This window comes from Camelus ferus, chromosome 14 (assembly GCF_009834535.1).
Source record: "Camelus ferus isolate YT-003-E chromosome 14, BCGSAC_Cfer_1.0, whole genome shotgun sequence".
NCBI classification, from domain to species: Eukaryota; Metazoa; Chordata; class Mammalia; order Artiodactyla; family Camelidae; genus Camelus; species Camelus ferus.
In genome coordinates this window covers 16443240-16587418 of record NC_045709.1, presented here as the reverse complement: position 1 = coordinate 16587418, position 144179 = coordinate 16443240, and the positions used below count along the sequence as shown (strand labels likewise).

Genomic DNA, 144179 nt, shown 5'->3' with positions numbered 1-144179 from the left:
CATCAGTATCATTAATATAGAATAGAAATGAATTGGGTTATCTTTAATATTCAAAAGTGTTCTGTGAAGTTAACATGCAAGATAAACATGTGACTCTGAAGGGGAATACAGTATTGAAAAAACAAAAAATAAAGTCTAAGGGTAAAATACAACTTTCTGGTGGGTTAAGTGTGTGTGGTTTTAAAGGAGAATGGAATAATGGTTAAGAAAAAGAAAAAGAAAAAAACGAGAGAGTGTGGATAAGAGCAGAAGGACCAAAGTTACATGAAACTAGAAGGAACAGAAAGGAGCTCCAATACAACTCACCAAATTGGGGGGGTGGGTGGAGGCAGGAAGAGAAGCTACTGGAATTTATTCTAGAGAGAGGCAATTGCAGGAGGGAAAACTTTAGAGCAAGAACCAGGTGGTCACCTTCCATGAGAGAATGAGGTGATCACAAAACATACCGCTACAGGCTCAACTGAGCCGCAAGCAGGAAAGGACCCTGGTTCTCCGGAGTGAGAAGGGGAACTGCAAGGAACAAAAGTCCACAGGCTCAAAGGAGTCTAACAGAGAAATCTAGAGAGTAACAGGAACTGGGAAGTGAGAGCGCTGGAAAGGATTGCTCAGGGCCTTTAACTCGGACAAGCGGCACTAAGCAATGTACAACTACACTTCTGCTGTCCGGCATTTCACTCCACCGTGACAGGGTTAAACTGCATTAGAACAGCTCTGTATGCTGGACGACAGCATTTGGGGCTGAGACGGGGTCCACCAGGGAAGCTAAGGCAGGGTAGTAAGGATGGAGCGTCTGCCCAGCTTGCCCGTTAGGTGGTGGCAGCCAAAAGTAAACACAAAGTTTTCTAGCAGATGAAATATCATATATTTCATCAAAGGAGTTTTGTAGATGAATCATGGGAGAGCTAAATACGAAATGCAATCCTTTGGCTTTCAATACCTTTAAGAATAAATTATGTTCTCTGGAAGCCTCACTTATGAACTATAAATTCACTGCAGGTAGGTCAGGTGTCTGACCAGGAAAACATTTTGCTCTATCTTCTTTCTACTCACTGTACTTTTCTTGGTATAATTATTAAACATAATAATTCTCACTTGAGACATAAATTACCCCTGCTCATGAATTCTTTCTGCTATTTTTCTAATTTCTTTTTAGTCACTTTATTTTATTTTTGCCACTTTCATGTTTTTAAATAACATCTTCATTAAGATGTTAATGGCATACCATTAAATCCACTCATCGATTGTTTTATTTAAAGCAAGTGTTTTCTTAATACTATTAGTTGGAGACTTCTATCATAGGGCTCTATGGCTTTCTCCCATGTGCAGCATCATAGATACAGAACAGCTTAAACTCGTTCAGTAAGCAAATGAACATACAATTTATATGTATACACCCCTTGGCTACTATTCCTAAGGTTATATCATAGTTATCTTAAAGACAGGATAAAGGATAGAACTGGCACAGATACGGGAAGGATTTAATAAATCCTTCTGAAGCTGATAAATATGTTTGTTCTTAGGTTTACAGGATTTCCACATAATTAATCTGGACACAATGACTTCTTGTGAGAGCAGGGTTATCTCCAAAATATGTATTTCATTCTTCCAAAATAAGATTTCTTAGAAATAACTATTTTAACGTTTCTGTTCCTAGCCTTAGCTCTCTTGTTATTTCAATAAGGGGCCATAAAAACCTACCCAGGCATCTGCTTTTGATTTTAGATTTCTATTTTCTCCTTTAAATTTCCTAAGCACCTGCCTAACCAGCTAACCAAGCTTCTCTTCCTCCACCACCATTCATTCTTGCCACAAGACACTGTTAGGTTTTTCCTCAGTTCACTTAGCTTTTTAAACACCTGCAGTTCCACAACAAGGATAGTATTGTCTGGCTATTTCACTTAGCAATGAATTGATTTACCTGTCAAGATAAACTTCATTGTACCTGTTATTGGCTCTCTGGATTAATGCCTTATAAAACAGCACATTTGCACAGTTCCATGCCCTTCATAAGCATTAAACACTGATTTCATTTGATAGGCTGGGTACTATACCAACATTTAGTGAAAGGAGCTTATTGCTATGGTTTCAAAGATGAACAATTATGAAAGTGAACCTTTTGGATTCAAGCTAAACATTTATTTGTTAAAAGGGATCTCTAGAGGTTATGACAGGAGTTATCCATGTCCTGTAAAAAAATACTGTATAAGTATCTAGTAGTCCAAGTTTGCTTTAAAAATCCATTAAAATAAATATATAGCTAAATGATTAATGACAGCATGAGCAGCATGAAACTTCATCACCCTTTTTGTCACTATGCAGAGAAATATATCAAGAAAAAGGGAAATGTAGAATTTTCATCAGGTCAGAGATACACTATACCACAGTCCAAATGACTTGATCTTTTATCATTTTTCTTTATTGTTAGACATAAAAAAGAAGGTTTACAGCTGTTTCTGGATCTTCTTTTAATTTATTTCTAATAAAGCATATATATGGGTAACAACTTCAAGCTGAATTTTGAAACCTGAAGACAGTTCTCTGCCTCTAACAGTTAATCAATGCCACATACAAGCTGGCTTCAATTAAATTCAGTGTAAGATAGCTGTGATCTGGTTAACTGCAATAGCTAAAAAAAAAAAAAAGTTACAATTATTACTCCCCAATGGTGAATAACCCTTAAGGAAAAAAAAAAAAAGGGAGGATAAATTTTTTTTAAACTAGTAGAAACAACAAAAAACTGGCTTCAAATATTAAAAACCGTTCTTTATGGCTTAATATCCATTTGCTTGAATCTTGAGTGTTGTATTGTTAAGTTTACTGTGACCTGTTCTGTTTCTGCTTTCATCTCATTGGGAGAAGTATCCCAAAGAAAAATGGCAGCCAGCCATTTATCTACCATGTTCGTCTCATTTTACAGTAGAAACCAATTAGGGATAATTTGAAGAAAAACTCAATTGTAACTAACTCACAGTATTTTTTTTTCCAGTCAATATTAAACATTTTAGTGGAATGTGATAAGTATTTCAACCTGGACTACATTTAAGAAGCTTTGTTGTGTTCTGTGAATTTCAGAATTTGGTCATCCCTCACACTGTGGGTAGTTTCTAACTAATGTATATAATATAGGCCTGTCATTTTCAGATATATGATCATTTGGGAAAAGTGCCCAATGGGCCCAGTAGCTGTAAGAACTCTCCTCCCCTTTCTGATAACAGGGCTTGTGATTTCCTTCCCCTTCCTCCTTCCATCACTGCTGTTTGGTCCTGCTTATGTCCCCATGTCTCTCTTAACTTCAAACACTTCTTATCTTAGGGGAGTAAACCCTCTGAGTAATCCCTTTCCCCACTTCCTCAAAGCACCCCTCCACCAACTCTTCCCCTCAGTGGGTCCTGAGCCAAGTAACATCTAACCAGTCCCCATCCCCCAATGCTAGCCTAGCTCCTATAACATAGAAAAGCTTTCTCAATTAAGTGGCATTTTAAAAAAGTGAAGATAAATCTTATGCCCACCCGCTTTGTATTCCAGTATTATAATTAGCATTCATTCAGTTGCTCAACAAAAACTTGCTGAGTACATCGTGTATACCAGACCCCAGCCTGAGCACATGGTACAACTGTCTTTCCCTGTAGGCTTTGAAAATAAAGAGAAATGATGAGAGTTTAGGAGGGAACAATTTTATCCCTGTTTCCTCCTTACTATTATTAGCAGGAAAACAACAACAAAAACCTTTGAAAGCCTCAGGTTCAATAACATTTATTGGCCCTCTACTATGTCCTGGCCTATGTGCTTGGCTCTGGAGAAAGCAATGTTAACTACAAAAGACCCTGTGCCATGAAGGGTCTTAAACAAGAGTGGGGACTAGGAGAGCTCTGAGGGTGAGAAAGATCTTATGTCCTGGGCAGAGGTAAGGTGGTGGCTGAACATGAAGGCAGTCCAAACCAAAGCCAGGAGAGGCTGTCGTGAAGAGCCAGCCCAACATTCGGAGTGTCTTCCAGGGGCTTCAATAGGCAGGAGTTTCCAGCCTCCAACTAGAGAGCCTTCTGGGAGCCCTCCCAGTATTCCTTGTTAGAATCTGTCCCCTCCCATCACCACAAACATTCCCTGATGGACTCTGACCAAGACCTTGGGACCACCAGGTACAGGCCAGGAAGTGAGTAAGGCTGCCAGATTTAGCAAATAGAAGTGCAAGGTGTCCAGTTAAATCTGAATTTCAGCTAAATAACAAATAATTTTTAGTAAAGTATGTCCCATGCAATATCTATGTTTGTATTTTATCTGGCAATCTGAGAAATAGGATGATACTCTTATTTCTGTTTAGCTTCTGCAGGCAATCCAGACACCAATTTAGAAGTCCTTCTCCTACTTGTGATTCTCAGCTTCTCAAAGCATTGAGACATTTAGCAGGTGTCTCTGTGGTTTTTTTGTGCTGACACAGATGAAATCCTGACTACCTCTTGAGCAGACTTTTCAAATGCCCTGAAAAGTAGCTGCCTTTGTTCCATTTCAGTGCACTTGATGTTAGCTACCAAATAAAACATATATAGTGTCCACCTCAAAAAGGCTTGTATGTAAATCAAGAAACTTTTCTAATGGATACTTACTTATCTGCCCTGAACAAATTTAATCGTCTGGAAACAAGTCTAGCTGTTTAAGGCCAAAAAAATCAGCTCGAGGACCGTCTTTACTGGGTACATATTTGTCTTCAAATCAACTGCCACTTGGTTTAGGCTTGTAAACAAAGAAGTATCTGAAAGCGCACTTTCTCTTTGTTTAAAGAATGTGTGTCTATGTTCATACACATAGACATGCATAATTTATGTTTTAGGCAAAGTTCCTTTTGAAGGCAGTGGGAAGAAAAAGCTCCCTTATTTTGGGAACCACTTATTAATGAACTAGAGAATCATTGGGCTTGGTAAATATTTTCCTATATGTTTGGTAATAAAAAATAATATTTTATAATAGTAATATAAGATTGATACAATATAAAATAATATACACATGATATACATAATATATAAAATATAAACATAGTAAATATTTCTTCAGTAATTTAAGAAATATTGCTATTTCATAAGCTTTTAATTACTCCTGATACTTCTGATTTTATATTCAAAAGATAAATTGTCATGACAACTCAGATTACTAGAAATGGATATAAGTTACAGGATAAAGTGCATAATCATATTGTTCATGACATGGATTGAAGATAATGGTCTTTATCTTTTCCAGTCTTGCTCAGTCACTTGTTAGAACAAGTTATAGCTTCTGTGTGTTGCTGCTTTCTCATTTGTAAAATGGGGATCATAATGTTCTCTACCTCATAGGATGTTGTGAAGATTTAATAAGGTCATATTTATAAAGCATTTAGAATAGGGCCTGGCACATATAACTGTCAATTACAATCAGCTTTTTAAAAATAATTGATTATAAAAAATTTTTACCCCTCCTAGAAGAGGAAATTAATTTTGGTATTTGTGGGCCAGTTCTGCTGAGTTTCCTACTTTCTCATTCTTAGCTGGATTTGGGCAGTAAGAAACAATTTTTTCACACTATAATTCATTTTAGCAACAAGAAATTAATATACAGTGAAAATCTGCTACTACCATTTTTTTAATGTCCTAGGATTTATTTTAGTGCTCAGTTATAATTTAATAGATTTCCTGGGTTTTCATGTAGCAGTTGCATGCACAACAAAATTATTACAGAACATTAAGAAATTATTATGAATATTAAGAAATAATTAATTTCATTTAAAAATGTGTCACAAAGTTTAGGATCAATTCACTCCAGGTCTAAATGAACTAGTATAAAATGTGCTAACAGAACTCATATGGTGTCTCTTCCTCAGTAGGAGAAAGAATTTCATTATCAGTTCCTGCCTTCTTTAACGTCAACGCTTCTACCATCTGAGCAAAGACAAATTTTGAAAAGCTGAGTCTTGTCTATCTTCACCTTCACTGACGTCTGAAATCATATTATAATAAAGGTCAGCTCTGTTTTTTTTTTCTTTCCATATATATTTTAATGAAACATCTGTAAAACACTACATTCTCTCCAAAAAACTGTTAAGAAAGTATACCCTCCTGAGGGTGAGCAACTGTTATGTATTCGTATTCCAGACAGATGTCGTTGAGGATATCACACTAGAGAGCATTGTGTTATCTTTTCCAAAATATTTGCTGTTTTTTAGCATTCTTCTTTCAATAGGAAAGTTAAGATAAGGAAAACTTCAATATACATGTATTTGAATGGAGGTACTGGGGATTGAACCCAGGACCTCGCGCATGCTAGACATGTGCTTTACCACTGAGCTCTACCCACCCCCCAAATTTCAATGTTTAATAAAGGAACACATACAGATCCATCACTACACATGGTTTGCTCTAATTAAAAATGCAAGAACTGACAGATATAGTGCTTATCAAAAGGATTAACTGCAGGAAGGCCATATGCAATAGCGAGAAGGACACTGAACTGAGATGCTGCCTAGGCCCCGCGTCTCATCCTGGCGCAGCCATTAGGAGCGATGTAATGATAGGTCAGTCACTTAAACTCACCACTTCTCATTTGTAAAGTGAGAGAAACAGGACAGATCCCCTCTGAGATCCCTCTTCTAAAACTTTATCATTTCAGGTACATGTCTGATACCCAACACGTGAACTCCTCCTTTGCAATTTCAGCTTTTTATATGATACTATATTGCGTTTATTCCAGAAGTGAAACTGGGAAAAGTAGTCAATAAAGTTTACTTCTGCTTCAATTCCAATGAAGTGGGTCAGAAAGAGACTTACAACAATAGATCTTGTCTCAGAAATACCTGCCACATTTGAGACTTAAGATATATAACCAGTCAGAATAAAGAAGGTCCACAGATTCCCTGCTCTAACCCGCTATTCCTGTTCATCTCTTTCAATATAAACAATCAGATAAATCACTTCCAAATGCAGGTTAGTGGACAAGTCAACAATGGTGGGGCCAGGGGGCAGCTAAAGCGCTAAATGTAAGCAGTTAGGGGAAATTATGTAACCTTTATGTATCTGAAAGGGCAGGAAAAGTTCCTTCCAAATGTATCGTTTATCATAAAGTCAGGGATTTAGTAAATAGTTACAGTGAAAGGCTAAGTACAACCCTTGTTAACTGCGCACACATACCCTTTAAAGACACCTACAGATGTGCATGAATGGACCATTATTAGTTCTCATTTATGTTAATTTACATTTATGTTATAGTTACTTGGTCTTAATGTTTTGCACCAGGAACACTAAGTGCCTGACTTATGCCTTTGAAGTTGTTTCATAATTCAGAATAAAAGTGACTCCAGGAAGGCAATCACTAATGCCTTCTAAATGACTTTCTCTTCCCTGACCTTTTATTGTAAAAAATCAAGTAACCCTTTGTTGAGATGCTATGCTAATCACTCAAAGGAGTTTTATGTAAGCCTCTCAAATTCAAACCAACCGGAACAATCAGAATTTCCATTAAGCTGTTCCACAGAGGGCACCCGATAACAGCAGCACACAGCCAAAAGTGACTCTAAATAACTTGTGGTAGAAAGTTCTTGAACTAATATAAATCACAAAGCAGAAAGGCCAGAGTGTGAGAAGGTAAAAGACTCGGAATTGTTAATAGAGTTATTGTTAGTAGCGTCCTTGGCTTCTAAATTAGCCAAGAAATGCAGCTGGGAAATAATGAAGAACTTACCACCCTTTCTTACCTACAAACATTCACCAGCTTGTCTCGCTCACTCCTGCCAGAACGACGACACATCTGATGAGGCAGGACCAACAGGAGTCATGCTTCACGGTACATTCTGAATTTTTATGAACATCCTTACTTTCCTGAAAATTCATTCTTTCAGAGTTACTTTCTATTTCCCATCTGTGTTTGATCATGGGATAGCCCCTAGCCAAATACAGGAATTTAAACTTTCATCTGACTGTCCCGAAAATAATTTCTCATCTTTTTCTCATCATACAATAACAATTAATTTTCAAAGCCTCCCTGTGGAAGCATCAAAATTCTAAACCTAAGGACAATGATGGGGAATTTTCAGTACATGTTGTGAAGCTTCCTTTTACTCTCTAGTAGAGTTCAAGCCTGAAAATCTTCATAATTATATTTGAAGTTTGTCAATCTCATTGGATTTATTCTAAGTAATTTTAAAGCAAAGTTAATTTATATTTAGTTAGATTTTATAATAAATTTAGCCACAGTGAATAATCATTAATTAATCATCATTTATGAATTAAATTAAATCAAAAATATTTTGATCAGACACCCTTTGCAGACACTGTATTAGGGATATAAAAATAGTTCCTGTATCAAAGGATGCTACTAATAGCATGAAGAGGCAATCTATGGAATGGGAAAAACATCTGCAAATCATACCTGATAAGGGGTTAATATCCACAATATGTAAAGAACTCTTACAACTCAACAGCAAAAAATTAAACAACTCAATTAAGAAAAGGGCAAAGGACTTAAATAAACATTTCTTCAAAAAACATACACAAATGGTCAATAAACACATGAAAAGATGCTCAACCCACTAATCATTAGGAAAATGCACATTAAACCAACAATTTCATATTATCTCCTTAGAATGGCTATTATTAAAAACAAAAACAAGAAAATAACTTGTTGGCAAGGATATGGAGAAACTGGAATTCTTGCACAGTGCTGGTAGGAATATGCAATGATATGGCTGCTATGTAAAAGAGTATAAAAATTCCTCAAAAAACTAAAATTAAGAAAAGAATTACCATAGCAATTTCACTTCCAGGTGAAAGAACTGAAAGCAGAGACTCAACTGACGTCCATACACCCATGTTCATGGCAGCACTGTGTACAGTAATCAAAGTGGAAGTAACTCAAGTGTCCATCATCCAATGGATCAGTAAACAAAACGTGGTCAACACATACAATGCAGTATCATCCGACCTTTACTATAAAAGAAATCCTGGCACATGCTACAACACAGATAAACCTTGGCAAAATTATGTGAGTAAAATAAGCCAGACATAAAGGGACAAATATTGTATGATCCCACTTGTAAGAGGTACTTAGTTAAATTCAGAAATAGAAAGTAGAATGGTGATTGCCAGAGTTCTGGGGGAGAGGGGAATGAGACGTTAATGTTTAATAGGCATGAGTTTCCGTTTGGGACAATAAAAAATGTTCTAGAAACAGATGGTGGTGGTGGCTGCACAACAATGTGAATGTACTTAAATGCCACAGAACTGTACACCTGAAAATAGTTAAAATTGCAAATTTTATGTTATGAATGTTTTACCACACACACAAAAAAGAAATGGTTGCTTTCCACATAGAGCTTATAATATAGTGAGGAAATGAGTGTGTATATAAAATTAGTACCTGAGTAACTATAAATTACTATAAGTAAAATAGTAATAAGATAGTAGAAGTTAAATACTACGGTGTTCAGAGAATGCAAAGATAATAGTTGTTTCAGGAAAAGTTTTATGGAGTATACAGTGGTTGGGGTTTACCTTTGGAAGATTAATACAATTTCACTGAGTAGAGAAGGTGGGGACAGGTAGCCTACAAAAGGGACCAGTACAAACTAAGCATGGAAGTGAAAATTTTGGGGTGTGATTTTGGAACTGTGATTCCTCCCAGTAAGGTTAAAATGCAGAACAGTGCTTCTCAAACTTTAATGTGTATACAGATCAGGAATCTTGCTAAAATGTAGATTCTGATTTTATAGGTCTAATGGTAGGGTCCAAAATTCTTCATTTCTAATACGCTCCAGGTGATGCCTTTGAAAGGCTCGGGTCTTGAGTATACAGGCCTACAAATGCAGATTAGTTCAAAGTTCAGGACTTTGAAAACCAGAAGTCTGTACTTACTTCAGAGCTAACGGAGAACCAAAGGAAGTCTTCTGGGTAAGGAAATTCTATTATTGGGAGCTGTTCCTTAGGAATATTACTCTGGCAATGTGTAGTGGGAACAGAATGGGCAAAGACAGATACTGGGGAGACAGGTTAGGGGTCAGTGAGACCTATTAGTAGTAATAGGCTACTAAGAGTCTATTAGTAATAACCAGACTGGATGTGGTGAGGCCTGAAAACAGGCCAATGGGAGTGAAGGTGCCAAGGGGAAGACCAGATGAGTGGATAGTGCAAAGGAAGTTGTGTGTCTTGGTGGCTGACATGCAGAGGAATGAATATATGAGGAGGAAAAGTTTTAAAATGCCAGTGATTACAGTAAGATAGCAATCAGGTTTTTCCTAAGACATTCCAAATTTATGCCTGTCATCCCAGCATAATTATTAATAGTGGCCCCTTCCACTCTAAAAATATGCTGGTTTAGGTGGTAAATAATGTAGTCACCCTAGCTTTATGCACAGGTGCCTAACAGGATGTAGAGGAGAGTTAGGCTGGTTTGTAGTGGGTAGAAATCGGGTGATATTCATCCATTCATTCAGTTATTCACTATTTACCAAACATCAACTATGTGCCAGGCATTGTTTTAAGTGCTGAGGATACCTGAGTTTAAATAAACATGACAACAACCACAAGGTTTGTCCTCATGGAGTTTGTGGTGGAGACTTACACATTCCGGAAGTGGGGAAGGAGGAGGAGATGGAAAGGGGGCAAGTTAAAGGTGCCAGTGAGACTTACAGCCAGGGCAGCATCAAGGACAGAATCTAGAATGGGGGGTTAGAATTTGAAAGGGAGGTAGACGCAGGTTTAGATACAGATATGGATCTTTATGGAGTGATGAAGCTTGGAGAGTGGGTGAGATGCCTCCCTGAGAGCAGACTTAAAGAGAAGGTAGAGACCATGGAGAGTCCCCACACTTAGGGGGCAGACAGAAGAGGCAATGAGCCCATGGAGAAGCAGTCAGAGAGGAAAAGAAGTTCCCAGGTATACAAGTCAGGGAAGCAGGGAGATCAAGGGCCCTCCAGGTAACAATATCAAAAGTAGCTGAGAGGTCAAGGAGACAAGGTCTGGGACAGGTGGCCCCTGTGGGGAAGGAGAGGGTCAGCTTTGGGAAACAGTGCACTATGTCCTGTGGGGTTGGCCAGTGAGATGCTACACGGTATTCAGCATATGAGAAAGAGTGACACCTTATGAGATTCTTAAGGTGTCCAACTCATTCTTAGATAATAATTTGCTGATGTAATTTATGCATTTCTCATTGCCATTTTTTATTGTTAATAAAAACTTTTTCTAGTTGTTTCTGAAGGTTTGGAACAAAATAAAGCAAAAGCTCTAAGTATCTCATTTTTCATCAATAACTAGTGTATATTTTTTCTCACATGATTACCCTGAGAATGGGTATTAAATGGCATTTGTGTGCTTTAAAAATATAAAGTAGCAAAGAAAAGCCATGCTCTAGTAAAAAATTCAATTTTACTTTATGTCTCTTTTTCTTATATGAAGGGACATTTGGGGAGAAAACCGGTAAGAGGTATGTAAGTGAAGCTAAGGATACTGAGTGAAAAATAATGGACTTTCTCTGAAAGGTGAAAACTAATTTATCTATCCAGAATTGTCAGTATTAAGACTGCTATCATACCTAACAATTCCAATAGTTTTGCATGACAACAGAAAAATGTTAGCTTTGTGGGACTAAATGAAATCTTAACAGAGCATTTAAATCTCTCCCATTGGACCCCATATGCTACACTCCTGCCCCTGCCCCCGACACACACACACACACACGCACACACAGCCACAAACACACTACTTGCAGAGGGTGAGAATATATACTATTTGTGATACTTTTAGGGATGGCTCTACAATATTCTTGGATAATCTATATCAGAACTGAAAAACCTACACTTAGAGCAGAAAGGTATATGATTACCTTCTGTGGTTATGATGTAGTTCTTTTTAGTTTTTTCCTTGTCCTACACCCAGGGGTTGAACTGGGAGCAGTTTTTTATGCAGCAGAGAGAAATAGAAATTGACTGAATGTGTAAATCAGTAACAACATATCTAAAAAACAAATGAACAAAGTACTGTTATTAAAACCATTCCCAATAGCCAATACAATTCTGGTAGTGAATGGTAACTTTTCAGGGGCTGAATGACTACTTTTACAGACCTGGAACAATGCCAGTGTTGGTTATAGTTTATCTAGTGAAGCAAAGTAGTGTCTGGGTGTAAGTCCCTGGGGATGTCTGAGCTTTCTTGGCTATCATACTCGTAACTCAGGGAGCAGGTTAGCTGGTGGTGTCCGCAGGGAAGAGGACGGCTACATTTAAAACTCAGGAAACAAGCATGCATGGGTTGGCATGGCATCCCAACCCCTCTCCACTCTGGCTCAGACGACCAGGCTTGGCTCCCAGGAGCAGCCTGCATCTCCACTGCGGCCGCATGGTGAGCCCATCACCCTAGATGCACCAAATGCATTCCAACCTCCGCCCTTTCTCCTTTCTCACTCTTAGTAAATCTTACCTTCCAACGCCCACCTGAAGCTCTTATCCTCTTTCAATCTTTACCCTGACCCAGATTCTCAGTTATATGATATTAAGGATCTCCCCTAAAAATTCTCTCAAATATTTTCAGCACTATTTCTGTGGAATATAAAGTAATTTATTTCTTGATATGGTTTTACAGAATGGTACAACAAAGTTCAAAGTACCATCCAATAATTTCTCACAGCTGTTACCTTCTAGGGCTTACCCTTTCTGAGAGAGATCTGACTTGTCGACGGCCACAGAGGATGGCAGTTTCACCTCAAGCCCTGTAGGCCAGCAGACCTTCCCAGCTCCCAGAGCAAACACACAGACCACAGACCAGGCTGTGCTGCAGGATCATAAGTGTCGCATGTCAGACCTTACGGGCAGGTGGAACAGAATGTCCTTGGTGGAATTATCTGGAGTTCTGGGTTCTCTTGGGTAACTGCAGTCATTTACCCTGCATTTATTTTTTATTTCTTCTCAGAAAATCATGTCTCAAGTTAAACTCACCTTGATATAAAAGTTGGGCCCGTGCTCCCAAGGCTTTCGCAGGGCTGCTCCTGCCCCCTCCCAACAACTTCTTTCACCCACTCTCTCCCCACAGGCAGGTCCTACTCAGGCCTCAGCTGAAGTCACTTTTCCTGCCTCCTCAGACTGGGCAAGTTAACTCTTGTAATGCCATTCATCTTTTCATACTTTGCATTGACACCAGCTATAATTTTAAGTTCATCTGTGTGGCTAGTTGTTTACCGTTGGTCCCTTCAGTAGACCATGAGCCCATGAGGCCACAGCTCTGTTTCTGTCCAGTGTTACACTGCAACATCTAGCACACAGATGTCAAACAAACGTGGATTAAAGGACCTAAAACTCATAATGTGAGAGGGACAACAGTGAGACTCTTCATAAACTGGCTGCCGCCTAGACCTCAGTTTTAGAATTTAGGCTAGTTTAGACTTCAGATTTTAGAGAAATGTTATTACATTGATAACAGTTTATTGATATAATATCTGCATTTTCCTAATACTATTAATATTACTATTATAATTGGTGAAAACCTAAACTTATCTGCCTTTAATCTTATTCCATGATTCCTAGCTTCTAGGTAATACTCTCTCTGTATGAGCACTGTAATTCATCACACTGGCATTTATGCACTTCAGATACTTCTAGCCTTGTGTCTTCTATTCACTGTCACTTAATCACACTACACATGGTTTGTTCCATTAATCTGCTCCATAAATCACTTCCCCTTACTCTTTTTATTATTCCTGTGGATCTTTCCAAACTTCTTCCATTTATCACTCCCTCTGTGGCTCTGGAGCATTAAACCAAAGACAGTATTCTGTGTGTTTAGAATCCAGGGGTCTGGGTTAAGCTGGTGGGTGAGATCTAGTTGGAACTTCCATAATAAGGGTGAAACACACACACACACACACACACACACACACACACAGGAAATCAAACTTTCAAAATACGTTTAGATTCATTCAGAAGACACATAATATTTCTCCCACCATTTCCCTTTGGTTGTCCCACAGAAATGCCACACGCATAGCGAATGCTTCCTTTGAGGTTGAGTTCCCATGGAATAGTACCTTACATGGAGAGGAATCTGGCAAAGACCAGTGGAAATGACATGCAGTTAGTGTTTTATTTGAAAAACAAAACTGCATACTCTCTATCTGGTCAACGCCCTGTCCAACTCACTTGATCTCTTTGTCTTTTATGAGTTTTTTTTTTTTCCTACCAGAAGACTTCTTCGAATGGGGGTGGAGAGGGATGCAGTTTGGACAGCTAAATGCACGCAGCAAGCAGCTTGTTCAAGGGCACATCCTTAGATGATTAATATGACCTGATGGGCCAAGACAGCACAGAGGCTAGAATTCAAACTTTGACTGTGTGGTTCTATTCAATGCGTCACCTGCAAGATAAATTAGCCCTGGGAGAGCAACTTAGCTGGTGAGCCCAGCTCTAAAGCAGAGATGATGAAGGTCTTAAGAACATAGCCTTTCGTGATGCAGTCCAATCACAGATCATGTTAAGATGAAAGAAACAGTGAGACTGACTTCACACAAAAACACCTTGAATCTGACAACCAATAATCACAACTAGATGGCTCTTCCTCCAGCTTTAGTCCTTACTGTTTACCACTTTGTGATGATTGAAGGGAAATACTCTTCAGTTTTCTAAACCAATGGTTAAAGCACTGTAGTGTTGTCAGCCAAGCGAAGAATCAGGGAGGCAGAATGTTAAATTAAATCACATAAAACCACTTAGCATGGCTTGTTAAACACTGACCAATCAATACTTTAATGCTCCTTAAGAGTATGCTGAGTCCAACAGACCGAGAAAGCAAATGCTTTTGAATAAAAAAAATTAATATTAATAAGTTGCAAACAACTTTAAAAATCTACCAGTAAGTAGCACAAAAGTAAATAAATGTGCAAGTACAATGGTACAATACTGACTTAGCACAAAAATAGATTCTAACATCCTAATCTGAATTGTAAAATAAGAACTCAAAACACAAAATATTAGCGCTATCCTGACGGTTATTCAATTACACTGTTTTCTACCGGATGCAGTCCTCAACTTCTTTAATCCTTTCATCCTCTGTGGCACCCATATCCTACCCTCTCCTTAATCGCTACTACAGCTACCTCTACCCACAAAGACTCCTCAGGGCTGAGGGAAGAGGAAGTTAGCTAAATCTGCCCATGACTCCATGGGCAGATCTAAGATTGTGAACTGTAGCAGAGGGCAGGTGACCTACACATAGAATCAAAATGATGCCAGAGAAGAGGAAGAGACTCATCCCAAATCATTTCTGGCTTTAGGATCGTTCCAGTTTCTCTGGCACCCAAGTGTCTAATATGCCTGGATATCCTGGAGCTTTATGTTGGGAAAAAGGAATATATAAAACAGGAAAGTCTTGGATACATCCATAGAGTAGCAAATCAGGGAAGTATTAGAGAAGAAAAACATAACCTTACACCTAAAGGAACTAGAAAAAGAAGATCAAACAAAACCCAAAGTTAGTAGAAGAAATAATAAAGGTTAGAGTAGAAATCAATGAAATTGAGAATGAAAAGTTAATAGAAAAATATCAATTAAATTAAGAGCTGGTTCTTTGAAAAGATAGGCAAAATTGATAAACCTTTAGCCAGACTTATTAAGAGAAAAAAAGAGAGGGCCCAAATAAATAAAACTGAAAATGAAAAAGGGGAAGTTACAACCAGCATCACAGAACTGTAAAGAATCATAAGAGATTACTAAGCACAATCATATGCCAATAAAATGGACAGCCTAGAAGAAATGGACAAATTCCTAGAAATGTACAATCTCTCAAGACTGAATCAGGAAGAAATAGAAATTATGAACAAATCAATTACTAGTAATGAAACTGAATTTAAAAAACTTCCAACCAACAAAAGTCCAGGACCTGACAGCTTCACAGGTGAATCCTACCAAACATTTAAAGAAGAGTTTAACACCCATCCTTCTCAAATTGTTCCAAAAAAATTGCAGATGAAGGAATGCTTCCAAACTCATTCTACAAGGCCAGCATCACCTTGATACCAAAACCAAAGACACCACATGAAAAAATTACTTTCTCAGTAATTTTCTAATATTTTGTTGAGGATCTTTGCATCTATGTTTATCAGGCCAATATCACTGATGAACATAGATGCAAAAAATCTTCAACAAAATATTAGCAAACCAAATCCAACAATACATTAAAAGGATAATATACTATGCAGATCAAATCAAAACCACAAGATATCACCTCACCTGTCAGAACCTGTCAGAATGGTTCTTAACAAAAAAGCAACGAGTAACAAATGTTGGTGAGAATGTGGAGAAAAGGGAACCCTCGAGTACTGTTGTAGGGAATATTAATTGGTACAGCTACTACGGAAAACAGTACGGAGATTCTGCAAAAAATTTAAAACAGAACTACCATACGATCCAGCAATTCCACTCCTGAGTATTTATACAAAGAAAATGAAAACATTAATTCTAAAAAATATATGCACCCCTATGTTCATTGCAGTGTTACTTATAATAGCCAAGATATGGAAGCAACCTAAGTGCCCACTGACAGATGAATAGATAAAGATATTGAATAGATAAAGATGTGGTATGTATATATAATGGATATTACTCAGCACCCCTCCAAAAAGAATAAAATCTTGCCATTTTGATAACATAGATGGACCTAGAGGGTATTATGCTAACTGAAATAAGTTGGACAGAGAGAGAAAAACTGTATGATTTCACTTATATGTGAAATCTGAAAAACAAGACAGATGAACCAACATAACAAAACAGAAACAGAGTCATAGATACAGAGAACAAACGAGTGGTTGCCAGAGGGAATGAGAGAAATAGATAAGGAAGATTAAGAGATACAAATGAAATAAATGAGTCATGGGTATGAAATGTACAGTATGGGGAATATAGTCAATAAAATAATGTAATATTGTTGTATGGTGACAGATGGTAACTAGACTTATCGTGGTGACTATTTTGTAATGTATAGAAAGATCAAATCACCGTATTTTGCACCAGGAACATAGTGTTGTAGGTCAACTATACTTTAAAACAAACAAAATCATAGAAAAAGAGATCAGATTGCTAGTTATCAGAGGCGATGGGTGGGGGAGGAGGAACTGAATGAAGGCGGTCAAAAGGCACAAACTTCCAGTTATAAGATAAATAAGTACTAGCGATGTAATGTGCAACATGATAAATATAATTAACACTGTTGTATGTTATATATTAAAATTGGTAGGAGAGTAGGTCCTAGGAGTTCTCATTACAAGGAAAATTTTTTTCTTTTTCTTTGATTTTGTATCCATATGAGATGGATGTTCACTAACCTTATTGTGATAACCATTTCATGATGTATGTAAATTAAATCATCATGCTGTACACCTTAAACTTACATAGTGCTGTATGTCAATTTTAGCTCAATAAAACTGGAAGAAAAAAAGGCAAAGTAATTATTTGGTACAGTTGCACTGAGCTGTGAATTCAAGAGCAAAATTCTCAGAAAAAATTGCAGAAGCCAGAGGATACTGGTAACCATCAAGGAAAAGAGTATTTACCTGGAATGGTAAAAAAAAATAATGAACAGAGTTTTGCTCTGGTCAAGAACAGAGATAAGAGTGAACTAGAAGGGGGAACTGGAGATAATTTTAAAAGCCTAATTTTTGGTAAATGTGTTTTAAGTCAAATCGAGTAATAAGACTGAATTTTCAATAATTTCCTTGCTTCAAAACCTCTGTATTAACCATTTCTTCCTCATTCTTTGGATGAAATCTGAAGTGCCATGGTTCTTCAGCTCACATAGCTGATTAAAAGTAATCTAGTCACCTTTGCTCTTAAGAATGATCTCATTTTAGCCATTGGAATATCCAGTCCACTGTAATTATAAAAAGCTTCAAATTTTATCCAAGATGAAAGCTTTCCTGTTTCCCAGCCTTGCTCTTCAGCCTTACTGTCACCCCTCTCCCCACCACCCCAGCTCTTGTTAGATACCCCTGGCATTCTCAGAGGTTGCACTGAGTGGGAAAGGGGCCTGAGGTCAGGAAGAGAAAAGGTCTTGGATGCTGGGCTAGGTGGTGCACTCTGGACATGGCAGGCTCCCAAGGCTGAGTCTTTTCTCATGAGATCACATTGCCAGATTTCTTTGCAGCCCTGGGCATTTGGTGGCCCATCCCATCTGTCACGATCAGTTGTTCCTACAGGCAGTTCTCATGGTAGCTTTTTCTATAAGGCCCACATCCAGCTCAGGACTAAGGGACCAGCACCCTCTGCCATTGGTGGGAGAGTAGTTCCCTCCAGTGTCTCCCTCTTTTTGTTCTATAATTGTGGCAAGCCATTCAAGGCACAGCCTTTTGCCTTCATCTTTCCCAGAAAGGAATTAGGCACCATTTCTGGGCCCTCCGAACTCCAGGGAATATAAGTCAGCTTTTTTGGTCCCTTCATGCACTGGGGTCCTAGGACCCCCCCTACTGACCTGAAATGAGAAGGAAGCACAGCACATTGACCACTCTACTAATAAGAGCTGCCTTCCTTACTCTTCAATTTCAACACTTTGGGGGTGTGGGTATAGCTCAGTGGTAGAGTGCATGCTTAGCATGCATGAGGTCCTAGGTTCAATCCCTAGTACCTCCAATTAAAATAAAATTTAAAAAATTTTTCAACCTTTTAAAAATTCTGAAGTGGGTGATGGGCTAAGAACAGGATGGGATTTTTACTACCCCCTTTGCAAATCCTGCATAGGCCTTCCAGTATCTTGCTCTGGAATTGGGGAGAGGAGTGGAGGGACTTGACACATAATGTTTTGATTTCTACAACAGGAACCTTAGCTGAAACTGATTACAACGGTTCTGTGTTATCATGGGGTTACAATTAAGAGAAACATCTAGTCAGTGCCCATGTTACGCTGGGCTGTGTTCTAGCTGCTGGAGATTCGAGGTGAAAAGACATAGTCACCTGTCTTGAGGAGCTGGCAGCGGAGGGAACATTGCCCTCTCCTGCACACTGTGTTCAAGTGGTCCTTGTTCTCTAAGCTCATGAGTGTGTCCTGGGCTGGAAAAGGGAAAAGCACAAGTGTGAGGAGTCTGAGGGGTCAGCGTTTACTAAATGGTGCGTTTGCCTTTACTAAATGGGACCGTGACATGGAGTGTCTCACCCCTGACCAAGAGAGATGCCACAATCAAGAAGTGAGCCGAGCCAACAGGAGGTAGAAGCCAGGGTCCAAGAAGCTTCAAAGGATATCTACTGGGTTCAGAACAGTAGGAACTGGAAATAAATATCAAGGCTAAGGTTCTCAGAGCTAAAGGAAAATTGAGCAACAATAGCTGAGTTTAGAGTAAATGGGCAGAGATCGAGAGCAATGGCCCAGAAAAGGCCACTGTTGGTGGTCTGCCCTAACTTGCCAGTAGGGGCATAATATCGGAGTGGGTTGTAGAGTTACGGGGCAAGTGTAACCACAGGGCTGGGTCCTTCAGGAGGAACTCTGTAGGTTGTGGGGAGCTCTTAGCCCATGTGCTTGTTGCTTGAAGCCTTCAGAGATGGGGCACAGGCTGAGCCCTGCAATGGGAGAAGGTGCTTAAGAAGATTCAAAAGCTTGAATCCTACTGGTGAGATTCCTGCTTCCCTCCTGAGTTGGTTTATTTAAAATCCACCCTTTCTTCAGACCTCAGCTAGCCACATCTTTTCTAGAACCTCACTGTGATGTCTGTTTCCTCTCAAATTTTACAGGAGTCTGGAAATCAGTAACATGCTGCCCTGCATTGTCAATTCCCCTTTGTAAACACACCCTATCATTTGACTTGCTGAAACACAAGGACCTGAAATAACCTCCTTGGTTCTCTGCCCTGCAGCCTGGCAGCTGTACCAACATTACGCGCATTGGCAGGCTGAGATCTGCCACAGCCTCGGAGATCAATCCTCGTACTGATAGCCTTACGGCAGATGTTGGCACTGTGTTGGTCTTGCTGCTGGTGACGAGGGTGTCCCCAACTCCCAGTACCTTGCTGACTCTACATTTTTGCTTGTACAGCAGTCCTTCAGAGGGCAGATATTCCGCTAAAATAATCCCTGCTACGTGAGGTGCATAAACTGGCATATAAGGAAAAATGATCCCACTGATTAAACAGTTCTGGGGGGAAAGCACCCCTCCCCCCAGAGAGCTATAGTAGAAGGAACTCTGACGGAGGAAGGCTGAGGAGCCTTCTGGTGAAAGGAGGCCGGAGGTGAGCTGAGACAGGGTGGACACAAATTGCTTCTCACCACATCCTCTCCATCATCTACCATCTTTAGCTCTTTATGTTCTTGTTATACTGTAATAAAATGGGTATGCAAACCTTCTACTCATCATAAACTACAGAGAACAACAACAAAAAAAACACTTCATTCACTCCTCTGAGAAATTAATCATTCTCTGATATTCAAATCATATGCTGACATTTAATTACTTACAGAGTTATAAATAAAAATTAAAAATTTATCTCCATTAAATTTATGCTACATGGCCATAGAGTCTAATAATCATGTCAATTGTAATTAAAATCCATTTCCTATATTAATTTCATTTTATCTTCTCTTATATTGTTCAAGTATAAAATAAACTGACATTCATGGTTAGGAAGCAGGAATGTCCTATAATTTTGACTTCAATATCTTCAGAAGTCTGGAAGAATTCAGAAGAATGTTTTAAGTCACATTATTAAATATTTGACTTATTTCCTAGTTTTATTTAAAAAGATTAGCTGAAGAAACAGACACAAGAGCGATCTCCCCTGTCTTTGCACGGGATAAATAAGGGTATGGCGGCCACTTACAGCAGCAGTATTTCATACCGTGAGCGGAGCCTACGAACCCTAGCTAGAGGGGAAAACGCTGGAGGCCAGAAAACGTAAAACGCTCGGAAGAATCAATAAAAAGCATGTCTGAAGTGTTTACTCGATGAATAGCACTTTATAAACTATTAACAAATACAAAAGAAAGAGAAGATACAATCTCTGTTTGATAAATTTATAAAAGCTAGAATTGCTGAGTTCAAATTCATTTCCAAAATTGGAACCGAAAAGCATGCCCTGGCCTCGGTTGTGCCATTGCTCTGTCCAGTATTACCTCCAGAGTGACTGACAGGGACCAGTCACTGCAGGGTTTGTTTTACCACCGACCCTGTATTTCAAAAGAACTTGCATTTTACTATCCAGTGCCCTGTCCACTTGACTTAGTTGGTTAGAAAAAGTTGAGGATTCCAAGGGCACTGGTTTTATCCCTTTTTGCAGCATGAGCCTTGTTCTATTTTACAGTGACAGATGGCACTTGCATATCCAACCTCCTCACAAATTTATATCATCTGTCACAAAACAGAGACAAGAGGTCAAGGTGGATCAATGTAAATCTATCAGCATTACTGAAAATATAAATCGAGGCACACACTTTGCTTGTGCCAAGAATGCTATGCTCAAATATGAGGAAAGCGTTGTTATTTCTGGCCCAAGAAGAGAGGGAGTTTCTGTTCCAGCCCCTTTAGAGAATAATCCAGATTAAATCATATAGCTTTAGCTCTGGTGAAAATTATGCTGGTGGCCAGGAAATCCTATCTGTCACCAAGATACAAGAGTTCTTTTCATTTTGCATGCTGGACCAGGAAGAAAACAGCTCTAAGTGCATCATGGGCAATCTGTGTCCCTTTTCTACCTCTAAACGAGTATATACAGAATATTTTCAGGTATGGTGTCAGAAACTAGTCCCTACTTACATATTTCTTTTCCATGATGTATCAGTTTCAAATGACATATCCTTTGAATTCTTTTAAGCACTCAGCAGGTTACTTTTTAAGTTTGTGTGTGTGTTTGTGTATGTGTCACAGAAAAATAGATTTTAATCCCTCCCAGTGATGAGAAAATATCGGGGTCTGGGTTATAATAAAAATATAACTAGAAAACTTCATTAATTATCAAAAACTTCATTAATGATCATTAAGAAAATTCTACTTCATTTTATGTTAAACTAAATGACTCTATTTTAAGAATTGGAAAACAATTGAGATAAATTTTTAACATTGTTATTGCTTGCCCTGGATAAGGAAAGTCAGCAAACAATATTCACAATTGGCCAAACAAACACCACATCTATAAATTCTTCAAAATAAGCAGGTCAAGTGTCACCAGTTTTGCCTTTCAATATTTACTGCGTTTACCAAAATCTTGACTGATCAAGGTTTGTGCAACTTATTTTTAAATGAGACTCAAGGTTTTGTTTTGCAAGTCGAAATATTACTTTAAATCAATGTCGCAAGAACGGTGTCTCTTTAGCAAGATAAGCCTGCAGAGGACATACAGGATTGATATATAGGCCGAGCACACCCCACATTCTTTGACATAGAAGTTGGAAATATTTCCTAAAAAACCTCAACACATCTAGGAAGGTTATTATGGATGTGATGGAATTAGTTATAAATGACTCTTAGCTAGGCTTTACAAATGATGAAACAGGGAGAGTTTTGGTAAAGGTGCCCAGGACAGCTCAGGGAATCAGAAGGCAGCAGAGACCCTATGTTGTCAATTTGGGGTCAGTATTTACTTGTTACCCATCACCAACATCCCTATAATGAATTGGGCTGTCGGAACCACTCAGCGGGACTGCCAACGGCCTTTTAGAGCACCATCTACCAACTGTGTGAGAGGGACTTTGGCAGGACACTAAAGAAAAATCTCAATACTCATATGATTTTCTGTAAAGAATCCAGCCAACTGTAAAATGACTTCTGAAAAAATCTTCCAACTGTAATAACCTAGACTGTTATTGCTGTAAGGGGCCTTTGCATACTGTTCCACTAGACAGTTTTTCAGGACGGGCCAGTTCTGACATAAAGTCACCGAGCACAGTATGAACTTGATTCTGTTGTGAGAATTCTTTTTTCAACTCTTTGTTTTGCAGGAGAAAAAGACAGAGAAATTGAGTTGCTCACGATCCTATGGACATCCCTATAGATCAATAGTCTAATTTACATTTATTAGTCAGAAAATTAAAATGTTCACAGGGCCCCTAAGCATCCTGTGCTATACTTTGCTTCCCCACCCTGTTGTTTTTCCTCTAAAATGGTTGTGTTTGACAGAGCATATTCTTTGCTTAGTGTTCATCCCAGTGACCACAGGCAAGCAGGCTGGAAGTGTGGACAGGAAGTTACTATACAGAGTGAAGGACTCATGTTGCCTTTGGATGTGAAGGATGCCACGCTCATTCAGCCTATCATGTTTGGTCTGCTGTTGGGGAATGAATGCAGTCATTGAGTTTTTCATTTATTTAACCATATTATTATATTCTGCCTAATTAAGAAGACAAATCAAGCCTTAAAATCACCTGATATGCACTGGCAGGAACACTTCTGAGTATGGATTGGGCATCTAATTCTGTAAGTTTCACATGGGCCACCTTTTCACTGACTTCCATTTAAATTTTGCTGGCATGAAAAACACAATAATAGAGTCGAGTAAACAAAATGTAGAAATTAGGCTTTGTTTAATTATTCCAAAGCCCTTTGTCTCTTACTTGTAAGGTACAAAATGGCAAAGGCTCTTGGCAGATGCCTAAGAGCTTTTATAACTGATGTTGAGATCAGCTGAAACAAAGACACATTTGTTGAGTTCCAGCTTCAGATGGTGGTCTGGCTTTTCAGAGGTAAACCCTAAGTGTTTGCTCTTGGATATGGATAAGAGTTTTTTTGTAAAAAATTGATTTGCCTATGCTTATGCAAGGCACTGCTACATATTATGAAATATTTGCTTGCCTAATACATGAGAAACAAATTTAAAACACAATAGCAGTATATGGCTGGAAAGAAAGGCAACCCTGGGGAGAACATATTTCTGGGAAGCAGGAAGATTTGCTAAAATCTAGATTGGATTAAGCATTTGGAGATGAAGAAATGAATTAATTAGCATCTCTAAAAAAAGCAGGTAGGTGATTACCAATAACGAAGGCAGCATGGTTTAATATGTTGTGCATAAGCTTTGGAATCTGTAGACGGCTCTGCCTTTTGGCACTTGGCCAAGTTGCCTAAAGTCTCTAAACCTGTTTTCTTTTATAAAGTGGGTCTATCTACCTGCTTTGAATATCTACCTGCCTCTTGGGTAGACAGTCAAATGAGATTATGTTCTGAAAGTGCTCTGTCAACTGTAAAGATCTACACAAATGAGACTATTAATAAAATAATAATAATATTTGATGAGATAATCATTATCAGCATAATAATATCAGCTAACATTTAAATATTTATTCTGTAGCAGACACTGCTTTACATGAATTATCTCCTTGGGTTACATGCTATTCTTATCCTCATCATTTTACAGAAAGGAAATCGAAGGTTGGACAGGTTGAATAACTTAACCAAGGTATATTTGGCATCCACATTTGTGCTTTAACTTCCAGACTGAATTATCAGCAGCATTTAATACATGTTTTCTATAGGCAGCACACTCATAAAGGTGGAAGGAACTAATTAACAGAATAGAAAGTTGGGATTATTATTCTAGAGTGACAGAACTTGCATACAGAGGGAAAGTTGTAGAAATTTTAAAAGCAATGTGAAAATCAGTGCAAAATTATGTAGGATCGATTGTATATAATTAAATCCTGAAGAACAGAGAAAGAAAATTATTCTTGCAATCATACAACCTTAGTATGGCCTTAATTTTTATGACCAGTTATCCATTTTAAAAAATTCTTTTCTTATATTATTAAAAGCCTATTTTCTGGAATAACAGTCCTATGTGTCGGTTACCAGGCCTACGAGGATTTTAGAACCACACTATCCATTATAGTAGCCACTAGCTGCAGGCAACTATTTAAATTAATTAAAATACAACTTAAAATTTTCACTCCCTCCACCACACCAACGACATGTCAAATACTCAATAGCCATATGTGGCTACTGACTATCATACTGGATAGCATGGATGAGTTTCCATCATCACAGAAAGTTGTACTGGGCATCACTGCTCAAGAACATAAAATAAGTAAGAATTCCCTCTCTCTGCCTTGGTCTGGTGGAGATTTGGGGACTTTCAAGTTATATATGTAATGACACCAGAGGATCTGCCAGTATATTTAATGTGGAAGCTCTTGGAAAGAGGTGGGACTTACTCTTGGCCAACAGCATAAAGGATTGAGGCATCAAGGCTGGAGAATTATCTTAGCCTGACTTTTATGTGTTCCTTAATGGGTGAAGCACAGGACTTGCCAGTGACATGTTTACTGGTGTACGTCACCTGGGCAGCGGGAGGAAGAGGTGAGAAGGGTGGGCAAGTAATCCTGTCCCGAACAGTCAAGCGTTGTTCAGAGAGGGCTCTGTGGACAGGTGAGATGGCCCATGCACACTTTCAGAGTGATAGAATCCCAAAGTGAGACAATACCAGAAAACGGAGTTGAGGTTAAAACTAGGTCCAGATTGTAATGGGCCTTGTATTCCCTCAAATGTTTTAACGCTATCCATTAGGCCACAGGGGTCTATAATAAGTCTTCAAGCTGTGACCGACACGTTTGGCACAACTTCATGTTTTAGGAAAGTTATTAATGCAGAGGTGAGAAGGGTATCTTAGGTTAGAAGTTGAGAAACAGTTTCTGGATTTGCCCTTAGTAGTGTTATTGTGCCCTAATCACCAATTATAATATCTCGTGGTTCAAAAAAGAAATGACTTCAAATATAGTTACTAACTTTTTTATATTAAACACTAAAAGGACAAAATAATGCTTTGTTAAATATGTACCAGTAAGATGGATTATTAGTGTGGCTTGAAAAATTCAGTCTTCTTCTGAATAAATGAGAAAGATTTGAAAAGCAGCTTTAATCCATTCTTCATCAATGTATTTATAATATTTATAATGTTCTTAATTGGTTTTCTAAAATTATAAAATGAAAGAGTTGAAATAATGGACAACTATCAGGCTGGAAATAAAATAGGAAGACAGATGAAATATGGAAGATGAGAAAAGATGAGAAATGAGCCTGGGCACTGTCACTGTGCTGGTGTTTGGTTCATTTTTGGAAATGATTTGGTAAAATGAGTAACACACTCTCCCCTCAATTTTTCCTATTCTACTAATTCAGTCCTGAGTTGTCAAAACAAGTGAAGGTATGTTGGAAACCGCTTCTCCCCTGATCAAACCTTAGCCTGAACCCCTTGCTTTACAGTTGTAAACCACTGTGTCTAGTCCCAGGATACGGGTCCAGTCCTATAACTAGAAGGAGGAAGCCACCAATCTTTGTAATCACTATGAGGTTCAAAGTTTTGACTTAATGTGGAAGAAAGAGACACTTCTATTCAGGCCTAAAGCATTTACTATGAAGTACATGGGAGCATCAGAGAAATCAATCTGACATTTACCCAAAGGTTTAGATGAATCGCCTTTTCCAACAAGGTGGAGTGTGCAGCTACCAAGGCCCTTCTAATGCCTCCCTCATGACTCTGCATTCACTTGACTGGCCTCAGTGCAGACAGCCTGACCCTGTTAGCCTCCCTGAAAGGCACCCTTAGACCACAATCTCTGCTTCAGAAAAGTACAGAGTAAGTGTTCTGTTATTCTGTCCCAATTTATGTATGCAATTAATTTAGCTTTATGTATATGCAACTTAAAGCCTAATTATTTTTGATGATTGTCCCAGAAACTGTTGAAAAATAAACAAAAAGAAGAGGACATCTGCTTCTATCATGCTGAGGAAATTGGTATTGGATTTGTAACCTTATTGTAAACAAAGAAAACTGGACAAAATTGACAAATCACTGTTCCAGACGTTATAACGGAAATAGCATATGACTGTGTTCCCTGAGAGAAGGGAAACAGACAAGGAGAGCCCTACACTCACCCCAGCTTTCTGTCTGGAAGGACTTTCCGAAGTGCAGGGCAGGGAGGGGGATCTCCAGCAAAGCACAAGGGTCATGCTAAATGGGGAGGACAGAAATAAGAATTCAGGAGAGAAAAAATGACTGGAATTGACAGAACAGAGAATCAGAGAGAAGGGAGCTATTTAGGAAAAAGCTGCGGAAGCCGGCACGGGGTCTCTGAGTCTGCTGCTGAACACTAGCCTGGCATGCACAGGCAGAAATTCCATGAGGCCAGGAAAGAACACCCAGGGGCCAGAGGCACTGACTTCAGGGACATTTATTCTTGACTGTGTAGTCACAGATGTTTGTAGAGCAAACAGCCTTGGTAGACAGAGGTAGTGTCTCCCTCAGGAGCAGAGGGCAGACATACTTACTTCCCATTCTAAAAGATTCAGGTTCCCCAAACTCAGGCTTCCTATCCTCTACCACACTGCACTGCATACGCAGATAGCCCCTGTGGCTGGGGAAGGTAGTACAAAGACTGACACCCTGGCTTCTGCTCCTGCCATCAGTAATAAAGTTCTTAGCCTGACTCAGGAGTCTTGTCTTCTGTCGACATCCTTGAAACTAGAGAAGACTAACTTGTTAGCCTGCAAGTAGGGTTGAGCTCAGATCCATCAATATTTGGAGGGTTATGGTGATGAGGATAGGATGCTAATAGAGATGTAGTTTTCTGGAAAATGAAGGATGAGGCCAAATAATGGGATTTGAGAGAAGTCTGGGAATTAGTAACAAACATAAAATGTAGACCAAATCATACGGCTGACTGGGCAATACATGGTTCTCCCCTTTATTGCCTGTTACTGAGGAGGAGTTGAGTAGTAGTTACAGGCTAAGTACCAGAAAGTAGACTCAAAGGTCTGATTATGACCAACTCTCCTCTGAGGAGAAGGAAGGATGTTTCCTACCAATCTTGCAGTCAGCCTCAGGTCTGTCCTCTTGTAACAATTAGTACTAATATTCACCCTGAAACAACTGGATATCCATTTGGGGAAAAAATTAACCTTGATGATAAAATCAAGATTTTTAGGATAGGGAAAGGATTCTTAGGATACAAAATCATGAACTATATGAAAACTGATTAACTGAATTTCACCATCAAAATTAAATTCTTCTCTGAAAGACAGTGTTTAAAAAAAAAGCCACCGAGTAGACAAATATTCAAAGTACATATATCTGAAGATTTATATCCAGCTATAAAGAACTACTCAACTCAGTAATTTAAAAAGACAAGAATCCAATTTAAAATGAATGAAAGATTTGAACAAGCACTTCACAAAAGAAGATATGCAAATAATCACTTAGCACATTAGAAGATGTTCAATATCATCAGTATCAGGAAAATACAAATTAAAATCACAGTGAGATACCACTGCACACAAGCGTTAAGGTATGCAGCAGGTGAAACTCTCATACATTGCTGGGAGGATGTCAAAGAGCACAAGCACTCTAGAAAGTGCTCTGATAGTTTTCTTCTACACTTAACATGTAACTCAGCACTCACTCCTTGCTATTTACCCAAGAGAAATGAAAACATGTATCTTTGCAAAGACATTTAAGTGACTGTTCAGAGCAGATTTATTCATAATAGGCCCAAGCTGGGAACTCAAAAGTCCACTGACAGGTGAGTGGATACACAAGTTGTAGTATATATATGGAAGGAAAGTCTCAAGAAATGAAAAGGAACAAACTGATGGAAAAAAACACAACTGATCTTCAGAACCTAATGTGAGAAAGCCAGAATCAACAGAAGAGAACATTCAATGTGATTTAACTTATATAAAGTTCTAGAATAGGTGTAATGAAAGTGGAAGAAGGTGTAATTTACAGTGGAAGAAAGCAGATCACTGATCACCTGGGGCTGCAGTTGTGGGGGACAACGTCTGCAAAGTGGCACAAGGCAACTTTTTGGATAGTTATTCTTGATTGTGATGGTGGTTACACGGGACATATACAGGGTAAAGCTCATCAAGCCGTACACTAAAATGGGTGCTTTTCAGTATATGCAAACAATACTTCAGTAAAGTTGATTTTTAAAAAAATCCACAAATGAAAAAAAAAATTAACATGGTATGTCAAAATGACCCAGAACCAATCTTAAAAGAGTTCTCTCTGGCCAAAGCTGACAGTTAAAGCATCAAAAAGAGAATAATGGCTGGGGATACTTGAACTACAAGGAATATGAGACATTATTCTATAATTACATGAGTGTGTACACATACACAATACACACACACAAACATACACATAACATACACATCAAAGAACAGAATTTAATTTTTTTCTTGAAAATCTTTTCCATGAGCAGTAACTGTTCGGGAACTAGAGATCCTAAAACAGGATTACATTTTTTGGATCTCAGATTTGTTTGGTTTTCAATTACTTATTTAAAAAATGTTATATTTTCTAAGCAAAAGCTTGATGGAATTTTGAAAAACCAAACTACATAGGCACTTGCCTGGAGAATGCCTTGAGAATGTGCCTTGCAGACTTCCAACTACAGGGAGCTTAACTGACCTTGGGCCCAAGTTATTACACCTTAAATTCACTGCTTCTGTTGTGCTAAGGCCAGGCTTCCCATGGGCTGCTCCTAGCCAATGACTGATTGCAGCAGTCTTGCTAAGGCAGCCTGTTCCTGAGGACCACAGAACTCTTCCAGAAGGCCAACTTTGGCTAAAGGACACCATAATGGCTTTGATGAACTTTCATTCCACTTTAGAAAGGTCATAGACACTTTCACTCAACCTCTCTTCTTTTTCCTCCTTCACTAGGAGTCAGATTTGCATCATAGTTGAATGGCACTTGACCTCAGCCTTTCCCAGCCTCCTCCCCATTTTTTCATGTAGGCATTTTCTTCCATAAAATCCTTGAAAGTTTAATTTCACCTTGATGTCAATGTCTTGGAGAAACTTAGCATATACAAAGTCCAATATTTGATCATCTTTTACAGCAATCAAGGTCCACTGATGGCTCTTATGTGCTTATATTTATCACTATTAAATTTCGTTTTATTGGTTCCTAGTGCATTGTTCCAACACATCAGGATATTTGTGAATCACAATTCCAACATCTTTTATATCTATTATCTTTTCCACTATTGTGACATCCAAAAATTGGTGAGTAGTTACATGTCTCCTTTGAGTTGTGAATAAAAATACTAGACTGGAACAGCCAAATGACAGAACATTTTGGTCATGCAATCAAAACCTGTAACAGGCCTGACAGTACAAGAAAGAAATCCATCTTTTCACAAACTGAAACAATATTAATTAGAGAATTATAAGAATAGTAAATTATATGTAGCTAGAAGGTGGATAGTATTCTTATAATTGAATTGCTCATCTCCTCCTACAACATTTGGCACACAGAAGGTGTTTATAATCACTGCTACCAAGACAGCAATGACACCAGAAAAGTGTAGAAAATAATATTTGAAACAAATGATCTTTTGTAGTTTGCTTTAGAAACAAGCTGTTTCTAAATATTAGGGAGGGGGCATACCATGAAAATTTCAGTTCTTAAAAACCAATAGCTACCTACTAAATAAAATAACTTTTAAAATCAATACAATTGAATTCTCTTAAATAAGGATTTGGTGGTTTGCTTCACTGTGTATTGTGATAGTTCCAAAAAAAAAAAAAAAAAACCACTTAGGGCAAAGGTGGGTATAGCTTGGTGGTAGAGTGAGTGCTTAGCATGCAAGAGGTTCTGAGTTCAATCCCCAGGACCTCCATTAAAAACAAAACAAAACAAAACAAAAAGACAAAATAAAAACCACTTAGTCTTAATTCTTTTGTAATAATGGCAAATTTTGTTTGGTTTAGACAGGAATAATTGTGTGAGAGTTATGGGTTTTCTAAACTAATTAAGGATACCTTGGTCAAAAGCCAAGGAAATGCCTGACAAGTAGGCAAGAGAATAAACTATTCTGAAAATTCCTTTTTTATCATAGACATTCACATTAGAAATAATTTTTATACTACATATTTAAGACGATTCCTCTTTCATTAGCTTATAGATTTCATAGGATTTTTTTAAACAACTTTATTGTGATATGATTCCTGTAAACTATACATATTTCAAATGTACAATTTGATTAATTTTGATAGGTGTATACACCAATGAAACCACTACCACAATCAAGACAGCTAATATTTCCATCACTCCCCAAGAGATTCGATTTTCAAATTCCTCATGGCATTTTTTTGAAAAGAAATGCAATATGCCAGAAACAAACATTTTGTGATAAATTTTGTCATTAATAAGAGGCTGACCCTAGACATGATTTCAGGTGTGCGCCCCAACATGACACCAATATAGAGCACTATCATTGTGTAATAGTCATCTTGCTGGAGGTCACTGTTCCTCAACATAGCTGTGATCCAATTGGGTATCAAATTATAGGATGCAGCCTGTTATTTCCTCCTCTACACTTCCAGAATTCATGAACATTTCATAAGGGGAAACAAAGCACCCATTAATTTCCATTTGCTATATGGATAAGAAAATCATATCAGCTCAGTGGTTCAATATTCTATGTAAATTCTGGTTAAAACCTCTCTCCCTTGGATTCTTCTATTACTGTGAGTGTGATTAATAAGAACATTCTATTACATGTTTCTCTTCAGATCTCTTGAGTCATAGGCAAACTTTCATCTTTAATTAGTGTAATAGTTGGTGCTACTGATGAGCAGTAGAATGCAGGAGAGACTGATAACCGCTGATTTTTCATAGATGAAACAGATAATAATGAGATACATTATTCCTGGATAGAGGGGGAAATGTCTCAATAGCTCCTGGAACACAGATGAAGAAACTATACAAAAGCACTACAAAAGACATCTTGATAAGCAGCAGATTCAAAGAGGACAAAAAAGGAACTGGACATGGCTGACATAACTCTTTTCTCAACTGTATTATTTTCTTTTAAATTCTTCTTTTTTAAGGCAGAAGTCCAAAGAAGATGTGTTTTCCTGCAAAAAAGGATGATCAAAGTAAAATGCTCTCTGTTATTCAATTGAGAGAGAGAGAGAGAAAAAGAGAGAGAGAGAGAGAGAGAGAGAGAGAAGCTGACTGGCTGACTAATGGAAGAAATCAAGAGCCCGAAGCAGCATGGTACAATGTTCTTACACAGGAATGAGTATTTCTGAGGTTTAGAATACAGGGGTGGTGACTTGGACTAGGTAGTGATCCAGAGAGAGAATCTCAGATATGTCCCTCCAGCTACCTAAAGGCATGACTAAGAACAAGTCACTCTAAACAATAAAGTAAGATCCAGGGCTAAGAAAACACCGAATGTGGGCACTGAGCTAGAACTGAACATTTTGTGAAATGACAAGGTATGTGTTTCCCTCTCATCACACAGAACTGTTAGAAGGAAATATCGCATCCTCCCGAGAGGTGGGGGAGGGGGGTGCTGGAATCACTTCTGGGGCTTTTTCAAGCTACTTTTGCCTCAAAGGAATTCTGACAACCCCCATCACACACACACACACACACACACACACACACACACACACACACACTGCACACAATCCTACCTCCTTCACTGTTACTGATCAGTGGGTTATCATATCCGTTGGGTGGGGTGGGGCAGAAAGTAGGCTACGACCCACCGCCTCAGGGAGCTTATTTCCCTCCATGCTTCATGGGACCATCCATGTTGCCAGAAGGGCTCCCAGCTCTGCTGGGGAGGAGAGTGGACTGTGAGTGTGCAGAAGATGACCCCACTTTCTCACCAATACTTCCCACACTTCCACATACACAGGTGCTCATGCACACCAAGGGTCTGCCTGAAGAAAAAGGCAAATGTTCATTGTGGTCATACTGCTCAGAACACACCCTGAGAACTCCAAGAGAGACGCACAGGGCAGGGAAGACATGATCTCTGCTCTGAGAACTGCAGAGGGCTCTATAATTCCACAATCTGGCACTTATCTAAATAGGACCCTCCTTATAATGCTTTTGCTAGCAGAATAACCTGAATCTAACTCAGTGGATTTAGAAAATTAATATAAGTATTATTAAGTGATGTGACAGCCTTCCAGTCCCATAGTTTTATGTGCATTACAAACAGTTTTTGAATGAATGATAAACACAAAGATGTGGGCATAGCTCACCTCAGCTCGGCTGAAAACAGCAGACAAAGATTCAAAATAACTTCTAATTTCTATCTCATTGTGGTTGTGCCTCCTCTTACTACCTCAAATATCCTGATCACAAACTCTATATGGAAGGATTCAGAGACAAATTTTCTTCCAAATCTTACATGTTATCTGACTCAGAAAATAATAATAATAGCTAACATATATTGAGCACTGCTATATGCAGGGGAGTGTGCTTATTAATATTTGTGCACCTTGTTTAAGGCTCCTAAAAGTCCTACAAAATGAGAATTACTATTATCTCCTTTTATACCAATGAGACAACTGAGCTTCAGGCAGGTTGGATCACTTTCCCATCTGGTATGTGGCATGAAGATCACAGAACTGGTAGTGGGGAGAACCCAAATTGATCTAATGACAAAATCCACATTCCTCCCTACAACTCTATATTGCTTTGTTTACCAATACATACATGAACAGATTACAAATGTGATTTAAGGCTAACAAAGACTTTCTGTGGCTGTGATTTAATACATACGTACACACATTGAGAAGTATTAAGAAAAGTATTTTGCTTAAAACCACTATTGTTTTAGATATTATGCATACTTTTCTAATTAGGCAGTATAAATCCAGGAAGAGTTTTCAAAATATAGTCAGTTCTCATTATTTCTGGTAGATATGTCCTCTCAAGTAGCTCTGAACATTGACTCGGTGCACACGGAGCCATTGCTCCAAAGGGAAATACAGGGTTAGGTTCCTGCGAGTCTCTGGTCACAATATGTCTGTCAATCAATCCATATATAATCTTTTTTGGTGTGTTTTTCTGTTCAAAGATAATAGACTATATTTAGGCTACATTGAAGATTAATAACTCAAACTCATGGCCAACAGCACTACAGCTCATGCCGGAACGTCTTGATCTGACACACCTATTTTCTCTGTAAGGCATGATGCAGCATTCTTATACTTAGGAACACTAGACAACTCTTCAGCACTATACCTGGGGGCCACTCTAAGCAGCAAAATCAGAGATTAAAACACAAAAATGTGAAAAATCTGACACTAAATACAGAGAACAACCTTTACTTACACTATGAGCTGAAACAGGAAGTAGAAAATGGACTTACTCAACCTCAGCTGGGGACACATACCACTGCTCAGTACATGCCTATGAATGATTGAGAAAGCGCCTGGGTATTGACTTCGGGGTTACAAATAAATTGTGAGGAGTAAGTGAATTCACTAATGTCGAATCTGTGAATATTGAGGATCAAGTGATTATATTCAGAATATAGGTTCCCACTGTAGTTTTAGCCAATTTAAATCATTTTCCAACCATATGCACATGAAAAAACTTCTTACCTCTGGTTACAGAGGCTAAAAGCACTCAATCTTTGAATCCGTGTTTTGCTAACTCAGATGCATAGTAGGGTATTTCCACTGTGCAGGCCTCCTTCAAGTCAGCTGGGAAGGCCTGTTACTGCACTCCTTTCCTATCTAGGACACGTTCATGTTCTTTATGTCCCCATGACAGGAAAATCCAAGAGTTCCATCCTGCAGTCAGTGGCTAAATGCAACTGTGAAAATAGGACCCTAACAGAAATGGAATACAAGCCTAGGTTTCTTGCACCTTTGCTTTGTTTTTATTTTGTCCTTTCTTCCTATTGTGAGAGCATTTTTCTGAGCAATAATGGGCAGAAGCAACTTAATCATAACTGTGAAAAATGAGATTTAGAAGTGCCATTTTAGATGGAGATGATGCTTTTTGTCGTGGCAGGTACTGTTAAAAGCATACAGACAACACGTACCCCTGGAGGGTCTTTAGCATCTTTATGTCTGAAGTTAAATGAGCCTTGTTATTTTCCCCATTAGGGCTCAACTCACAGCCAGTTGCTACTTAGGAGAGCTTGGGCCTGGAGCCTGGAATGTCACCTCAATTGCCTGATGGCAGGTGGAAGTTCTTGCACAGCAAAGTCACAGGAGAAAATCTACTATTAGGAAATTGTCAAAGTGACAATAATGTAAATGCCCCTTAATCTTACCCCATTCTCACAGAATCAGGGTTTAAGAGTAATCTCTATAATGTACTGTAACCCATTAATTTATATTTACTATTCCCAAAGTGAAACGAAATCCAACCTTAACAATGGGAATTCTCACTACATGTCCCTTTCTGTTGTCTCCCAGGTACACACTTGGAGAGCAGAGATTCTGTATGCATTGCCTGGTACCTAGTTCCCGGATGTTAGTGGTATGGAGGTAAATCTGTGTTAACTGCATTATTATTTTTTATTTTTATTTAAAATTTTTAATTGTGATGGATTATAAGTAACATAAAATTTATCATCTTAACCATTTCTAAGCATACAGTCCAGTACTGTTATCACTGTGCAGCCAATCTCCAGAAAGTTTTCATCTTCAAAACACCATATCCATTTTAAACAATTCCCCCTTTGCCCACTCCCCACCAGCCCCTGGAAACCACCACATTCTATTTTCTGTTCCTATGAATTTAACTACTCAGATTCAATGAATTTGACTATTCATTTCTATGAATATGACTACCTCATATGAGTGAAATCATTCAGTATTTGTCTTTTTGTGTCTGGCTTATTTCACTTAATGTTCTCAAGGTTCATCCATGTTGTAGCATGTGCCACAATTTCCATCGTTTTTAAGGCTGAATGTATATACCAGTACATTTTGTTTTTCTGTTCATCTATGATGGACACTTGGGTTACTTCCACCTACTCCTTTATTTTAAAGCAGCTAAAATCTAGTGAAACAAAGGTGATAACACATACCCTTGGAACGAAGTTGATTATTATGCTCTCTTTAAATTTAGGAATTAAGCCCATTTCCTGGAGCTAGATAATCTGACCATGGCTTATGTGATCCCAGTCTATTTTATCTCTCTCCTCATCCCCTACCTCACTCACTCCTCTGTGGCTGTTTTTGCTCTTTGTCTCACAGGCCAATCTTACTCTCACCTCCAGAACTTTTCCAGTGTTGTTCCCTCCGCTTGGAATGTTTCCTCTTCTCCAATTTCTGGATAGCTCTCTCCTTTCCTTCAAATCTCTGTTCAAATGTCAGCTTATCCAGGAGACTTTCTCTGACCATCCTCTACCAGTAACAACCAGTCCCACACTCCCTGTCTCTCTTTTGCTTGATGTTTCCATAATAGCCATCACCCTAACTCATATATTGTCTTGTTTTTATCACCTATTTTTCCCACTAGAAAGTTCTATGAGGTTAGAGCTTTGTTTTATTCACCATTGTATCCCCAGTACTTAGACCTGTGTCTGGCAAATAAGAGGTCCTCAAAAACACTTTACTTATTCATTTGGTATTATTTATGTATTTCTTAATAAGTATCAGGCATTGTTCCAAGCACTTTACAAATGTTAGCTCATTTCATCCTTACAACCATCCTAAGAGGCAGGTATTATAATTGTCCATATTTTACAGACAAAGAAACTGAGATATCAAGTAACTTATTCAAGGTCACCCAGCTGGTATACGATGGAGCCACATTACAAATTCTAACAGCGTGGCTTTTAACCACAATTCTATGAGTGAAGGAATAAATAAAGGGACCTTTAAATTACAAAACAAGAGGTAAGAGGTTGCAGATTTTCACCTTTTCATTCCATCATGTTCTTGCTGGGTGACAAATTGTACTGTGAATTATAGATTCTACAGGGCAGAGGATGGAACGAATAACTTGCTCAACTGCCTTTTCCTTTCTGCTGGCAGAAAAAAGCCCTGGCACATGAAGCTGTATTTCTCTCCATCCTGGGAACTGTGTTCAGGGCTTCATTATGGGCAGTTGAAGTTAGCATAGTGCCCGCCTGACTAAACAACAGTCTAATTCTTTTCAGAACCTGGCAGGTCAGGACATACTAACATCCTTCTGGGAAAAAGATTTAGTCACTTATATTCACCAGTCTTAACTGGAAGTACAAATACCTTACTGAGAAAGGAAGACACTCTAGAATTTCAGCTTCCTTTTATGCTATATACAGATATCAACATTTAGAGCCATGTTTTTTCCAGCATATTCTTACAGTGTAATTGCTCTCATTTTTCTCATTCAGTGTTCTCTTTCTTCTCTCATCCCTGCTCTGTGTCCTTCATGATGTAGTGTATATTTGATATAGGGTCTTGGAATTCCCCTAATGTGTCACTTCAGTTGAACTTGGAAAACTCTGAGGTGATTACTAATTTATTGCTGTCTTCTGCTAAGTGCTTAATGCAAGCTTAATAAAAATCAATAGCTGTGTGTGCCTTTCCATTGTAGGAATATGCTTGTGATGTATGATTACGTTAGGCAGTTGTCAGGTGATTTACTGAAAAATCATCTAAGATAATCTACCATCTCCATTTTATTGGTGTCATGGATGATGTTAACGGCTGTATAAGTGGAAGTAGAAGCAGGGAGCAGATGGAGAAGAGCAGAAAACTATACACCCTCTTCTTCAAAAGGTGCTTTATGAGCAAAGAGGCTAATAATGAAGAATAAGGACATCTTGCTTGAACTGAATAACACCCCGGAGAATTAGAGTTAGGAGGCTAAATGCATTTCCAACCAAAAGGCCAAGGTTGTAAACTTACACATCGGGCTTTACCTCCTACCGGAAGAAAACTCACTCGTTTCTGACAACAAAGGGGGACTGGTCATTGACCTCACCATCTGCAGCACCACCCAGAACGCTTGACCTCCTGCCCCTCTGTGTTGGAGGAGAGCCTTGCTCTACAAAAGAAGATCTCTGTGCAAGATGGATAAAACTCTCTGTCTGCACTAAGAAAGAACTAGACCCTTTCGATAAAATAATTCAACTTTCTATTTTCAACTGTCCTCACAAACAGTGTGGGTGAATGGAGTTACAAACTGCTCGGACCTCATTGTTTTCTAGATCCACACAGAACACCTCAGTCCTCCAGCAGAGAGACTCTGCAGCCTGTGCACAGCATGGGACTGTGCAGGAGGTGGTATCTCCCAGCCCTGACTCGCATATCAGCAGGATATTCTGTTATGCTGAAGGAAGAACATGGTTCATCTTCTTTACAACTTCCAGAAATCTGACATTTCTTCCTAGCCAGGCCTCCCCAACTCCAGCTGCTCTGAATACCAAAATTGCCTGGCAAATTTTTAGTGTTTGGGGAGGTTTTTAAAAGGAGAAGCTCTTTAATTTGCTACACTACAACATCTGTGACTTCAGCTATTTCATGGAAATACCTCTGACTCGAAATATATGAACTGTTCAAAATGTTGGGACATAGACATTTATTATATCATTCATCTGATTAGAAATAATTTACATGAATAAACAACTGCAGCTTTTAATTTAAACTTAGAAAATTCTCAGAGTAAGCTCCTCTCATTCTCCAGAACAGAAGGCATAAAGAAGACAGCTAGCAGGCTGAGACTGATCCACTCCAGCTCTTATGCCTTTTCCATCTCCTCTCTTACTTGTCAGAACTGGACTGATTCACTTCAGACTCCACGCTTTCGAGATTTCACCTGATTGTTCACTCTCCATAGACAGCCCTTCGCCTCCCCGGGGAATGCATTTCTGCTATGACATTCTGCTCGATCCTTATAAGGCCCAGGCATCCTGGAAAGCTGCTCCACTGGCACACAATTCAGCAGTGGTGAGGCCGATGTTCTGAAGAAACACAGGGGAGGTGGGAAGAGATGTCCCACTCAGAGATGAGCTAAGAGAGCTCTTGACTTCAGCAGGCATAGAAAGTGATGGGTTTCCTTGGAAGAAAATTAAAAAAGATAAAGAAGGACTATCTTTACGAGTGTCAGATGAAGAACCACCATTTTGATCATTCTCTATACTCTTTAAACCAGGAGGCAGCTGCAGCCTCATTGGTGCTTTGAAATTCCTTGTGTCAATTTTACATTTTGCATTGTTTTCAGTGACCTACAAAGCAGTTGGCAAATAGTTAAGGCCATTCCATGGGTCTTGGATTACCAAGGACACCACCTGTATGGTCAGCTTCACTTCAGGCTCTCTTTAGGCGTCACTGGACAACAGATGACTCCATCAATCATTTGATTCTCAGAAAAATTTTGTCAGCCAATTGGTAATAATCTGCATCCTGTTTGTAAGTACACAGTCTCCTTGGAGGTCATCTGAGGACTCTGAGGATCTTCAGAAAAAATCTCCAGTGGGCAAGGTGCAGTGAGGATAATCAAGGAGGCCAAGGATCAATAGATCTTTCTTTAACTTCTGTTGGCCTTCTACTGGGTGAGTGGGCTTTACTAATGGATCCTGAATAAATAACTTCATCCCAAAGCTTAATTCTGAATCTCCACGTGCACACCCTCTTTCCTGCAGGATCATCTCTTGTGGCATGCACTGATTCACTCTGACTGCAAGTAGAAGTCTGGCGGAATCTGCACTAAGCCCAGTATGTAAGTACGTGCTCTAAAAGCAGGGAGGAGAAACTGAGCAGGAGTGCTTGACTAGGATGCAAGAGGCAGGGAAACCGGCTTCTTGCCTGGCTCTACCACTAACCACTCACTCATGATGATAACTCTGAGCAAGTCACCCTGTCAAGATTTCAGTTTCCTCACTTATAGAGTGAAAGGGTTGGACTAATTATCTGTAAACTTTTTTCCTGCTCTAGTATTCTCTCAATCTAAATGATAATGATGACCAATGAAATTATTTTCCTGAGGCTTTCTGTCAGTCATGTATGTGGATGTCTAAGAGGGAAATAGAGAAAGGCATATTAGCAGCTCTTGTTTTTTGACATTATTTTCTTAATTTCCTACAAATGCTTTGGTATCCTCTCTAAAAAAATTAGTAATTTTATTTACTATAATTAGAATTTCCAGTACATCATAAAATCCATAGGCAAACATTACACTAAGAATGTGCCAATGTGAAACCAAAATCACTAGTTTATTGGGTAAAAGAAATTATATGGCACTGTGTAAAATAAAACAAACAAGCCTACAAGTTTGAGAAACAAAAATAAGTTTGTGATTTTTCTTCCAGTGTTATCCATTTATTTGGAATCTTATAGAAATAATACTGGAGTATTGCAATACAAATTGGAGTCATAATATCTAATATTTAAAAAAACACTATCTTACATTCTTTCTTAATAGATTAGACAGCCAATAAAGAAGGTGCATCTGGTCCCTCTTAACTATGAAGAGCTCTCTATACACAAATCTACAGATCTCCAGAAGGAGAGTTGAAAAATACTCAAAAAAATAAAGGCTGAAAAATCCCCAGATTTGGGGGAAAAAAATCTACAGACTCAAGCTTAGTGAATCTTACATAGGATACGATCAAAGAAATAACACACCAAGACTGAAAACTAAGAAACAAAAAGAAAAGTCTAAACATGAAAGACAAAACAGAAATCTTGAAAACAATTACAAAGCAAGAAATGACTTCTTATAGGGGAAAAGCAATTTGAATGATCACACATTTCTCATTCAGAAATCATGGAGTCCTGAAGGAAATGGAACCACATTTTTCAAGTGTAGCAAGAAAATAACTGTCAACTCTGAATCCTAAATCTAGCAAAAGCATCCCTCAGAAATGAAGAGAAATCAAGATATTCTCAGATGAAGAAAAAGAAAATTTGTTTCCAGCAGACCTATTCTAAAATAACAGCTAAAGAAATTCTCTAAATAGAATGGAAACAAAAGAAGGAAGGAAGAATACGGTAAGCAAAAATATGGGTAACAACTCCTCTTGAGACTCCTAAAGTATGTTGATGGTTGAAGCAAAACTTATATCACTATCTGATGTGGTTCTGAATGTATACTGGGAAAATATTTAAGACAATTATAAATGGAGGAGAGTAAAGGGATGCACTAGGAGATAAGTGTTCTATGCTTTATTTTAACTGGCAAAATAACACCAGCAAACTGTAACAAGTTATATATAGATGATACATCCCTAGAGCAACCACTAAATCTATTCAAAAAGATACACTCAAAAACACTGTAGATGAATAAAAATGGAATTCTAAAAAATGTTCAAGTAACACACAAGAAGGTAGGAAAAAGAAAACAGAAATGAAAAACAGAATAAACAGAAAATAAAAAATAAAATGGCAGAATTAAGGCCTAACACATCAGTAATTACATTAAATGTAAATGACCTAAGTATATCAGTTAAAAGATCAATATCTGCAGACTGAAGTGACAGAAACTCATTTCAAATATAATGATATAGACAGGTTGAAAAAAGAATGAAAAAGATATACCATATAAACAATAATCAAAAGAAAGCACGAGTAGCTACATTAATGTCAAATAAAGTAAGATATAGTGCAAAGAAAACTACCAGAGACATAGAGGGATGTTATATGTATATGAAAAGGCAATTCATAAGATAATAATAATTCTAAGTGAGTATGTACCAACAAATAAGCTTCAAAATACTTGTACCAAACTGATAAAACTGAAAGGAGAAATAAATCCACAATTAGAGCTGGAGACTTAAACACCTCTTTCTTAAAAATTAAAAGAGCAACTGGACAGAAAATTATCAAAGATATAGAATAACCCAATAACTTACTTTATATTTAGGGATATAAAATAAGCCATCAACTAATAATATAACAGATATTTATAGAACATTTTACCCAACAACAGTAGAAAACACATTCTTTTCAAGTGCTCATGGGACATATACCAAATAGATCATATTCTGCACCATAAAACAAACTTCAACAAAATATTAAAAATTGAAATAATACAGAATGTGTTTTCTGACAACAGTGAAATCAAACTAGGATTCAATAGCAGACAGTTAACAGAAAAATCTCCAAACATTTGGAAACCAAACGACATGCTTCTAAATAATCCATGGATCAAAGAATGAATGAACTGAATGAAAATGGAAATATACCATATCAAAATTTATAAGTCAGCTAGAGCTGATAGAGAAATTTTTAGCATTAAAGGTGTATGAGAAAAGAGGCAAAGTCTCAAAGCAGTAATCTCAGAATCTAGAAAAAAATGGAACAAAATAAACCCAAAGCAAGCAGAAAAAAGGAAATAAATGTAAGAACAGCAATCAATAAAATGGTATGCTAATCTCAAAAATAGATCGGCAGTTTCTTTAGAAAAATCGAAACATGGGACTACTGTACAACTCAGCAATTATCCTCCAAGATATTTATCCAGAGAAACAAAAACTATGTTCACATAAAAACCTGTATATGAATATTTATGGCAGCTTTATTCATAATAGATCCACACTGGAAACAACCCAGAGGACCTTCAATGGGTGAATGATTAAGCAAACTGTAGTAAACCTACACTATAAAGTACAACTAAAGGAAATAAAATATTAATAGATAAATGGCCTGGATAAATCCCCAGAGGATGATGCTGAGTTAAAAGAGTCAGTGAAAAGGTTATCTACTGTACGACTCCATTAACATAACATTATTGAAATGAAAAAATTATGTAAAAGAGGAAAAAATTAGTGGTTGCCAGGGGTTAAGGAGGGGTGGTAGTGGGATGAAATGGATATGGCTATAGAAAGAACATGCGTGATCCTTGTGGTAATGGAAATATTTTTTGACTTTATCCTGGTTGTGATACTGTACCATGTTTTGCAAGATGTTACCATTGGGGGAAATGGAATAAAGGGGACTTGAGATCTCTCTATATTATTTCTTACAACTGCATTCAAGTCTATAATTATCTCAAAATTAAAAGTTTAATTAAAAAAAATTAAGGCAAGAATATATAATGGAGAAAAGGTAGTCTCTTCAGGCAAGTGGTATTAGGAAATCTTGACAGCAGAATGCAAATCAACAAAGCTGGAACACTCCCTCACAGCATACACAAAATTAAACTCAAAATGGCTTAAAGACTTAAATATGACAGGACATCATGAAACTCCTAGAAGAGAATATAGGCAAAACATTCTCGGACATAAATTGTAGCAATGTTTTCTTAGGTCAGTCTTCTAAGGCAATAGATATAAAGGCAAAAGTAAACAAATGGGACCTAATTAAATTTATAAGCTTTTGCACAGCAAGGGAAACCATATACAAAACAAAAAGACAACCTATGGACTAGGAGGAAATATTTGCAAACAGCTCATAAAACTCGATAACAAAAAACCAAACAACCCAATCAAAAAATGGGAAGAAAACCTGAACAGACATTCCCCTAAAGAAGACATACAGATGGACAAAAGGCACATGAAAAGATGCTCAGCATCACTAATTATCAGAGAAATGCAAGTCAAAACTGCAGTGAGATATCACCACCTCACACTGGTCAGAATGGCCATCATTAAAAAAAATCTACAAATAATAAATGCTGGAAAGGGTGTAGAGAAAAGGGAACCCTCCTATACTGTTAGTGGGAATGTAAATTGGTGCAGCCACTATGGTGAACAGTATGGAGGTTCTATACCAGTTGACTTGGTTGGAGTTTCAATGACAACTTTTTGAATAAGGGGGAAAAGGTGCAAAACAGATGTACAGTTTTAGCTCATTTTTGTTAAACAGACAATGACACAAATCATTAACTTAAAAAGCCTTGAAAGAAACACATCAGTTCTCAGCATGGGTTATCTTATGTAGGTGAGGCCCAATACATATAGTAATGGGAGGTAGGGAGAAAAGGATTATTAAAATTCAATAAAAAAAAAAGAGAAGAGAAAAATTCACTAAAACCACACATATACATGTGGGAAATATGCATAAAGAAATTAGAGGAAGATATCTGGAGTTAGATTTTTATGATCTTGAATATGTCTCTAATATATTATTAAGAAGGGTTTTATGGCAACATGTTAATTTGCTTCCATTTCATCTAGACCAAACCACAACCAAAAAAGCAGCCAATCTCTAGGTATGAATGTTGGGGTAGACTGCAAAGATGGCTACCAATAATCTGCCCCCTCGTCACTTTTAGGGTAATTTGTTACACAGCAATAGACACCTGAGACATGTTTATGGGTATGTAAATGTTTAAAGAGAAAAGAGACTATTATGAATAAAAACTTACCTATCAAAATTGGTTGCTTGCAGTGGCAGGAGGAATGAGAAGAGAGATAATTAACTTTTACCTTATATATTTTTGTATTGTATGTTTCTATAGTATAAATCAGTGGATAATATAGTATTCCCTACTTTGAAAAATATCAATTAAAGAAAAACTTTACAAGAAGAAATAAAATGTTCTATTTAGTTTTTTGTTTTGTTTTGTTTTACGTTAGAATTGGCCTTGGAAAAGTGTCTTCCTCTCATTTTATTGTTATTTATTGTTATTTGCTGCAGCATTCCACAGACCTCAGTTTCAGACTGGTTCTGTATAATGTTGGTTCCATAAACAACTTTATAAATCAAATTTAAGAAAAAAATAAGGGCTAAAAGCATATGCATGGAAAATAGCTGTGGATTGGCAACTTAAACATTCTTAATCTTTTAAAAATATGCTATAAAAACTAAGCAAGAGATAGACGTTAACAAAATTGATTTTAAAATATTCTCAGTAATGCAGTCTATAAAATACATTTAAAAAGTGCATTAGCTCACAAAACATTTTATCAACCTGTAAAATTTTCACTGGCCTTTTCTGTTTTTAACAGTGATAGAGCAATGATAAGTCTGCAGGAAATTTATCAGAGGCGTAAGAAAATGATGTTTTCACTGTGGGTTGCAGTTTTCATTTTATTAACTTTTATATTTATTGAATACTTGACTTCTTTAGGATCTTCCTGGATTGCTTATAGGCTGTAAAATTCCTAGCCAAGGCCATTTTCATTAATTCATTTCAACAGATTTATATCTGCAGTGTCTACTGTGTGTTGGATTCTGTGCCAGGTACTTGGAGAATGAGAATTACAGTTTTTAAAAAAGCAGAGTTTATTATCAATAACTAGATAGTGATTCAGTATGAAAAGTAAAACATCAAAAAAAAAAAAAACCAACAACAAAGAACGTGCATGGAGGTAAAGCCACAAAAACTAGACAAAGTAGATTCCATTTGAACTGGTCTGAAGGGTAGCAGGAGTTTGGCAGGCAGACAAAATGGGAAACTATATTCAAGACAGACTGGAAGGATGTAGGGAAGCATGGATGTGTGAAAGAGCATGGTATGACTGAGGATGAAAATGTAGTTTGTGAGAATGAAGGGATCTGATGGACAGAGAGTAGAAATGACAGATATTCGCTAAGCCAGGTCAGGCCTGGTTAGTACTTGGATGGGAGAAATGACAGATACAGCACAGTACTGAAATTTAGTACACAGGCTCTTTTCAACAAGGCTGTCAATTCAGTGAGAGAAAAAATAGTTTTCTCAACAAGTGATGCTGGAACAACTGGATACCCACACGCAGAAGACTGGAGTCAGACTCCTTCCTTAGACCATACTCAAAAATTAATTCCAAGTGATCACCAGTCTAAATGTAAGTGCTAGCACCATAAGATTTTTAGAAAAAAACATAGGAATAAATTTTCATGAACTTGGGTTAAGTTAGACAAAGCTTTCTTAGACATGTGCAACAGAACAAATATAGGTAACAAAAGAAAAAATAGATAAGTTGGAATTCATCAAAATTTTAAAAATTTGTACTTCAAGGAACATCATCAAGAAAGTGAAAAGAGAGCCCCACAGAATGGGAGAAAATATTCACAAATCACATATCTGATAAAGGCTTGTCTACAAGAATATATTAAAAAAAAACACCTCAACACTTTGCAAAGACAAATTACTCAATTTAAAACTGGGCTTAAAAACAATTTTTAATGATTTAACAGACATTTCTTCAAACAACATATTAAAATGGCCAATAGGCATCTAAAAATATGTTCAATATCATTTGTCATTAGGGAAATGCAAATCAAAACCACAATGAGATACTATTTCATATGCACTAGGATGAGTATAACAAAAGACAGACAATAATAAATTTTGGTGAGGATGTGGAGAAATTGGAACCCTCATACACTGTTGGTGTGATTTTAAACTGGTACAGCCCCTTTGAAAAATGGTTTGGCAGTTCCTCAAAAAGTTTAACACAGAGTTAGCACATGACCCAGCAATTCTAAGTATGTCCCCAAGAATAATAAAAACATGTTCACACCAAAACATGTAGATGAATATTTATAATAACATTAGTCGTAATAACCAACAAGTGGGAAGAATCCAAATGTCCATAAGCTGAATAAACTAAAGTATATCCATACAATGGAATGTTATTCCACAATGAAAAGAAATGAAGTACTGATACCTGCCACTAGGTGGATGAACCTTGAAAGCATTATGATAAGAGAGAACTGGGCACAGAAGACCACATATTATATGATTCCATTTATATGCAATGTCCAAAACAGGCAAATCTATAGAGATGGAAAGTAGGTTAATGTGGCTGGGGACTAGAGGGTAGGACTGAGGGGGAAATGCGAAGTGACTGCTACTGGGTAGGAGGTTTCTTTCTGGAGTAATGAGAATGTTCTCAAATGGAATGTGGTGATGGTTGCACAACTCTGGGCAGATAGTAAATGGGTGAATTGTATGGCACATAAATTATATCTCAATAAAGCTATTTTAAAAATCTATGTCATGTTAAAAAAACAAAAACGAAAACACACACTGTAGAATCAGATGACCTAGGCTGGAATCTACGCCCTACTGCCAACCAATTATGAAGACCTGAGCTAGCTACTTAATCTCTGTATCCACTTTATTCATCTGTAAATGAATGAGTACTTCCAGCTGAGATCTCAAGGGAACTTTTCACAGAGGTGGAATTTGGGCTCGTCTCAAAGACAGTGTCTTTATAGATTCTGAGACAAAGACTTTAACAAGAAGGAGAGAGGAATGCAGAGTTCTGGAGGACCTGCTGTGTGCCAGGGTCTTTGCTAAGCATTCTATGTACATTACCTCATTTAATGCCCCCTGTTTAGTACTTACGAGAAAATTGACTCTGAAAGTGAAGTGATTACATGACCAAGAAGGGGTTCAATTGCAGGTACAGAAGAAGGTCCTGGGTCTGACCTGAGTTTTGACTGTGAGGAGGGAAATACAGACAGCCAGAAGACGGACTGAGGTGAGGTTTATCTGACAGCTTGGGAGGGGGCATGCTGAAGCGGCAGTCAGGTTGCTTAGGAACTTTGATGGCCAGATAGGTTTCCTGGATTTCATCCGATGGGTGATAGGGAACATGGAAATGCTTATCCAAAAGGGCCATAAGCAGTAGGGATGTGGAAGTATTTTACATGTAAAAATCTAAATTCATCTTGTATGTTATTATATAACTCAATTGTACCTTTCAGAAACCTTGCAATGTTACTCAAAATAGACACAGTCTGACAAGCTTGCCTTAAGTGAATTTTCCAGAGGAGAAATTGCTTTGCTTCGACAATTGAAATATGATTTTTATAGATGAATTAAAATCCTACCCGAGACTGAGAATTTGTTAATTTGAGCTGCTGATTGTTAGCAAATGACAGATTGATTCTGATGGGAGTTTTGGAGCTAAGAATAGATAATAGAAGTTTTAAAATCTCATTGAAATTCTCAAAAGATGAACAAAAACTGTAGTCTCACTTTATACAAGAGCTCAGTGAAAAGGAAAACCACATCTGTAGTTATTCAAACGGAATAGCAGATTTGCATTGTATACTCATTTATTCAGTGGTGTTTTTTTTGACCAGCAGTGTGAAGCTTTGCCTGCACCTACTGCTTGGAAAGAGGTTCTTTCAAGCCCATTCACAAGCAGTGTCCAGCAAGCATCTGAAGTGTCTAGGGGCTATCAGAACCAGCATGCCACGGTAGGTACCATGCAGTTGAAGAAGCAAGTTGCAAATGCATACTCAGTTCCATTCTAGGTATCTCAATCTCAAGTCATGCTGCTAGATTAGTGCCTGTGTGTGGAAGTCTCAAATGCAAGAAGATGCTTTCTCTCTAAGCCAATGATTCTCAACTGAGATCTTACACCTCCTAGAAGGATGCACTTGGGGAAAAAAAATGAGGGAGCATGTTTTTGTTTACTGCAATGATTGGGAGCTTTTGTTAGAATTTAGAGACTATCCTGAAAGCCATGGGACAGGCATGCACAGTGAAAAACTGCCCTGCATTCTGTATGATTTCCAAATCTCCTGCTGTGCTATTATTTAAGCTTCTCTGAGACTAGACCTTAATTTCATTTTTACACACAAAAAGAAAGTAGTTTTTACATGGTTTTAATACATACTGATTTTTCCAGCAATGAAACTACCATATAAACTGTGAAAAGACTAGTATTTAGTCTTATTTAGCCTTATTTTAAAATGTTTAATGTGACCATCTATGTTTAAAGCATTTATTTATTTATTTATTTATTTATTTATTTATTTATTTATTTATTTATTTTGGTTACCTACATTTTGCAATACCGTTCTCATACATTGATTATACAATTTCTCTATAGCTTTTTGTAGTAAAGCTTCTTTTTCTAATCCATCCTCATTTTCTGTTACCCATGGAAGGAAATGATATCTAATGTAAATTAAAATATGAGACTGACTGCATGCATTGCTGTGTGGTGGAATTTCAAGAAAGGAGATAGGTTTTTGGTTTCCTGTCCTGTGTTACAACACAGAGAATTAATTATTGTGACACCATACATGAATACAGCCCAGCTCATTTGCAAGAAATCCAACTTTCTCATTTTCTCCACATTAAGAGTTGACAATTTGTCTTGGCATCTAATTTTTAGTTTAATTAAGGTTTTTTTTTTCTGCCTTTTATCACATACTTATATGTCTACCTGTTATTACTTATCTCAACCTTGGTTTTATTCTAATTCCACCCTTTACCTCTACTCCTTCATTTTTCTGTAACCCTTCTACCAAATGGCTTCTCATATTACTTCTTTTAAATTCAAAACTATTCATTATAACCATCAGATTATTTCACTATATCTTCTATTATAATCAAGCAGGACATTATATATTAAACACACAATCATTTAATTATAAGTTACTTTTCTTTTTAGTTCATTTATTACACTTAATGCTGGTTATTATACTTGTGTTGGTTTTTTTTAAATTATGTGTATCTTCTATCTATAAATTTCTTTTCAGAATAGTAAGCAGAGTGCACTTGTTATAAAACTTTTTCATAAATAATTATTATATTAAGTGGTCACAGCACTTCTATTATTGTAACAAAACACGTTTCACACTTTATATCTGAGAAAACAGAATGTGACTTATCCAAGATAACACGTAAAGAATGAGCTTTGATATCTTAAAAGTTACAACAACTTGACTTATATTCTCAGTTTATGGCCTTGCATTCAACATTAAAATGCTTTATTCATTCATCATTTGGAAAGTCAGTAACTGTAAGTTGTAGTCGGAGGTAATTATGAGAACTTTATCTAGACCTAATTATTATTATTAACAGTAATGCAAGTAATAGCCACCATGTATCAACCACATGCAGGCATCATACTCAGAACTTTCCATTTAGTATTGCCTATAATCCTCATAATTATGCTAAATAGGTATGGTGTAATGTATGTACACAGATTATTAAAATCAGACTTATTGCAGTAACTTCAGTTACTTCAGTAACTTGCCTCTGATGATGAGGCTAGTGTGTAACAGGGGCCTACACTCAATCTTTGGCCTGTCTCTAATGCCCACATATTCTGTCTCCAAAAAGAACAGCGTTCTTTAGTTTTGCATTAAGAAATGTAAAAGATAAGAATAATACTTTGGATTACAGAGGCAAGGAGGAGTGCTTTCAATAGATCCACTAAGGAAATCAATAATCCCTAGAAGTATTTCTAATCAAAATGATGGAAGTAAAGACACTGTAACTCACACCAGTGGCTCACTGACTTTCACTAGCTATCCATGATGATATCCCCTTTCTCACCACTTGGAACTGATTCACTAATATTTGCTCCCCACAAGACCATATCAAACATCAAATCACAGAGTGACTTATGAAAAGATGTTATAATTTGTGCTACCCAAAATGGTAGCCATCAGCCTGTATGTAGCTGTTGAACATTAGAAATGTGACTAGTCTGAACCGAGACATGCCGTAAGTGTGAAATACTCCCAAGATTTTAAATACTTAATATGAAAGAATGAAACATCTTATTAATAATTCTTATTTTTATTTTATGTTGAAATGATATTTTGGAGATATGGGCTAAATAAAATATTATTAAAATTAATTTCATCTGTTTATTTTTACCTTTTTAATGAGACTAATAGATTTTAAATGATATATTTAGTTCACATCTGTAACTTGCATCATATATCTGTTAGACAATACTGTGGTGGACCATATGTCTTTTCAAATAACCACCTTTAAAATCAAATCAAGGGAAAAAAATCAAAGAACAAAAGCAAAACAACAGACAACACTCAATACTAATAATCACCAACACTAAGTGTGCTAGAAAAATTATTTGACTAAAGCTTCAATCTTAGTTTTGTCTGCCAGTCAACAGACATATAAACCTTAACAAATCGTTTAGTGTCTATTAACCTTAGTTTCTGTAAAATGAAGATAACTATATTGCTTACCTCACAGGGTTGTGACAACTGTAAAATGAACAATTATTTCATTCGTTCACTCATTTGACAAAAATTTTTTAGAATCTACTATGTGCAGGTACCATGAATACGGAGAATAATAAATCTTTGTAGCTGCTCTCAAGGACCTTGCAGTAGAAGTTATAGAGTCTTATAGGAGCCATGACAGGGAGCATGATAAAGTGTTGGGTTCCTGGTTTACTCCACTTGGGGGATTAAGGCAAAGTTCAACAGAGGGATTAGCCTCTGATCTGCCTCTTGAACATGAGGGGGAATTCACCAAGTGGAGAGGTCAGGGAACATCTTGTCTTCATGTCTCCAAGGCATGAGAGAGCAAAGTGTGCTCTAAACAATAGAGAGGATTAAGGTGCTGGCCAACAAAGGAGGACAAGCCATATTTCCATGTTGGAAGGTTCTGGGTCGGCAAATTCCAATGCTGAGCGAGAGGAACCACAGTTACCTGCCAGCTCTTGATGATGGTGCCCATGTTCTAATGTGATTTTGGAATCTTTGTTCTTTTCTTAGAGGAGGATGTTAACAAAAGATATAATTAGCAGGACATAATTGAATAGTATTCAATGATTAATTTTTGTAAAAAATTGTGTGGGGCGAAATATTTTTTTTAAGGATATGCTCAGCTCTTCAGATTAGGACAATGTCCAATGTCTCATAAAAGGTTTTACATTTTCAACTGAATAACTTCACGCCTGCCTAGGGGAAGGGGAAGCTTCACAAAACAACTAGAGCCCACAAGAAATCATTTAGGCCTACCAGTATTTCCAAAGACTGAATTAGTTGCTAGAGATAAATATACATCAAAGTTATTCATCTGTAGTAATGCTGCAGTCAATATGATTGAAAATTTTCCATGGGGCTATATTTACTTATAATAAAACTGCAATAAAAATAATGGTGTGTGACTAATGCTTTCACGATTATATATTTGAATATAATACACTTATAAAAGGCAATTTCTAAAGCAAAAATTATGGCTGCCTTTTAACTCTGGTATTTTCCTTAATGCACTATTTACAGAGATTGCAGTTTCAAGAATAATAAATATAAACATTGACTAATCTCAAGTCCGTTTACAAGATGTGGGTATATTGTAAAACTTCAAAATGAAATAATACTTTATTTTCAACATTAATTGTTCAATATTTAAGAAACCAATATGCTATGCATAAAAGTGGAGACATTTTCTTTTTAGACAGCAAAGAATATAAAATCATGTTGTTACTGAATAGAAAACTTTTATATTTTCCTTAAAGATCATGAAACTACAAATAGGGCATAAGGTAAAAAGGATGATTTTCAGCTAAAGGCTATTATTTGCAATAAATGGTGCTGAAAAACAAAATGAATTAATACTTCAGTCTTTCTGACTGAAGAAATTGATTATATCAAAGAAAGATTCCCTCAACAAGATAATATTCTTTCCCTGTTGACAGCAAGTTAGCTACCAAGTGTTGTAATTCTGCTCTTTTGCTTTCTGATCATGACCTCTTCTTTTCAAGGTCTCTCATCCTCTAAAAGAACCTGCTTTATTTCCCAGAAGACCACAAAGGGAAGAAACCAGGTGTTGATTTATCTTCTATCATTTAGGGTTTGCTCAAGTCGAGCTTCCTCCAAAGGCACTCGAGAAGCAACAACAGCAACCATAAAATCAGATCTCTTGTTTTGCTTTAGTTTTGGTCTCCAGAACTCATTCTTTTATAAAAGACTAACATTTATGAGGGGACACTGAAATAAAGGTTCATTAAAATATTGGCAAAAGTAATTTTCCTTGATTTTAAGGATCCTGCCTGAGTCTCTGCCATATTTGCACTCTAAATAGCAGAAATAATATATAATACAAAATATCCACATGTTTTGATCTATGTATTATTTGTTTATCCTCTTCCTCACTAACTGTGAGCTCCTTAAGGGAAGACATTGCCTTTTCCTTCTTTGTGTTCATTAGGTAATGAATCCTAATGCCTGCTAAATAAACTTATGACTACATAAAACACAGTGGTTGCTGTTTATGGATGGGCGAGCAGTAGCAACTAGCAACTCCCTGCCCCTCACCCCCACCCAACTATACCCCTCGGGAAGTATTCATTTAATGAAAGTACATGATCTTGAAAATCAAACAGAACCAGGTTTAAACTCCAACTTAACATTGAGCAATTTAGCCTTTTTGACTCTTGTTTTTCACTTGTAAAAAGTGAGGACAATACCTCCTATGTTATACAGTTTTTTGATAATTAAGTGAATATTCATAAAGAAGCTATCATAATCTGGCACACAGGAGGCACTCAATAAGCACTGATCCTTCAACTTCCTCTAAATATCCCAGACTTTGCCCCTTCAAACTGGGTACTCAGCAATGTGCCAGGAGGCTCACAAAGCTGCTGGACAAACACAATGGTCCTCCTGTTGCACAATTTTTTTCTGGATGGCACAAAATTATATCAATATAAAACAATTATTCAGGAATTCTAGTCAACAAATGTTTTTGAGCACCTGCTATATAGCAGCAGTTTGCTGGGTGCAAGGGATGAAACAACAAATAAGACAGAAAGACAGACTGGACAGACAGAAAGAAAGAAAGAGGAAGGAAGGAAGGGAGAAAGAAATTAAATTTTGACAAGTACTGTGAAGGAAACAAAGAGATTACAGAGATAGATATTAGTTGGGGGAGGAGCCAACCTCTTTAGAGAGAGTGGGCAGAGAAAGGTTTTAAAAGCAGGTGCCATTAAGCTGGATGATGAGGAGACAGCCATGCCAAGAGTTGGGGACAAGTATTAAATGTGAAGGGAATAGCAATGCAAAGGTCAAAACAAATTTCATATTTGTTGGTTTGGCAATTTCCCTGACTTCCTGCTATTTGGGAAGCATTGCCCTGGAGAAGACTTTGAACGCTAGCTGCAAGGGGTAGGAATGGTGAATAAAAACCACTCTCCTTCCCCTATCTGTATTTAAGTTGGCAGCTTGTAAGGGTTATCACTAAGTAGTCAGAATAAACTGTTACAACTGAAATATGGAGGAGAGAATGTGGACTAGATTTATACAGCTCTTAGGTTTCATGTGGCACTTGCATTTCATGATAGAGATTCGTACAAATTAATATAAAATAAAACCGAGCTTCCTCTTGGCACACTCTGATGTATTCCTTTTGCCTCATGTGGGCATACTGCCACAGAAGGGTAATTGCTTCTCTTTACGTAGCCATAGGAAATAACACTTTTAAAATGTATTAAAATTATTTTAAATTTCACCAGTCACACATTTACTGAAAAGCTCTGGTTTCATCGAAGAAATCTTAAGAGAGAGAATCTAACTTAGGTAAGTTTCTTAAAGGAGAGATAATTTTATCTTCTTTATCTTCCTCTCACTAATAACCTTGCACAGTGCCAGGGACATAGTAGATGTTCAACATTATGAATTAAAATGAAGTTATAATTTCCAGTGGGATTGGTGAGGGGCACTGAGAATTCCTCGATCTTGGACATTTGTCACTACAATGAAATTCCAGTGAAATGGAAGGATATGTACATTCCACAGCATATGCCTTTGTTGATAATCATTGGATTTGGCTGCACTTTTGACTCCGCGCATACTCTGTATCTCTAACACTTGTGAAATTCTTCCTGTGACAGGGCCTTCGTATTCTTGATAATAGGCCTAACAAAACTCTGTAACACGGTGAAGCTGAGGAGGCAGAAAGTAACTACAGTACTTGGAGGAAGGAGGAATAGTTACGGCCACAAAGCTTCTTTTGACACTGTGTTTAAAGGAGCTGTCCCTGTTGACCTAGTGAAATTACGGTGAATAAAAAAATGTAAGCAATTTCTTCAGATGTGACCTTATTTTCCTTAGGTTTTCAAATCATTTTCTAAATAGAAGAGAATTTTTTTACAATCTGGAAGCAAAATGTACATTGTATGAGGACAGTCTATCGGTGCAAGATTCAGAAACTCTTGATAATGAACAACAGTGGAATTTGGCCTTGGTCTCCTATTTACAAATTTGAAGAAATAAAAAATATGTACCATGAGAAACTGAATTTAAGGACAGATTAGTCAACCACAGCTAGATGGGTTAGTTTTTAAAGTATGTATCTATTTATGAACATTTATATTCACTTTTTTCACTTTTCAAAAATGAATTAATTTTTTATTCCATTAGAGAAGCCATACCATAATAAGTATCATTTATTTCTATTTTGACTTTTTATCTAATGAAAATCGTCGTATGATAGGCATAAACTCAGAGAATTTACTCCACTGTTACAATAGGAAATGTTTCTTCCAACACTAGGCTGAAATCTTTTGGTCTTGGTGGACACTTTAAACCCCTTAAAAAAGAGTACGGTTATTTAGTGACACCCTCTTTGAATCTAGTAGTGAAGGTAGCAGCAACGACTGGTCTGTACACCACCTCATCCTGCCTTGGCTTTTCTGCTCAAGATCACTATGACTTTGGGATCCCCACTTACCCTCTCCAGTGACTGAGACCAGAGGAAAATGTGGATCAGTCCAATTTAACACAGGAAAGAACCATTAGGAATCATCTTGCAAGGGCAAGCAGTGAGGCTGGGTCATGGTCCATCCTTAACCTATGTCATGTTACACCTTACATCTCTATATACTGAGTACACTCTTCTATCTGACCTCCATATCACATCTTCGGTAAAACATACAGACGGAAACTCTTGGACATTCCAATCAAGAAGCAATGATGAGAAGCCAAAATAGAAATGAGGGGAGCTGACTTCACATTCTACAAACATCAGTAAGGAACGATTATTCAAAATTTAAATTGTGAAAACAATTTAATTTGAAAGATGAGTTTAAAAAAAAGAAAGGGGGCAGATGCAATAGAAAAACTCAAACTTATGGACCATTTTACATTTGCCTGGAAATTTGAATTAGGCTTCAAAAATTCTTCTCTGATCTACATATGCAGAAAAATTGTTCTCAGACATCCTTCACCAATATTTCCTACTCCAGAGTGCTTTCCATAAATATTTATATGAAAATTGATTTGACTCTTTTCTAGTTTCTGCTGGCCTGCTTGCCTATTCTTTTTTTTTTTTTTTTTCTGTCAAGATGAAACACTAGCTGGCAGAGTGCATGAGCAGCTAAAAATTGAGTCTCTGGTAGACTGAACCACCACTGCATGATACCTGAATACTTGTAGATAAGCTTCACATCCAATCAGGCACTTTTACACCATATTAGAGCCACCAAAGCTGGACTTCCTCATTGGAGATTTGTTAGAAAAGTACTTGTCAATTCTGGCCAGGAGTTAACCACAGTTGTTTCTTATTTTCTCCCTTGACTGTAGCTTTTATATGATGGAAAATATCCTTTAATTATAACAAGTTGGATATACTTATAATAAAAAGAAAATAAATCTATCACATTCTAGTTATCAAATACCCAGGGGAAATATTTTGTCTAAAACCTTCCCATACTGCTTATTTCTGGAGTGAAGCACATTCTTTGCTGATGTAAATGCAAGAGCAACTCCTTGAGCTCAGGCTGGAATTTTAACAAGAGAGTTGAAGCACAGAGGGTTCTACTTAAGGCATAATTTACGACTGGGACATAAGATTTTAAAAGAGAGCTTTGTTTATTTCCCACTTAGGTGTCACGTAGTTAAACGTTATGTGTTGTTAAAATCTCAAATATAAAAGTGGATATGGACAAAATTGTGCATATTTGATGCTACAAGCATTTCATAGAATGGCAGGATCAAATTCTGTTTGGTGATTTTGGTACAGCTGGTGGGCCCAGCACACCCACAAGGACATTTTCATGACACAGTTCCAGCCAGCTGTTGTGCCTGGCGACCCAGTGTAAACATTTCCTTTCAAATCTCACCAGGAGATAGAACAACAGTAGATGACTATATCCCAGAGACTCCCTGCTAATACTAATCTGAACTGAACCTGAGATCTTGAGTTTTTGAATAAGGAACTAAAAAGGTTCTTCAGCAGATTAAATTAAAGAAAAAGAGGTCTTCGAAAATGAAAACAATGATGGTTGCCAATAAAGATAAGGAGAGCATTACAGTATTATTTTTCAGTGGCACTATCTGATAAGGTTATTTCAAAACAAGCTTTAAAGATATTAACTCAGAAAGGAAGTTTTAATTTTTTCATTGAATTTTCCAGAAACACATTATCTTCAATGTATGAAGGATGTACATAACGGAATCACACAAAGTTTTTGAAGTGGTTTCCTTCCATGTATGAACATTTAAATGACCACATGAAGTAAGGACAAATGAGAAGATTCAGAATGATATGTTCACAATAACTATTCAAAGAAAGAACTGTTCGAATAAAACAATAGCTGCTAAACAGTTGGTAAGAAGTGGTGGTTCAACTAGTTGTTAGTTGTTATTTTATGTAGTTATTGAAATAAGAAATTCAATAAATTAAGATATAAAACATTTTGATTTATGCAGAACATTTCCAAATATAGAAACCATATAAATAAAGATTGCTACCTTTTCTTATTGTCGAGAGGACTTACCTTCTAAGCAGTTATATTGGTGTAGGTATAATCTTTCATTTAGTTACTACTCTATTGTATATATTTCAAGTATATTTTTCAAACAGCATATATTTCAAGACAAAGTCTGGTTATGCAATGGAATTTCTTTTTAAAATTTCATTACATTTTTTGAGCTATGCTTCATATATAACAGTATATTAGTCTCAGGCGTGTATAACACAATGATTCAGTATTTGCATAGATTATAAAATGATCACCACAGCAGGTCTAGTTATGCAAAGGAATTTCTGTATGAAAACAACTGTACAAAATGAGAATTAATTAAACCCACAATAAGGCTGCATGAGGACTAGGGAAAAACTAAGTGAACTGATACAGTCTTCAAGAAGTAGGATATACTCTGATTTAACATCATATTGTGACTAACAATTATTCAGCAAGACTCATGGCATGCTTGAAATCCACAGTGACTAGGCAAGGCTCTTCAAACAAGTTTTATAAATAGTAAAACAGACTTCATCAAAGAGACTTACCTGCTCTCTCCTTGCTTCGTTTGTCAGAGAGCACCTGTATTAAAAAAATCACAATTCTCTTAATGTCTCAAAATTACAATGCTTTCACCAAAAATATCAGTGAGTTTGAAAAAAATCAGATTGTAAAATTAGAATTGAATGGCCTCCAGAAAAGAATATAAAATGCCAACTAAGGTATTAGTATTGAATGATTTTAGTGCACAAAACTCATTTGGAATAATAAAAGTCATTAAAATACTCATTGACAAGGAAGACACATGAACTTTATCTTTCTTTGACTTATGTAAAGACTTACACTATACTATGTGTCCCTTTAGCAACTAGAAGAGTGAAGTCCAGTTTTTGTCGTTTATTCCAGTACCCTCATGTCACCATCAACCTCCCCAAGTGCTGAAACCAGTCCCTACCTCACTTTCTCTCTCAGTAACATCACAGCATCCAAGGCAGCTGAGCACTCCTCCCAGCTGAAACTTTATCCTCCTAGGCTTCTGTTCTCCCACACGGTCCCTGCCATCTCTTCTATCTCTCTAGTCGTTCCTTCCCATTTTCTCGGTGGATCCCCTTTTGCCTGTGCCCTACTCACATGATTTCATTTACTTTTGTTTTATTTTGTTTTTCAGACATGGTGCAGGACTGGCTTCTCTTTTCACTTTGCACTTCTTCCAGGGTGATCTCATCTACTTTCCATCTGTATTCTGATAACCTCCAGATTTCTATCTCCAGCCCACGTCTCTTTCCTTGAGCTCCAGGCCAATAGAGGGAACTGTTTATTGGACATCTGTGTTTGGACACTTCACAGACACCTCAAACACCATGTGTTTGAGCTCAACATTATCCACCCTCTCACACACACACACACCCAGCCCTAAATTTATCCTTTTACTGTGTTCCCATCTTGGTGAAAGGCATCACCATTTTTATGGACTGAATGTGTGTTTCCCTCCCCAAATTCATGTGTTGAAGCTTAATCCTCAATGTGATAGTATTTGGAGGTGGGGCCTTTGGGAGGTAATTTGATTTGGATGAGGTCATGGGGGTGTGTCCTCCATGATGCGATTGGTGCCCTTATAAGAGGATGAACAGCTTGGAGTTCTCTCTCTGCCATGTGAGGACTCAGTGAGAAAGTGGTCATTTGCAAACCAGGAAATGGGTTTCCATCAGGCACCAGATCTGCCAGTGCCTTGATCTCAGACTTCTAGCCTCTAGAACTGTGAGAAATAAGTATTTGTTGTTTAAGCCACCCAGTGTATGGTGTTCTTGTCATAGCAGCTCCACCTGATGAAAACAATTTTCTACTTTGGTTGCTCAAATCAGAAACCCAAGGATCATTCTTGACGCTTTCCTGTCCTTCCAGTTATATTCTGTTGATACTGTCTCCCAAATCTTGCTTGAGTACATCTGCTCTTTTTCATTTCTGCTTCTACCTCCTGGGCAACATTCAGGTCATGCTTAGATAATTGCAATAGCTTTCTAACTTCTAGACTGATTCTAGTCCTATTTCCTCCAATCTATTCATACCCAGTGTGATCTTTCTAAAATATAATTTGATCATGTCACTCTTTTAGAGGTTAAGATCATACGTTTAGCAATCAGAAAGGCAGGTTCTAACTGCGTGACCTTCAGAAAGCTACCAAATCTCTCTGAGCTTCATTTTCTCATTAGACAAATGGGGTTTCCTTGAGGAGTAAGTACAATTAATTCATATGATGTGCTGAGCAGCAAGTGTGGCAATAGAAGAGACATACAGTAAATATCTGTTGATTAGTTTGAAGGAAATTCTCAAGAACAGAGACTTACATTTTACTAACTTTTTCCAAGCATCAAGTAAATAATACTCTATGAGAGTCAGGGATGAAAGAGGAAAAATGCTGTTGCAATTAAAGCTTTGTCCTTGATTCCACAGTTCTTCCTACCCCGTTTTTTCATTCTCTCTTTCTCTCACCCTAACTTATGTCTCTGCTCATACACTAGGTAAAATTAAATCCACAAAAGAACTGATGACTGACAATGAGAAGAGTCACTTTTTCTAAGGATATTCACATTTGAAAGAGCACCATCTGACAACAAACACTAAGTCTTGAACCTCTAATAGTAAAACTTGAGACACAGAGGAGGAGAATGCTCTCTCCACATTTCTCAAATAATACCAAGTAGGTGACTACTTCCTGTTCTAAAGAGAACTCAACCGACTAGAGTAGTGTATCATATTTAAATGGTTCTGACTTGATTTGGAAGCAAATTTATTTAATGATTTGGAAGAGTAAGTAGCATAAAATTAGGAAAGTCCAAGCAAGTCTCCAATAAAGACATACAAATGGCTAATAAGCACATTAAAATATGCTCAGTATCACTAATTATTAAAATGCAAATCAAAACTACAGTGACGTATCACCTCACACCAGTCAGAATGACCATCATTAAAAAGTTGACAAATGATAAATTCTGGAGAGGGTGTGGAAAAAAGGGAACCCTCCTACACGGTTGATGGCAATGTAGTTTGGTGCAGCCATTATGGAAAACAGTATGGAGGTTCCTCAAAAGACTGAAAATAGGCTTACCATATGAGCAGCAATCCCACTCCTGGACATATATCCAGAGGGGAACTTAATTCAAAAAGATACATGCACCCCAATGTTTATAGCAGCTTTATATACAATAGCCAAGAAATGGAAACAACCTAAATGTCCACTGATGGATAGCATGAGATTATAGCCAGCTCCAGAAACATAAATAAGGAAGGATGCACTGTGGAGAAGAATGGGGGATAATGTCATTCACTGATGTCAAGGCAGTTAGATTAAAACTTCTCCAGACAATGAACAGGTTATACCTCTGGATATTTTGCTATTTATTGAATGTTTAGTCAACACACAGAAACACACATTTCTAGCACTATACTGGGTGTTTGACCCTTTCTCTGTGTTGCATATATGTTTGAGGGCACATAATTATTCAAACTGGAGATTCAGGAACTCTAGAACAGTTAGAATTATCTCGTGGATAAATCGTAGTAAATTCCTTTGAAGTATGTTTAAGAGTCACTTGCCTCATTTGGTGAGATCTCCCAGGGGTGTTAAGTTTTTAATACTTTTAAAGCCATAGTAATTATAAATCCATGTTCACATAGACAGTCTATGAAAACAACATTTTAGGAATTTCTTCTATGAACATGGATTTAATACACAATCGGTTTTTGTAACAAATTTACCCTGATATGTACCCCTGGCCACATTGACAAATATGCAGATTAAATGAACAGAACAACACTAGATAACCATAAAAAACATCCCGATAACTTTTTATTGGGAGGCTATAGCCCTTGGGGCTTGTGATGATCAATCAAGTCAATAAATACATTAACTACTATTGTCCAAGTGAAACCAAAAAACTGTTCCAACACCTGCTGTTCCTCAAACACAAAGGGCCCATTTGTTCTTAGTGCCCCGGTAATAAACCTTTAACACCAAAAGCAGCAGATAAAGGCCCTAAGTAAAAAAACTCTTAGGAAAATATGTAAGCCATTTTACTATTTGCTCCTTACTTTGAGCAGAATACACCTGCTGGTTTCAAACTCAGTAAATTATATTCAGCAGTGACCCTGATTTAAACATTATAGAATAATGTCTAAGTAGCAATGAGCAAATAAGGTTAATCGCCAGATTACCATTGGAAAGCTATTTTCTTTGGACTAAACATAATGGATGTGAGTATTACACACTGATTTTGGCCCAAATAATTTAAGATTGACTGTAACGTAGGTGAATTTATATCTCAAAAAAAACTGTTCCTAATCTCCCTCATGTTAGCTACATAAAAGATCATGCAAAACTATATGTAAAAATGAGAGAGAAAAGCAAATATTTAAAAACATTATGATCTGCAATTCCTGAGTCATTTTCGAGGAGCCCTGCTAAGAGAGTATCAGTTCATGAAGAAATAAGATGAAAAATTAACATTTCTTAATTACCATATTAAATTCTCATTACTAACTTTAAATTCAAATTCAAAATATTCCAAGCAGGGCCCTGCAGAGAAGTTTCTAAAACTTTTGATTTCTGCAAAAATCTTATACAGTGGTTCCTACCTAATTGTCAAAGCTATCTCTTCTTTGACTTGAGAAAAAGGCTGTAGTATCTCTTAGTGGAGATGCAGGGAGAAACAAAAGATAACAGATTTCCTCACAAATTTAACTATCCTATGAAAGCCAATGAAAAAGCTGTTAAAAAGGCTAGAGAGAATGCATAACATAATTTTAAATCTACTCTTTATTTTATTTGATCTTCCCTGATTTCCTTTAGATCTCAGATATAGAAGGTTGTTTTCAGTGCTATGTGAAAATTTCAATAAATCTTAAATATAAGAGTCAAATAAAAATCTACTTCTGTGGACTGAAAAATACTTTGATTCAGCCCATGATGTATAAATCTCTATACTTCTAAATTTAAATTTTCGTATATGTATGTTAGTATTCATATATTTGAATAGAAGTAGTAAGTAATGCATAATTTCAGACATTTCACCTAAATGCAAAAAATAAAAAAAGGTCTTGTGAGTCTAAAATGATGTTATTTAATAAACTATGGCATTTTAATAAGTATTCTTGACATCTGGTGCTAATAAAAATGATTTTATATTTTATAGTTAAGATTTAAAGAAAAAATATAACTGTAGTTTTGCTATTTATCACAGACCACAGATGGCATAGGCCACATTTGGGTGGCTTCATTTCCTTCTTGAATAGTTTATATTAAGAGGCCACTTGTTTTCTCTCTTTCTGTGTATGTTTTACATAAGATTTGGGCCAAGTCCCAGAAATGAATAAATGAAAGAAGAAAGGAATGCATCAAATGAAAATGAAGTTTCTTAATAACAAAACTGATTATAGAATTTTCCTGGATCAAGTTTAGTTAATAAAGTTCATTCTAAAACAATAATCCAAGGAATTTGCATCTGGATAAATATTTGAAATAAGTTTTCCAGAACTGTGAAGAGCCATAAGGACCTAAAAATTTCCATCTTTTGAAAAACTACATTTTCTCTAGGCCAGTTTGACTAATTCTTTGATTCAGGACAGATTTTGCAAGGAGCCTGTATGGGAGCAGCAGCTGAGTATAATGCTATAGAGACAGCCAGACTGGTCTGGAGGTATCCAGATGCTCTCCTTGTCTCTGGACCATGAAGCTGGAATACAGGTCTTCTTGTCCTGCTTTCTCAGACTTCCTATGTTACTTCCTGTAGATCTTGTGCTGAGTACCCTGCTCCAACTTGGGTATTAAACTCGGGCTGTCCCCTGACTCTGATTGACCCCAACACACCAGCTCCAGACCCTTTCCTCTAGAAGATGTCACTGCTCATCTGGAGGCATCAATGCAACAGTATAAAACATATATCATATATATTTTCATTACATTTTGTTAGAAGAATTGAAAATCAACAGCTAACCTACATAAGCATTTACCAGATAGTAATAACAGAAATATTACACTGAGACACTCAAAGTGACAAAGGCTCTAAACACAAAGCCAATGTATTAATCCATGAGAAATAGGAGTGTGAATTAATTAGCTCAAAATCAAACATGTTTTTCTTCTTATTTAGTTCATAATTCTTTAATAACCATAAAACGTGTTTGGTTTCATGATTTAAATATGAATTTCATAGTCCAGTAACAATATCACAGGCCTAGTAAACAACACTTCCAATATCTTGATCTGGCTATTCAGCTTTGCAAGAGGCCTAATCCACCCTAAAATAACTGGTAAAAGTAAAAGACTCTAGGATTTGATAATCTAGAAAGGTAGCTAAGACATATATACATAAGCCAACCAGAAAGCTATTCAATGAAGAATTTATTATGATACAGAATTAACTGATTTATATAAGTGCAATTAACATTTGAGAATACTTTAAAGATAGTAGTGAAAGAATTTATGCTATCTTTGGGTGTGCTATTGAAAATCCAGCTGAATTAGGATGAAATTGAGTTCTCTACTCTGAATGAGATCACAGGCTAGAGCAGAAGACAGTCTCATAATGAAAAAGGTGGCTCTTGGGAACAAGTACACCGATAAAGAGAGGTATATATAAAGGCAGAGAAAGGAGTAGTGGGCTTCATGAAGAGAATCAGAGAAGTAATATTTAAGATTGCTCTTAATGAATAATCTCATTGGGAAAACAAGAGGGAGAGCAGAATTCCAGAGAGAAGAAACAACATGGACAAAGGAAATGGGCAGGGGAAAGTATGAATCTTTGGGGAAATGCTGTAGGTCAGTTATAGAAAAGGGCGTAAAATGATGGGGTTAGAAAGATAACAATGGGCTGGATAATAAAGGATCTTGTATACTATACTAAGGAGTTGGGAATGACTTCTACAGGTGATAAGGACTCTAAAATTGTAGGCTTTGTAACAGTAATCAGAAGCAACATGAGGGATGGATTGAGGGGGTAGAGTTTGGACACAAATCAGGGGCTTGTTATAGTAGACCAGGACCTGGAGAAACATAAGTATCTGAATAGATTATATGTCAGGACGTGGTCATTATGAGTCATATTTAGGAGGAGATTGAGAGCAGGAGGAGAAAGAGGGAGGGAGAGAGGTGACTTGGACAGTTTTGGCTTAGGCAACCTGGTCTGTGGAGGTGTCACATTGATGAAGATAAGCAACAGGGGAGGTGGTGAGAGGTTTAGAGTAAAGGTAAGGAATCCTACTTTTAGACACACTGTGTTTGAAGAGACTGTGAGACACCCAGTCGGGGCTTTATGAAGAAGCTGGAGTACTGGAAAGTGGTCTGGACTGAATGAGTATGGAGTATTAGTGAGAATTCCAGCCCTGAAAGAGGATGAGCTTGTTAGGGGAAGGTGTGATTAGACCAAGAATAAGAGAGGCAAAGACAGAAGTATTGTAATAGGCTGAAGGAAATGGCTGAGGAAAAGTAGCTAGAGAAGAAAGTGAGAGACTACATGACAAAAAAGGGGAAGATTTTCACCAGGAGTAGGTTAATAGAAAAAGACTGAAAATTGATAACTCCCAAAATACCTAAATTTGGTAATTATGAAGTCACCTTGGCCAAAGCCAGAGGATAGACATTCGATAGGGTAAATTAAGGAATACATGGGAAATAAAGTAATCTAATCTCAGAAGCTTGACCTAGAAAGGTTGAAGGATGCAAAAGTGCTAGACCTAGGAGGAAGTTTGATGGAGGGCTTTTGTATATTTGAAGAGATTTCAATACCTTCCAGGTCTGAGGAGAAGGAACTCAGTGAAGATTCCAGAGCTGCAGCTACGAGGGAGCAGGGATCCTGAGGAGGCATGGACCCAGGAGCTCAGAGCCTGATGGGGAAGAAGATAAGGAGGGTGGGTACTGATGGGTTGGCTGAGGTGGACAAAAAGGGTGACAGCTGACAGAGTTAGGGCAGGGAGTGGTGACAGAAAGTAGGGGGCATACACCTGAGGGCCTCCAGGTTTTGGGAGCGGGGCATGAAGGCCAGGATGAGGGAGGTCTGGAGCTGAAGAGGGATAAATATGTTTACCAGCTGAGAAGCAACACAGTGTTTCCTTCTTGTAGTTCTCAGACTACAGTCTCTTACTCAAATATATTTATACTTTATATAAATATAAAACCATTCAGTGGTTATTTCACAAACTCATCTCTCTCCTCAAGCAAATTGTGAGTACTGGAACATTGAGACCTGCCGCTCTGTTTCTTTTAAGGCACTGTGGTATATCAGAAAGAGCTGGGGGGCTGGGGTAGGCACATTGAATTTAAGTCTTGAATCCACTTCTGACTAGTTACGTGGTTTTAGGCAACTTTTCTCACCTGTCTGAGATTTAAGTTTCCTTACATGTAAAATGGAGATAGTAATATAGGCCTCATAAGAATGCAAAGATTCAATTAAAAAATCGTGTACCATCTTTCATCCATAGCATCCATGACCAGATTAGGCACAATGTGCTTAATTTTTGCCTTCTAAGTAAACAAGTAACCTGGAACACCTATATGCATCTACATAAAAATATCCTTCTCTCCAACTACTATATTCAGCTGCATCTCTAACTTTATACATACTGCCCACCATTAAAGAAGGTATGGAAAAGAAGCCATTCTATCACACCCTAATTCCATCTTTCAGTGATCATACCTTCCTCCTCACTGTTAGGTGTGCTTAAGAAATCCAAATCAAGGGTTTGGCTTGGCTCTTACCACATGGCAGGCTTCCTTGGGCAACATACTCCCAGGTTTGACTGCCTCCTAGGCCTATTTGCCTTGGCTTTCAGGTTTGTTTTTATAGACCAGTCCTGCCAGCTTTTAAGATTATACAAGATTATAGTGGCATATTTTATTTAATGCTTCATTTTCTTTGTAAGAGTGGTTTTGGGTTTTAAAAAAACAAAATACCTTGTAAGTCTGATGACTCGTTCAGCTGAATATAGGCCAACAGAGAAGAATTGGGTCACCAAGTTCTGGACACACAGCCCGGGAAAATGTCAGGAGTTGGATGGTCTACTCCTCTGTCTGGCCTCAGCTCAAGTAACTTCCTGAATGAATCCTAAGTGCTTTAAGAAATAAAAATCACTCTTAAGAACATGTTTTCTTCTGGGTATGGAAGAAACACTGATGATACTGGCTTTTGGGGAGCATCCTTTTCGTTTTGAATTTGAAAGCCACAGAAGAGTCAATAGTTTAAGGAAATGCCAATAAGAGATGAAGTATAGGAGATAATAATATAGTATCACTGCTTTTATCTGTGTTGTTGGAGGTTTGGGACTTTGCAACTGTCTACAAAATATAATTTAACATTGTCTTTAGACAAAACAAAACAAAACAAAACAAAACAAAAAAAAAACGCTTGTATAAACAATTTGCTGCGTGCTATAATTTGAAAAAGAAAAGTATTTCCCAAAAATGAGGAATTAAAAAAAAAAGGTGGAGGAGGTAGTATTTTCAGTCCAGCTCTTTGGTCCTCAACAGCAGAAAAAACAATGGCCTGAACTCGTCTTGGTTCTCTGTTCCTGCCAACCTCTGCATAAAGGTGCTGATGAGTAGTGAAAGGATAAAAGGAATGTAGCAGGAAGAAGAAACTTAAAAAGCAAGGCTGATGAGTTTATGATGTGAAACCCACAAGCTAAACAGACAGTCCTTGAACAACTGAAAGATGATTTTTTTTCCCCTTGTGTTTAGTTAATGTCTTTTCTCCTAACTCAAAACGGCTTCCGACTTACGGAGGCTGTAAATGTACTGGTGGGATCTTCTGCTCAGAGAGCTATAGCTCCTCTAGATCCACTGTCTCCTTGGTGTTGAGGACATACTTCCTGCAGGCTGCTTCCACCCAGTGAGTGAGGTTGGTGGGGGTAATGATACACCCTTTCTAGTCAAAGGCAGGACACTCTGTATGGATGACTTTGTTCTAAGACTTCCCACTGGTCTGGCCAGACCTTTCTTGGAACTGCACTGTGGTCTGCACCTCCTCCTTCCCTCTCTCCTTCCACGGGGGTCAGACCTCCAACACAGTAGTTTCTCTGCTCCCTTTCTCAATAAAGCCTTTGCATATCTTATCCTACCACGGCATCTGCCTCTTGGCAGACATGAAATAAAATATTCATCTACTATCTTATTTTTGCTTCATGGTCATAAGCAGGTATTTATTTGCAGAAAAACTGAAACCAAGAAAGATTTAATAAACTTCCAAAAGAGATATAATAACTCAATAACCTATCTCACTCCATCTTAGGGCCTGAGGCTCCTGATTCCCCAGGGTCTTTCTAAATATTTATTGAATGCCTCCTTTATGCCTGGCTCTGGACCTTATCTTAAGAATAAAGGGCTCCTATTGAGTGACATGCTCAGATTTGTGATATAATAAGATCTTCCTGCTTCAAAGTGGAGAAAGAATTAAAGGGGAACAAGGCTGGATGAGAGGAGGCCAGTTTGGAGGCTGGTGCAGTCACCAAACAAGAGATAATGGTAGCATGTGTGAGAATAGTCCTGGTGTAGAAAAAAGAGGTGGGAAAATATTTAGCAGCGAAAATTGAGGAGATTAGTAATTCAGCATATATTTTACTCTGGACTGAGCCGTGGGCTACACTCTGGGAAGACAGGGATTGACAGACACATTTCAACTGTCCAGAAACATTTGACTGACTTCCATTCAAAGATGTGTGTAAAGGAACTTTTTACTTTATGCCAGTCCCTTAAAGTCCAGAGACATAATGGAAAACAGGTGGGAAAAAAAAAATAACCCTCCACACCAATAAAACAAGAAAGTGGCCATGTGCCGAAACCACAGACTATGACACGCAGAAGTCAATTACAGTGGGAAGCTCTGCCAGAACCAGGCGCGAAGAGCAGCCTCAAAGCTCAGACTCTGAGCAGGATGCAGACTTCTCCAAAACTGTATCACAACAGTGGAAGGTCTGGCCTGTGATCCTCTGATTAGAACAGTCAGTACTAGGAGAGCTTGGGGAAAGTGGGTGGGGGCTTGCGTGAGGTGTCTGACTGACATATCCAGGTCTGGATTTTGGGCCCCATTCTTTCGCCTGGAAGGGCCCCTCTGAGCAGTGAACTGCCTGCACATATTTATTATTTTTTTTAATCTTGCAATTTTTTCCCCATTTTTACAGGTTTATTGATGTGTAAGTGACATAGAATAAACTGCAAGGATTTAAAGCATACAATTTGGTCGATTTGGACATGTGAATATACCCATGAAACCATCATCACAATCAAGATACTAAACGCATCTGCCCTCCAGAAGTTTCCTCGTGCCCCTTTGTAATAGTCATTCCCACCCTTTCTTGCCTCCCACCTCCAGTCACAGACAACCAATGATCTGCCTAATCCCACTATGGATTAGTCTGAATTCTTAAGTTTCATATAAATGGAATCTTGCATAATTATTTTTTCTGGCTTGTTTCACTTAATGTAATACATTTGAGATTCATCCACATTGTTTCATACATCAATAGTTTGTTCCTTTTTATTGCTGAGTAGTATTCCATTGAAAAGAGATATTATAATTTGTTATTCATTCTTCTATTGATGGACATTTAGATTGTTTGCAGTTTGGGGCTACATAAATAAAGCTGCTATGAACATTTGTGTACAATTCTTTGTATGGATATTTTCTTTCAGTGGAATGATGGAATTACAATGATAGGTGATGTTTAACTTTTTAAGAACTGCCAAGCTGTTCTCCAAAGTGTTGTGTCATTTTACGTTCCCACCTGCATTGTATAAAAGTTCCAGTTAATCCACTTCCTTGCTAACACGTGGGAAGGCCAGTCTTGTTTAATTTTAGCCAATTATAATAGGTGTGTAATGGTATTTAATTTTTTGTGGTTTTAATTTTCATTTCCCCTCAAAAAGAACAATGCTATGTTGCTTTTTCATGTGCTTATTTGCCATCTGCATACTTACTTTGATGAAATGTCTTTCAAATCATTTACCCATTTTTTAAATGGTTGATCATTTTCTCATTATTGCATTTTTCAGAGCTCTTCATATATTCTGGCTATAAGTCCTTTATCAGGTAAGTGATTCTGAAGATTTTCTTTCAGTCCATGGCTTATCTTTTCATTATCTTAGTAGTGTCTTTTGAAGAGACATTCTTAATATTGAAAATGTCCAGTTTTGTAATAAATTATTTTTGGTGTCAATCTAAGAAACATTTGCCTTACCCAAGGTCATAAAGATTTTTTCTCTGTGTTTTATGCTAAAAGTTCTATAGTTTTGAATTTACATTTGTCTATGATCCCTTTTGAGATAATTTTTGTAAGTGGTGAGAAGTCTGGACCAAGGTTCATTTTTATTTTGCGTATGAGTGTCCAATCATCTCAGCACCATTTGCTGAAGAGACTGTCTTTTCTCCATCGAATTGCCTTTGCCCCTTTGTCTATCTTCTTTTGCATTACTTAATATTTTTATGATGTCATTTTATCTCCTTAGTTGGTTTATAAGCTGTACCTCTGACTTTTGTTGTCATTGTTGACTAGATTCTTAGTTCTTGCTTTGGGTTTTACAATTTACATCTTTGACTGTCGGTCGGCCTTCCAGCAGTGTCACACCATGTCATGTATATAAAACCTACAACACACACGCCGTTTTTCCTCCTCCTTTTGGATACATACATTTTACTTCCACATCTGCATTTGGGTCGCTTCCAAGTTTTAGCAATTTTGAATAAAGCTGTTTTAAATATTCAGGTGCAAGTTTTGGTGGGACATAATTTTTTTATCCCTTTGGGTAAATATCAAGGAGCCCAATTGCTGGGTCATATAAGAGTATGTTTAGTTTTGTTAAAAAAAAAAAAACTTTCAAGCTGCCTTTCAAGTGGCTGTACCATTTTCCATTCTCACGAATAATGAATAAAGGCTCCACTTCTCCACCAGCATTTTCTGTTGTCAGTGTTTTGCATTTTGGCCATGCTAATAGGCATGTAGTGGTACATGATTGTTTTAATTTGCATTTCCCTGATGACATATGATGTAGAGCATTTTCATATGCTTTTTTGACATCTGTATATCTTCTTTGGGGAGATGTGCTATATCTCCCTCTCCCTGAACTCTTCCTTGTGTGTTTCATTTTGGATCATTTTTATGTCTTCAGCTTCACTCACTGATCTTTTCCTCTGTAATGTCTCAACTGCTATTAGTTCCATGCAGTGCATTTATTTTTACCTCAGACATTCATTTCTAGAAGTTCATTTCGGATTTTTTTTTTTAGTATCTTTTATGTCTCTACTTAACATGCTCAATCTTTCTTCTACTTCTTAACACACACAATGTGGTTATAATAGAAGTTTTAATGTCCTTGTCTCAGAATTCTATCATCTGTGACATTTCTGGGTCTGTTTCTGTTTATTAATGTTTCTCCTCATTATGAGTCATATTTTCCTGCCTCTTTGCATCCTTGGTAATTTTTAATTGGATACCAGTCTTTGTAAATTTTTCCCTGTTGAGTGCTGAATATTTTTGTATTCCTATAACTATTCTTTAACTTTGTTCTGGAATGCAGCTAGATTAGCTCATTTTAAAGCTTTGTTATGTGGCATCAGAGCAGCCTTTTATTCTAGGGTTAATTTTTCCCCACCTTAAGCAATTCCCTTTGAGTGCCCTATTCAATGTCCTGTGAATTACAAGGTTTTTGTCTATGGATGAAGAGAGCACAAACTATTCTCAGCCCCGGGCAAACTCTGGGAGTGCTACTTCTAATCATTTCTGATGGTTCTTTCCCTGTTTGGGTAGTTTCTTCACCTGCATGTGCTGACTGGTACTCAGCTGCAGATTTGGGGAAACTCTCTACAGCTCTCTGGAGCTTTCTTTCTGTGTAGTTCTTGTCATCTGCCTTGAATTCTAGCTGATCCGTCCTCCCTGCAGTCCCAACATTGTCTGAGTCAGGGAGACAGTCAAGCTCCTCATGGATCACAGCCCCCTCCCTGCATCACAGCCTAGAAATTTTCCTCAGGCAGTCAGCTGGGGTAATGATAAAGGTCATCTTGTTTGTTTCTCCTTTTCCAGGGTTCACTGTCCTGTGCTGCCTGATGTCCAACGTCTGAAGACCTTTGTTTTATATGTTTCATCTGTTTCTCCAGTTGCTTCAGGCAGGAGGGTATATCTAGCTCCTGTTGTTCTCTTATCTGGAAGTGGGAGTCCCAAATTGTTTTTGTGAAACTGTTTTCTATCTATCACCCATCTATCTGTCAAGAGATTAATGGAATGAAGGTCAACAATGTTAACAAAGGTTGTCTCTAGATCATCGGATTGGGATGATATGTTACGTCCTTCTTTGTGCTTTTCTGTTTCTTAATTTTTCATGCTGACAGTATATCACATTTACTTTAAAAAATAACCCATGGCTCCTTTCTCTAATAGAGCATTTTGTATGTCAAACTTTTTTTTAAAAAGGCATTAACAAGTATTTTTTCCCTAAAGCATCATGCAGAATAAACATTTTTAAAAATAGTGAAGAAAAAGAACAATATCTCTTTTGCTCTAAGCCAAAGTTGTCAATTCTATACTTTAAAATTGTGTTCTCTTACCCAAAATCTTGGAAATTTTAAGCCTGCTTAAGGACATAAATGTGTCTGATAACCATATAATGGAATACTACCAGCAATGAAAAGGAATAAACTGTCAATAAATACATGCATCCCCAAATTGTTAGACTGCCTGAAAGAAACCAGACAAAAAGAGCACATATTGTACAATTTCACATTTGTAAGATTGTGATGGAATATTTGAATTTGCAATACTGGTTTTTGTTTCTGTTTGTCAGTGTTTGCATGGGGATGACAGTAATGAAGGAAGGATGACAGAGGGGCTGAAGAAACTTTGGTGTGATGGATATGGTTGTTATCTTGGTTACGGGGACGGTGTCCTTGGGGTATACATATGTTAACGCTTATCAATTTGTATATTTTAAATATGTGCAGTTTATTGGATGTTAATTATACCTCAATAATGCTGATTACAAAAACCATTTATTTAAAATTTTTTGTAAGTCTGTGACATAAATCTCTTGCAAATCAGACAGGAGAGGAAATTAGGATATAGTGAGCACCTGCTCTGTGCTAGACAGTGCTGGGAGCTTGTACTAGGTTTTGTCATCTACTCTTCACGCCAGCCAGGTGAAACCGGTACTACAATTCCCATGATTTGCAAATGAGGAAACACAGGCTCAGGGAGGTTAAGAGGCCCTCAGTGGGAACACTGACATTTGAATTAAGTCTTATTTCAGAGTTTTGCCTTTTTACAGCGGTATGGATCCCTCAGCCTATTAGGAATCCTAAGTATTATTTATACATGTAACTTTGTAATAATATTCTTGCTTATTATTTTTTTAATCAAGTTAGGTTATAAATTAGGCTTTTTATCCTAGATGATTTTTACAAACTACTCAAGATTGAGATGAAATATTTGAATTTGTAATACTGGTTTTTGTTTGTTTCTGTTTGTCATGATATGCATGTTTTATATAAAATTGTAAAACTTAAGATAGATACACTTTGTAGAATGGCAAGTAGAATCAGAAATAAATACATCATTTAGAGAACATAACACATCTTTCCTCTGTTAAAATCCAGAACTAGTTTGATCAGCAGCAATCTCCACGTAATTTTCTTTGTCATAAAATAGAACTACATGTTTTTCTCTTTGATTTTTTTCTTTGTATTGTAAACACACAACCACCAGAAAAAAGACACAAACTTGAACTACTCTCTATATTAATACTTTCCAGCCTGCCTCCCACGCTTCTCTTTCACAAACCCAGACCGGGCAGACACAGTCTGTTCCATCACCCATTTCTCTAGCCAAATATTCTGCCTTTTGCCTCTGAATTTGTATTTATATTACTCTTTCTTCCTGGAATGAAATCCATCTTAAAAACTTCAACATTCTTTAAAGATTTGTTTAATATCTCCTTCAGCCTGGTGTCTCCTGTTCATCCTGACCAGAAATGATAAGTTCCCTCTTCCCAATCCTTGGAATGTTTATTGTCTGTACCATTCACTTAACCCTTAGAGATCACATAGCTCCTTATCAGTCTAGACAATACTTTCACTCTTTAGCATTTTAAATTATTGGGGGCAGGAGTCCTGTCATGTACATCTTTGCCTCTCAAAGTGCTCATTTGAGAGTATCTGACTCTTGGTAAATAGTCAATACATATTTGGTGAGTAAATGAGTAAGTAATTATTTTCAGGTTTCTAGAAGTGCCAAGAAAAGTTAGAAAAAGAAGGGATCAACTGTACAGAACTCACTATAGTAATAGTCAGAGATCTGGGGTGTGCTAACACTGGCCTAGAGGTGCAAAGCAAAACAAACAGAAATGCATACATGGACATTTTATGTTGCTGGATCCTCATGCAACATAGTGAGAACTAGAGTTTTATCGCTTTTGGGTGTTACGATATATGTATGGTAATTAAGTATTAGAAGGTCAATGGTTACTGAAATAAATGGATCAAATGGTGTGATGTTTAGGATTTACTTCAAAATAAGCTAGTAAGGGGCTGAGACAGAATACTGATGAGAAAAACTAGATTGTTGATAATTATTGAAGCAGTGGGATGGATACATGGAGTTTTATTATACTAGTCTCTATAGTTTTATCTATATTTGAACATTTCAATACAATTTTTTAAATAGTTATAATTAAAGCAATACAACATGTACAATGCACAAAGACATGTACATGCACAATGAAGGCCTAAAATATTACCTCTCATACAATGAGTAGATTATTTTTACATACGTGTCCCTCCAAAATTTATTTGATCAAAGATAACAGAAAATGCCACAGTTGGAAGGAATCCGTTTCTGTGCTGCATTGGTTTTAAAGCCAACACCAAAATATTGGAGCCCTGTGCTGGTCTTATGCTCCTTTTGCATAATGACACTCCAAATATCTTTATTCATTAAAAAAATGTGTTGAATGCCTACTGTGCGCTAAACCCACATTAGTTGATATGGTACCTGCCTGTGCAAAGCTCTGGTCTAGCAGGGATCAGATTATAGGTAGCCAATAAAACCTTGGGTTTTCCCCATGTTTGTAGAAATACAACCTCAAGCCAAAACTTTGTGAATTATCCTTGGTCCCTCACTTTCCCTCATTCTGGATATCGAATATAACATCAAGTCCTGCCCATTCTACATTCCCTAATGTCCCAATTTTCCTCATCTATTCTCATTTCTACCACCTTCTTTTTTCTTGTCTTTATTTCTACCAATCATTATGATCTGTTGCCTGGATTATAGCAGTCTCTTAATTGGTCTTCTTGCTTCCATTTTTTTTATTCCTATCAAACATGTTCCAACAGTATCTTAAAAAATATATACATCAGATAATGTTCCTCCCCACTGCCTAAAAACCTCTAACAGGTTCCCATTGCATTTAGGAACTAACAGAATCTGGTCTCTCTCTAACTTGAATTCATAATACTCTCCTTTCTACTCTATAGCAGACCTACTGGGCTGCCTGAAGAAATGACTGTGCTACACTGCAGATGTGTTCCAGGTTGGCTGGGAAATAAAATCTGCCGATTGCCCTGTATATTACATATTATCTTTCCTGAAAAAATACAACAGTGTGTTACTGGTACTGCCATAACCAGATTACTATCAGCTGTTAGGTTAATTTAGCTGATATTGTTTTAAAAAAGAGAGTAAAATATAACTATAAAATTCTCCTATTGCTCCTAGCATAATTATGAAGTATTTTCAGATTTACAGCCTCAACATGATATCCATGAAATGAATGCAATTACTAATTATTTACACTTTATTATATCTCACTAAGCTTTCATATATTTGCATATGAACATCACATGAAAGTTTAAAGGCTACATAGCAGTTAAATAGACCTCTCTAAGTGAGAATAGCAAACTATAAGCAAAAAACCAACAAACAAGTTAACTAACCTAGAAAAGTAGCATAATAATATATCATTAGTTGGTATTTCTATATTGCTTTCAAAGCAGAAAATGCAGCACAAAAATTAAGTACTCTAGGGACCAGAAGAAGCCTTCCACGAACTCAAAAGTCTTTTAAAGACCTAAATACAAATTTAAGACAATTCAAAATGGAAACACATACTTGGCATTTCTTCCTGACCCCTGGTCTACGTAATAGCAAAGATAAAAATTAAAATTTTCCCAAGGGTAAAACTAGTGTGTGGTTGGATAGCAGATCTTTTTATTTTCCAAGAGGACACTGAACAGAAGGGAAATCCCATCCAGAAGTCTCCCTGGTTGGTGGACAACTGGAAGAACTCATACGGGAGGTTGATGGTAAAGTTAGAGCTGTCTAAGCACAGAACAAGAACTTTCTTCTCAGGGCAAATGAGGGCACTTACTAAATCTGTCTCAGGTTCGATGTCTTTGGGTAGTATATTTAGGCTAAGGACATAGCAATAATAAATGGAAACCATTTGGAAGTAGGTAAGTAGGACGGTAGAATTTACCATGTGCCAGACACTTAGATAGAGACACGTACCCTGTACTATCTATTTTAATCTTCACAAAAGTCCATTAGGCAGATGTTATTATATCTCCACTTTTTGGATAGTAAATGTATTTGATACTGTGTCTGAATTATATATCTCAGCTTCCTCAATCTCTGGGACTGATGTAAGAGCATCTTTGTCCTGCTGTTTAAGGGAATGGTCAGTAAGATCTTTACGCTCCAGTCATCTTTTGGAAAATTCTAATGTTATCAGACTTTGTTAGAGCAAAGTTGGTAGTAGAGGTGCCAAAAATAAGGGAAGTTAAAATTGACTCATCGCTTTTTAGCAATCATATTTATTCACAGGGATATAACCATTGGTTCTATGTGAATGACCCCCAAAGAAGCTATCACCAGCCTGAACTCTTCCCTCCAGCTCTAAACCTACATTTCCAAATTCCCAAAAGACTCTTCCAGGTGTATATTCTTCTAATTCAATATTTTAAATGAGAATTCATAATTTCTCTTCCCATCCTACTTACCCTCCCTTGTGCCTAATTTATATTGAAGACACTGATAGGTATTTGAAACATTCTAATTCTCAGCTTTTATCTCTTACTGCAGTCTCCAACCAATTAATCCACTGGTGTTTCTTTTAATACTGAGCAACCATCTGTTCTTTGCTCTCTGTAAGTAAAACTCACCAAGGGAATGAGAGTAAAAGGGATATGGTAACTTCCTGGACAAGACCTTCCCCACCCTTTCCTTCCCAATATTTCATAAAGGTGAGCTACCTGCTAACCAAGAACATATACCTCAGACTAATGTGTTGAGTGATTATTTATTTGGGGGATCTATTTCTCATTGCAGCCCTACACTACCCTAACATACATACTTACTATGTGTTAGGCACCGTGCGAAGCACTTGACATGGATTATCTCATTTAATCCTCAGAATAATACTGTGAGGAATGTATTATTACTATTCTTTTCTTACAGAAAATAAAACTGGGACTTCAAGAAATGTGATTCAAGAAATATATGCTTCACAAGGTTCAGAAGTAGGATTCAGCCCAGGATTGCCTGATTCCAATGCCCATTTTCTTAACCAGTACTACATGATCTCTCTCATCTGTGAAAAACAAACCCCAATACTTTTAAGAATCAAAGTTGGGATGCCATGGTTTCTCTGTCTTTGGATCTTTTTAAGATACATTAGAGAGACTGTCACTTACGGAATCACTAAAAGCCTAGTTAACGTGGAATCCCCATCACTCTGAGTATCGGTGAGAAGAATTATAAAGCTGGGATAACTTACATTTCATTCAACACATATTTAAGGAATGGTTTTTACCAGGTACTTCCATAGACATTGGATACATGACTGTGAAGCAAAGACGTTGGGGAAGACATATTAGAGTAGAGGGGATAGAAAAATTTAATAAATTAGTTGCACACAACAATCTGTGACATAACAAAAGCAGGCATTATTATCTTACTTTATATAAGAAGAAACTGAGACATTTGTCTTAAGATTAGTCTAATCTTATACAATGAGCTAACGACAGGGCCAGAAGTAGGATCCTGGTCACCTGACCATAAACATCCTGAGTAATCCATCCCAAGCAAGATGGAAGTGAGGGGAGATGATGTTCCTAAGACACCAGCTGTACTGTTTTGAAAGAGTCACTGTTAGGTTGATCTTAAAATATGCATAAGCTTTTTAGTCGAATGCTTCTGTTTTCTCATAGAAAAAGACAGAGTATGAAATTGCCTTCACCCTACAGTCACACAGAGAAAGGCAGAGATTTGCCTTCAGCAATGTGCTGCAAAGATCTTTCTGCATGATGCAAAAATTGAAACCAGCCTTGCAGGGCAGCAGCACCTGAGTCCTGTGGCTGCATTATAGCAACAGCTGAATCACAGTATTTCATCCTTAGCTTCTAAGCACACAGATCAATTGAAGTAAATTCCCAATTCTTTTTTTTATTTGCTGGGTTCACAATGCACGTTCTACTTCTAGAACGGGAAGGAATACCTAATACTCCCTCAGAGGGTTCTTTCCATTCTAAAATATAACATGTGCATGGCTGTGTTTCAGAAGTAAGTGATTACCAGAGTGGATGCATTTACCATTCAGTTGCATTAGCTCTCTGCTTTTTTGGCTCCATAGGTAAAAAAGGGCATGTGACCATCTGATTTTATGCCTATCTGCAATGCAGACAAACATATTTTCATTTTTTAAAGCAAAACAAAATGACCTTCCTGAGAAGTATTCAAGGATCCTTTTGAAATAGACACAAATCTTTTGCAGCATTAATAAGCCAAGCAGCATTAGAGATACTTCTAACCTAAATTTACTATTTTCTACATAGCTGAAATAGGAAATGAAGTTAACTCTATAGGAAAAATATTCTTTCATTGTAGATGTTTTATATAAAGCCAGTTATTCAGAGAAAGATGCAGTATCTATGTCTATCAGTTCATTTCTAAAATAAAAGCCTGGTGAATGAAATTAAATAGTATACTCATCTTTCATCAAATTATAATACAAATGGTGCCTATCTTTTTCACCTATTATCTCCTTGAGAGTGTGGATTTAGCTATTTTTTTTTGTCTGTTTGTTTACTTTTTACAACAAGTCTTTTTTTATTTAGAACTTTGCAATCAGGTTGTAATTATTTCTCCAAAATTCAGTTATAAAAAAGAAAATCACATGCCAGAATTTCTTGACCTTGACACTGTCGACATTTGGGGCTGGAAGATTCTTTGACATAGTGGTGGTGGTGGAGGGGTGGGGAGCTGTCCTGTGATTGCAGGTGTTTAGTGGCATCCTTGGTCTCTACCAACTAGATGTCAACAGTACTCTCCCTCAGGTTGTGACCTGCACAACCCAAAATGTCTCCAGACATTGTCAACTGTCCTCTAGTGAGGGTGGAAGGTGGGGATCAAAATCGCCCAGTTGAGAACCTCAGACACATACTGATGCTGCTATGTATTTCAACAGAGATTTATTGTTTAATACTGAAAGCTAAGACATGCAACAATCCATCACACAGCAAAAATGCATCCAGGAAACGCCCTCAGTTATTCAACTTTCTAATCCATTTAGGATAGTGTAGAGTCATGTGTATGCAAAGATGGGACCTGGAGCTCTATAAGTGAGAAGCTGGTCTAACAAACATTGAAGAGAATATGTGTAGACAAATTATTCCCCCTGTGGCTTATCCACAGTCTTGCAGTCCAGTTTAGTCCTGGCCAAGTCCAAGAGGGATGTGAAACTATCTCAACATCTTTGACTCCATCCTGGTTCAAAGGTATTTGTAGAGACCAGTCTATCCAAAACTCAGGCAACTCAGAACTCAGGAATTCCCTCAAAGGGTCTGATGCAGCCTTGGGGACTTTGCCCCTGGGCAATTTCTCTATAAACATATACAGAAATGAAACTATAAGTTTAGGGAAAAGTTAGGCCTAAAATACTTAAGATTCAGAGGTATCCTTGGACTCGCTGGTTGGCTTGTTGATTGATCATTTATCCAGGTGTACCATGTTCCAGGCACAGTGCTAGACAAGGGGATACAATAATGAGTCAGATACCATCCTACCTCATGGGAATGGTGTCTGGAATGGAAGGAGCACTATCATTATTAAGGGCCTACAGTAGAGGCCCATGTAATACAAAGTCCCAGATTAGGTAGTATCATAGATACTTTACAAACAAGGAACTAACACTCAGAGCTACTAATTTGCTCAATTTTGTAGAACTAATAAGTGTCAGAGCTCATATCAGAAGCCATATTTGTCTGACTCTGAAATACATATTTTTAGACATAGTCATAAGCTGTAATTACAATAGAATGTGCTAAGTACACTGATGAAAACATGTGTAAGTTTCAGCAATAATATAGATGAAGAGGAGGTTAAATCTGCCTTGAAAGGTAAGAGGTTGCTTCACAGAGGAGTATTTACACCAAATCCTTAATGATAAATAAGAGTTATTATTTTTTCATTTCTCATTGACTCATTCAAACGGTTAACAACCAAAAGATACTGAAAGCCCATAACAGGCACTGTGTTGAGAGCTATGAGGTTAAGGCAGTGTTTCTCAAAGTGTAGTCCCTGGACCAGCGGGATCACATCACCTGAAACTTGTTTGAAATGGAAATTCTCAGGCCCTACCCCAGGCATATAGAAGCAAAATCTCTGGAGATAGAGCTCAGAAATTTGTATTTTAATAAGCCCTTCAGGTAATTATGATGAATGCTAAAAATTGAGAAGCACCAGTTAATTCACTACACAACAGTTTATTACATAAAAGGTAAATAAACTTGAAATTAGTGGTATAAAGCAGAGCTTTCTAACAGGTGTGTCAAGAGTGAATTACAGGTGTGTCAGGATTTTGATCCTCTCTATTCGTTTGACCATGAGGAGGGTTTGGGGGTAGCCAATGCCCCAGTTCATTACTTCCTGCCATGAAAAGCCTCTTTCATATATTCTCAAATGCTGAAAGAATATCTATTTTCCCTAAGAGCCACAGTGTGAAATGTTTGGGAAACTGCTATAGAAAATAAGTACCATCAAATTGAAAAAGAGACAGAAAATGCTTTGGATGGGACAATTGGAGAAGCATTCATTGAAGAGATAAAATGTGAAGGGCATTAAAATTCTCAGGTTCTCCTCATAGTGACCAACCACATTTTCTCTTCTCTCTTAATTCCACTGCACTTACTTGAGTATAGGTCCTGCGTTCAATTAAAAAAAATTAGTCTATCCAGTGTTAAGTAGAAAACATTTTTAGGAATTGGAGAGAATAGACATCAAAAAAATCTATTTCAAATGGATTACAGACATAAATATGAAAAGGAAAATAATATAGATTTTAAAGGAAAATATAGAAGAACATCTCCATGACCTTGAAGAAGTCAAAGCTTTCTTAAACTAGACATGAAAGACATTCACCATAAAAGAAAAAAATTGATAAATTGGACTATATTAAAATTAAAAACTTCTATTCTTCAAAAGACATTAAGAATGAAAAGTAGTTCATAAAATGGGAGAAGATATACACACATATTATAACTATATATGTGCAAAATATTCACATATATCTTACACATCAACTGGATAAAGAAATGTGGTATATTTATACAATGGAATACTACTCAGCCGTAAAAAAGAATAAAACAATGCCATCTTCAGCAACATGGATGGACCTAGAGATCGTCATTCTAAGTAAAGTAAGCCAGAAAGAGAAAGAAAAACACCGTATGATATCCCTTATATATGGAATCTAAAAAGAAAAAAGAAAAAAAAGAGCACTATGAACTCATCTACAAAACAGAAACAAACTCGCAGACATAGTAAACAATCTTATGGTTACCGGGGAAATGGGGTGGGAAGGGATAGATTTCGGAGTTTGAGATTTACAAATGTTAGCCACTATATATAAAAATAGATTAAAAAATAGTTTCTTCGTATAGCACAGGGAACTATATCTTGTAATATCCTTTAATATCTTATAATAATCTTTAATGAAAAAGGATATGAAAATGAATATATGTATGTATGTGCATGACTGGGACATTGTGCTGTACACCAGAAATTGACACATTGAGACTGACTGTACTTCAATTTTATATATATATTTTACACATCAAATAAAATACAGACCCAAAAGAAAAAATGGACAAAATCTTTGAAGACACACAAATAAGGATATTCAAATGGCCAACAAACGTGAAATTATGTTCAATATTGCTGGTCAGGAAGGAAATGAAAATTAAAACCACAATGTGAAACCATTACATACCCCACAGAATGACTAATGTTAAAAAGACTGACAATAACAAACATAATTTGGGGAGGTGAAAACCACCTGCAGAAATTGCTTGGCAGCATCTACCAAAATTTAATATGTATTCAATATGACATAACAATTCCACTCCTAGAAGACCCAGAAATGCATACATATGTGTACCAAAGTTCTTTTTGTAATAGCCCCAAGTTAGAAACTACAGATATCCATCTACAGTAGAGTGGATATATTAATCATAGTATATTCACACAAGGGAACATGTTGGACTTCAATAAATATTGTTGAACAACTGAATGAAGAGTGAATGAATGAATGACCATAAAAGCTTTATGTGGTCTTCTTTACAACGAACTCTTCACAACTCAGCAAAAGTGATCTCTGGAGAACATGAATCAGATGATGATACTTTCAGCATAAGTTCAAGTTCCTTGGCAGTGCCTGCCCCTCCCTCCATGACCTGGCTCCCAGCTTCATCTCTACTGCCCACCTCTTGAGAGCACATGCTGCTCGTAGTCTCACTGAAGGAACTGCAGCTTCCTGGCTCTTTCACCCTCGAATTTTTGTCCACTCTGTTTCCTCTTCCTAGAAAATCTTGGCCATTATGCTAATTTATGTTCCTCCTTCTTTATACTTTACATTGTCATTATCTGATTGGAAAACTTCCTTTGACTATCTCAGGAATTAAAGACCTCTGTACTCCAGCACCAATGTGTGCACACCTCTGTCATAGCAAAAATAGCACAGCACTGACTACACTTGTTTACCTGTTATAGCCTCTCTTACTTCACCATTAGTCCTAGAGGGCAAGGTCATATCTTATCTTTGAATCTCCACACGTAGCGTAGTGCCTGATATACACGATATACATAGAGGCATATTATTAAATGAATGAATGGCATTCCAAACATCACCATATCAGCATGTAATAGCTTCTTTAGGGCTTTTTTGCAGGTTGTGAAAAGGAAGCAGAAAAATCAGAGGGAAGTAATTTGATCCTAAATAACTGACAGTCTGGTAAGGCAATTTTGCCTTTATTTTGTTGACAACCTAAGCAATATGAAAATATTTATGGTCTATTATATTGTAGACACATTGACATTATCACTTAATCTTCACAATGACCCTATGTTCTACATTGTCGTCTCCATATATTATTTATGTTGAAACTAAGGCTCAAATAGGTTTGTAACTTGCCTGTAGTGACTGGCAGAGTTTGGACTTCACCCTTTCTGACTACAAAGTCAGATCATCTTCCCTGATACCTACAAAAGCTGTTCCATTTTATACATGTCAAACTACTGAAATTATTGATGAGGACTTAAAATCTTCAAACATTGTTCCTTAGGTATCTCCTCAGGGATCTCCTAAAAGAATTTTGAAAAACTTATACTTTCTAAAGTTGATATCTAAAAATTTCAATATACATTTGAATAGCAGTGAAGGATGTAAGTCCTGGTATATTGTGAATATATTTTGTAATAAAACTGTGACATTGTTCTTTTCAATATGTCCTGTAGAATCTAAATTCCATAACAATTTGATTTCCACCATCACCCACTTTAAAAAATGAAGTAAAATAAAAAATCAAATGACAAATTGGGAAAATAATATTTGTGGTATATCACATTCAAAGGGTTAATATATAAATATATAAAGAAGTTCTGAAAGTAAAGGAAAAAAACTCATAACTGTATAGAAAAAACGAACTACAGAAATGAATACATGATTCATAGAAAAATGGCTCACAGTGCTTTTAATCATATGAAAGGATTACTAGTCTTGTTCATAATAAGATAAATGCACATAAAAACTACACCAACATACCATTTTTTACCTATTCAGTACAACTCCAAATCTTTAACAGCATTCTCTGTTGGCAAGAGGACACACTGCTGGTGGGAATGCAAACATGGTATAACCCTTAAGAAGGGGAAGGTGGCAATATCTGGCAAAGCTTACCAATGTATTTTGGATCCATAAATGCATTTATTCCACTTATCCCAAAGATACTCAGATGAAAAAGCAAAAAGATGGATGCATTTCCCAGGTTTCAGCACCAAAAACCCCCCCAAACAAAAACCAGATGCACATTGCATTGCAGGGTTATTTGTAAAAGCTAAAGACTGAAAAACACTCAAATGTACATCTGTAAGGGATTGACTGAATGAATTATGGTACTCGTATGCAATAGAGTGATATCATGTTGAAAGAAAAATAAAGAGTATCTCTATAGACAAGTACGAAGTCAACTCCAGGACATTCAGTTATATGAAAAAAGCAAGAAAGGAAAAAGAAGTGTCTAGCATTGCTGAAGCTTAAGAAAGGGCAATACACATATTACATGCAAGTTATATGTGTGTGTGTATATCTATATATATCTATATATATATATCTCATGCATGTGTATGCAAATATATACACATATATAATTTTAAACTAACAATGGAAGGTATTCACTAATTTGTTTTCAATGGTCATCTATTCAAGGAAGAAGGAAATAGGGTAGAAAGAACAGGGATAGGATCTAGGACTCCCTTGTACTACATATTTGAGTTTAGAACCATTAATATCTTATAGAATTATGGAACGATAAAAAACTCTAAAAAGAAACCCATAAAAATAAAAAAAATAAAATGAAATAAATGAAGCTAATGTGTATCTAGTTGGTAATATACAGAGAGGAAGTAACTGTGGTGACTTGCTATAATGAACATTAACTACTTCTAGTACTAACATGGATAGTGGCAGTACTGGTATTCTCATTCAAGAACTCATGTGCATATACCTTGTTGTGGGAAAGGAGAACACAGATATAAAATCAAAGCAGAGAGGTACAAATGCTGTAGTACTGAATTTGAATTGAAATCATAAATATGAACTCATGATTATTTTGTCTTAAGAAACATTTATACACACATATATATTTATTTAATTTATCCACTGAAAAGGCCTAGCCTCATAGCAGTAAGAACCCTAATTGTGATTTCCAAATTCCATTCTGTCTAAAATAAAAAGAGAATTCCTTGGAAAAATGGCTGATTTCAGATCTGAAGCAGAAAATGTTTATGATGAGCCTGAAGGCTCTTGCCATATCTGAAAGCAAGGAAACTATCAAAATTATTAGGGCCAAGTAAAAAGAATCAGGAACCAACATCAAGAGGTTCCCACTGACCAAAGATGGAAAAAGTTGAAAGAAAAAAATATTAACAGCAACGGACTAAAGCATATCAAATATGTTTAAATCCATGAATTGTTGGTAACACTAAAAGCAATAACAAATAATTGTTTACCACTGAAGGATGATGGTAGACAAATTCATTATTTTGAAAAATAGTAAAGAAAAAGAAAAAAAACTAAGCATTAATCCTGCCTTTCCTATATGAATTATACCAAGACCACTAACCAAATTGTTGATGAGACGTTAATTAAAACAGAACAGTTAGAAAAAAAAAGGAATGATTAGAATATACTGATTAATTAGAATATACTAATTCTGCATATTGCCACTTGCAACCCATAATGAAATAATGAATCTACATATTGATTTCCTTCTGCTGGCTAACATCACAAAAAAAGAGAGAGAATCAAATATTGAGTGTCTTCTAATGGAAGAACACAATGCTATCTATGAGGTAATCTTACCAAAAAATATTAAATCACAATCTATTTATGCTTCTAAATCCAAATACCAATTTACAGGAAATACAGAGGACAAAGAAATATGTCAAATGCAATCATCAAGGTCCATTCTGCATGAAACTGTATAGAATACAGAACCTAATTTCTTCAACAAATAACTTGACAAAGAAAAAAAGAAAGAGTAAGAGAGAAAGGGGAAGATAGAATCTATGTTAAGAGACTTAAGACCCATATAACCAATTTTAATGTGTGGACTTTATTTGGTGCCTGATTTAAACAAACTTTGAAAAAAAGTTCTGAATTGGAAGATAAACACTTACTAGATATTTGATGATACTAAAAATTATTGATAATCTTAGGTGTGATAATGATATTGTGGTTATGCTTTTTTAAAGTCTTTATTGTTTAAAGATATATATTAAAATGCTGATGAGTTGACACAATGACTTGAATTTGCTTCAGAATAATACAGGCTGGGGAAATGTGGGTGGGAGTATAGATGAAACAAGACTGGCATGAGTCAAGTGGAAGGTAGGTAATGGGTACATATGGGTTTATTGTTACTCTTCTTTTTAATTTTTTATATGCTGGAAAATTTTCATAATGAAAAGATAAAAATATCCATCAGTTGAAAATACTATAGTGTTTCTTTTCCTTGAGATCTATTCCACTTGCCCAACCTAATTGTATCCTAAGATAAGTAGAGATCAGTAAAAAGCTTTTTATTGATCACTATTCAATTTCTGCAGCAAAAACAAGTGTACAGATACGGATTTTAAAATTTTAAAATTTTCTTGTAGTGATATGCCTATAAATGTTAAAATTTTCTTCTCGGCTTTGATAATAAATGATGATATACAATTAATTAAAATTTAAAAATAAACATTATAAATGTTGAAAACAATTATCAAAGATAAAAGTAAGATTTTATTTAAATTCATCTTTTAATATGGTGAGTGAGGAGAGTTTTGGGAGTTTCCTTGTTTAAGGAAGGCTTATATTTTTAAAGGTCTGTTTGTTTGGTGCACCAGACAAATGTATAAAATCCAAGCAGAATTCAGTTTGAAGTTTTGCCATACTCTAACAAAGAAAGGTTTCAGATTAAAATTTGCACACTTTTGCATTTTTAAGAAAACGCTAATCTTAAAGTTAATCAAAGGGTGGACTTTGATTTGGGATCATCTTTGACCTCCATCCTGATTAGGGTCTGGATTTGGATTAGATAAAATCTTCTGGATGCACTTTCTTATAGAAATGCCCCAAAGGCTCCTCCCTGGCAGGAAAGTCACAGTATTCCAAAGTAAGTCAAGGTTATGAAGTCCTTGGGAGTTAGTCTAAGGGCTCACTGATGATCCAGAATGAACCAGAAGTACCAAGAGAATCTTAAATAATAATACAATTTTGGAATGAATTTTAATTGTGGATGAAAATCTAGAATGTAGATCATCTTAATACTGTCTGGTCCAGACAAGGCCAAGAAACCAATTGAAATTAAAACATCACACACACACACACACACACACACACATATGTATATATATATTTAAGACTGAAGTGTAGTTGATTTACAATATTGTATTAGTTTCCAGTGTACAGCATTTGATTCAGTTATACACACAAACACACACATATATATTCTTTTTCATTATAGGTTATTATGAGCTATTGAACATAGTTCTCTGTGCTATACAGTAGGACCCTGTTGTCTATCTATTTTACATATAGTAGTTTGTATTTGCTAGTCCCAAACTCCTAATTTATCTTTACCTCATCTTTCCCCTTTGGGAAGCTTGTTTTCTATGAAACATGACACATATATTAAGTGCCAGGGTAAAATAAATGAGGAATCAGGGAAAAAAAGAAAGAAAATTATTTTAATAATTGATAATCAATTTGACATTATCTCAGGATGATTAAAAATTACCATAAATTATGGCTATATATAAAGTATATAGATATATCAAGTATATGGTTTTCCTTAGCAAAATGAAATGAATTGAGACATTTACCTAAATAAAGGTCATTCTTGGTGTTTTAGAGTTGTAAAACACTATGATGTGTAAAAATTATGATTAAAAAATTCTAATATAGCAAGTTCAATATTTCACATACAATTAGGATTTAGTCATTTCCAAATGTGTGGGTGGGAGTTGGGGAAGAAAAAAAAGCTAATGTAGCCTCATAAGATAATACTTAAAGATCTAAATTCATGCTCAATTTCAGTCTTAACTCATCTACACCTCAAAAAATCAGTTTAAGGAGACTCTTTCCTCCAATCCTGATTTTATCTCTTGTTACCATTTATAACTTTTAAGACAAACAGAAGAAGCAAACTAGTTAGATATAGGAAGTAGAAAATGGCAGATTTACATACTGAAGCAGTGATCTCCATTATTTGAAATGAATTAGTATGAGACATTTGTAAATTAAAACTATGAATATTTTCCCCCAAACTCCTACTTGGTAAATTGCAAATGGAATTAGTGGAAATGCATTCAGATTGCCTTAAATTAAATAAATGTCAAAAATAAACAGATGACTAATAATTTCATTTCTGTTTAGTTCTTCTGCAACTCAAAGGCGTTTTTAATTACAAAAGAGAAATGGTCCATGATGTTACAAAAAGCTTTCAAGTGAAACCAGCTAAAAAAATAAAACATATTTGTATTAAGAATATTTCTGACTTTCAAAAAATGCTCCAGGAAATTAGAAAATATGTCATTATGTGTAACATACCCATAATATTTACCTGAAACAAAAATAATGCTTTATTGGCATAAATTCATAAGAAATAAGAATTAGATTATTAAGTCTTAGAAAATTTCTTGTGCTGCATGATGGTGTTATAGAAATGGCTGTCTCACTAATTTTCCAAAAAAGAGTTCAGAAATTGGTCCTCTATTCACTTTAAATTAGATCAAATGAGGTAATAGATATGCAATCACTTTGAATTGTAAGAATGTCTATGTAAATATAAGGTACTATCATTATTACTAATAGTTCAGTTATCATGCAACCTTTCAATTTCAAATTACTGCAAGGACAAGGAAGGTCCTTGCAGAGACGTGAGAAGAAAACAAGGGTTACAGTAAAATAAAATGAACTAATTATCAAGTATATTTTGGTGAATTGGAAATATTAAAATGTGGAGCGTAGAAAGTCTGCAGTTTAAAGTGCTGAAGATGAAAACCATTCACCAGGGACCCTTGACTGCACCAATTATAAATCATGATCAAAGTGTTCTTCAGTATTTTCATCTGCATTTTAAGATCAGTCCTGACCAAGGGCAACCCTAGGGACAGAAGACTGGAGTGCTTTCTTGGAATCTGGACCAGAGACTCCTAACGTGACCTCTAGGGCGTGACCACTAATAGATGGTGAATGGGTTTTGCAGTATAAATATGGTTGCCAGGCAACAAATGTAAAAGGGCTAAGGTGGGGCCCAGAAGACCAGCAGCTGCTTAATTGGAATCTTTGAATTCTTTCTCTCCTACAAAAAAACACTCTTTGCATCTTTTCTTATCAACATTTGTTTCCAGGTATGTGATCTGCATGGCTTATATCTTCTATAATTCTGTTTACTGACACATTTCTTCACCTCCTTATGAGATGAAGCCACTCCTCTTCCCCAACTCTTCATATAAAGCACATACTCTTGCATTTTAATACTGCTTGCCTTTTGTCAGCCAGAAAGAAAAGGAATGCATTCAGATCAGTACCTCAACAGTGACCTTTTCTGGCTGAAGTAGGATAAACAATTCCCTTTGACCTTAGAAATCTGAGTCCCTCCATGTAAGGACTGCTATCTGGTACGTCACACCATCGGAAACCTGACTTTTCCTGGGCAGGGGTGGGGGTGGGGGGAACCAGTTACTCACATAAAGTCATTTTTATAAACTTACCACCAGCCTGGAGTAACCATTTATTATTAAAACAATGACCTTTTAAAAAGTGTAGTATCAGTCCTGTCATATTGTTTTACGACTCATAAGTTCTGTGACCTTGGGCAACTTAACTTCCCTAAACATGGTTTATTCATCTGTAAAATGTAGGCGTTAACAGTCCCTGCCTTGCAGAATTGTGAGGGGGGATTCAATGAGATAATCCATTGAAAGCTCTTAGCACTGTCCTAGCACAAAGTAAAGAAAATCTTAGCAGCAGCTGCTGTTGTTCTTATCATTATATGTATAATAAATATGCTTTTTCAATGTCCCTGGGCTCTGGTTAGTCCAATTCACACAATGATCATTTCATATATATATATATATATATATATATATATATGTAAAATATATATATATATGTATGTATACATATGCACATGGAAAATAATTTCACGTGTTAAAAGTCTATGAAGTTACTTTGCCTACATGCCTTATAAATAAAGGGAGAGAGAAACATATTTTAAATAGTCCATAAAGAGGAAAGAAAGGAGTCAAGTTTCAGAACATAGATAAGGATTAAATGCTCTAAAAGGAGAAGAGAAATTCCCAAAACCCCAGGGTAGCGGAGTCAGCACCTTGTGAGAGATTTCATGAGATGTTGGTGTCCTCAGATCACTAGAATGCTCTTAATTTGGGCACCTTCAAAACACTTTCTTGCTCAAAAGTAATAACCTTGGTTTGTTGTGATATCCTTACCCTCTTTAATATACAGATCTTCCTTTCAATTAACGGCTTGCCCTGCTTGGCCACAGCCACTTTCCTCTACTTGACAAACTTCTCAAAGCTTATACTTGCTGTAGTGTGTTATTCATCTCACACTCATTCATCTTTTGTAATCTGGCTTCTGGCCTCATCACTCTACTGAAAATATTCTCTCTGTGACCTCTCTCAGAGGTATTTTCCTATTTGCCAAACCCAAAGGTATCTTCTCAGTTCCAGGCACTGTGTCTACCTCTCCTTCCCCTTTAGCTATAGCTTCTTCCTTGGCTTCTATGCTACTGCCCTCTCCTGGTTCTTCTACTGTGTCTCTGGTCACTCCTCTTCTTCCTCTGCCCGCCCTTAAACGTAAACATGGCCTGAAGTTCTATCCTTAGTCTTCCTCTTTCTCATTACTCCCTCCTATAACTACAGTAATCTCTATCTTAAAGACCCAAACTACCAAATCTCCATCTCCATCACTACAATTCTCGAGTGGCATCTTAGATGTCTACTGCCTCCTTAGAGCAGCCTTCAACTTAGAGATGCTCCCACTTTGTGCTTTATTTTTAAATTAATGGCACCTCCATTAACCCTAGCCTTTCAGTGTAGACATATCAATATTATCTTTGATTTGTACTTATGTCCCAATCCCACGTAAATTCAGCCACCAAACCCAATTACCTCCTTGTCTGCAATATCTCATTTCCAGTATCTGGTTCTTTCCGCCCTCAAAAACCTTCAAAGAATCCCAATTGCCCCTAGAGAATAAAATGAACATTCTTTAGAATAAGATTAAAAGATGACTAGTACTTGGCAGTAATCTTTCTTTACCACTTCAATCTGCAGTATCTTTCTTCATGAATTCTTTGCTTTTTCTACTGTTAGCTATTTCCTGATAACATCAATCACTTTCAAGCTTTTGAATTTTTGCTCAAGATATTGCCTCAATCTGAAATATCCTTTCCTTCTCTCCATCTACTGAAATCCTATCTTTTAAGTTCAAATACTATCTTTGCTCTGTAGCCTTCTTTGATACTGACTCACAGAATTAATCATTCTTTATGCTATGATCATATAGGACTTGTGTTAACACTTATTTAAAACATTTAGGTCATGCTTCCTTAAAACATTCTCCGTTGAATTTCAGACTCACATTTAATTGCCCAATAGCCATCTCACTGGGTTAACCCTCCAGTCCTTCAGATTTAATACATCTCAAGTTGAACACAGACTTTCTGACTGGACTTGGTCTTCCTACTGTTCTTCCAGTCAGAGAATGCTGGGTGCCATCCTTAATTTTCCCATTTCCTTCTAATCTCTCACTTTATGTAATTGATTCTAGCTTCTAAATATCTTTCAAATATACTCACATTTCTTTCCTCACTATTAATAAACTAGTTCATACCATCAAAATTTGTTATTATTAATCAATTGATTTAGAATTGCCAATAAAAAAATCAAGTTTCAATTTAGAAAAAAAAATCAAGTTATATAATCCACTTGTAGCCAATTAATCTTTATAGTTTTCTGTTTTCCTTTTAAACTTCCGTAAGGCAACTTACTATAATTAAGTCTTTTGAGGGTGTTATTGAAAGTTATCTCTTGGTAAACCAAGCTAAAAATTAATTTAGTGGTTTAGTATCCAGATATTTGTATACTTATTTGTAATAAAAGCTAAGAAGACATCATATTACTGTTCATTTTCTTCCTCTGACCAACTTCTAATAAACGATTTAGAGAAATTAAATGTTACTTTTATGTGTTTAGATTCCAATCAATTAAGAAGAAACAGAATAAATGTAGCTATCTGAAAATAATTTACTCATGAAAACTTCCCTTTACACTTTTCTTTTTAAAGTGTTTAAATTAGATTTTAGTTGAAAGTACCAAGTAATTTACTTACTCAGCTTTTAGGACCAAAATTGAATATGTTAATTTTTTAAAATCTGAACAATGTGGCTTTGCATTTAAAAAATACTCAAGAAACAGCCAAGGGTCATGGGACTAATCACTTCAACTTACTTTTCTTTTCTCATCTCTGCCTATTTTGCTAGTTTTCATTATTTGCATGAGGATTCCCAGAGAATTAATAGACCAAAAATATGACCTATCATATTCCTTCCTTTTAGAGGGATGAAAATAATTTTTGAGTTCATTCTTGAATTGGAACAGTCCTTGAAAAGAAAAAAATCAAATGGATGGATAATTCTGACCTTAAAGAGAAAATTTGTCTTAAGCAAAAAATGGATGTGTCATGGAATAACAATATTGATCATTGAACATATTGTTTTAAACTTTCAAATCATTTAAAATAATCATGGAAATAATTTTATCTGAAATATAAATTATAAGTTATAATTCAACTTTAATTATAATTGACTTTTAATAGTGTACAATCTTATTTCAAAAGTTTATGCTTTTTGTTTTGTTTTAAGCAATTCGACTTGTTCATTTAGCGCATGGGGAAATCATTTGGAATCATACATTGAAGCTAGCAGGTATTAACTATGCCACATGGCCATGTGACACGCTTATGACATACTGGAGAATTTCCCAGTGGTAGATAGGCTGCTTGGAGTAAAAGAGTGAAATGAAAGTTCTAAGCTGAGGCCAACTGGCGAAAGAGGAACAGACCTTAAGAAAAAGCCAGGTGTAAAATGGAAAAACATCTCTCCATTGTATTCCTGGTGCCTGGCACTACAGTAGGTACTAATCAAATATTTTTGAATAAATGAATGAGAGAAGGTTAAGTAAGCTTAGGGGACATTAATATGACATTGGAAACATTAGTGATTTGATTGCCTAAGTTTTGAGGAGTCCAAAATAATTTATTAGGAGAAATCCTAATAATTTATTAGAAAAGGAGACACTCTAATCTGGAGAAATGTTTTGTTTTGTTTCACTTTACTTTGCTTTTTCAAATCCAATGAAAGGATTTAGCAAAAATTCCAGAGAGTATGAACTATATGGTATGTGTAATCAGTGATCTGTGAGGTGTAGTTTAATGCTAAAGTTATACCTTGGAAGTTTAAGAGAAGAATCTAACCTGTACAAGGAATTTAGCCCCACTCTGTTGTAGACTTTATAAGATGCATAAAGGATCACTGTCTAAAAGCAACTTCTCATAGAAAAGTCATTTATAAACTTTATTTTGGCATTGCAGCCCCAATAAGTAAATTTAAAAAATGGGAATTTGAAGTCCAACCCATTTTCTCTTTCCATGACACCCATACAATGCAATGAGAAGCCCCTGACTTCTGAGGAATAAAGATTGAAAACTATTTTATTAGGAGATTTTTTTGGGGGGAGGAACCTAAAAGCAAGAACTCCTTTGGGTGGGGAAATGAGGACAGTTGGATGGCATATGACTATAGTTAATATTTATTGAGTGTCTACTATATCTAGGTACTTTACAGCATTTATCTCATTGATGCTGAGTTAAGAATCAATGGGCATCTTTTTAATGAGAGAGCTGAGGCTCAGAGAGGTTAACTTGCCCAAAGTCACTCAAAGGCTAAATGCATCCTGTGTGCTTTTGACTCTACCAAACTGCTTCAAATATGTCCCATCTAAGGAACAGGCATCTCTTACTGCAAACATTTTCTGGGATCTTTTTCTGTTAAATGAGGTTTTATGATCCTGAGGAATGTGGGTAATTATAAGCAGGTCATATTTCCTAGAGAGAATCAGCATTTAGGGGTGAGATACCAAAAATGGTAACCATGATCACCTGAGCCCATTATTGCAAGTAAAACCTCCTTTTGGAACAACTCTCAGGACTGGCACAACCCCTTACGAAGCAGAACTGTGGTCTGGGGCCTGACCCACCACAGTCCACACTCCTCCCACCTACCCACAGAGTCCCAGAAAGAACATATACAGGATATCATACGATCAGTAAAGCTGATTATGCAGTTGTCAAATAATACTATTAAAATCAATTAATTTCATCTGTTCCTTTTACTTTTTTATTAAAGTGGCTAGAAAATTTAAAGTTGTCAAAGCCCACAGAACTGGAAGGGTGAAGCCTAATGTACGTGATGGCTTTAGTTAATGATAATGTATCAATATTGGTTCATCAATGTAACATATAGGCCGCACTAAAACAAGATGTTAAAAATAGGGGAAGCTGTGGGTGGGAGTGGTGGGTAGGGAGTATCTGGGAACTTTTTGTACTTTCTGCTCAATTTTTCAGTGAACCTAAAATTGCTCTAAAAATGAAAATACAATTTTTTTAAAAAGTTAAGTTATTTCCTCATCATCTGTATAAAATATCACAAAGTGCACAGTCAAAAAATGAAAAAAATGGCAGTCCAGAAAATACAAATCTAGGATTAACTAAGCCTCTAACCCCTTAAACTGAAACTTACAGTTTCCGGCTCATTCACAGAAACTGGCCAGAGGTTGGCTGCATTCAAGATCAAAGAGTGGGGCTTTGCGGAAGAGCACTATGGTTATGCAGCTGGTGCCTCCCCAGGAGACCCTGAATGACTTGGTGCAGGTCCCTTAGAAGACAGAGTGGTAAACCCAGAAAGACAGGACTACTTTGGGAATGCTGTTCTCATCAGGATGTTACACTACCAGGGTTAGCTGCTCACCTCAGAGGTCTCTTTACAACTGGGGCAGAAAAGCCTACAATTCTTTCTGGAACTCCAGCCCTTAAGATGGAAGCACAGCAGACATTTCCTTCCCAGACTGACTCACAGGCCACCTTCGTAGTGTGGCATTCACCGACCACCCAACCTAGAACTGCAAACTCCCCACTCCCACCAACTCCCTATCCTCTTTCTTGCTTTTTTCTTTTTCTTTTTCCCCAGTGCACTTATTGCCATTCAGCTTACTATATATTTTTACTCAACCTTGTTTACTGTTTCCTCACCCAAATGGTATAAGCAGTAGGAGGGCAGAGATTTTGTGTTTTCTGTTGTATCCCAGCCTCTAGAGCAGAATGTTACATGGCATTCAGTATGCCTCCTAAATATATTTGCTGAGTTGAGTGAATGAACTACTGCTTGGAAGATCAGGGTCTACACAGAGAGGTGTACCAGCAACAGCCCTGATGGGGACAGATATCAGAGTGCATGAAAAGGACTTATAAACAACAGTTAGAGTTTAAGGCCCTCTTACTATAGCTCCTTCAGCCTTTGCACTTGTTTTCTCACTTTATTTTTGACACATTGCATTGGGTCATTGTCTGCTATCAGTAAAAAGAGAGCTGAGGGTAGAGTAGTGGCCATCAGGACTGAAGGTTAGAATTGTAATCCCAGTAAAACTGGCTGGAGCCTTGAGCAAAATAGCTTTTTGATTGAAATGGAACCCCTGGCTTTTTTGCTCTATAGTTAGCAAAATAAGGCTGACCAGTTGTCCACTTAGGACAGCTGCCAAAAAGAGAGCTTATGTGACACTCTATAGAGGTTACATTTCAAGATTTTCTCTGCTGCCACACCAAAAAAAGAAATAACCATCCCAAACCACTTAAATACAGTAGGAAACATAAAAACAAATGCACCCCAAGAGGGTAAGGACTTTGCTTAGGGTTCCCACGACAAATCTTCCAAAATCAACAGTGTGGTTTAGCTGAATGTTATCAAAGCTCACTAGCCATACATTCCCATGACATGACTCAGTGACTCTCTATTTCCTGCCTACACTTCCTCCAGCTCTGGACCTCACTGTGAGCTTGGCTTTCATGTGGAGCAATGTAGATATTTCTAGCTCAGTTTGTGTAGACCATAAAACCTGTTCAGAGAATGAATTTGCAGCATGTGAGAATAAAATCAGAAGTCAATTACTTCCCAATTTCATTCACTCTTGTAATTGTACCTACCAATTAAAAAAATACTCAGGACTCTATCACATCAGGTTTTCTTTGGTATCACTAAAAACTTTGTAAAGAAGTATTTGTGCTTTGCAGTAGAGAACTGTTATGGAAATGCTAACTTTAAAAATATGATTTCCTCTATATACAGTACTATTTGAAAAACCCTCAAAGATAAATGATAAATATTTACAAGGGCAGCATGAGCTAAAGTTAAAGGATTAAACACTTTCTTCGTGTGGATCTCTTACTTTCTTATTAGTCTTAAGTAAAATATTTAAATATTTATATCTCAGTTTTCCCATCTTCTAAACAGGATAGAAATACTTGCTGTGTATATATTACCTTTGAATAAAGCTGGTAGAAAGGAGGAGGAGGTTATAGATGGTTTTGAATTGTTTTGCATTATTCTCTGTCTTCTACCCTTCTCTTATAATGAATGATTTAAATCATTTTTCATCTTAGGATAAGTATCTTTCTACATTTAATATTTTTTTGCCATTTATTTCAGACAAGGATGTCTTTGAAGCAAGTTTTAAAATAATAAATTACAGTAACATAGTAAATGCACTTCCATCTAAAATAGTGCTTCATTATTACTATTACTAATATAATAACAACAATTATTACTATTATTTTAAAATTATTTAGAATGATTGGTCAGCTCCTAAAATTTCCTTGATAGTCTCATTCTTAATATGCACATCTCTCCCTAACACATCATCCTACTTGATTATGCAATTTCTCTTCTTCTCATACACAATGTTAATATCATTACTCAAGTCAGATATTTGTGTCATATTAATTCTTTCGTCTGAATCACCTGCATGCCCAGACACGCACCATATGGTTTTAAGTGTTAAGCACCTAAATGACTCCCATGTTTGTTAACTATCTTTGTACAATACCTAGGACAGTGGTACATACCAAGGAGTGCTTTAAAATGTCATAATTCTGCTGCTGATGCTAATATTGTTTCTACATAATCACTGCTGTTTTTAAATAAAGAATAAATGAGTCATTTTGTGTCAATATCAAATGCCAAATTTCAAACTCTATTATATCTTTGATTTTTTTAAACTCGATATAGTCTCATTTCAGGATAAATTTTGGTTATGTGATAATCTACTCTGTTTTGCTGCTATTACCCTACAAGCATCATTTTTCTCAAATAAACCCTAGACATATAAGAAATAGATGTTTCTAGGAGAAATCTGTTTGGGCTTATTTTCATGCCAGATTTCCACTGTGGTTATTCTTTTATGACAAGAAAAACAGACCTTGGCTTTCCTTACAGATTCTGAGAATAAAAGAACATGCTTAGCTTAATTAGAACAACCTCAAATGAGTCGCATCATATTCCGAGAACTTTAAGCTTCCAAAATCATTAATCTAATTGCTGTTCTGGAAAAACTGATCTAGGGACTCCTTCATGCCCAGACGTAGTTGCCGATGTTATGTGCTGGACACCCAGACATAACCAAAAACATAGTCTACTTCCTTTCTGTGAAGACTAAATGTGCAGTTTGTTTTCCGAATAATGTCAGTTGCCTTGAGGATTGCCTACAAGATGACATTCTATTTCCACTCTCTGTCAACAGAGTTGCAACTGCCATTGTGACAATGAGGATCTCACCCCCAGACCCAGTCTTGGGCTTTCTATTACCTTTGGCCATCTCTATCTTGAGAAAGAAGTGTGAAAGGTTTTCCAGGATCATAAAAATGTAGTGAACAGGTGGGAATACTAGTGTGTAGCGCTACATCACAGCTAAACCACAAAGTCACCCCTCCTATTTATCTTTACATTGATCTGTTTATTTATCTTGTTTCTTGGATAGAAAAATCATTCAAACTCATTTGGTGGCCAAAATAGCTGGTTTAACTATTTTATGTATTATCAGCTATAAAGACCACCATGAGTCTTTCCCCCTCTATTTAGAGCTAATTACCATATTTGACATCCACCAAGTAGGCCAGTACCATTGTGTTTTCCCGTAGGCCCACAGTCCCACTCATTATGAAGAGGACTGGGTTTAGTGAAGATGGAGTTAAATGTGTGAAGGTTTCCTGGAGTGTATATTGCTTCAAACTCTGAAATGATAAATGATTTGGAAGATATATGGTTATTTTTGTGTTTCTAGTATATTACTTTAGTACCATGGGAGTTCATAAATACAGACATACAAGACTCTGTAACATGAAATGATAAGTCCTTTCTCCATGTGCATCAATAACAACCAACTTTTTACTAGTACAATATAATATGTCATTAAAATAATGTCCAATAAAAAAGAGCTATAGTATCAACAAACCGATTTCAGTAAAACCTACTAGAATGCCACTGATATTTCCATGTATCTGAATTAAAGTTTTAAAAGTATGTAGTTCTTTGCAAACAGAAAAAGAACACATTTACTCTCAAACCTTCAGCCAACATAAAATATTTACAAGCACAGCATGACAACTGATATGCTTCCATTGTAGGAATTTGAAATTCTCCTCTATTAAGTTTGTGCTGGGGAGTGAAGTGTTGTCCCAATGTTGATAAAAAGTTATAATGGAAATTGTATGAGTGGGAGTTAAATAGATTAAAATTCAAATTTCTCTAATCACTTTACATTAGGGATCCTTAGCATCCCTTTATTTCAGAATACTGTGGTGTGTAATGAATCCAGCATTTAAAAATATTTGCATTTGTGTGATATTTAAGAGATAAAGTAATCAGAACTCTACTGTTATAATGAGAAAAAGGTAAGATTGACTTTAGGTATAAAGGATAAGTAATAAGATTGAACGAGTCTAAATGTTTTCTACTAAAGAAATTCTAATAATACACATAAAATGATGATTTCAAATAACATCCTTGCAAGCTGAAAAAAAATAATACTCATTAAATTAAAAGTGCTGAAAATAACAAAGATAGAGGAATTAAAAGTAAAGACTATATATAGCTGTGATCCAAAAGTTATAATATAAAATGGTGAAGAAGACATTCTTTGTGCCACCTTCCTATTTTCATACACAATGCTTCAGAAATAATAATTAATTGAGAGAAACTTTGAAATAGTTTCAAATTCCCCACCACAACTAAACTATTGTGAGTACATTGCAGTTCAAATCCTGGCACATGAATGAACCTCAGAAATTATTTAGTCCAATGCTCTTATTTTTATGGATGACAGAAGTGAGGCTGAGAAAAGTTGAGTGATTTGAATGAGTTTACAAATTTTTGGAGTGAAAACAAGGACAAGAGTTCAAGCTAGTCATCTCTTCAGAGCAACTTATCAGTCCAATTATTTAACAGTTATAATTAATTATGCTGCAATTTTTAAAAGAATCAAAATAAAGAATTTGAAAACCACCTGAGAAGGCAATCGAGATGGACAATTTTCCATAGTTCTATATAGTTATACATATGAAATTTTTTCTTTGCTGTCTGGTGTCAAATTCATGTCATTTAGCTATGTGCTTTTAAAATTATTAGCCTTAACAGCATATTTTAGAGATGATCAATGAAATCTGCTTGCTGCTAAATAAATCCATTCTGGGTGCTCTTTGGCAGGTTTATTTCTTCAGACACAATCGATGGAGTGCTTGATGAATCCTTTCTGCTTCAGACTGTGATAACTTCTAACATATTGTTTATATATTTAGCAGTAAAGGAATCAAGGGCTGCCAAGTATTAATAAGACAGAACCAACTACAGCAGGCATTCTATCACGAGGGCAACATCACTCATGAAGTTAAGCAGTGAGATAGAAAACTCTAACCATAATTCTACTTTCTAACTTCATCATATGAACTAGTAGAATGAGGATAATGAACTTGTTTTAAGGATTATTAAACAATGCTTCAATATGAATATTCTAGTCTGCAGGCTGGCTTGAGGAAAAGCATGTGTGATTGGTTTTTTCCCTGGAGGACCATTTGTACTTGAATGAACAACTGACAGGCTATGCTTATTCCAACTTGGGTATTTGACAGACATCTTCTCAAAAATCAGCAAAGTGAGACTGTCACTTAAAGGAAAAGTGACGATATTTGTTGCCAATGATAAAATTCAAGATTTCAAGAGGGAATTAGAACTTTGGAACATGTATCCACCATTATGAATTTGACAGCTTCTAAATACACGAAGAATTTATTGAGAATTATGTGATGTAAACAAATGTGATTTTATACTATGTACTATATAAATATTATATAGTGAAATGTGTCATCATTTGGAAGATCCATATAACCAACGTTTTCCAATAACCAAGGCATAATGTTACAAAATCATGTATGGGTAAAAGATACAAATTGCAAATCTGATCAATGAATTTTAATGTAACAGAACATGAAAAGCTCATTGATACGGTTCCAGATTTTATATGTAAAGAAACTACCATTTGTTGACTTTTGGTGTTGACTAAAAGACAAATACTCACAATTATCTAAAAAGGCTATTAAAATACTCCCCCTTTTTCCATTACGTAACTGTATGAGGCTAGATTTTTTTCACATACTTCCACAAAAACAATATAGCAATAAATTGAAGCAGAAGCAGATATAAAAATCCAGTTGTCTTCCATTAAGTCAGACATTCAACAGATTTATATAGATGTGAAAAAAAGTAAGAAAGTAACCAGTTTAAAATAAACGTAATGCTCTTCTCACTAAATTTATTCTTGTTTTGGAAAATACAGTAATGCTTCATGCAATGGGTTTATCATTGATATTTTAAAGTAAATTTATAAAAAATAATGTAAAATTTTATTCTAATTTCAAATATAGAAATTTTATAATTTCTAATATAGTAAATATCAATAACTATAACCCATACAAACAAAAGCTCTTTGGAGTCCTCAATAATCTTTAAGAGACAAAGCTTCCTGAGATCAAAATATTTGAGAACCACTGTGCTACAGAAATAATATGTGTTTAATAATTATATTATGACATATAAGTAAGACTGAATTGTGTTTAGCATTTGCCATTTTTAATTTTAAGGTGACTTAACCAATGTAGGGGACATAAGCATTAAAAATTATTTTTTATTTCTTATTAAGCTATATATATAAAACATTGCATAAGTTTAAGGTGTATAATGTATTAGTTTGATACATTTAAATAATACAGTATGACTACCACCATAGCATCAGCTAACATCCCTAACATTTCATGTAATTATCATTTCTTTCTTGTGATGAGAACAATTAAATCTAGTCTCTTAGCAACTTTGAACCTTATAATACAATATTGCTCACTATAATCACTACATGCTACATTAGATCTCCAGAATTTATTTTTATCTACTGGTTGCAAGTTTGTACCCTTAAAAAACATCTCCTCAGTTCTGCAATCCCCCAGCCTATGATAACCACCATCTTACTCTCTGTTTTTATGAGTTTGGCTGAAGATTTCATATATAAGGTATTTCATACAGGATTTGTCTTTCTTTGTCTAACTTATCTCAGTTAACATAATAATGCTCTCAAGGTCTAACCACATTGTTGCAAATGATAAGATTTCCTTTTCTTGTGGCTGAATAATATTTTATATATTATTTCATTTAATTAACCTACCAGCCACACTTAGGTTGCTTCCATATCTTGTCTATTATGAATAATGCTGTAATAAACAGAGTGTGCAGGTATCTCTTCAGGATTACTAATTTGAATTCCTGAAAGGATTGCTGGATATATGAATATATGGTAGTTCAAGTTTTAATTTTTTGAGCAACTGCCACAGTTTTCCATAATGGTTCTACCATTTTACATTCTCACCAACAATGTATAAGAGTTCCCTTTTCTCCACATCCTCCCTAACATGTGTTATCTCTTGTCTTTTTGATGGGTGTATGATGATACTGGGACATAGGTTTCTTGACTTAGCATCTCTTTAAGAAAACCACTCTCCTGCTATTTTCAGTCCAAGCAGCTGATCCTGCTCCCAGATTAAGAGAAGGTCAACACGTACTGCAGACCTTACCTGCCAGAGGACTACGCCTTCAGAAGATAGGCAGATGACTTAGACAGGCCAAGAGGAATTTCTGCATTTACAATTTTGGCTGTGTTGCCAGCTCTGAGAATGATGCAATCCTAGAGTTTTATCTTTGAAGAAAAGGAAGAAAGGAAGAAAGGGAGGAAGAAAGGAAGGAAGGAAGGAAGGAAGGAAGGAAGGAAGGAAGGAAGGAAGGAAGAAAGAAAGAAAGAAAGAAAGGAAGGAAGAAAGGAAGAAAGGAAGAAAGGAAGAAAGGAAGAAAGGAAGAAAGGAAGAAAGGAAGAAAGGAAGAAAGGAAGAAAGAAAGAAAGAAAGAAAGAAAGAAAGAAAGAAAGAAAGAAAGAAAAGCTACTAGAATGTAGCCAACACAGGTAGTGGAGAGAAGGAGAAAAATGTGCCCTGAAGACATTGAACCTCTACAACCAATATGCTTGAAGACAGTTGCATCTATGGCCTTTCTGGTATAGAAGCCAACAAATTCCTTCTATTTAAACTTCTATGTGCTGGATTTCTACCACTTGGACCAACATGAATCCTAAGTAATACAGAATTTGGTATCTGGAAGTGGAGATAACCAGTAACAGACCTTAAACTGTGACAATGGATGAGCTGAGTTGAGGTGGAGGATTCCCCCATCTCATACTAAGAAAAGGAAAAAGCTGTTATTTGATAGAAAAGCAGCCAGCTAAAAGGCACCTAATGTATCTTGCAACTCAAATCAAATAAATGACAATAATAGAGCTTTAGGGGAACAGAAAAAAAAAGAAACTTAGAAGGCATCCTTCCTTCAGCCTTCTGTAAGACTGTGTAAGAAAAGGATGCCTTCAGCCTAATTTGCCAGTTCTGGAAGCAGGAAACAGAAGAGATTCAGTCCTAAGAGTCATCCTTTCTGCCTGTGCCTGGCACTCCAGCATGACCAGTAGCAGATAACTCTGTGTCTTTTGGGATGGTGGATGTATTAATCTCTGCCTCAAGGTAACATTAGCATGAATGGGAAACACAATGGGAAAAGAGCCTGGGATCCTGGTAAGCCAGGGAGCTGGAAGACCACTTCTAGACACTTCCTGCTCTATACTCCCCGACTAACACAAAGAACAGTCACACTCCTCTATAAAAGCCATACCCAGGAATCCTACTACTGAGGTGTAGGATCTGCATGAAGACAGCCCATTGCTTCCCAGTTTGAGGTCTAGATGGCTTGTGGGAAGGGCAGAGAATAAAGGCAGATTGCTAAGAGGAAGAACTGATGATGTCTGGAACCAGACTGATGGGCCATGACTCTACAAGAATCAGTCTATGTTTAGGAAATAAACAGACCAACAAGTCTATCAGGAGAGGCAGTACCACTGCCAGAGAAATGCCCAGGCTCACTAAACAGCCTTGAAAATGCCCACATCACAAGGCAAATTCCCCCCAAATCTGCACCAATAGAAAGGAGGAAATGAAATGTTACAGCTGTTAAAATAAAAGCCTCCCCAATGTCCATCTGCCATGTAGCTATGCTGGACAATGGAAAAGGGAGTTCCTCCCAGAAAGGAGGGGGAGACCAGCCAGATGAGCCTAAGAGTTGTCTTATTTTAGAGTGGAAGTAGAGGCAATTTTCCTTATAGAGGCATATTTGCATAGTATTAGCCAGGGCTATTTTGAGAATTTTTAAAATGGGAAACAAGGTATGTATGGATGACAGGCAGGCAAGGAATGGAAACATAATGGGGGATATAGTTAACCTGTGTTTTGTTCAGCTTGGAATTTTTTTGGGAACCATCTGTTCCCCATTCTTAGCCCAAGTGCTTTGGCTGGGGCCGATCACACCTCCTGGCTCTAGGAGTGGGCATATTCTGGGAGTCCAGCCAATTAGATACTCAATTTCTTCAGCCATAGTGATTAAGTCCAGGGACAGTCATATGACATAAGACAGGCCAATATAAGCTCTCCTTGGGATTTTTGTCAAAACTATTGAAAGATAGACTTTTTTTTCTTCATTATAAATGCCAGCTGCCAGTACAATGTAAATCAAGAATTGTTGCTAGTCATTTTTGCTACATTGTGGGGAGTGCCTGCCCGATAAGGAAGCCACCGTCTAGTTTGGCAAAGCAGAGAGGTGAGTGAAAGAGTCTTCTTTTGAGCTCCTGGACCTAACCATATGTAAATCCAGGGACAGATAAGTTCTGGCTTTCCAAATTATTTTAGTCAATTGATACCTTTTTGTGCTTACACAAGTCTGAGTTAAACCTCTGTCACTTTCAAGCAAAAGATCCCAGTAAACACAACTAAATAAAATGACTTTTATTTAGTTTTCATTCTGTCAAAGAGAAATAATTGAACTGCCTACTAAAACAATAATTTAAAAAAAAACTGATGTATTTCTGGAATCTAGTACGTATTTTTTTCTCTAACAAATATAGCACTTCAGGAGAGAAATCATTGAGTAAGGAATCCGTGGAAGAAAAAAATCACTGTAACCTGAGATGGCATTAGAGGGTAACTAAGGTTACAAAAATTTGCAGTAGAAGATAATTCCCCCTGGACAAAGTGATGAAAGACAATCATTTATTATTCTTATCCTACTTACATTCAAAAAAGTTTTGTATCTCTTTGCAATAAAAAACACTGTGTAATAAAACCACTAAAGCAAGTTAAAAGTAAAAAGATCCAAAGTGAAAGGGAGAAAGTTGAACTGAAAATCTTAGGTTGACTTTCTATACTAGAATCAAGTGTAATACTTGTTTCCAAGCTTCTGAAAAGGCAAAGCAAAGTGAATATTGAAAAGTTCTGTAAAAATTGTGCTCTACGCTGGAATTTGACACAACATTGTAAAATGACTATAACTCAATAAAAAATGTTAAAAAAAAGTTCTGTAGCATGGTTAGCTTAATTAAAACTATCTTATTTGTAGCGTGAAAGTATAGGAATAACATTATCTAGTTCTTCATACACTAGCTCCAAATAATATAATCAAGAGTCTTTAACAGAAGCTTCATAAAAGATACAAGAATGTTCTTTTATGGTTATATAGAAAAAAAATGACCCTTAATTAAAACTCCAAGGTCCTTGTTAAATTATAACCCAGTGAAGGCAATTTGGGAGGGAGGTTAAAAAAATGAAGTATACTTGAGCTGTTTTCAATCATGTGGCTTGATATTTGAGCAGATTTGATAAAGTCTTGTAGAGAAAGACAGGTGAGGGTGGCATGTCCCTTAAGACCACATCTCCACATACACACAATCATCAGATGGCTCATAAAAGCTTATAATAAAAGTTATACAGCAAACAACTAGAAACTAAAGACTAGATTAATCATAAGAAATCATGAGAAATCATAAGAAATTAAGTGCCTAAAGCAGATTGCTGACTAAAAGGATATATACATACACCTAAAGCTTTAGAACAAAAAAATCAAAGCCTTATTTGCATTTCTTCCAAAACAGGGAGTAATAAGTACTCTAAGAACATATAACAAAGGGCTTTCAAAAAGTCTTAGACGAAAGTTAGAGCCCTTAGAACAAAGATGTCTTTTATTTAAAACTTTTTCACTCTACAACCATAGCTGTAGTCAGGTTCTTATAAACTAGAAAATCTTGTACTTGTTAATCTTGTAAACTGTCAGTCTGGACTTTTGCATTACCCTTCTTTTCATGTTTTCTACTTGTGGATTTACTTCAATTCCTCTTCCTCATTAATTACTTTGATCATGTTGATCAATTCCTTACAGGACCTACTGTGTTTCTTAAAGGCTGTAAAATGAAGACTGCATGTTATACTTACAAATCTTTCTCTAGATACTACCATTTTTTAAAAAATCTTTGGTTTTATTTCCTTTTCTTCCTTTTTTTTTTGGTCTGTTTTTCCCATTCCACCATCCCTGCTAATGCTTCCCACTCTTCCTGGAATATAATCTGCTTCCCAGATAGCTAGAATCCTTTGAGCTGTATAGTATGGGACATTATCCCACTGCTCATATTTCTGCAGAGGGCAGGGAACTCCCACTTACCCCCATGGAGGGATTAGGACTGGAGGAACACTTTGGTCCCTCCTTTCCTCCCTCACTTAATCCTCTCCCACTTATTTCTTCCTTCTGGAGAAGGAGTGACTTATCTCAGAGGTTGGTAATCTATATCTCAGGGCCTATTTTTGTACAGCTCACATATATTTATATGTTTTAAGTGGTTGGAAAAATGAGAAGACTATTTCATGCCACGTGATATTTATATGAAATATAACACTTCATATCCATGTTATGAGTTGAATTGTGCTTCCTCTAAATTTATATGTTGAAGTCTTAATCACCAGTACTTCAAAAGGTGGCCTTAATCTGTTTATGTACAGATATAATTGGTTACTACTGGTTATACTGGAGTCAAGTGGGCCCCCTTATCTAATAATGACTGGTGTCCCTTAGAGAAAGGGGAAATTAGGACAGAGGTAAGCACACAGGGGGAGCATCATGTCAAGATGAAGGCAGAGATCAGGGTGATACTTCTACAAACCAAGAAAGGTCAAATATTGTCAGCAAACCACCTGAAGCTAGAACTGAGGCATGGAGCACATGCTCCTTCACAGCCTTCAGAGGGAACCAACCCTGCCTACACCTTGACCTCAGACTTCCAGCCTCCAGAACTGTGAGACAATACATTTCTGTTGTGTAAGCCACCCATTATGTGGCACTCTGCCATGGCAGTCCTAGCAAATGAATACTACAGTCATCCTCATCTACCTACACGTTGTCTTTGGCTGCCCCCTGCAACAACAGCAGAGCTGAGCAGCTGGAACAAAGACCATACGGCCTGAAAACCCAAAATATTCACTATCGGGCCCTTTATAGTAAAAGTTTGCTGATTCCTGATTTATCTGATTGGTGAGATCGGGGAAAGGGTCACTAGGCATATACAGTCCATTCTCCTTATTTCTCTCCTTTGAAAACTGTCTGGTGATTTTTCCTGAGCCTTTCTCTCTTCTACAGAGGAGGCCTGGAAATGTCCAGCTGATCTGCCTGGGACCAATGAGTGAGCTGTATTCAGAATAAAAGTTAAGTGAAAATAGGAAGGCAACATGGGGTCTAAGGCATGGTCTCCAATCTAGCTTTATCAGTGATAACATTTATATAGTAATCTTTTTTCTGACACCTGCATATATTTCTCAGCTGGTTTCAAATCTGGAGGAGAGAGTTATATGATTTATTGGCCTCAACAAACCTCAACTTCTTACTCCTCATAGCAAGAGTGTTGGAAATCTCATTTCCTTCTTGAAGTCTCTCCAAAAAGGAAGTGAGTGCTGATTTATTTTTTAACTTGGCCATTTCCTCCCTGAATATGCAATTCTGGTGACTCATTCTTAAACTCTAGACCACATAAAACCACTTGCAGTAATGCTCACACAAAGTTTAGATGGCTTTTTCATCTAAGATATTATGTACTTATGTGAGTATTTATAAGCATGTTCTTTTACAGAACAGATCTGATATACTATTACCTTCCTCAGATTATCGGCTCCTGAGCAGATTTCTGTTTAACTTGCATTCTGGTTTGTTTTATAACCAACACAATGCTCTGCTAATTAGTGTGGTTTCATTCATTAATAAAAAAGACCTTACCGATCCATTGCCAACAATATTGTTATGTAGGTTCACAAGGAAGAGAAGGTGGGAAAGAGTAAATAAATAAAAGAATAAATAAATAAAAGATAAATAAAAGCTATGTAACTTGAAAAAATAATTAATCACTAATAAAAAATATCCAGAAATATGCCAGAGAAAGAAAAATCAGTCTCTAATCTGTCATGCACAGCTTGTTAATTTACTCAATTAACTCATTGATATTTGTGGAAAATGCCTATTACATACACATTCTCTCTGACATCCTATGGAGGAAGGGGCATGAAAAATAATAAAATAAAATGAACAGCTTGTGAAGGATCTTGATGTTTTAGGCAGAAAAATCTTGCTTTGATCTGACAGATGTTCACCAAGAGTAACTGAGAAAATGGAGTGTTTGGGGAAAATCGTTCTAGCAGTTGTGAATGTAGAGACCTCAGCTTGATAATCTAAACTATGGACCAGTGGGAAGGAAGGGCAGGGTAGACTCTGCAGAGTTTGTTGGCTGGAGGAATCTAAGGGTATTCAGGGAGATAAGTCATTCAAAGGCAGGATAGCTGTTTTTAAACTCAGTGGCGCATTGTTAACCATGTGGGGCTTGTTACCTAGATGCTTCTCTGGCTTAGCACCTGTGGACCTCTCAGGGAGAGGGGCATACAACAAAAAGGGAGTAAGAAAATAAACAGCAGTTTCCTCCTTTCTCTGTTGAGGGCAATGTTTAACAGCATCTGTAACAAAGCTGGGGGTGAGGCTAGGGCAAAGGTCATGCCCCAACTCAGCTGTGACCTTTGTAGCTGAAGCTCTGAGCTGCATTAGAGAACAGCTTAGGGCTGGTCCAGACGAGTGAGAGAGCATAATACTTGGGCAGTACCTTTAGAGAGTTTCAGGTGCTCTACTATATGGGCAGTGATAGATGACACCACGGATTGCAAACTGGATCATAAAATAATAAAAATGGTGCCTGCCACCATGTAGCCAACAAATCTAAGTCCCAAACATACGTGAGCTTCTATCCCTCTCCACATCACCCCTGCCAAGATTCCTTGGGGAAAAAAGACCCTAAGACTGGCTGGCAGAAATTGTAGAGTTGGCATTACAGCGAATGGGAGCCTCAAAGTGAGTATGTGGTTACAACGCGTGTTGCTTCCAGGTTGCACAGCCTGGAAAACACAGCTTATAAAGAAGAAGTGATGCAGCAGTGGAGTGCCGGTTGTGTTAAATATCAGTTATGTGACCTCGGTCAAGTCATTTAAATGTTCTGGGCTTCAGATCCTGCATCAAAACTGTGGAATCTTTCAAATGCCTTGCAAAGTTGGTGTGAAGCTCAAATGGAATCGTGTGTGAGTAAACCCTATACTTCAAAGTGTTATAATTATCATTACAGGAAGTATTTGCAGAACAGGCTATTTATAAAGGGTTCTGAGTACACTGTGATTTCTAGCTGTCACCTGATGTAAAATGTTTTTGTGTCTTCCAAAGCCATTTTCTAAGAAAGTAATTTTTCTCACTTACACAATTGTCTTAGCAAAACCTACAGCCACTTGAAATGACTGATTTTAGGAGCATCCATGTATGTATGTTTGTGTACACAAAGGGGACACAACTGGGAAAACACAGCTGTAGCTGGCACAGGAGAAATGAAGGGTAGAAAAGCCTTCTGGGCAGTAGAAAGTGAGGATCATAAAAATCTTGGCCTTATTTTAACATTTCTCAGAATACAGGAGAGTCAGTATGTGATCTTGTTGGTAGCGATGGTTCTACTGGGAAATCTTAACTTTAAATTGCCTGCCAATCTCTATTTTGTGTGTCCAAGAAGAGCCATTTATCAATTTTATGAAGCCACTGAATGCCCACACTGAGGGGGAGAAAAACTAATTTTGGAGCAGTACATCCCCTCACACTAAATATACAATGAGAGTAATGGGCTGATGGTTCTAAAGATGGGCAATAAATGTTTTGATAAAACAAATCCAAGATTGCCCCCAACAGAAAGATAGCCCTCCCTCACCTCCACTAACTCTCTGTTACCTACCTAGGGGAGCAAGTTTCTGAGATTTAATGATGCGCTGGGATGATGGATTTTCCCTGTTAGGTGTCCCTGATAGCTCATCTCCACAGAACAGCCCTTTCTTTAGCCAATAACAATAACCCATGTATGTACATGAGTTTCACAATTAACAAAGCACTTCCTATAGATAAAATTTACTTTATCGCAGAAAGGAGATTTGGGGGCTCACTTAAACTCAGGGAACTGATTATGCATATTATCTTCAGGACATTGTGTCCCCTTTATCTTTAGGTTTATATGTTCATGGGGCTTTTAGAGTCATCACCACAGAGTAAAGTTTGTCTTTACTTCCCCTCTCATTCCAGGAGCAGAGCTGTTTTTCTCTTACCTTAAGAAAACCAAGGTCATCTGCGAATGACCTCCATGTTCACCCTGTAATTCAAGGTAAACTCTGATCCCCTTATATCTACCTGAAGCCTAACTCAGTAAATTCTGTTCTAGTCACACAAATCTTCCTTAACCACTCTATTCCTTGGGCATAATTGTCCAAAGTTAGGTAATTCTCTTAACTTTCATTATTTTCTAAATGCTCTGACTTAGAGCCATAAAATTACTTATTTGTAACAATTTATTTGTAAATAAATAAATAAATAAATACATGATTTGGGTCATCATCGTTTCTTTCCTCCTGGCTTATGACTTAGACCTGCTCTGTCTACGCACTGCATGAGCACTTGGCGTGTGGCTAGTCCAAATGGAGACAGGCCGTCAATGTAAAATGCAAAGCAGATTTAGAGGACTTAGAATCCAAAAAAGAAAGTACTATCTCAGTGATAATGTTTGTGCATTGATTACATGTCAAAATGACAACATTTTTGATACACTGATTTCAATAAAATATACTACCAAAATTAATTTTACCTGTTTCTTTTACCTTTTATTTTTTTTAGGTGACTAGGAAATTTAAAGTTACAGACATGGCTCACATTATACTTCTATGGGCAGCGCAGACCTAGAGCTTTTTACCTTGCATTCTAGGTCTTTATCCTACCTCCCATCCTCCTCCCTCATGCTCAATTCAAGCCCAAATCTCCTGGCCTGTTTTCATCTTCTGGGGCAAGCATCCTCATTGAACTAACAATTCTGTCTGCTTACCCCTATCTTAGCCAAAGAAGAATTTCTCAGCCCACATGAGGTGGAGGGTAGATTTAAGTACTCACTATCACTCATAGCAAGTACGCTGGCCCTAAAGTTATTTCATTAGGGAAAAAAAACTATTTCTCTTATTCCTGAAATAATGTCTGGAGACTTAATACAAAGTAGGAAGAGCAATGGCAGAATATTCACAGATATCCCTACTGGTCTTGGAAAGCAGAACCGAGTTCCTGGAAAATTACATCCAGTGTGACAGTTCCACATGAAGTGAAACAAATTTAGTCCTGATATTCAAGGGAGTGCATAAAGATTCCTCTGAGAATGTGGAGTTAATAAAAATGGATGGTGAAACCGGTTGTGTTTTTCTTGAAGGAAGTTCATAGGCAGTATCAATCCAGCCCAAGGGAGCAATGGGGCTGAATATTTTCCAAGTGCTTAACATAAACAGCCAAACTTATTTTCTCCATTGCAGTTTCTCATTATTTTCACACTTCTGATAGCTATGTTTATAACAAACTATTGTTAAACCCTGACATTTTCAAACTTATAATGACCAGAAACAAAGAACCACCTGCCCTGTCTTCATGCCCTCTCTACTGACTGCCTCCTGCTAGGCATGCTTTCTTTATCCAGCCCCAAGTTCTGCCTGGGACCCATAAAAGAACATTTAAGGCTTTAAGAGAATCAGTAAAAAGGCTGTGGGAAAGCAGGAACCATTTAGGGGGCTGGTCTCCAGAGTTCTGCCCCATTCACCTACCTCTGAAGCAGTTTCCCGTGCATTGCTTAATTTGTTTTTATCTCACTGTGTTACATTGCCAGAATTACCCCCACCCAGTACCATAGATTTATTTGGGTTTAGAGAGAGTCTTTTAAAAATGCAAATGTTCCTGAGAGTGTTAAAGCCCTTTCAGTAATTTACATGTTGGTGTGAATTATTCCAATTGCTTCTCTGCTCCTTGGCCCCCACCCCGAGTGATCAGCAGCCCACTCACTGTTTGTCTTTCTCAGCAATAAGGACAGGAATCTAATTTCAAAACAAAGGATTAGAAAACTGCCGACACGTGGCTCCTCCTTAAATCTGCTAAGATATTAATATTTTCACAGTAAAACAGCCCTGTCAAGTCTTTCAAGACATTTTATTTCAGGGATGGCCAATTCATAGTATTCTTCCTCACAGTGGAACTGCCTCTTGGATTCCCCCCAGTAAAATGACATGAAAACTAGAAAGGAAACTTCATTTTTGCTTCATGGAAGTGGGAGGTGGTATCAGACACCAATTTATGATCTTATGGTCTTAACTGTAGGGGAGAAAATTTCATTTTTAGTTATAGCTGTTTGGGGAGGGTAGGGAAGAGAGATAACACAGGCCAGGGGTGATGGCATATTCATTAGCTCATCACCCGCTCACTCTCCAGGACCACTTGAGTAATTACTAAAGAACATGCACTTCAGGACACTGACATTTCTGACCAGAAAGTCACAGTTACTTCTGTACTCTGTAGATCTTGATGGAGACTTTCCCGGATATTTAAAGTCTTTAGGACCCTGCAATGTAGTTTATGGATCAAATCCATTTAGATCACCTAATCAATGGCTATCCCAGTAGGCCCTGTCTTCCCCAGGTCACTTAAGGTCACAACACTCGCCCTACTCAAAAAGCCACAGAAAACACATCCTTGATGGCTAAAATGTTCTTAATCCCTGTTCCAAGTTCATAACAGAAACCAACAGTGGAGAAACCTTGAAAATTTAGGAAGTCATTATTTTTCCAACCTTCTTACAGGAGATGATGTATTAGTAACACATCTAAGCCCTACATCCATGCCAAAACAGCAACCCTCACAAGGTTCTACACAGAGTAGGCACTCAGCAGTATTTGCCCACTAACTTGTTCAATGTACTTCTGAAATCAGTGCAAAATGTACATCCTGTTTTACTTGTGATGTATTTTCTCTAAATACCATCTTACCATAGACAGCAGATCATTTTCAGTTGCCATCTGGTGTGTAACTTTGGCACAAGCAGATGTGCTACACAGGTCTGCAGCGTGGAGGATTTATTACCGCAGTTGATGCTGCTATTTATTCAAGCCACAGAAGAAATGTGTGTAATCAGTAAAGGCTATAAAATGAACCAAAATGGAGGCATCGAATTTTTCAGATATATCATGTTTTAGAAATACTTTTCAATAATTCAGAGGAGAAATATGTTTGGTTGGTAGCTGGGGTGATCTCACGGGCAGATACATCTAGTCAGGCCTTCCAGAATGCAGTGGCCAAGTGCAGCTTGTGACTGTATATTTTCAACCCCATAACTGGGCTATGTTCCTGAAACAGATGTGGCTCTGCATGTTAGCTCCGGTAAATACTCTCTAGATCTGCAGGGGAAGGAAAGAAGGACCTAAACATTCTAGAATAGCTAGTCATAGTTAATCATGAAACACAATATAAAGAATAGTGTTTTATTCTCTAGGATATTACTTTTTAAAGAACAATAATGAGCAGTCTCTATTTACATCTGCTGGACCGCTGGTAACATACAGATAGTCCCTGGGAATTATTACTACCTCAGCCTGATGGCCAAAGAAACTGCTCCCCACCACAGCCACAGCTATGAGGATATGTTTCACATGTCCTTCTCATCCCTTTGACCAGGCAAAACTCTTCTGAACTTCTCCACTGTGGATCCCAAGCAGGAATCCACGGGGTAGTTATGCCAAAAAGAGTGGCGAGGAGGAAGGAACAAGAGGCTGGATATCTCCTGTAGCATCATCACCGAAGGCTTCTCCTCGCTTCCATTTCCATTGCTACCTCTTTTCCAGCTGAGGTACAGAGTCAGGCCAAATCCCTAGACCCTGTTTCATCCCAACTCTTACAAAGCCCCCAGCTACTTCTTAATTCTTCCTTAGCTTCTTCGATTTGATTCCAGGAAATTCACTGAAAATAGGTGGTCTCCAAAGTATAGATAAACATTACATGAGACCAATGACCTGTCTTAGCTCCCTCAGAGACTCTTTTGGGAAAAATAAAAAGTATTCATAGGAGGATATTATATGGAAACTCTTTGCTGATTATCTCTTATAATTTCCAATGAAAATTCTTAGAAAACTTGCAGAGTGAAGAGTTATCCTTGCTGGAACTACTTTTCTTATTTCTCATTAGTCAAGGACTGAAAGAAATAATAGTTGAAAACAAAGAAGGTGGCAGTGAAAGGGCAGCACAATGCCCAAATCCTGTGCTCTCAGAGAGGAAAAAAGAGAGGGTGACCAGAAGTCTGACCTGAGTGGAAAAGTTCCTCTAGAAATTTCTCCTAGATAGTCTTTATCTTTGGTAAGTCTTCGATTCTTGACATCCTTGGACCTGTAACTTTTTGTGGTGTGAATGTATAACCATCTTTCTTTCTAGTATCAAAACTTTGCCAAAACATTAGCCCAAATGTGTCTGAGTAGCAATTCCTGCTACTGCCCCATGGTAGAAAAGAGAAATAGTGAAATAACGAGAACATATTACAGACTGAACATTTAATGAGGGCCTATAATTTTCAGTTACCGTGCTAAGCATTTAGGTTACTGAGATAAGTGACAGAGTCTCTACTTCAAATTGCTTCAAGGTCAGTGAAAGGAAAAACAAAGAAATATATAAATAATATCACTGTGACAATTGCTAGAAGAACAAGGCCCTTGCTATAGACTGAGCCTTGAGAACCTAGTAGAGTGAATCAATGTGAAGAAGATAGAAAGGGAATTCCAGGTTAAAGGAACAAGTTATGCAAATACAAACAGTATAAGAAGAATCTGAAAGTAGTTTGATACAGCTGGAATAGTGAGTGAAAGTTGGAGGAGACAAGAGAGGAGAGACTACAGAGGTAGGAATGGCTAAATTGTGAATGGCTTTGTCTAACATGCACAGAAATTTGATTTTCTACAAAAAAAGAAATTGAAGACATTGAAGATTTTCCATAGAACTGAGACATGATCAGATTTAACTTTTTAAAAGATCACTCTGTTTGCATTCTGAATAATGGAGGAGGATTATTTGATACTAAAGACCAGTTAATAGGCTGCATTTCAGGTGAAAGGTGGCTGACTCAGAGCAGTGGCCTTAGGCATGCAAAGGGGATGAGTTAACACCTCATTAGAAATGCAGACTAGGATGACTTTGTGACAATGAAGGTGAGTTTAAGAGAAGAACAAAACTAGGGTGACTTCCAGGTTTCTGGCCTGAATGAGTTCACCAAAAGTGTCTTTCATCAAGAGAGGAAAAGATGGCAAAGTTCAAGACCTGACAGATTGAGTCTGAGGTGCTTTGGAACATGCAGTTCAAGATGCCAAGACAGCCAGCCAAGGGTCTGGGCTCAGGAGGAAGATGAGAACGCAGACACAGGTTACGAAGAACTGATCCTATGGAGCTGGCCAGTCCACATCCCACTCCACACTTACTTCCCTGCATCACCCTATCCTGCCTCTTCCCTTGAGTCCAGGAAGTAAGCATAAAATTGGAAGCTGCTCATGAGCCATCTGCTTCAGAAATATGACTGGCCTGCTCTCTCAAGTTGAAAACAGAGAGCCAGAATAGTCCCAGAGTTTCATCTGGCAGCTGTTTTGTGTCTCACTTATACTGGCAGCTACCATCAACAGCTTTTATCACTTTGCTCCTAGGCACATGGCATCTGAGTGGAATAGACAGGAATAGTCTGTGAAGGTAGAAGCCCATATTCCAAACTTTGGAAATGTTCTTCTGAAAGTATATAGAAGTCTTGACAAGCAATAAAGCTTTAAACACCTTTATCCTCCGTCCTCTGCACAGCACTAGGCTCATAGGAAACCTGCCTTGGGCTGGCAGAGGACTTGCCCTCAGTATTTGGCAGCCAGGGCTACATTCAGAAGTGAGCACACGTTCCTCAGGCATGTTCCACAGGGCAGTGAGTTCTGCACACCTTTATGGGTGAAATTGGGTTTTGCAGCCTAGCCTGAGAAAACGGGAAAATGACAGTAAGTCAGACAAATGTACATTAGGCTGACATAATCCTGTGTGGAAGGCTTTTTCTCCTATCTTGGAAGAAATTTAGCCAATGGCAAATTTTCCCTATTACGGGGCCTCTGAGTTCATTATATATTCAGAAGAAATAGAACTGAGTTGGCTGTTTAGAAAGTACTCCCTAGAAAAGGAAAACAGCAGGGGAAGTTTTCAGAAACCACTGTCCATCTACTTAAAGATTCACAGATAGAATAGCAAAAACAGTTCTTCTGCCAAGCTGACCCCTCCCTGCATGCTGCCTGTTTATATGCGAACTTGGAAGGAATGCCCATGGCACATGTTGATGGTGAAGACAGAAAAAGATTTTCAGAGGCAATATAAATTCCAGTATTAATATCTGAGGCTATGTATTCTTCCTCTCTACATCCTATTTCAGTGAGAATTAGCTGAGGACTCACGATTTTGTTCTGAATGGACCAAAATATGACATAATTCCCAATTTTTTACTTAATAATTTATAAAGTTACCTTGTCCTTATCCTGAATGAGCTAATGGAAATAAATTACCTGCCTGAGGATAGTTAAGAGCTTACTATAAAAACAAAGTAACCAGAATGAAAAAAAAAATTAGAAAATCAACTAAGACAGGTCCCAAATGCCTCTTTAATAAATTATATTCCCTTAAAAGGCAATAGGCAATGGATTATAGCATCACATTAAAGATCATGGCTTTCTCCTTTTTAACTTTCATTGTTAATCTTAAAAAAAGAAAATCAATCGATTTGTAATAAATGCTTTCTTCTTGGGCTGAGAAGTGCTCTAAGAAAGCCTTGTACGAAAGTTTGATATTATCATTCTTCATCAAAAAGAAAAAAATGTGGACCACAGTAAATATAATTAAGATGTACTATGTTTTTCTTTTCCCTTTTAAATTAAAAATATTTTTTAAAAATAAATCTTAATTTTTCAAGCAGTTTTAGGTTCACAGGAAAACTGAGTGGAAAGTACGGAGATTTCCCATATTCTCCCTGATGGACCCCACATATATACACAGCCTCCCCCACCAACATACCTCACCAGAGAGATACAGTTATTATAATTGATGAAACTACATTGACACATAATTACCTTAAGTCTATAGTTTACCTTACAGTTCACTCTTGCTGTAAATCTGATGGGTTTTGACAAATGTATAATGACATGTATTCATTGTTGTAGTATCATACAGAATAGTTTCATTGCTCTTCAGGTCCTCTGTGCTCCACCTATTCATCCCTCCTTCCTCCCTAAACCCTGGCAACCACTGATCTCTTTATAGTCGCCATAGTCGTGTCCATTCCAGAATGTCATATAATTGGAATCACACAGTATGTAGCCTTTTCAGATTGGCTTCTTTCACTTAGTAATATGCATTATTATTTTTAAAGGCATTACAAAGTTCCCAAGGCAGTGAATGATATAGCATTGTGATAAAGAGCATGAAGACTCAAACTCAAGTACTGGTTTTTGCCCGTTTGGTCAAGTCACTTATCTTCCCTGGGCCTCAGTTTACTCACCTGTAAAATGAGGATAACATTAATACCTATCTCACTAACTTTATGATATTGCCATGCAAATCAGATTTCTTTTCTAAAAAATAGGGGTAATAATGCTTATGTTATAGGGTTGCTATTAAAGGAGCAATGTGTATGAAGAGCTTAGCACTGTGCCTGAAACATATTACATATTTAATAATGGTAGCTAACAATTTTCATTTTAATGTGTGTTGAATATTTTCTATTCGACCCTCTAAAACCACTCTCCACCCTTTTCTGTCTTCCTCTGTGGGGACAATTACTAAAGAGTACATTAAGTGAGCTATCCTCCTGACTGCCTGATGAGTTCAGCTAATAAGAAAAAGGGCAGAAGCTTAGAGGGAGATGAGTGTTTCCTCCTTGGACCTCTTCCCTGTCAGTCTGGCTGTGGCTGCTTTCCTCTTCGAAGTCTACAGATCTTGCTGGGCAATCATCTTATGGTTGCTGGTTTCCCTTAACCCTGCCCAGACCTTTGTAAGTAATCTCTTAAATTATCTTTTGAGGTAATTAGAAAGTTTAGAAAGTTTCTGCTGTTTCCTCTCAGGAAGACACACAGTGTTTGCCCTTCATATTTACTTGCAAAATTATTATTACTCTTTACATTGTAAAGGAGCCAGAGAATCATAAAATCAAGAACCATAAGTAACTCTATTAAATCTTTCAAGTTATTACTAATATCCACTGGTCAGAATTTATGAACATGTATTTTTGGATTCAACAGAAAAAGTGAAAAAATTTTAGAGACCTTAAAAAAGGCTACAAAGATGATTAAAAGTTGTAAAATATCTGTAAGAAAGGGTACTCAATTTTTTCTCAATTTTTTGGTATAAAAATATACCAAAAACACAACAACAAAATTCCTGATAATTATTTAGTTTCATAAAGCAAAGATAGTTAATTAAACAAAGTATATTTAATGTTTGTAGCTGATATTTGGCAGATGCTATTCCCCAATCTGATGCCTCTTTTTTAACCCTGATCATTGAGATGTGTACTATCCCAATCATGAAGACTAGTTCAAGGAGATCTTCAACTACAGCAGGAATTTTCACTAATAATGAAGAAATTGATTGAAGTGCATACAATCCATGGCTATGACGCTACTTATAACAATGGACAAACCATTTTATCTTAAAATCACAGACTACATTTTCTCCAGTATTATAAATATTAACTATATATTTCTTCATTACAAATCATGTTATAATAAAAAAGGTCAAATTTAATGCTAATTTTAGAACACAAAAAAGTAATAGAGAAAGTGCAAATGTGGCACTCTCTTCACTGTGTGAGTGGGGCATGGCTCTCCACCCGGAATATTCTGTAAGAAAGCTACTTACTTTAGTTTTTGGTCGTGCTCCAGTTGACATTTGGTTTGGCACACCATCAAGATTCTGGATGTTTCCAGTTTTATTTCTAAAAATTCCTTCCCTCTGATGATTTTTCTAAAAGACTACTCTTCAGGTTTATAGAATTCTGTAAAAAAAAAAAATTTAAACAAGTACAGAGAATTATTCTCAGGCAATAATTCAAGTGAATTATTCAGGAAGTACATTTCTCAAAAGCCAGAATGGTTTTGAAAATCAACATAAAATGTGGGAATATTCCTAAATAGTAATGATTTCTCCAAAGACATTTATACTTAGGCTCACTAAGATCAGCCCTAGTAAAGCCGAAGAACTTGTTGTAAATGTAAGTTTATAAACCAAAAAGTTTAAACTATCAAGGTAAAAAATTGGCATATTTTTAAACTTTTTAAAAAGGAAAACCAAAGGTATTTAAAAACTTGAAATAAGAGGTGGCTCAGTTACAAAGCCACGGTATTCTTTTAAATAAGCTTTAAGATCTCAGTTTATATATTTTATAATAGTAGGGAACAAATTATAAAATTATTTTTCTGAAAGTCAGCTTAAAAGTAAAATGATTAAAGACATTAGTATAAAGAGAATTTTAAACTTTTCAAATACGGTAAGAGTTCATTTTCCAAAATGTTAGGTAAATTCTTATTGGAGTCATTAAGTTTGTCGTCACTAATTCTTTCCATCGCTTGGAAGTTGGCCACATCTCTCTACGCCCTAGTTTCTTACATAAGCTACCTTGAAGCCTCTCCTGCAGTGTCCTGTTCTGCTTTATTCCTTCTGGAAAAAGGACCAGATTCCTCAGAAGTAGGGAAGGTTGGAAATGTGAATTTTTCGTTTAACTAAAATTTTACTCACTGATCAGCAGGTTGTCCTTTGGGGTGGGAAATAAAATATCTAGAATAAATAGACTTATGTGTGAGTTTAGCACTGCTAAATGCTAGCTATATAACCTTGGACTTTATTTCCTCAAATCTTAATTTATTCACCTGTTAAATGATACTTTCTGGCATTTATCGAACATTTCTTTGTGCCTGGCATATTTGGCCAATGGAATGTGAGTACAGAGGAACATGCCAAGTCTGAACAGAATCTTTACATGTGCTGCTTGGAAATTATATTTTCTTAATTCTCGATGTTGCAGAAACTCCCCTGTGGGGGGAATAAATTTGATGATGAGAATAATAATGATATGGTTTGATCATGGTAGCTAATATATTTTTGATAGGTACTGTGTTAATGTGTTTTACATATTTACATTTTGAGGCAAATCTATTGATTTGGTCTTTTTAATAGAAATTTACCAACTCAAAAATGTGTGAAGGGGGAGGGTATAGCTCAGTGGTAGAGTACATGCTTAGCATGCACGAGGTCCTGGGTTCAATCCCCAGGACCTCCATTAATAAATAAATACATACATACAAAGATACATAAATACATAAATAAATAAACAAATCTAATTACATCCCCCACCCCAAAAAATATGTGAATGACACAGAAGAGTATGTACATACTTCTGCCCTTGAGAAAAGACCATGACAAAGCTAATGGGGTCTTGTCTTAATTCAAGTGCACAGTGACTCTAAAAGGTATGAAAGTTATTAAACTGGAGAAAAACCAGTGAGAAATTAGACTATGTTGAACAGGCAGTCAGTGGTATGGCAATACAGTGAGCTGGCCAGTGAGCTAACCAGTGAGTACTACACTCTTCTGAATACTGCTAAAGTCTTTCTGCCAGCCAGTGTAGACAGTCTGACAGGTGCCCAGAGGAATACCCACTGTGGGCTTATCTGTAAAAAGAGGATTGTGCAAGCACCTATTTCAATAGGGTGCTGTGTGCTGCGTGAAAGCCTTTAGGTACTGCTGCAGTCGCGGCTGTAACGCAGCAGATCGGGGTGGGTCTCTTTTTCATAGGGAACTTACGGACTGTATCTTATTCAGGGAGAATTAAGATTTGATAACAGACTATTAAGCACAACATTCTGTGTGTGATTCTTTCACATATATTACCTCATTTTTCTTCTCAGTAATTCTGTGAGGTGAGTCTTGTTGGTGGAACTTTGTAAAGGAATTCTTAAAGAGAGTAAGTTGCTTGAGTAGGATCACATAGCAAATGAGATTCTTCTATTTCTGACTTCTCTTTTCCCTCATATTTCTCTTTGTATCCCGGCACAGCTCCTCTTCCACACACTCTCCGGTCTACATCTCAGCAAGCGTCTGTTCCATCATAGGCCTTTCTTTGTTCAGCTGGTTAATGGGCTTGGGCTCTAGAGAAGACAGATACCTGTGGAGATAAGGAAATGGGGCTGAAACTGCAGGAAGGAATTGACCACTAGAAGCCAGCAGCTTTGTGGAGCTTCCGTGGCACAGGTGCGGCCACTTACAGACAGCACTTACTGAACCTATGCTAAGGCACTTTATAATTTTAATGCTGTTATACATAATATCCTTTTACAAAATTACATTTTCTATATCCTATTGTTTACATTTGGTAATTCAATTGATTTTTTCTTAATCGATGTTGTATCTATAAATATTTGTGAGCCTTCTGATTAATTTTATATATTTTGGGGGGGTGGCTTTGTACTCTTACATCAGAGACTAATGATAACTTTGTTTCTTTGTCATTCCTCATACTTTTATTTTTCTTTATAAACAGGCTAGGCCCTCGAGTCAGTATTGATAATAGGTGGTAGCAGAAGACATTCTGATTCTATTTCTGATTTTAAGGAGAATGCTTCATGTTTCCCTACTTAGGCGTGATGCTGACTACACTGGGTTTTGTTTTTTGTTAATCACGCGGTTCCTTCTTTTAAATCAAAATTTTTAATATGAAAGGATGTTGAATTTTAGTGAATGCATTTTCTCCATTAAGATGATCAAAATTTTCTTTTTAATCTCTTAATTTATAAATTAATTAATCTTATAATGTCAAACCAACCATGCACTTCTGTATTATATTATCAACGGACCCTCCTAGTCTTATCATAATGAAGGTTGGAATTTGTCAAATGCCCTTTAGATGACTAGACTTACCAATGAACAACAGTAATATATTCATAATTATTAAACCATCCTTGTATTCTGAGATCAACTGTGCTTGGCTGTGGGAAGCAGTTCCTTTTAATCTTACTGATTTCTAATGCCTTCTTAGTGCAGTGCGCAGCAGTCAGTCTCATAATCTTACTGATTTGTTTAGCTGGTGTCTTCTTTGGTTATTTTGCACCCATATTTATTTTTTGTCCACTGTCAAGTTTTTGTATCAGGAAGGCATTAGTTTCATAAAATAAATATGGAAGCTATGCATCTTTATAAGATATAGAAAATTTATATTGCATGAGGATTATCCATTCTTTGAAAATTTCAAAGAACCCACAGGCAAAACTGTTTGGCCCTTAGTGAGAGTTACTTTTTTGGTAACTTTTAAAATTTCTCCTATTGGTTTTTGTTCTGTCCTGGTAAATAACTCCTAAATGAGTCATTACAATATATGTTTTATTATTACATTGTCTATTATATTAAGTCTTTCAAGAAAGAGAACTATTTTCTGCTTGGAAAAAGTGACAAGGGCAGAGAAATATTTAATTAAGTTTTGTTCCTTATTGGAATTTTTCTCTTATATTTTACCCTATACTACAGTAGAACTATATACATAGGTTTAATGGTTAATTTAACATTTTTATAAGTAACAAAATAGATGAACAAGAATTTTTCCTAAGATTTGATAGCTCTTTGGAAATAATATTTGACTTTCCAAATATTTGTTTTTCTGGGTCTTTATCCATTACTTACTTTTTATAGTTCACATTTTATTCAAACATTGTCTTTTCATTTGTTTTTCTACCTTGACAAGAAAAATTTTAAATGCTATCTTTGTAGTTATTCCCAAAGTTGCTATGTATAGCTATTAGCTCTAGAATATTGAACTTCACTGATGTAATAATCATTGAATATTTTCTCCTATAACCGAGCCATGACATAGGATTGCAAGAAACTAATAATAGAATTATCTTTCAAATCTTTGTTTGAATTTCATATCAAGAGAGCTTAAGAAAACATTCCTAAGATAGGATATTTAAATTTATGCAAATATAGCAAAATGAGGTGGTTCACTGTTGATTGTCCAAGCCTGGAGAGATAAAGAGCAGATTCTTTTACCCATTCTCCTCTTTTCAGAATAAAAGAACAAAAAAATGGAAATACAGAAAGATAATCTTGTTATTTATATAATTGTAGGGACGTTTCTAAAATGTAACATACAATATTCTAATTTTTACACAATTTTTTAAAGTATAGCATGCAATTCTTTAATTTCCTCATTTGCAAAGAAGAACCTCACTAATTAAATGATTTATAAATTGAAGATAATTACATTTGATTTTTTGAAGGAAAGCCCAATGTTTATAAAGAAACATGCACATTTTAAAACATTTAAAATACTGGCTATTAATATTCAGTTGCATCAACAGGTATAAATGACGTAAAGTCAATCTTGATCCCAGACATAAATGGTCAAAACTACACCTAGACTGATAGTTGCCCTTTTCATTTATTTTTCAAGTAGCAGATTTGTTCTGTATCTCAAAAAAGAAGCTTGTGTAATTACCCTTCAAGGAACATTAAAAATACAAAGAAGAAGCTCAAGTACACGTGAAAGCTTTCCCAAGCTGAGCAAAATAACTTGTATTGAATTCATTTTTAGCAATATTCTAATCTGTTCTTCCCATAACTGAGACTAACTTATTCTGCTAAATAACCAAGAAAGACATATTTGATTCCAGATCTATCTGAGATATGAGAGGACCTTTGTTTTTCATATCCCTATAGCTGGACACAAGAGTCCCCTTCTCTGTCACAATAATGATAACTACCATTTATGTAGTACTTACATTCAGTGTAGTGAAAGCAGGCTGCTGACTAAATTCAGGTCATGATTCCTGTGCTGTCATGTGACCTGAGCAAATTACTTAAATCTTCCAGTGTCTATGCTGTCTCACTGGATTAAAATGGGGATATAAATAGGACCTACTGATAGTTTTATTTATTATTTTCCATTTTATTTTTTGGCCCATATTTTACCCAGAGATTGTCAGGGCTTCAGGATGCCAGAGTTCTGAGTTATATTCTCTATGAGAGATATGACTATATCCTTTCTGATGGGTCAATTACTGCTCATGGTCACCAAAGACCCAACATGAACAGACTAAGAAGAAAGTGAATGTTGTACAGATTGAAGAACCTAAATGTCTCTTCTAAAACCTGGATGTGATCCATTAAAGATGGATAAAGAAGTACTTGAACAAAACACAAGATGTGCAAACACAGGAGATTCACAATGATGTACAGTTCTACTTAACATACTGACATGTAAGACAAGCGTATGTAGTCTCATGGCTTTATTTTTCACTTGCACATAGTTGATTTAGATAACTGCATCTTTTGCCTGCATCCAGTGACTTCCTTAGGCAAAGTATTTTTGGAGCCACTCAATTCCCATCTCTTCTCATTCATTCATTCATATGCCAAGCATTGCCCAAGCACAGGGAAAACAAAAACAAACACAACATATTTTCTTGAAGAGCTCTAGTCTAGGGAGAAAGGGTCACGTAGACAGATAATATTACAGGGATTTAAGCCAAAGTGTTGTACAAAATGATATGAGAACACAGGCAAAAGAGCACATAATTTTGCCTGGGGAAAAGGAAGAGTTCATAGAGGAAATAACCTTTAAACTGAGTTTTGAAGGAATAATAGTAGTATTTCAGGGGAAGGGAATCCCAAGGGCATAAATGCACAAAAATAATACAGCATGTTCAAAGAATAGGGAGGATTTTTATCTGATTCCATCTGTTGGTGCCTAGGGGATAACGGCAGCAAATGATGTATGAAAATTAAATGGGGCCTCCAGAAAAAAAAAGTTTCTCATTTAACAAAATCTATTACATAGACGATAGTCTTAAAATAACAATACCAATACTACTGCCAACATGAGTATTAAAAACACTAAGATTTTTTTTTTGCATGTGCTCTCCCCAATTCTGCCTCTCTACTTTTTAATCATTACATATTATACTCTTGTCCTTTAGCCTTTGTTTAGTCTTAGTTCTACTAAAAACTATCTATTTAATGCACAGCACCTGCCCTTATGTTGATGTCTCTCTGGTCATTTGGTTAACTGAAGTTAATTCTCTAGCAGATTCTTCAGAAAGGGCTCATGAACCCCCTTTTCACTTGAAAGTCAGTTTTGCTGAATATAAAACGCCTGGCTCACATTTCCTTTCCTTGCGAATCTTAAGAAATGAGACAATCTTATTTTCTTTGAGCAACAAATATCACTCTTGGAATCTGATGATTATCTAATTGTAGTAACGTCTTATAAACCATGTGCTCTTTTCTTCTCCCTAGAAATTCAAATATTCTATTTTTCTTTAAACCCCAGAAGTTGTACATTACAGGATCTTGGTGTTAGTCACTCTGGATCAATATCTGTAAGTATAATGGTGAGTAACTTCAAATCCTTATTTCAGAAAAATTTTCTTGAATTACAGTTTTAGCATTTCTTCTGATCCCTTGATTTAGTCTTCATTCTTTGATATTTATGTTTTTAGTCCCTTTTAAATAGTTACTTCTATCCCAAAGGCATAAAAACAATCTAAAAGTTGTAAAGCTTTGACTGTCACTGGAATTGAGCTTTGTGTATAGTGTGATATGTGTACAAAATTCTTTTCATGAAAACAGAGGAGAAAAATTTGTCCTTTGGCTTATCAAAAAAGTTGTACTTCTGGGCAACTGTGTATTTGTATCTCATGGAATTATGAATTAATTTGATTCATATGTGGTGTCTGACTCAGACATGAGGGATGTAAAAGTGTAGCAGTGGCCATGTTGGTTTAAGGCAGTAGAGAGAAAGAGCTGTGTTAGGAGCTAACAGTACTTCTACACACAGGCAGGCCAAGAGAGGACAAGTGGGTCCTTGTGAACCAGATGGGCACCTTCCAGACAGAGAGATCAGCCAAGAAGACTTTTAAAAGGGACTACTTTGCCCAAGAGATACACTTAAAGGAGAAGCCACTCAAAAGGGCACTGGGATCCCAACAAAAAGAATCTTGGTGGAGTGAAACGAGATGGTCACAGCTAGGTGTTAGCTGAAGTCCTAAGTGGTTACTTGGGAAAAAGGACAATCTTTAAATATTGCAGTTGGAGTTTACAGGGAGAGGAATCTAAAGAGCTTGCTTTAAATATCAGACAAAGTCCTAAGAATGCCAGTTCCAGATTGTTACAGTAATGGCCATGTAAACCTGAGTCTTTTCCTCCAGTCCTTTTAACACTGGTCCAGTCCCCAGAGGATCAGACACTGCAGCTAGCAGACTGCATGAGGAAGCAGTAGAGGAAGATAGGAAAACAAAGGAGAATCCAAACACTGTAAGCCTCTCAGCCTGAAACAGTTTTCAAAAGTGAGAAAGGTAAGCTTCAAATAAGGTAAGTCTATGGCGTTGTGAGATTATACATGGTCTGGAGATTCTGAGTATTTAAATGACACTTCTTGTGTGCAAAGGTGACCAGAGGATATTTTTGTTTTTTAAGAATGATTGGAAAAGCTATGACATCCACTCTAAAAATCACTTAAAAGATAGAAAAGAAATAGTCCATTGACTAGACCTGAAGGTAAGCACTGAGAAAAAAATATGCCTTTCTGGTCATCTTATAGTTGCCATTCACTAACTGATTGTATTAGGTAAATAAACAAATTAGTTTATGCTGACATAGATTGAAAAAGCCTAGGAAGTACATGGCTAGGCCACGTGTGAACTAGAAGCCAATCAACAACCCTGAAATCGCACCTTTATTAGTCTAGTTGGTCCTCTTTCCACTTTTTCTAGTCTCAGATTTCATATTATCAATTGAATGTTTCTTAATTTAATGCCCTGGAATCTCCTACCATTAAACCTTAGGCTTTCAAAAATTACTTTGGGGGTATTGTACTTTTAGAATAAGAATGCCTTTGCAATGGTACTCAAGTTCAAAGAGAGCCATACGACTTTACCGGATGATAACACTGCTCTGAGTATAAAGTTGCCTTGAAGAAGTATAAGAATATTCTGCACAAAGCAAGGAAAATAGTTGAAGAAGCAAGACAGAAGAGAAGGATGTTTTATCTTTGGATTTAAAAGTAATTCTACACATAGACTTTTGAATTCCACATTAAAAAAAATCCACATTTAAAAAATTTTTTCTCTTGCTTTTCAATTATTTTAGTCATATAATCTATTTTAAAAATGTTTGAAACTGGATGTTTTATCTTTTGTGCATTTCTTATGCCTGTGTTTTGTGATTATGTACAATTTTATGTAGGAGGAAAAGAACATTTTCTTTTCTAATGTATTTCCTTTATAATTAAAATCCACTACTGAAACACTCTTAAAAATGGTTACAGAACATGTATGTGGTCTTTGGATATATTTACCTTCTTAATCTAGTCACTAAGTGCCTACTATAAACACCACAAGGGTAGGAACTGGGCCTGTTTTAACCTGATTTATAAAAACTAATTTTCTTTCATTATTCTGTAAGTTATGGCCCTCTACCATTCAAACTATTCATTATAAATGAAATAGTAACCCCAAAGATAGATAGCAGGGAAAACTAAAATGAACTGTCTTGATCAATGAAGACATCATCCTTTTCTCATCTAATAACTTCCAAATTCTGGACAAAATATAAGGAGAAGCAAAAACAGGTTTTTATTATTGCATAAATCTGAATATGACTCTCCAAAAAATTTTTTAAGTAAAAAAAGAACTGAAAATTTTAGCCCCAAGTCTTCCTTTGAATGTTGATACTGATGATTTAAGAGCAGTGTAGGATTGATTAAATGTTTAATCATGATAATGATTAAATATTGATGATTTAAAAGCAATTTAGGAAGACTTACATGAAATTATTATTGAATAAAATAATTTGAAATTAATACACTTAAGTAAAAGACAATTTGTATCTTAAGTTTTATTGCAGAAAATCATAGGCAATCAATTAAGGATATAATTGTTTTTTAGAAATTTAAAAGTAAAACTTCAAGAAGTAGATAAATTGAGAGAAAATGTCAGCTTATTACTTTGATTTATAAAAGAACTCAATTATATGGTAAAGGGCTATGACAAGGGGTGTGTGTGTGTGTGTATGTGTGTGTGTGTGTGTGTGTGTAGGGGTAGTTCTTAGAATATATCAGTTGTTTTGTACTAATGTCAACTTTATTTTTAACATATAAAACTTATATTCTTCCTCTTATCACAAAAACTGAAGTAAATACATTCCATCCCTCAATACGACTGTGTTTTGGGGATAAAGGGAATTTTGCACCCCTATTTATGGCTTCTTATTTCTCTACAATAACCCCATTCAGGGAAATAAAGGGTACATTTGTTTTACTGCTCTCATCTAAGCACATTATAAAAGGCGAGATGATTGCCAGAAGATCTATACTTAAACTATTGGAATGTAATAGGACTGAGAAATCCCTTATAGAACACACAGAGGTCAGATTTGACACTTTAGCTTGACTTCATCATATCTGGCATAAGAGCATTTAGTGATTTTTTTTAAGCCATTAATAGAGCAGGGTTATGGGAAAGCTACTCTAGAATTGACATTTCATTTTTTTGTATGCATGTAAGTGAATTCAATGTATGACTGCTTCTAAAGGAATACAAGACAAGTTTACCCAACTATAGAACAGATACAATTAAAAAATGCAAACCCTAGTGATACAATTAGAGAATTACAAACTCAAATGTGGCAAACAAAATGGTGCAGCAAGATAGAAATGGTAAATAAGGTGACTAAATTGTATTGTCATTACTTCCTTGTATATGTATTTTTAAAGCAAGGAAATCAGGAAATTTAATTAGTGTGACAATTTGTATCATTTTACAGTCAATACTATGAGTTTTTTGAATCTGTTCCAAGCAACATTTGTTTATTATACTATTAAGAAAATGAAAACAAACCACCAATAATAAAGGAAATCAGACTCAGAAAACAGAATATTAGATTTTGAAAGGTATTTCCTTATTATAGGAGAATCTCCTACTGGATTCTAAGAATGTTATGAAATTATTCAGTCTGTACTTACTGCATAACTATTATGCTCCCTGGTAGGATAGGAATTAGGTACACATTAGGGATTGGTATGAGAGTAGACAGGATAAAAACTGAAGACAAGGGCTTGTATTCAAGAAGCTCACAACTGTGTCTGAACTAGAACGATTCAAAGAGCAGAGTCAAAAGGGAAAAGCTGGAAAACAGTTCTTTTAGTGAAAATTCAACTATAAAACAAACTAGTTTTCCTCTTTAAAGAAAGAAAGCTCTCTGCCAGCGTGCTGAACAGAACTTTCCTGTGTTGTCTGATAAGAGCCTATTCTCCAATCTCTGGATGAATCATGCTGATTATTAACACACTAGAGCAGAGCTCAGGTTCCACTTCGTCACTTTCCAGGGTGAATGTTGAGTTTTAAAAAGATACTGTTTGTAAAGTGTCTGATGCATGATAGGTTATTATGTATAAAATTATTTCTAGAGGAAGATAATTTTAACTTCAGCCTTCTAGGTGACACTGCCTCCATATACTGTTCTACTGGTTTGTTAGCAACAAAAGTCCCTTGGAAGTCATTTATGTTAGAGCTTCTCTGTACCAAATTTTATTCTAGGGTTATTCTATTATAATAAGTTTTATTCTAGGTAACAAAAATTATTTCAGGATTTGTTAAATAGCAGTGAGAAGAAAACAATAAAGACATATATGAACACTAAGGGTGGTAAAACTGTTTCAGAACAGTTCTGACTATGGCTTTCAATAAAATGGAAAAGCTGTATCTACACAGCAGAGACAAATTGTTTCACTGCTTTTGCATCCTAGTATATTAGCACAGGGATCAGTATTTAATAGGGACTCAATCAGTGTCTACTGAGTAAAACAAACTATGTGATGAGCAGAAATCTGGAAGTATTGTAGGTTCTGAAATATTGCTGCCGTGTGGACAACACTTCCCCCTGAAGTTAAAATTACCTTCCTCTAGAAGTAATTTTATACATAATAACCTATCATGCATCAGACACTTTACAAACAGTATCTTTTTAATACCCAACAGTCACCCTGGAAAGTAAACAGTCTTTTTGGTTTTCAAATTAGGGAAATTAAAGCTTAGAAAACTTAGATAACTTACTCAGTTCCATCCATGTACACAGTGGGGTATCTGGGACTAAGGCTTACTCATTCGGATCTTTTTATAGCACACCCATGAATTGGTGGGCAAGGATTTATATAATTATTGTTTGAAATCAAAGTTAAGAAATCAAATCCATTCTGTCTGGAAGCATGTATTTCTTTACTGATATCTATGAAAAATAAAAGGATGTATTTTCTTCCTGCCTGACTATAACATAGGCTTGTATTTTAAGAGTACCAAAGGAGACAGACTGAATTTACAGCTATGGCATAGTAATGTTCAGTTTGGGTAGAAACAGAACTACCCTGGTTCCTCAGCAGAAGGAGCAGAGGGCAAATGGCAGGTAGGCAAACCCTAAAGAGAACTAAGGGTATTTCTTAGTGGCTAGGTGGGTATCACTTCCAGGAGGCACTAGAGACATTTCTATTTCTATAAGCAAAACAGAAAGCCATTGGTGTGTCCCCTGGGTTGTTTCCGATGTTTGGGGACAAGAAGTGGTAACACAGGTACAGAAGAAGAGTATCATCTTTATTAGCATCATTGAGACTCTCAGATTAAGGACTTACACTTCTGCCAATGATGGACTTAAAGAAAAAACCAGATCCATCCTCTAACCTGTGAATTAGAAAAGCTGGATAAAAATACAAAAAGGATCTCTTTGATGGCACCTTGAGAGGACAAAAGCCTGAAGAGAAGGTGCAGAGAAGTCTGTCCATATTCAACTCTGTTTTTCCCCTTGAATCATTTGCCAATTTAGAAGCTGTTCCAGAGGCTGAGAAGTCACTCAGAAAGTGGCAGCTAAGAAGCAGGGAAGCCAAGAAGAGCTTCAGGAGTCCCATGGTTCTGAACAAACAAAAATTGACAACTAGGGAGGAAGAGCCCTTGAGAACACCTCAGGCTTTTAGCTGGGACACAAAAAGGGTCACCCTAGGAGTAAGAACGAACCTGAAATAGACTAGATCTGACAGACTGAAAACCGTATAGGCTACGATGTTCTGCTCTGGGCCTCGTTTCCTAACAGAAGCAAAAGTAAAATCCTTGTTGAATTAAAAAACATCACTCAGAGCCTGATTTTTTCCATAAACAAAGACAGCATTCTATTAAGAATTTCTGGGCATACCAGGAAACAGGAATAAGAAAAAGGCAACAGAAACAAGACCCATAGATGACCTAAATATTGGTGTTATTAGGCAAAGACTTAAGAATTTCTCTAGAGAACTGGAATCTATAAATAAGAATCAAATAGAAATTCTAGAAGCTGAAAAACACAATGACTCAACAAATTGGAAATTTAATTTAAAATACTTAAAATCAAATAAAAATTTAAAAACTTATTTATAATAAAGCAAAAAAACATGAAATGCTTAGGCATAAATTTAACAATATATGTGCAAAACCTTTATACTAAAAATTACAAAGAGAAAGACTGAAATAGAGAGGTACAGAGATAATGCCATGATCATAGACTGGAAATTTTAATATTCTTAAGATGTCAAGTCTTCCCAAAGTGATCAATAAATTCAGCAGAATCCCAACCAATATCCCAGCAGGCTTCTTTTACAAATTGAAAATTTGCCAATTCTAAAATTTATATAAAAATGCAAAAAACTTAGAATGGCCAAAAGAATATTGAGAAAAAAAAGTTGGATAAGTTGGCATACAGATACACACATATTTACTTATCAATGGAACTGAATAGAGATTCAGAAAATCAGCTGAATTTCGATCAAGGTGCAAAGGTAACTCAGTGGAGGAAAGGAGAATCTTTTCAACAAATGCTGCTGGAATAGCTGGATTCTTATTTTGAAAAATGTAAGTATCAACACCTATTTTTATACCATAAGGAAAAATTAACCTTCAGTGGATGATAGGCCTAAAAGTAATATACTGTGAATATTACAAAATAATAAGAGGACTTTATTTATAACTTTTATGCCAATGATCTTTAATATTTGGGCAATATGTACGAACTCCTAGAAAAATACAACATACAAAAACTTTTCTTCAAAAGACATAAAATAATTAAGAAAATAAAAAGACAGGCCACAAACTGGGAGAAAAATATTCACAAAGCACACTTTGACCAAAAAAAAAAATGTACACAGGGAAGGGGAAATGGAGAGGTATTATTCAAAAGGTATAAAGTTTGGTAGACAAAATGATTAATTCCTAGAAATCTACTATACAGCACAGTCCCTACAGTTAACAATATTGTATTGTATAAAAATTCACTAAGAGGGTAGCACTTACGTTAAGCACTTTTATTTTAAAAAATGATAAATAATGAGGGTAGGAGGAAACACTTGGGAAGTGATGGGTATGTTTATGGCATACATTGCAGTGACAGTTTTGTGGATGTATACTTAGTTCCAAACACATCAGTTGTATACATAAATATGTACAACTTTTGTAGGTCAATCATACCTCAAGAAAGAAAAAAGGTGGGTACATAATATGTAGGTAACTGCTACAACTCAATTATAGGAAAACAAAATCAATTTTTAAATTGGCAAAAGTTTCAAACACATTTCATAAAAGTGTCACTGTATACCCGCTCAAATGGCTAAAATTAAAGATGGACGATACTAACTGTTGGCATTTGATAGAAAGACCCATCATTCTTTTAAACTGGAAGGAACATTATTAAAGAGTGCAGATGCAGGCAGATTAGATGGCGGGAAGATGAGAGAATTCTTGGCTAGGCTCACAATTCTTTTTCCCATAAGGGATGAGGCAAAGTCATTGGTTGAGGAGAAAGCTGGTAATATGAAGAGGAAAGAAAAAGAATGAAATAACAGGTTTAAAGAGAGTAAAGTAACTACAGAAAAGAGTAGGATGACTGGAGTGTGGGAGAGACCATTTGGGTGAGATTACATTACTCCACCCGATTGTTAAGCTCCTGGGTATAAGCTCAGAAAAGATAAATGCATGAGTTCATTATGAGCTGGGTTTTGCCAGGCCGGAATTACAGAAGTCAGGGACAAAAGAGTTGAGGGAATTTGCAGGGAAGTGATTTTAATGCCACTGTTTGTGAATATATATAAAATTAAGTAAATTAAGTAAATAAACAGTTCTTTACACTGTGAAGACCTATGCTAGTGTAAGTGTAACAGTGGCAAAACTAAGTACAAAGCACCTCAATTTATATGTGGTACAGAGAGGAAAGGAATGTAGAGGTTAAAATAAGCACCTAAATGCAATATATCCCAAACTGAACCATCTAATGATGTAAAGAACTTATTCCTTATTCTACACAGTTTGAAGTCTAAAATTTATTTTTCCTTGTTTTCCAAATCAGCCTTTCCACATCTATTTAAGCTTCACCACTAACCTTTCCTTTCATGTGTTTCCTACTATCTTCCGTTATGTTCCCTTGCCTGCCCCGCCCCCCACCCCACATCTTGCCCCCTGCTCACACACTATTTGTGATCAGTCTTCAGTGATCCTGCGATAGTTTTTTGTTTTTTGCTTTTTACATAAACACACATGCCACTCCTCTACCCAGGAGCTTTCTTTACAATACCTACTACCAAGACCATCAGATTTTATCCAAAAACTGTAAAATGCCCTTATTTGTCTACTTCAGATAATCTAACTTTCTTACATTCCCCAGGCTCCTTCTGCTTCTCTCAGTGTATCTGCTTAAGTCTGTTCCTTTCGTTCTGGCTTTCACAAGTACTCAGTTTTTATGTAGGCCGCAGATGAGAAAGCACTCTGAAATACAAAGATAAAAAGTGTTTACCAAGACTGAAAAAATTTCTTGGGAGAAATTTCTTGAGAACTGAGTACCCTGCAGCTGACACTTTTAGATTAGTCTAAAATTAAAAGTGGGTGCGTACAGTTTCACACAGATTTTATTTTTACAACCTGCTAGGTTGTTTCCATGCTGTATGTAAAAACAAAACAAAGCCAGTGCACTTTTACAAGTGACTTCAGTCCGTCTACTGAAGTGGTTTGCCTATACCTTGTGAAAATGGAAAAGGGGCAGAATTTTCTTTTCGAATGCTTTGCACAAGCGGCCTTCCTTTAGATAACAAAATTTGACAAAGACCAAGACCATGCCAAGAAACACAGAATGTTTCTGACAAAAATGTAAAAGTAAAGTTAATGAATTCCTCAAATTCTTAACAGAAGCACTGTTAAAAGCCAAGACACACTTCCTTACATAATTATAAAGCATTTTTAGGTTCTACACAGATATTCTATTTGCCTGCGTTCCTTTTTCCCTGTGACACCCCTACCGCCCAAGGAGTGATGCTTAAACACAGTATGGGTGGGTCAAGCCGGTTCAGGAACAGATTTGCAGGCAAAAGCCGGTTACATCCCAGCACTGGGACGGCGCCCAGCAGACCTCTGGATCGCTTAAAGAGTCAAGAGGAAAATACAGTTTGAATTTCTACCTCATATACCATTAACTTTCCACAAAGATTTCCAGAAACCTGACTCACAGCCAGAAACCCAAACCCTGTGGGCAGGAGGAAAAAAAAAAAAAACCTACTACGCCATCTCAGCCTTCCCGAGCCAGGAAACGTGCAAAGATGGAGACAGACGCACGCGCCAGCGGCGCCTACGTCCCCACAATGCGCAAGCGCAGGGCGAGGCCCCGCCCCCTCGCGCTCCCGAGGAGGCGCGCGCACCAGAAACCAGCTCCCGCTGGCGTCGCCTGGGGCTTCCGCCCCGAGGCCCGGGGGTCGCCGTTCGGTTCCGGTTCTAGCCCCTCCCCCTGGCGGGGACACTCCAGAAGTCTCAATATCCGGGACCAGAGGCTTTCGCCAGCGCGCATTTCCGGCGACGGGCGCGAACGAAAGGATCCGGTGACGCCTCTTCCCGTCTCGTCAGCCGCCTGGGCTTCGGCTCTCGGTGCGGCAGCGCCATCTGGTGCCGAGTCTCGGGCTGCCCGCATAGGGGCGCGCGCCTTTCTCTCGGAACCTTCCAGAGAAAACGCGGCCCCGTTTTTCCCCTCTCCCGCCCTCGGGAAGGAAGAGACCCGAGACTCCGCCCTGCCGAGTCCCCCGCGAGGTACTTTGCAGCACTTCGAAGCTCAGGCTGCCTGTGCGTGTTAACTATATGTACGCAAGTTGAAGAGGAAACTGAGTTCTTTCTCTAGTTTTACGCCCAGGAAAAAACGGTTCTTTTTTGTGTTCTTGGGCCAGTCGCAGTCATCCCTGCCTCAATTCCTTAGTTTGTCTGGACTGGGGCCCCAGCATTTCTCGCTTGGCGGGAAGATGGCACAGGCATTGTGACTTTGGTTTCTGCTATGAAGAGCTTTTCTTTTCACTTACTAAGCAGTGTTGGAAAAATACGCAGTGTACGTGTCTAGAGCCCATGGAGGAGCGGAGAATTTAGTGGATAATTTGGTTTAAAAACAGGCTAGGGAAATTTCGGAAAAGTAGCCTCAGAAACACTCAGGATGAATATAGATTTGTTTGCGTGTCATCTTTTAGCTACCCAGAGAAGAAAAATTTCTCCCAAGTCAGCAAAATCAATGTAAATTCTCTTTTGATGATGAATTCTTACTTGAAAACCTAGATTTTCCTGAGAGTCTGTAGGCCTGATTATATTAGGTAGCTAGCATTGGATTTTTCCTAGTGGTTTATTGGAATGGTGCTTTAACTGAGTATCGGAGTACTACTGAAAGTTACGAACTAAGTTTCCTATAGAATTCAGAGCATACTGACTTGACTGCTCCACTGGGTATTTCTGCTACAGCAGTGGTTTTCAAACGTGAACATGCATCAGACGTCCCTGGAAGGCTTATCGAAACAGATTGGCCTCAACCCCAATGTTTTTAACTGTGAAAGTCTGGGGGTAGAGATGGGTAATTTTAGCTTAGAAAATTTTTCCTTAATACTTAAGCTGTTTGTTCTAGAATCACGCTGGGAATAATTTGGAACTCCAGATTGCTTTGTCAGTAATGCTTTCCACATTTGTAGGAGAAATACTGATGACACTAAAAGGGGAGAAATTTATTGTTGGGAAGTAATAAATTAAGCTCTATAACCAGTAAAGTCCTAGACAAATGAATATTCACACGTTAAAATAACTACTACATGTAAATATGTTCTATATATGATCATGTGATAGAAGGTGCTGTGATACCAATTGAAGTGACTATTTCAATTCTGCAGTAATTTTTGTCCCTTACATGAGCTATTGAAAATCAGTAAGTCAGAAATGACTAGAATTAAGGACAAAATTGTTATAACCTAACATTCTCACTTTGCCCTTAGGTAGACACCAGGCTTTTCCAAGTCCTTTTACATCTCCCCAAATTTCTTTGTTACTCTGAATCCTTTAACAGTCCCACTCCACTCCGACTGTGCCATTTACAAATGTACACAATGTCTTCATTTGTAAAAACAGTCATCTTATTTGTAAAAATGGCTTACCTAATTTTTTCTGATGGCATTTTCTTTTAGGTTAATTCTGTCAAATCCTTACTGTGCCACAGCATTGACAGTGAATAAAGTGCACTGTACACTATTAAGTTTTGTCCTTGCACCTAATTGAAATACAAATATTGTTAGATAGGTTGTGGGTTCATAGTTGAAATTATCCCTAAAACTGATAAAGTTTAGAATGTTTGCTCTGATGTGACTAACCTTACTATAAAGAATAACTGATACACACTTGATTTGTAAATTAATAGAGCTAAAGATCAACGGATAGAACTGAAATGCTGCTTTTGCAATAATTCAGTAAAGTTTCTATGAGGCAAAAGCAATTTTAATAATGTCACTGAAGTGATTAAAGGAGTGAATTCTTTGTGAACTTTGAGGAATGAATCCATACTCTAAAATTTAAGTAACTTATAACAAAATTACATCAGGTCAGTGACATTGTACATTATGTGATTTTATAAAATTAGATATTAATCAATTTCTTTCTGTGTATTTTAGGCTCATCCACTAGATGGTTCATTTCTAGCTTGTGTCAGACACTGGGTTACCTATATTGGCCCTGTCCCTAAATCAGCCCTCAAGAGAGGAGATTCATGGGCTTTAAGAGTCCTCCTTATAGAAGAATGCAAAGCTCATTATTTGTACTAACATACGAATAAGCCCAATTTCATAGACTAATTATTACTGACAACTAAAGCCTTCACAGTAGTAACCTACTGAATGAGTTATTTAGGCATATTAAATTTGGATACATCGACTAAAATTACTGCATTACCACAAATAACTGAGAATTCTACTTTGGTTCTCTACCAAGTTGTGTGGTGCCACTAACTGCTGACAACCTTGCAAACTCTCACTCTATATGATCACATGCAGGCTATTGGAATTACTGTAACGCTCAAGAGGCTTGCTTTCCTGCCAGTGTATCATCAGTGTTGTATTTGAGATGTTAACTATTCTTAATTATTGCTTTTCTTCTACTTACTACCTTTTTAAAGTTATGTGAGGTTTTATATTTGTGAATTGTTTTGTACTTTTGTAATTTCCAGGTGTTATCATTTGGCTGTTATTTTCTACCTCTCAGTCTTTAAAAATCATTATTACTCTGTTCACTGGACTTCAGGTTTTTTTTCTTTTCCCTTCTAAGATGATTGAACCTCCAAGAGAAAAAAAAAAAAAAAAGGTTGAGAACACATAAAACCTCTGTATTGCCCTAAGAATCTGAGTACTTTTTATCTGAGTAATTACAAAGAGTTCAAGGAAAGAAAGGCACATGTTCTGTGCTTCTTTTTAAAATGAACCTTGTTACAAATCCCCTCTGGATGAGGGGAGGTGTGACATGAAACACTCTACTCATTAGAAATGCTACCTGTTGTATTTTGGGAACATTATTAAATAACCCTACTTTATTGACTAAATGTAATTAGTAATTTATGACATTTATTTATTTATTATGCCTATTAACATCACCACTTATCCTGGCTAATTTTGCCATTAAACATTATGTGAGATAATGTCATTAATTTCATTCAAGAATTGGTGGAGTTTGATACAGTAATGATATTAAAACTCCAGGTCTCAGATTTGCTTTCAAAAGTATTTTCTAATTATTCATTACTGCTGGGTTCCATTTTTTAAATCATCCCTCCCATTTTCTAAAAATGTAATACGTAAATGGATATGTAATGAACATCTGTGGAAAGAAGCATTTCTTGAAGGAGAAATTTTAAAGTTCTTGAAGGAGAAACTTTAAAGTAAGTTAATTCAGCTTTTACAGTGCCTTAACTATTTAGACATCTTTTTATCAACGTTACTTTTGCTACAATCAGTGGACTTGTTAATACTTTTCATTTTAGCCTAACCATACTGATATTCACACTATGACTTGGTACTGGGACTCATTTTTCTGTTTTTTGTACACTGGCGATATGTAGTCTTTTTGTCAATCACTGGCAGTTGAATCTCTACAGCTGTAAAACTACCTTTTTATGGTGTTGGAGATACAGTTCTCAGATTTTCTAATCTGTTGGCTTGTTATGCTTTAAGTCTCATTAAAATTACCTATCATTTCTGATAAGTTATTCTTTGGAAGTAAGTTTGAATTAATTTGCTGTACTTATTTTAATGACTGTTCTCTCTAATGGTGAACCACATTTATTACTGTGTCATTAAAATAATATCATTTCATGTTTGCAGCCAATTTAAATAGAAGACTAACACATTGCACATGTTCCAGTAATAATTGATATAATTTGTTATATGGATGAATTAAAGTAGTGAGAATACTGATGCAGAGCATACTTTTTTTTTGTTAAAAAAATTTTAAACTCTTGGCATTTGATAAAGATAAAATATTTTACTAAGTTTACCATACTAGTTTGTGCAATGCCAATTATAATAGTTTGGAAAAAGTAAAAATATAAGGATATTTCTATATGACTTTTAAAATCTTACCACAGAATTAGCCAGTTCCCAGTGGATCTTCTTCAGCAGTTATGGTATACTCTTTTATTATTAATCTCTGAGCATTGATCAGAATTAATTGGAATTATTGATCAGAATTAGTCATTAACAGTACTGAACTAACTGTATCTCCCTCTTTTTCAGTAGCCTTGATGTTTTGGTTATATAGCTTTAGGCATTGTATCAATTCCAGTGTCTTAAATGTGCTTCCATTCCAGACAAAAGTTAGTCCATTAAGCAAATTTCTATTATATACTTTCTTTGTGTTGAGTACAGTAATATCTTCTCAACTCTAATTCCTATTGTATAAAATTCTACACACAAGGATTTATGTGCTCTTGTGCTTTTTCCACAAATGTAAGAATTTAGAATTACTGTATTTGTAAGCATATGCATGACTTTTCTTGAGAATAATTTTTAAAATTGCAACAAAAGCATGGGGTCTTTGGAAGAGAAAAAGGAGGTAAAAATATATGGAAGAGCAAGTGTAAGTAGATATTTTTATGTAAGCTTGGGAGAAATATAGGAAATAGGCAAAGTAAACCAAAGGAAAGAAATTGAAACATGTAAAAGCTTCAGGGTGAGAGTAGTGTTCTACTGTGGTGGTTTGTACAGTGGCATTAATTTCTCTTAAACATAAAACTGCATTTGGAAAGGTTTGAAGACTATCTCACAGAATACTGGCATTTTCTCCTTCATTATCCAAGTTAAATAAAGTAACTGAATCATAAAATTATAAAACACTGATTGTTTGGTGAAGATCCAAGGGAAAATGCTTCTTAAAATTCATATTTATAACAAAGCAAAATCACATTCATAAGCACCTTGAGAAAATTGATGGGCTAAGGAAATCCCAAAAAGTTTTTAGGAAGAAGAGTTAATAGTTACTGCACGAAGCTAATTATTACTATTTAAAAATACTTAAAATGCCATTAGTTGCCTTATTTAACGAGCTGTTTGTCATTATTTTAGATTCACTTATAACAGCAATCCCCTAATTGTGCTTTACCTGTTAAGGCCTTAAGTACTTCATTCCTGCTTTCTCTTGTAATAACAGGCTTTGGGGCTGTACCTTTTATGTTGATAAGTAATGCTAGGCAAAGAAATAAAGGTAAAACAACCCCAATACTTGAAGAAAACAGTTATAAATACTAAGAGTATTTACAGCAATGCCTCAAATATAGCATATGCCTAAGGAGTATTTTGTATAAGAAAAATAACATTTCTTTTATTTGAAATTAGTAAAATATACATGCATCAAAATAAATTCAAGGTAGAGCAAAGTAATATATGTAAAGAAAAGCAAAACCAAAAATCAGAAGAAAATGCAGGTGAATAGCTAATCTCCAGATAGGCGGAAAGGACCTTTTTTAAATCACAGAGGCAATCAGAAATCAAAGGAGAAGATAACTGATAATTCTTGCTACATAAAAACTTTTAAGTTTGTGAAAGTTGTAAAGTTTGTTAAAAATTTACAGAGCAAATAAATTAGAGAAAATGTTTGGCCTTAGTATGTCAGTCCATTAAAAAAAAAAACCAAAATATAATTCCGAAAGGGATTTCAAGAGATTTTTAAAAAGAATTATACATAAATGTTATACTTTTCTCACTTTCCAACTGTTCTAAAAAGTAATTTTTAATTCTGACAAAGCTGCAGTGGGTATATGGTTGCCATATTTAATAAATAAAAAGAGGAAGCCCAGGTAGTCTAGATAAACAACAAATATGCAATATTTGGGGCATATTTATTTTAAACTTACTTGCAGTTTATGTTTAACTGGCAACTTATATTTTCTCTGGTATTCCTAAGTGGGATTCTCTTAAATGTAGCTGGTGGGAGTTTAAATTTTGATAAACTTTTTCAAAAAAGTGATGTGTCATTATAAACCAAGAGCCTAAAAATAGTCATGACCTTTGACTTAATAGTTCTAATTCTGATAAAATAGATAAGGGAAATAATCAGACAGGAAGTCATGGATGTGAGGATCTGTATTTGTAATAGAAAATTAGGAACAAATGTATAGTAGGGGGATTGGTTATATAAACATATCTTTGCATTAGGATATTAAGCAGCCGTAAGTGTGTTGACTTCAGAAGGTAAGTGAAAATCATATTACAAAATGGTAACAGTCCCTGTATATGGGTAATGGGATTATGGCTAATTTTATTTTCCCTTTTGTTGTATTTGTGCTTTCTGATTTCTATATAATAAGATGAATTGTATAAGAGTTATAACAATTATAAATTGCTTATGTCTACCCACTAAATAGTCTCTTGGAGTGGATATATAATGAAACAAAATCCAGTGCCTTACTATTTATAAGAGATGCAGCTAAAAATTATTCAGAAAAATCGCAAATGAAGCAATGAGTATACTTATATCAAACTAAGTAAAGCATGAGTATTAATATCAGATTAAGTAGAATTTATAGCAGAAAGCAATACATAGGACAGGTTTAAAATACTATAATACAGAGATATACCATATGGAAAAAAATACTGAATTAAAGCCAGGGGAAGTGAGACTTTTGGAAGTAGAATATAGAATTGAGAAAAAGGACATGGCAGACTCCAGAAAACTGACTAATTTGGAAGAGGTTCTTAACATGGAACCATTGGTTGAAAAAAATCCAAATGTATAAGGCCCATCACTTCTTAAAAGTGAAACACTTCATAGAAAACTTACTGACACAACATAGGTTCATGAGAAGGACTAAAGCTGTTTCTGCGGAGTAGACTGGTGAGGAAAATGTGATGTCTGAATCACGATCGCAGTGCTCTGAATGTGCTGCATATAGATAAGGTTTTGCAAAATCAGGCCTCTCAGGAACTAACAGGTACATACAACCAGCAGACAATACTGGATATAAGTGGTACATTTTGGTTAATTAAACCAATTACAAGTTTGTGATAAGTCCTTTATTTAAAAATCTCCAGAGTGCTTAAAAAAAGATTATAGTCTTGTGCTATGCAATAATACTAACTTAGAGAATTCAGCATAGTTAGCTGTTTTGATATATATCTTACTATACAACTACTAGTCTATCTTCAATTACACAAAAAATGAATGATGACACTTAGGATTTTAAAAACATAATTAAAATGGCAGAATATCTATAGCTAGGGGGACATATCTAATTTATCTATTACTCAGTCACCAAGATATCTCAATAAATTTTCCTAGGCAGAAACAATTAACATTCTTATAAAATGAAATAGCCAGTGAATCTCAAAGTGTAGACCGCAGCATGGCTTCAGCTATTCTAGAGCCCTGCCCCAAACCTATTGAATCAGAAACTCTGAGAAGGAGAACCGACATTTTAAAATTTAAAAATAAGTGTTTTATCAAGTTCTCCAAGTTATCCTGATGGATTTTATAATCTGAGAACCACCAAATTAGATAAGATAATGAAAGTTTAAGCAAATACCCAAGTTCTTAGAATTAAGGAATAATCATAGTGTCTAAAAGTAAACAATACAGAAACAGGTTCCTCTGAATGTTATCAAATATTATGAAACTCCTCTGTGCAAAGAAGGCGCTGTGCTAGACACTTGAGGATATTAGTGAACAAAGGAGTAGAAGTACAGCGCTCGCTGAGGTTTCATTTTAATGGAACTATGTAATGCTGCTATAAACAAATTTAGATTTTTTAAATCTGTGAGCAAGGCTTTTATTGAATAATTAGGAAAATGAAAAAGAAGAAAGCAAAAGGAAAGAAATAATAGTATATGCATTAGAAAATAAGAAAAAAGTGAAGAAATCACAAAATCATGTGGAAAGTCCCAGTAAAAATTAGAAATGATAGAGGAGTTATAACTTGTAGAAAACATATGTTAAATACATACATATAATTAATTACTAGTTATAATGATCAAAGGATCAGTTCAACAGGAAAATAGAACAATTATAAATATACCTAGTATATAAAAACTTTCAGAATAACTAATGAGAAATATTTGTTCATATTATTATCTATATTAATAAAAATAAAGCTTTGAGAGAATTAAAAGTAGAAATAGATAAACTATGCTTCTGTATATCAGAAAATAATGCTTCAAGGATTCTAGCTACTTCCTAATTATTTTATAGATTTAATGCAATTCCAGTGAAAATCATAATGAAATTTTGATTTAATTTGTTTTTCAACCTGACAAAGTTCATCTGGAGGGTTAAATAAGAGAATATACAGAATATTTTGAAAGGAAGAGAAATGAGTTACACAAGATATAGTAGTAAAACTGTGATATCTAAAATATTGTAATGCTGATGTCAGGATAGAACATTAATTGAATGAAATGTCCAAATATTATAACATTTTATGTATCTTATATATTGGAAGACATTACAACATAATTTGGAATAAATACTTCAATAATTTCTGTTGATACAAATGACTGAATTTAACCTTGCAGTTATACCTCTTGGGAATCTCTTTTATGAAAATAATCCTCAAATGGAGTGGGACAAAAATATTAACTGTAGCTTTATTCATAATTGTACAGAATTTTAAACACCTGAACACTGAGTAGGGGACTAGTTAAGATAACCATAGTTAATTTACAACTCACAAATAGAAATATTACACTTATTAAAATGATTACAAATAGTATGTCATTATAAGGAAAATGCTTATAAATTTTATGTTAAGTGAAATGGGAAGTAAAATCATATAAATAGTGTGATTATAACTACTTAAATGTAATAAAAATAACTTTGCATAAAGGGAATGATAGGAAATACATATACCAATATGTTAATTGTAATTTTGTGTTTTACTGTAGTCTGAGTAGAATTTTTATATTCATTTATAATTTATAATTATAAAAATGAGCAAATATTTTCATTACTTTTTCAGGAATTATATTAATATTTAAAAAATTCGTTGCCAATTTATTTTTCAGAATTTATTAAAAATTTTTTGAAAAAGATTTCTATTATTAAGATCCTGATTGTATTATACTGAAAGTTTGGTGAACATGCCAAGTACTTATTTCCTTCATGAGTTTGAATTTCAATTGTGTGTTCTCTACACTGTCAAGTATGTGTCCCAAAGAATATTAATAGATATTTAACCATATTTTAAAGGTGTAGTAATTATATAGTGTAATATTGATATAGGAATACACTAATTACATAAAACACTAATTACATAAAATACCCAGGAAATGTAATTCTTTTAGCCTCTGAATTGGGCAGTGCATCTCAAGATTTGTATATTAAAACTGCCTGATCCCAAACCCCGTAGACTCTAAGTGCCATGAAGTTCTGCCAAGTATTTCTTGAAGGTAATGATTCTAAGGCAGCAGTTCTCAAATTTTATCCTGTATCAGAATCACAGAGGGCTTGTGATTCCATCACTTACTGTCTGTGTGACCTTAGGCTAGTTACCTAATTCTCTGTGTCTCAGGATCCCCATCTAGAGAGGAACTGAGGGTAATAATAGTGCCTTCTTCACAGGGTTATGATAATTTTGTGTTAATATATGTAATGTGCCTGGTACCACAAATAGGACTGAATAAATATCAGCTAATTATGCTAATGATCTGTTACTACAGAGGAACAGTATGTAACATTTATTGAGTACTTATTATGTGTTAGTAATTTTATTAGGCACATTAAGGATATAAATGCATTACATTTGTTCCTCATATATCTACCTAGTAAGTGAGAAGTTGTCACACTCATTCTTTGCAGCTGGGAGAAGAGAGGTCCAAAAGGATTGAGCTGGCTGGATATGACTAAGAAAAGACTTGGGGTTGCAAATTCCCCAGAGAGAAAGTTAGGAAATGTGCCAATAAATGTTGGGATTAGGATCAACAATATGTGTGGTTTATTACAAAGACCCTTCCATTAGTTAGTAAATTTTAAGTGCACTAACGTTAAAAGTGCACCTGGGTTTTCTGGATTCATTTTAGGATGTTTTGATTTAGTAGATCTGGAATATGGCCCAGGAATCTGCATTTACAACAAGAGCCCCTAGGGAATTCTGAGGTTTGTGGTCTGAGGGCCAACCACAGTTTTGAGAAACTTAGCTAATGTTCTGAG

At 36.4% G+C, this 144179-nt stretch overlaps 1 long non-coding RNA gene across 1 annotated transcript; it reads right to left on the bottom strand.

The window, feature by feature from the left end:
• Window positions 1–38124: 38124 nt before the first annotated feature.
• On the bottom strand, window positions 38125–118143 carry LOC116668570. Its single transcript, XR_004325721.1, has 5 exons — window positions 118030–118143; window positions 65946–66103; window positions 64782–64879; window positions 57550–57583; window positions 38125–38718 (listed from the first exon to the last, which is right to left on the bottom strand). It is a non-coding gene; the product is annotated as an uncharacterized LOC116668570 (long non-coding RNA).
• Between the last annotated feature and the right edge of the window lie 26036 nt (window positions 118144–144179).